At 35.8% G+C, this 127,406-nt stretch overlaps 3 protein-coding genes across 11 annotated transcripts; 2 read left to right on the top strand and 1 right to left on the bottom strand.

The window, feature by feature from the left end:
- Positions 1–493: 493 nt before the first annotated feature.
- LOC121426613 lies at positions 494–6,286 on the top strand (the record flags this gene model as incomplete). Its single annotated transcript, XM_041622974.1, has 3 exons — positions 494–582; positions 2,891–3,075; positions 5,789–6,286. Coding segments are annotated over exons 2-3 (600 nt in total), but the record flags the coding sequence as incomplete, so codon positions are not given.
- A 2,508-nt stretch (positions 6,287–8,794) lies between these two features.
- LOC121426593 (obg-like ATPase 1) lies at positions 8,795–31,248 on the bottom strand. 3 transcript variants are annotated; one of them, XM_041622952.1, is made up of 13 exons: positions 31,154–31,248; positions 28,529–28,635; positions 27,656–27,726; positions 27,121–27,132; positions 25,446–25,506; positions 24,152–24,279; positions 20,462–20,637; positions 18,856–18,933; positions 18,301–18,398; positions 16,915–17,055; positions 16,471–16,567; positions 13,898–14,020; positions 8,795–12,844 (listed from the first exon to the last, which is right to left on the bottom strand). In XM_041622952.1, exons 2-13 carry the CDS (start codon positions 28,624–28,626, stop codon positions 12,737–12,739), a joined length of 1,191 nt encoding a protein of 396 aa, XP_041478886.1. In that variant the 5' UTR covers positions 28,627–28,635; positions 31,154–31,248; the 3' UTR covers positions 8,795–12,736. The 3 variants fall into 3 exon arrangements, with proteins under 3 accessions (XP_041478886.1, XP_041478890.1, XP_041478897.1); XM_041622956.1 differs by having other exon boundaries at positions 31,132–31,179; XM_041622963.1 differs by lacking the exon at positions 31,154–31,248 and adding an exon at positions 31,051–31,120.
- Positions 31,249–48,368: 17,120 nt separating this feature from the next.
- LOC121426551 (advillin-like) lies at positions 48,369–107,125 on the top strand. 7 transcript variants are annotated; one of them, XM_041622899.1, is made up of 26 exons: positions 48,369–48,454; positions 75,224–75,452; positions 77,369–77,434; positions 78,801–78,931; positions 80,755–80,860; positions 81,155–81,265; positions 81,648–81,859; positions 82,125–82,203; positions 82,590–82,688; positions 83,333–83,486; positions 83,945–84,069; positions 85,157–85,294; positions 86,169–86,255; positions 87,796–87,867; positions 89,712–89,753; positions 93,687–93,797; positions 94,371–94,454; positions 94,744–94,805; positions 95,150–95,243; positions 95,782–95,919; positions 96,599–96,664; positions 97,240–97,365; positions 98,049–98,117; positions 98,985–98,996; positions 103,763–103,870; positions 104,469–107,125. In XM_041622899.1, the coding sequence occupies exons 2-26, from the start codon at positions 75,309–75,311 to the stop codon at positions 104,580–104,582; spliced, it is 2,550 nt and encodes an 849-aa protein (XP_041478833.1). In that variant the 5' UTR covers positions 48,369–48,454; positions 75,224–75,308; the 3' UTR covers positions 104,583–107,125. The 7 variants fall into 7 exon arrangements, with proteins under 7 accessions (XP_041478833.1, XP_041478868.1, XP_041478861.1 ...); XM_041622921.1 differs by lacking the exon at positions 48,369–48,454 and adding an exon at positions 67,780–67,847; XM_041622905.1 differs by lacking the exon at positions 48,369–48,454 and adding an exon at positions 67,824–67,905.
- Positions 107,126–127,406: the final 20,281 nt, after the last annotated feature.

Below are 127,406 nucleotides of genomic sequence, written 5' to 3'. Positions count from 1 at the left end.
TTTTGTTTATGCTTTTTGCATGTATCATGATCAATGTGACACTATATTCTATCAATTTATTTTTGTTATGCATGGTGAATAATGAAGCAAACAGTAAGAGTCAATACAGAAAATTTATGTGATTAACATATTTTAAATCACATCTAAACTTGTATAAACAAGAAATGATGGAGGCACAGGTAGTATAACATACATCAAGTAACGTGAAACAAGATCATCATTCAGACCATTCCGCCCATTGAGCTAGAGATTGCATTATTGAACTCAATTTGATAAAATGAAGTAGGCTTACAATGCAAGATAGTCATAGAAGTACAAATTAATGACATAATACAGTAAGTCAATACAGTAAAAAATATGCGGTTGAACATATACTTTAAATCAAAACTAAATTTGTAGTATGAAATGGAAAACACAATGGGGAAACCCAAGGAGTCACTACTTATGATATTGATTGTGAAAATAAGCAGAACAACGGTTTTTTGTTACGTTTGAGTTTCATTCTCTTAGTGGGCGTCACACAAAGAGGGTGGTATGATGAGCGCTTGTGAGACATCTTATTCTCAGTGATCCGATGTCAACGTGAGTATTCTTTTCATAAGAATATAATTAGAATAGCCTTCCTTCTTTAGTTATCTTATGATAATAATGATGATAATAATATAATGTTTAGCGCTTAATACATGGTATTTCTAAGCGCTTTACAAAAATGGTTAAGTAACATGCATTAATATAATTGAACATTTAACAAACAAGAAAGGAAATGTACTGTGTTAAGTATTACCATATTACAAATTACAAATTAGGTTATCATGTATTTCATTTTTATTATCAGTTTTATTATTCTCCCTCCCCATCATATTAATGGGGCGATATATTAAATAAGAATCTCAGTTTACATTGGCATTCATTATTGTACAAATAATAGTTGGGTATATAACAATACAATTATTGATTTCATACAGCCTTTGTACATGTAATGGAAAACACAAATTTTCATAGAAGTGTAGTAGTAATAATAATGATTGCAATTTAAGTAGAGAATAGGAGGTAAATATATTCAATTAACATTATGGTATATTTTTACAATATTCGAAAAATTTAACAAAACTTGACTATTACCTCTCAGAAGAATTTTGTTTCCAGTTTTCAAAGGAAATATAGCCTTCTCATACAATTTATATAATATAATTTTTTTCATATCGTTGAAGATTTTCTGTATATAGCATGAAGCAAAATCTAACCAATTTAGCTTAATCTGTTATTTACCAAAATCATCAGTTTATTCAGCGTTCTATTTAATTTATGGTTGTAATTCCAACAAGAATACTTTTTTAACGTTAATTCTAATACAATATTACTTCTTTAAAAAAATCTCTTTTCAAAGCATTTTAATACTTTCCTTACTAATGTGACATAAAAATAGAATGCTCCATGGTTTCATTGTGGGATGGACAGAATGTGTGACTAATTAATGATTTAACCTAACTTAGCACAAACACAAATTCGTCGGAATTATATAAATAATTAAGCAATATTGGAAAACGCGGTATAGAATTAAAACGCCACAATTTCTTTACAATGAAACTTGTTTTAATTCTCTTCTTATCTATCTTTTCTGTGAACACTATTTAACATAATTTTTCTTAACAACTGGGCAATGAATATTTGTATTTTAGGCTCTGGATATTGGGGGGTGTTTTGCAAAATATTTTGTATAATTCATTGAATCCTATAGATTTATTTCAAGTCTAAAGGATCCGAGTGCATATCCTTTGCGATTTAAAATTATATTCTTTCTAAGATTTATGCTTGAATATCACATTTGAATTCCAATTCTTTGAGATTTACAAAATAAATCTTTAAAATGTTTTAATTAATATCATGAGTTGGATTGGTCCCCAGCTGCAGTCGATCTCGATTTGCAAGCTGCTATGAGAATACAAACCGTTTATCGGTTTAAAATTAACTCAAGTTTTGACAGGGAGATTGTCCCATCGTCATCAATAATCGGTGAGCGATTTTCTTTTTCAGATTCACGAGGGGGGGGGGGGGGGCGGTGAGGGAAGATCGCTCCCCATGATTGTTTTTTTTTTGTAGTGAAACAATAGTAAGGGAAAAGAGAAAGAAAAAAAAGAAGAAAGATAGGATAGTATAAACAAAAAGAAGGGTGCGAGTCGTATAACTCTATAATGCCCTTATACAATGACATAATTATCCTAAAATTAACATGTCAAGCGAAGAAATTATTCAAGAATGTTTGAAACTGCAATAGATTGATAAAAAAAAACCATTTGAAATGGAGTCTCCGATCAAATTTACAATGGGTGTCGATATTGATTCACTCGCATAAACATGATAAATGGCATATAATTTTAGATCACGAAAATTTCCCCAGCAACTCTTGATTCATACCTCTTTTCCTTATCAGCTTATAGTGCACCCCTGGGATTTACTCCCATGAAATACATGATATATCATGTATTTCATGGGAGTAAATCCCAGGGGTGCATGGGGTGAATATTTTCCCCACACAATTCTGGGAGAGGGAGATGGCATGTACCATCATCCCCCTCCTGCTTTTCAAGAGAGAAACGATTTTGGGACACCACTCTGACATAAGTTTACATTACAACAAAACCATTATCTACAATGGTCATTTAAAAACGAAATAGCGACAGATCTTTAATTGTTATCATGAAAAGCGGTAGATTGTAGTAATATGTACACGGTTATAATTATACTCCCGTACATAAATCCTTGATGTGTCTCCCAAATTTATAATTTTCAGCTCAATATGTTGCTATTACCTCCCCTCCCCTCCCCTCCCCACTTCTCGGACCGGATTTAAGCATCTGATGTAAGCCTATTTCTTTTCTTCATTTTATAGTTCAAACTACAACGAATCCCTCTTTGGTCCTTAATGAAAGTATTGATATATCTACCAACGATAAGAAAAGCTGCCCCTTGAAAATGACTGACAACACGGCGGGAGATGACGTCACAACTGATGAAAATGAAATTGTTCAGGAACCTTCAACCGAAGAAGCCAAGGATACTTCTGAAGATATACAGGTATCCAGATACCGTGCTGATGCCACAGTTCCACCGGTGAAATCGACTCCAGGCCGATCACAGTTATTACGTTATTTCCAATGACATGCAATCGGTCGGTTTGGATTCGGTTTCGTTGGTGTGACTGTAACACAAGTATTAGAGGTGGGGGGGGTATGTATTCTAGGGCATGTTAATTCAAGGAGAAAAGGCAGGAAAGGGTGGAAAATGACAGAGAGGTGACAGCATTTTCCATTGGGGGGGGGCACTTCCATTCGTGAGTGGATACCAGGCGCGCCCCATGGGGTTTCAAAAAGCAGCTAGCTACCCTTAACAAGTATTGGAGACGAAACGGTACCTTTGACCCCCTAAACAAGTACGGCGATAATTTAATTGTTATGTCGCAGATGTGATCACGGACGTAACGTTTAGCTTTATTTACATTGGGTTTACCATCGCCCCACCTTCCACACCTCACTAAAATCATGAAAATCGGACTCTATACAGGCGCGTATCCAGGATTTTGCACCCAGGGGGACCCGACCTAAGTTTGGCGCCCTTGTGAACTTTTCGGAAAATAGCACCCCCCGCCAGGTAATCATAAGTTCCTGAAATGCGTGTTGAATTATCTTATTTCATAATTACGTGAAAAAGGCGATCGAACCCCCCCCCCCTTTTTTTTAATGCGTTCAAGAAAAATTATCCTTGAATATGTTATAATACCTCTTACTGAAAAGAATAAATGTGACCAGAATGCAAAGAGTTTTAAGCACTTTAATTGTTTTTGGTAATCAAGAATAGGATGGGTATCTATCTCAAAATTTTATACGAGCGCGAAGCGCGAGCTGACAGTTTTTTTAATTTCCAACCCAAAACTGGACATTTTAACCCTAGGTTATCTATCTAAATGATTGATGCGCGCGCGAAGCGCTAGCTGAAAATATAGATATTCTGACCCCAAATTTGGACATTCTATTAAAGCAATATCGGCAATCATGAACAGGATGGGTATCTAACAAATCGTTTTATGCGAGCGCGAAGCGAGCTTAAAAGTTTTTATATTCGGACCTAAAGTTAGACATCCTAAGCACTTTATCTAACCATGAACAGGATCGTAACCTTATCTATCTCAACATTTTTTTTGCGAGCGCAAAGTGCGCGCTTAATTTTTTTGAATTTCCGACCCTAAACTGGACTTTCTAAGCATTTTATGTAACCATGATTAGGATGGGTATCTATTAATAAATCGTGCGCGCCTGAGCTGAACAATTATATTCTGATCTAAAATTTGGACATTCTAAGCACTTTTGGTAATCATAAACAAAATGGTCATCTAATCAATCGATGTTAGCATGAAGCACGAACTGAAAATTTTTGATATTCCGACCAAAAACTGTCATTCTAAGCACATTTTGTGACCATGAACCGGATGAGTATCTATCGAAACAACTGATGCGAACGCAATTTGCGAGCTGTAATGTTTTAATCTTTCGACCCAAAGTTGGACATTCTGAGCATTTTATCTAACCAGAACAGGATCGTCACCTTACTAACTTGAGAATTTTTGTATATTCTGACCTAAAATTTTGACTTTCTAAGCACTTTTGGTAATCATGAACAGGGTTGGCATCTAACTTTTAAGTATTTGATGCGAGCAACCATGAGCACTCCCCCATATGAAACATGAATTTGGCGGCCCCGGTCAAAAATCGAAATTTGTCGCCACCTCGATTCCTAGGTTGAACATGAATTTGGCCCCCGCAAGGACAAACATCAAATTGGTGCCCCTATGTCGAACATAAATTCGGCGCCCCATAGGTCGAACATCAATTCGGCGCCCCATAGGTCGAACATCAATTCGGCACCCCACTAGGTCGGACCTCAATTCGGCGCCCCTGTCAAACTTCAATTCGGCGCCCCTAGGTCGGACATCGATTCGGCACCCCTAAGTAAAACATCATTTTGGCGCCCCCTTCCCTCTTCTTTGTTTTCCTTCCTTCTTTCTTTCACTTTTTTTCTTGTTATTCTTCTTTCCCTCCTTTTTTTCTCCCACTTTTCTTTCCCTCTCTTTTCTTCGTCGTTTTGGCGCCCCCTTCTCGCCTATCCGAATACGCGCGTACTAAACACGTACATCCTTTATAAAGCATTTTAGTAGTTTTTTACCCTCGCAAATTTGACCGTATAGACTTAGCTTTCCTCGCGAAATAAATATTTGTCAGTATTTTAGTGTTTTTAAATCCTTATTACGTAACGTACACAATCTTGAAAAAGAGATCCTTTTACGCGTTTCTTTGGTCGCGCCTGGTATCCACACGTCAATGGAAGTGCCCCCCCCCCCTTCCTCGGTCCTTTTAAAGGGTGATTGACACCTTTCCATCCTTCAATTTTTAGAGTGTAATTGTAATTTTTTTTACCAACTGTAGTCGAGACTGGGGTATAATTGATATCCCTTTAAATACTTAATATATCGATCAGTTTCATTGAATGTATATCTCGCCAGTACATGAGCAGAAACCACTTACGAAACACTACGCCAAAATTATTTTGAAAGTGATTCTGTACACCATTAGTGTGTCATAAGTCATGAAGATGACGAGTTGATAACCAATAAAACAATATTTGAAATCAAGACAGACGATACGAAATCTTGGTTGCTATCTCATTCACAATTTTCTGATATTCTGTAATACCATTATCCTTAACTTTTACCCAATCCAATTTTCCCCCCTCACAGGAAGATGGTGATAAGGAGGTGGTGACGGAACAACCGAAAAAGAACAAGGGCGACGGCAAGAAATCGTCTCGTAAAAAGAAACGTTCGAGCAAAGATGGCTGCATATCTGCAGCGGCGGGGGTAGGTTCAATATCCAGGGACTACCTGGACGGAGCAATCAACGCCGAGTACGTCGGCCCCAACGCCGACTGTATGATGTCCTGCGCCAAATTCCCGGACGTCGTCACCAAATGCACGTTAGAGCTATGCAGCGCCAACTTCGTACTCGGGCTAATCCTCTGCAAGTGCGGTCTCGCTTTGGACACGAAGATCGTTTGTACCGACGACGGCATGGAAGCCGAGGCCTTCGGGACTGGCGTGGATTTCTCGGAAGGGATTGCCGTTGGCGCCTTGGGCACGAAGATCGGGATTATCGATAAGAAGAAGAGGGATAAGAAGTGGAAGAAGAAGAGGCAGAGATGGCAGAAGAAAAAGAAGAAGGGGAAAAAGTCCAAAGATGAAGAGAATGAAGAGGAGGATGACGGAGAAGAAGATGAAGAGGAGGAGGAGGATGAAGAAGAGAGTGAAGAGGAGGAGAGTGAGAGTGATGGGTCGGATGAGTAATCTGCACAAGATTACCTTTGTTAGTTTCATGTCAAAACAAGACTTATTGGTCTTCAGTTCATGCAGTGAGTGTATGTGATTAAAGGGGAATCCAGCCTTGCCCTGATGATGTTGTGTTGGGAAGAAGAAAAATAACTAAAACAGAATGGTGAAAGTTTGAAAGAAATCGGACAAGCAATAAGAAAGCTATAGCTGCTTTAAAATTGAGATCACTTATAGTATGTAGATTTCAAATTGGCAACTGGGTAAGTAAATTATGACAAGGGGCAAGGACAACTTTCCCTTAGGCCATGTACTTTATTATCAAGGATTTGTGGTTTTCTCTTAAGTATATGTTCCCCTGGGGCAGTAATCTAAATATAATCCAGGTAGTATATTGTTTAATGTCCTCATGAAAGAAAATACAATTTGAAATAAAACTTTTGGGGAAAATGACATTTTAGCCATAATATGTATTGGAGTACATGGAAGAGCAGTCCTTGCCTTACATCACTATGACATCCCATATGCAGCCAATTTGAAGTCTCCATGAGTATAGTGATTACCAATATTTACAACTTTTAAAAATTCACAACTTTCTTGTTGTTTGTCCAATACTGTTCAAACTTTCACCTATCAACTTGTCTGATTTTTCTTTTTCTCATAAAAACAAGTTTTTATTTGGGTTGGATTCCCCTTTAAAGGGGGCACTTTTGATACAATTTTAAACATAGCCCAAAAGAAAATCGAACTTGTTTTGTTACCTGAACATTTTGTCTGATTCAAACAAATATTGAAAAGAACCCTCGATAGTAAGTATTGCTGATATGCATGCCAGACAAGTAAATTACTTTTTTATGATCTTGGATTGGCAAGGGGTGACAATCACCTATCCACCGATTGGTAGGCTCGTCAGTCCACCCGTCAGCACTTCAACTTTTCTATTTAAACTAAATTTGTGATTGTTCATAAATAACTACTGCAAATTAACTACAAATGTGAATTATATCCCAAACCAAGGTGAATATAGAAACTTCTTTTTGGGTGGCAAAAAAATTAAAAAACAAAACAAAAATAGACAAACTGCTTCAAACAAAATTCCTGATGCATTCATTTTTTTTTTCAAATTGTCGATCATCATGTTCCTCATTTCATGAGAATATATTTGAAAATCCCGGTGAGGAATGACGTGGTAGGTTCATGATTGAATTAAGCTATACTGATGTAAATTCAAGAAAAAATACTATATTCCTGTGGATAATGATAACTCAAATACAGCATGCCTTTTGAAATGTAAGAAATCATTTTTCCTGAAAACTTTTTAAAATATAAGTATTTTGTCTCATTCTACTTTAGTTTAAAAAAAAAGTGAATTTCAGCACAGCATACTTAAGTCCAATTAACATGCCATTCAGAAATTGATTTTTTATTATGATCATGGCATTAATATTTCTAGTTTCAATGCAGTAACTTCATCATGATTACCAAAGGAATATTCTTATTGTCCTGTATCTTTTTGGTAAATTTGGATGCAGGTGTGGATCATTATGATGTACATGTAAACTGTAAATATTGTGACTTTTTTTGTTGTCGAATTACTTGAAGTATTAAGGAGGGGGCTGTCCTCAAGATGGTCAATTCCATGGAGTCCCAGATTACACTCCTGTGCTAAGCTAGTTCTGATAAATAATTATTTTGTATATTCCAATCAAGCAGCGACAGCACCAAGATATTTTGATTGGGAGGGGGAGCAGCCTAAATTTTTTTTTTCTGGAATAAATATCAGGGAATTACAAGTACTAGACTGTTTTATTGTTCTTTTTATCTTCTTCATTTTTTTTACTCCCCCTTTTTGTATATCTTTTAGGCACTATTTGAAAAATCCTGAAATTGAGGGGGGGGGGTAGAGGGGAGGGAATTGCCCGTCTCACTGTCTCTCAGTGAGACTTAACCCTGCAACAATCTGTATTTATACTTTCCATCTACAATTTATACTCATTTGTTAATTTATTCATCTCTGTAATATTTTTAAATATATATTTCAAGAAGATCATTGTAATATTCTAATTGTATACAGGGACCCTAGAAATGATCGTTTTAATGGGGCTACCATGTTTAAATAAAACAAATTAAATAAATAAATGAAGTCAATTTTGATTCAACAAATCCTTTCTATTTCATTTTGTTCTGTTCTGTCCTCATGCCAAAATAATAGGACAGAAACAAAACATTCTACTTCATAAAATTTGCTCACTCAAATAAAAATATGCTATTGTTACTATCCCTTCTCTTTGTAAAACGTGAACAATCTGTTTCATTATCTTTTTCTTGAAAAAGTATTAAATTGTCACATGATGTTCATGTGGGACATGGATTTCCACATGAAGTCACACCTAGAGAATAATGACATCATTACACTTGGTCTAGGTTTTTACTATTTTAATACAGATTCAATGCAAAGAAAAGTAGTTTCATATTGTACATGTATACATTAAAGTAAAAGTCCCACCTTTCCTCACTTTGGCTTTAATAAAAGGGGACAAATAGAGACAAATAACAGAATCAAGATATTCAAATTTGTAATTATGTGATGTCACATACCAGCAGCTCCCATGCATGTCACATCATATATTTTACATGAACTCCCTTTTTTAGCAGCTTGTGATGACTTAATAGATATATTTTTCAATTAAAACATGAATTACATAATGTATCTGATCATGTAATGGATGCACAAGTCAAATCAGTTGATTCTTTCTGAGAAAATGGTACTTAATGGAATTTATAACACAAGAAATATCTGGGAGCTGCTTGTATGTGAAATCACAATGATAAAACTTTGACTCCTCATAACTTTGCTATTCTTTGATGGATTTTCACTATCTCAACTTTCATTAAAATGTAATTTCCTCTTCTTTTTTTTCTTACTTTTTTAACATCAAACCAATACAAAAGTTGACATCCTTTAACATGACTTTATTCAATAATTTGAATAAGTACAATAGACCAGAAATAAATGTTGAAACGTGAGCAAGTACCAAGATTCAAAAGAAATTGACAAAAGTGTAAGACAATTGTATTCATTATAGGTAAATTTTCATAAAATCTTCTTTCAACTGTTAATTCCCCATGGAAAAACAGTCTTTACGAAGAATTGTAAATGCTGACTAAAATGTCAATTATAATTATTTTCACTTCTTAAACATATGATAATAATAACATTATTAATCTTAACCTAATCAAGTTCAGCATCTTTCATTTTCATAAATCAGAAGGATTCAAAATATAGTTTACTGTAAAACTGTGGAATTTACATGTAACATGGTCAAATTATTATTTATAAAATTCAAAACCTGAAATGATTTAAGACAAATAAGGCAAAATTTCCAGACAAAGGAAGCTTTATTTATCAGATTTCATTGATTTGATAATGTTTAGCCGACTGATTATCTAAATATATCGTATGTTATATTCATGACGAAAATTCTCAGTTTTTCCCATGATTAAAGTTGGCAGGATCAAACATTGATATCATATGCATCAAATGAGAGAATATGACAATATTTTATGTCAAATTATTTCACTTATACCATATTTGACTGAAAGGAACACTTCTTTCACGATTGCAATAATCATGTCAATTTGGTCATTTCATACTGTAAACTGAAAATGAGAAAAATTATTTCAAATACCAAAGTCAGAAACAGTAAATGACTGAGTTCAAATACATATTTCAATGCATTTTTACAATAGATGCTTAAGTACATATACATGTAATAAGATATGCCAACTGTATTATCCTTCATCAATTATAGAAATTACCAGGGTATAACACTATAATCATTCCTAAATACTATATTAATTGTTAATGCACAAATACATTGTATATTATTTCCTGTATGCAAGTACCCGGAGCTAAGCAATGCATGGTTTCACTTCTATTCATACAAATCAAATAAAAAAAATGAGTAACTTTTGAATTGTAGTTTTGAAACCTCACAGTTTGAAGGAAGTCATAAAAATCAGGTTTCACATGCCTCTTTCCAGACTTTGTAAAGTCCTTGAAAATTTTTCTTTAAAAATTATGATTTTTTAAAAAATTTCTTATACAACCATAGTTGAGTGAATTAAACAGGATGGCAAACTTGGCATCTGAAGCAGCGTCTTTGAATTGATTCAGTAAGCAATGCTTTTAATCCAGAAAGAATAGGGAGTATACTTTCATATCCACCAAATTTAACATACATGTTCTTGTCGGGAGTTAAAACCTTACATCTCAAACTTTAAAAATAAAAAAAAGTGAGCTTCCCTGAAAATTTGTAAATTTTTATGTTTGAGATGTAGACTCTATTCACCTTGGACTATAACTAACAGCTGTATTTAGAAATATGACAATGATGGCTACCTCATATTTTCTGAAAACAGTCTCGTAATTCTTATAGCAAACACTTCTCAGGCAAAAGAAGGTTGTGTATGTCATAACTCTAAAAATCAAGCTTTTTTCCAAAGCTGTCCTCAAATTTGTTTCAATTTGAAACGAAAGATGACAATGTATTCTTCATCAAATTTCTTGATTGCTCTACTAAACCATGCTCACAAGCTTGCATGGTTTATTTGGAAGAAGATTACCATTTTTTGTTTAATAAACTTGATATAAAAATTATGATACATAGTTGTAATTTATATTTGTTATATGATATGAAAAGTAATGTAATTAGAGAACAAGGAATTAATTGGAACATTTTCATTATTGTCTAATTAAATTATACAGTAATACATGTAGAGTAAGACTTTTGCTTTCCCTTCTTCAAATAACTGATGTCTTGAAATATCAGCTTTCCTTGCCCAACCAAAAGACTTGGGATGATTGAATTTTAAAATGAATTAATGAACAGGCATAATATGTGCGAGTCGTAAATTTATCACTACAGACTTGAGACAAAATAAGGTTCAATAAGAGATAACTGTGCTTTATACAGAATTAATACCTTGGGATGACATCTCTGAATGTTTTACAGAAGTGCAGGGCCCTATTTCACAGAACTCAGAATACAAGCTCTTGAAACCAACACTTTGATTGGCTGAGAACATATTTGTGACTGATAACTTAAATGAAACAGGTTAAAAAAATCTGGTGAAACCAAATGCATGCCTTCAAAATTAGAATTAAAAGATTTTCACAAAATTGGAATAATCAAACATTTCAAAAATTTTCACCTGACAGTTACATTATTAAATATTTGATATAGATATAATTATACAGATATATTTGCAACTTTAAGGGTTGAATTTTCCAAATGTTTAAACATTTCAAATTAGCATTGATCTTCATAAGAAAAATGCCAGACATATTGCTGTTAGTCTTACTAACATTCAAACAACACATATTCATGAAGAGCCCTATGCACTTCATACAGAAATGAATGTATAGGACAACAATGTACAAATTTGCCAGCCGAACCCTTTTAGCCACTCCCCCATAATTTAAATATAAGGGGAATTGAAGAACAAGAGTTTTGAGTATACTACCTTTACATCATATAATACCTCATCCTAATACATTGGAAAAGGTTCCAATTACCTTTTTTAATCTCTCCCACAACTGGAATAGCACTTTCAACATAAAAAATAAGTAATCATTAGATTTATCAAAGTGCGATACAGGCTTGAAAGTTTTGAAACCTGATGAAGTTATGAGAGTACAAACCCAGAGTTTTAATTACATTCACATTTGCCACATTCAACTTTCATAATGATTTGTTGACAGAAATAAATCAAAAGATAGACAGAGAGCCAGAACTGTGAAGTCAGAAGCACAGATACAAGGCAAAAGGAGAGAAAGACATAAATGAAAAGATGCCAATCAAAACTAAGAGACAAGAGAAGAGGAAGAGAGAGGGGGGGGGGTGGGAACAGGAAATAAGAAATAAATGGGAAGGCATTGATGAACAACAGAAAAGGAGAGAAAAAGAAAGAATGAGTGTGTGGGAGAGAGAGCGAGTGAGAGCATCTGTGTGTATGTTTGTGTGTGAGAAAGAGCAAGTCGGAGAGAAAGAGGGAGATGATAAAAAAAAATATTTATACTACTGCAGGGCTCCATAACACAAAGCTTAACGATTGATCATATGCTCGATTTTTACAATTGATTGTACGTTGTAGTCAATGCAATCAATTGTAGAAAAATGTTCTACGATTGATTGCTAAGCTTTGAGTTACTGGCTGCTGGAGTACAGGTTGGATGTATACAATGTACATTATTCCTATCTACAACTTCAAACCATGCCACAGTCTACTAATTGCAGAAGTAAAATAGCATTGAGAAAATTGGCATTGACATAATATCTAGTTATATTAATTCTACAAGTACTACTTCTTTTTAGTTGTTAATCCTGCACCTGCGTTGAATTTGAAGAATATGATATCACCATCCTCTACTACGTAGGTTTTTCCCTGTTGCCTGTACTTCCCTGCAGCCTGTTAGTTGACAGAGGTTGGTTTAAAGAAAAGAGGATGGTTGGATATCAAAATGAATAGAATCATTTGTCTGTTCTTCAGTCCTTTCATTCATCTATCATTTCTTTCAACTGACCTATTTATACTGGGTTTCTCCTGTTATCTATTCATCATACTATCCTCCACTCAATATTGTACAGAAATCTGACCATCTGTCTATCTAGATCCTCCATTTACTTTCTTATCCATCCTCCAACTTTGCTTCCAAGCTTCAGAGTACCTACCTATCTATCTATCTTTCCGTCTACCCATCCACATGTAAACAACAATTTGCTCTTTATCTAACCTTACATGACCATCACCTAATCATTTTCTAATTCCTCCATCCACCAACTATCTATAACAATGATAAACATCAATTTGCCCTTCTATCTATTCATGTGAACCCTTCGTTATCCTCATCACATTTTTTTCTCCATGTTTTCGTTCTTTCATCCATCATTTTTCACAATGACAAGCATTAATTTGCCCTTCTATCTATGCATGTTCATCCTTCATTATTCTTCTCATTAACCTTTCTTTGCATCCATCCATCCATCCATGGTCATCCATCCATCCTCCATTCCTTCATCCATCAATCATATAATATAATGACAAACATCAATTTGCCCTTCTATTGATCTATCATGGATGCTCATCCTTCATGATCCTTCTCATCCAACTATTTAACAATTATTCCAAATCTATCAAGTGTAAGGAATTACATTAAATCAATCTATAGATTAATTATCAATCCATCAGTCAGAAATCATTCCCTTGTATGTATCCATCCATCCATGTCCTTTATCTAATTACCTTTTCATTCCTCAATCATCCACTTATTTTTTCATCCTTGCATCTATCCATTAGAAAATTAAAACAATTTGGCCTTCTAGTTCTATCATTGCTCATCCTTTCATGATCCCTCTCATCCACCTATCCAATCACCAATTTCTAATCTGCAACATTTATGAAGAACTGAATTCATCCTTCCATTAAATTCACCATTACAAACTCATCTGTCTGAACTCTTACCTTGACATTAGTTTCGTTTCCTAGTTCCTTGAAGTCTTCAAACTTCATCACCTCTGCCATGATGAAACCTTTCTCAAAGTCTGTATGGATCTTCCCAGCTGCCTGCGGTGCCTTTGTTCCTTTCTGTCATCAAAGATAAATCCAAGATCAAATTAAACATTACCAGAAGATAGTCAAACTATGATATTATTTCCTATAAAGGGTCTTTTAGGGGAGTATTAAAAAATGCACATTTTGGTCTGGACGATTTGTCTGTGAAATCAGAGCACATTGCTCAATGTGCTTACAACTGCCCAATGCAGGGACGGATCCAGGATTTTCCAAAGGGGGGGGGGGGCACATTTTCCAGAGGAAGATTTGACAAGCCCCCAAAAAGAAAAGGTTTTTAACCCCAAATTAAGGAAATTTTGTACATGAAAATGTTTGACAAGCTCCCCCCCCCAAAAAAGTCTTCACTTTCAAAGGGGGAGGGGGGGGGGGGTCGGGTAGCACAATTCTATTTTAATGGCATTTTTACATTACAAATTTTAATTGTGCCAGTAAAAGGGTGGGGGGGGCACGGGCTGGCTTGCCCCCCCCCACCCGGATCTGCCAGTGGCCCCATGTGCTTACTGTGTGTACAAAACTTAACTGTGCAATATCAAGACTTTGTATGATCTACTAATAATTATCATGAAAGATGATGATAACGAAATTGGATACTTATACAAAAAACATTCAGTACGAGTCACAGAATAGCAGACTTTATGAGTGAAATATTTCTGGGGGGTGTTTCACAAAGATTTAAGTATGACTTAGGTCGCACTTAAATGTCGATGCGTACATGACATGCAACGCGCAATCTTATTGATCAATACGCAGTAGTGCGCGTCCTCTTGGCACGATCTGACCAATGCTGTCATGCCTTTTATACTGCGCGCAACTAGGCATTTAAGTGCGACTCTAAGTCATACTTAAATCTTTGTGAAACACGCCCCTGGTATCCCATTCTGAGCCAGCCGATCATACATAAACGTTTACATACATGCTACATCACATATTTTACCCAATAGAACACATCACTGTTTGATATTCTTCAATTGTTTTTTGGGGCACACAAACATTGATATAATAGAGTAATGACTTGGCATTGTGACATGTGGGGCCCTCACTATGGAATTCTCTCTCACAAGAGATCCAGGATAGCAAGTGTGTTGAAACATTTAAGATTAACCTAAAAAGTACCACTTTAACTCATTTTATCAACGATATTCTGTCACTTGTAATTTTGTTTACCACCCTTCACTTGTGCGCATTGAGCATCTGTTACGAGATGGATATGGCGCGTTACAAATTGCATATATTATCATTAAATCATGTTGTTCCTTAAATTGGCAATAGCATTGAATATAATCCCCGTGTCAATAACATATCAATCATCATTGACTTCTGCATTTATATTTCTTGCTAATCACAAAGTTTCATACATCAAACAACATTTAATATTCTGCAAGTGAAAAACAAAACGCTTCAGGTCACATTAGCTTAGGATTATTGTTTTCTTGTAAGATTCAAGTTTTCAACCTCATGAAAGCAAACAAAGAATTTCAACAAAAGAAAGTAATGGATAAAAAAAGTATTTGATTGTTTCAATAGTGAAACTGTTCAAGGCTTACATGGTAGCAATTCTATGGCCAGGAAATCCTAATAAACAAAATGTGCACTTTCACTTCCAATTTGAGATAAGGCTAAAAACGCAATCACAGTCATTTCAAGTGGGGAATGGCTTCTTCATCTAATCCCACTTTGACAAGTCACAAGTCTCACAGTATCTCATTTGCAAGATTCTTTATTTTTCATTCAGGCTGTTGGTGTAGCCAAAGAGTTGCAATTTAACAAAACTTGATTTTCTGATAATCAGGGCACTGTTGCATTTGTTAGCACTGACAAGTTGTCATCGTCTCACAGTTGCCATAGTAACAGTAAGAGACTAGTGCTGCTCATTCAGCAAAAAATTGTCAGCTGATCATGTCAGGTCTAATAGCTTGTCAAACCAAAGACGTTGATGCTTGGAACTAAACAAGAGGGAGCCCCGTAAATCTTCTTTCATCACAATGTTAAAAAGCTCATCCAATGTCCCAGATTTAGGCAGTTATTTGTTAAAAACAGCCCCGAAAATAAATGAATAATTTTGCGCCTGGTTTAGCCACTTATAAAAATTATTTCTGAGTAAGGAAAACTGGGAATAGATACAACTACCTCTCTCAATAGGCCATGAAGGTATACGATCAAATGACGATTTGATCAAATAGCAATTAGACCAATACAAAAGTGACTAGACAGGTTAGCAATTGTGGTAGTGCATGTAAAAAATCTTAGAACTCTGGACCAACTGGTATTTATCCATGTGGTTATATTACCCTTTGACAGCTGAAGTTTGTCATCCTAGGCTCTTTTCAGGGGTTACCCAACTTCAGCAGGCAACAGCTTAACCCACAGCCAACTGGAACTGGGTATATGGAAAATACAGAATTCAGTACTCAATGGGTTAAGTGATTTAACTATCAATGCCAACAAGCTTTCTGTAAACTAACCTGTATGGTCCATGCCTTGACCTCGTCTTTGCCTGCTGTGAAGAAGTATTCCAGCTGGAGGCCATGGAATCCAGCCTTGATTACTTTCTCCAGTACACTATTTAAAAAAAAATTGATCAAAATGATAAAGTAACCTGCAAATGTTTAAGAAATTCTATGTTCTATGTAAAAAAAAATATTCAGGGAATAAATTTACTTCTCAAAGTTGATTAGAATTTCTGGATGTAAGAGAAAAGCTTTCAACTGTTTTACATACAGCCATATGTTTGATACCACAGATACACTTAAGTACACAAAATTAAACTCAATACATGGTAGTCATCTATGGTGTGGTTTTTACCTCCTCTACATACTTCTCTTTCTTTATCTCCCATATCAAAGAGCTTTGATTCCAAGGATACACTAACAACTCAAAATTGTACTCAATACATGGTAGTCATTTACCTCGTGGTCTTGACATCCTGGAGATACTTCTCTTTGTCTTCATCTCCCATATCAAAGACCTTTGATTCCAGGGATGCACTGATTGGTATTATGGTGGCACCAGGATCGTTCGCATCTATCCACTCCTTGATCTTCACAAGCCTGTAAAGAAAAAAAATTCATTTGTACCATGTTGAGAAAATTGGAAAGCTTTTTATAAGAGTTCCACACAACTTCATATATGACAGTTAATAATAATAGCCAATTTTTTATAGCGCTTTTCCCAAAATGGCTCAAAGCATGTTACGCATATTATTACCCCGGTCGTTGGATTAATTTCAATCCTGCACGAAAAGTGCACAATTTCCACTCCCTGGGGAGCATTCCTTGCATTTATCGCAGCCTTATTATGGCGCTGGCAAATTTACACATACAATATCCTTCGCATCCTACCAGGTACCCATTTAGCACCTGGGTGGAGAGTGGCAAAGTGTGGATTAACGCCTTGTCAATGGACGCTAGACTGCGGTGGGATTCGAACACATAACCCTCTGTTTACAAGCTGAGAGTCAGAACCACTACACCATGGCTCTTCCACATCAGTTGACAGTTGAGGGAGAAATCAGATCTGGTTGATTCAAATTCTCATCTGAAAGGAAACTTTTTTTTTATTATGGCCAGAGGAACAAGGAAAATTTGGCACCAAAAAAGGTAACAAGTAGGTTATGCTTAACTTACAAATAGCTTCAAACGCCCCTAAGATTAATCTCATACCCAGAGTCAATTTTCGGGAGCGATAGCAAATTCCCAATCTCAGCTTCGAGTCAATGCTACCTTCCATTCATAGAATTACTTTTAGGCTTTAATATACAAATAACGCACGTAAGCGCGTGCATGCAGGGCCAAATAATGAATGATGTGCGAGAAGAGCCAATGGATTTACCGCATCGAGGTCCGCAGGACTGAGTGCGGTATATCCATTAGGCAAATCGAGCACAGAGTTCATTATTTAGGTCCTCTATGCACAAGAATGCGTTTACTGTTTGTTTTATACAACACCTACTCATGTTACTGAGTTGTCCGAATGCTATATTTGATCTAAATTCTAAATATTTCTAGATAGTTCCAGAACTCATACTTTCCTGCACTCTGACGTCAGATGCTTTTCCAACAGGGCACTATAAACTTAATCTTCTAAGTTATGATCTGAGCCCAATCTTTATGATTATAAATTCTAATAAACATGGGCTACGATGTTCAATAATGACAATGTTCATACTAAAGAAACTGGGATGAATTTAGCACACAGTGACAAAGAGAATACTAATGAAATTAAGAAATATCTTTGGTATCTGCAATTTTGTAATGAAAAGCAAAATTATGTATTATGAAAAGTTCGTAACTTACCATTTGTTCTTTTTTCTAATGTAGTCCCTCTCTGATAGATTGACAAGATAAATGATTGGTTTGGAGGTGATGAGTAGATGCTTATTTAACACTTCAACCTAGAGACAAAATATACAAACAGATGTATTGCAAGAAATCCGTCAATATCACATGAAAAATTAAAAAGTTATAATATCACAATTGTTTCTCCTCCATTCAATACTTTACCTCATTTCCTCCATATTTTTATCTTCGTATTTCCTTTATTCACCTCTCCAACAATATCTTCTTTGAATGCTTCATTCTCTCTTGTCTCTCCCTTCTTGTTGTTCTACTCCTCTTTCTCTTCTCTTCCTCTTCTTCTCTTTCTCTCCTTCTTATCCACCTTCTCTTTACCTCCTCATTGTTCTCCTTCTATTTCCTCGTCTTTCCCCTTTCCCTTTCCTTCTCCTCTTTCCCTCTCCTCATCTGATGTTTCTTCTTCTCATCTCCCATTTCCATTCATCCGTCTCATATTCTCAAACACATGTAGATGAGGATCAATTAACATGGTGAAATTCACATGGAATCACTTACATCATTCACACCCCACTCTGCATGTCTTATTGGCTTCATCTCCTCCTCAAGGTATTTCAGCACTCTACCAACACATTCCTGTGACAAAGGCAAAAAGAAAATATACAATTCTGATATAAGTTACAATAAAAATGACAATAATTGAATATCTGTGGTACTTTCCTCATACGATACAGTGTAGTTGCTATCAGCAGACCTCTACATACACAAAGCTTCAAAATGAGAAAATAAACAAGTGTAAAGATATGAATTGAAAACATAACTTTCTTGTTCAACATAGGGTCCAAATGAATGATTTTTTTTAAAGTATTACAGGTATTTTCTATATCAAATTGAGATGGTCAGAAGTAATGCAATAACTTAGGTGGAAAAGTTTGAAGTTTAAAGGACAAGTCCACCCCAACAAAAACTTGATTAGAATAAAAAGTGAAAAATCAAACAAGCATAACACTGACAATTTCATCAAAATCGGATGTAAAATAAGTTACAAGTTATGACATTTTAAAGTTTCGCTTCATTTCACACAACAGCTATATGCACATCCTGGTCGGTATGCAAATGAGGGAACTGATGACATCACTCACTCACTATATCTTTTGTATTTTATTATATGAAATATTTTGATTTTCTCGTCATTGTCATGTGAAATGAAGTATCATTCCTCCCTGAACACGTGGAATTCCATTATTTTAACATTTTTTGCTTCAGGCAAGGAGGTCCTAATCATCTTATTCATAAAAATTGAAATATAGTATAATTCAAACAATAAAAACCAAAAGAAATAGTGACAACATCGACTCTCTCATTTGGATGTAACTGGCTCGTTCACATAACTATTTTGTTAAAAATAAGCGAAACTTTGAAATGTCATAACTTTATTTTTACATCTGATTTTGATGAAATATTCAGCATTGTGCTTGTCTGATTTTTCTCTATTGATTCAAATTAACATTTTTCTGAGGTGGACTTGACCTTTAAAAGTAAAACCACTGAAACCTGTCGACTACCCTATCTACATTGATTTTGTAGAGGGACCAAGTGGTCACAAAATGGACTTATGGAAGTAACTATGGATCTAACAGTGCTGAGAGATCATAATGCATTGATGTATGTTGGAAACATTGGATATCACCAGAATGGTAAGAAACACAGGCACTGCACACAGAAATGCATAAATTGGAACACACACACATTTATGGTCTAAACCTTTCATCTTTTTGGGGTAAGAGCTTGAATGTGCAAACATCTGATAATCAATCTATTACAGTGGACGCTCCCCAATATTTTTTATTCAATATCAAAAGCACTTGTAAGCTCACCATAACAGGAGTGCCAGCCTTGTGAAAAAGAATTGCAGTATTTTGAGGGATGAAAACTATAAAAATTACCAAGGACTTCTCTGAGATAAACATGTGTGGAATACAATTTTGGGGTAACTGTATTTTTTATGAAGAAATCTGCAGTACATTGTATATTCACATAAAATTGTGTTGAAGTATAAAATATTGCCAAAAAGGAACAGTTAGTAACCGTCATCTTCCTCACAACAGGAATTTCTCTTTGGGAATACTGTTTGCAGAGTTGGTACATTCTAATTCAGACTTACCATTTCTGCCGCTGCTTTCTTGTCGCCACCTCGTACGGTTTTCTTTTCCATGTCATTATACTGCGTCCTAAGGTATTGAATGTCCTTTAATCTAAGCTCGTTGAAGATGGTATCTAGATCTCTCACAGGGTTGATATCACCGTCTACATGCGTTACGTCCTCATCCTCAAAGGCTCCTAAGAAATACACCAAGATAATTCAATCAAAAATACTATTAGTAAATACAAAAAGTACATTTTGCTGAATGCTAGGGTGTCAAATAATGAATGCACAATACCAAAGATGAATGTTGAATACCGACAGCAGAATAATGAATGCTAAAGGCTAGAGATGAAAATTGAGTGTCCCGTACCAAATAAGGAATGCTGAATGTGAGAGATGAATGCTGAATGTTAAGTGCTGAAAAATGAATTTTGTCTGTTAAAGAGGAATGTTCAATGTCAAGTGTTGAATAATAAACACACAATATTAATTATCACCATTGAATGTCAAGTGTTGAATAGTAAATACTGAATGCTTCATAGTGAATCCTGAATAGTAAAAGGCAAAATGAAATCTCTGATTGAGTTGATATCAACGAATATTTATCAGGTTATTGTTAAATACAAACTATGAGGTATACTTAAAGTACACTAAATCATTAAAATGATACAGTTTGACTAATGAATTTTGCATAGTAAATATGATATGTACAATATAGGCAAAAAGTTTACATACACCAATGGAATTCAGTGAAATTTGTTCAATTGCCATACATCAGGGTTGTAATAAAAAACGTTTTTTTATTAAAAAAAACCAAATAATACGTTTTTTCTTGTTTTAAAACGTTTTTAATCGTTTTAAAACGTTTTTTTTCCAATGAATGATGCAATTTTCTGTAAATCGATTAAATTATCCACTAAATACAGTATGATTTAGGCTCTTGATGTTTTAAATAAGAAATGACCACAATTTCGTTAATGAATTTCCAACAGAAAAGTTCATATTTCCCCAAAAATTACTAAATCATGGAAATTGGATGCCTACAAAAAAACAAACACTTCATAAGTAATTTGACATTTTATTCCTATTACATGAACATATACATGTAGTCTTGTCAATTGAGGGGGGGGGTGAGGAGAATTTGCACAGAGGAATAAATTGCCGTACATGGGGTTTCAAAGCTTAATTTCATTACCAGTAATCAATATGCTTTATTTCATTTGAATTAATTATACCAATTTTAGTGCATGAAATACAAATCGATAAATAAAGCCCTTGAACTATTTATTTTTTAAGTCAGGAATTCTGATCAAATGTATATTAAAAAAAAATCAGTGTAGAATGTTTTTTAACCCTAATAAGACTGGATGGGCTGATTCAGCCCCCCTTGTCATTTTTCACGATAAATCCGATGTGAAATTTTTTTTTACCACATCACTCACAGAATTTCCTTTTTTGAGTCCTTCGCAACTTTTGAGACCATAATTGCGACCACCTGGTATTGGCACTGGTATTTGGTTCCAAAATTATGCAAATTTTTTAAGTGCATGCAGACCCAAAATTGCTCAAAAACATTAATTTGTGTACAAATCTAATGCAGATAGTTTTTTTAGCCATAATTCATAAATGTGCCATTACTTTTCCTTTTACTGATTAAAATCAATTAATTTCACCTTATTTATGGTCAAAATAGAGTCCCTGACTATTTCCATTGAAAAAACAATAAAATACATAAGAAAATAAATGTGATGTTGAATTTTTTAAAGAACATTTGATCAGATTCTTATCAAATAAAGAGTCTGTGAACCAAAAATGAGCATTTCAGGGGCATTATAATAATTAGAGCAAACTTTTGATTTTTATGCATAAATTATGCAATGGGTAATTATACATGTGCCCAAGATCAGAAGGGGGGGGGGGGGCCTCAGTCTTATTAGGACACGAAATAGCCCAGTCTATTTTGGTTACCAGTAATGTTTTTTTTTATTATTTTACATTTCTTATGTACAGACTTTTTAAACTTTTGTTCATTACTAATAGAAATTGTTGGCAATAATTTTCCAATCATCAACAATAAGTAAAAAATAATGATACAGATACAAATTTTGGCGAGAACTCACATTAGGTTTATACAAAATTTGATATCTGATAATATGCACTTGTGGAGTATATCATAACTGCATACCCATGCATGCATCCCCAAAATAGTCTTGAACGACATGGCATGGCCCTGTCATGTTTATGGATTTATCAAAGAAATATGCACATTCGTAATTCCGAAGCTTAGTTATTCCGAAGGTTCTGATATTCCAAAGGTTCGTTATTCCGAAGGTTTGTATTTCCGAAGGTTCGTTAGTCCGAAAACAAAGTGAGGTTCGTAATTCCGAAGGTTCGTTAATCCGAAAAAGAAATGAGGTTCGTAAATCTGAAGGTTCGTTAGTCCAAAATCTAAATGATTAACTAACCTTATTTCGTTTTCGGACTAATAAGCCTTCGGAAAAACAAACCTTATTTCGTTTTCGGATTATTGAACCTTCGGAATAACACCACAAATGTTCAGATTAACGAACCCTTTTACGTTTTCGGATTACAAACATCGAGGTATAGGCAATTTACGTATTTCGGAATTATGAACCTTTGGAATAAAGAACCTTCGGAATTACGAAGTGTAACCGTAGGGGGCCATTAAGGTCCCCTGGAATTGTTAGGGGTAAGGTTTGCTAGCTGTCATATTATACTGTTTAAAGTACTTTTCTTCATCTTTACGAAGCACAAAGTTTTACCTGCTTTCGTGTGTACCTCAAGAGTATGATGTCAGGTTTACAGTCTATTTGTATAATATCATTGTGCTTGTGCAACACTTTCATTTCATTCAAGTACTTCTATTACATGTACATATATTTGTTAAAATGAGATGGATTGATGTGCACAATTGAACAGGGAGAAGAGGAACATGACAAAGCAATGGAGAAAGAAAGAATACAGGGAGGAAGAGAAAGAGAAAAGGAAAGGTGTTGAAAAAGAGATTTAGTTAGTTAGAAGAAAATATACACCACTTCAGAAATAACGGTATAAAAAAACAACATTCATCTAAAAGCACATCCATGCAAATTTATAACACAAAAATCTATGTGGTGTTTTAAAACATGTTTTTTTTGTAAAAAAAACGGGTGTTTTAAAACGCGTTTTAAAAAAGGTTTTAAAACACACCGTTTTAAACGCGCCAACCCTGCCATACATCGTAAACAATTTACTATATCTTCAGAAATAATGCTCTTTCACATAATTGGGATGCTGTTGGGATTAAAGTATATATCAGGTGGAATTTTCTGTGAAGAAAAAAAAGTAATATTGTTGTAAAATGTATACTATTTTTGTTCTTATATTTTCAAAGATTGTTTCGTAGTATATAAATGTCAAATCTATGATTTTATATTAAATTTTCTATCATGATATGCCACCACTAAACAAAAAAGTTTAATATGAAATGTTTTTGTCAAGTTTTTATTTTTCATTTTGTCTAAAATATGAAGAATTTGGGGAAATGACATACTCATTTGTTTGAAATCTAATTTGCCATGATAGCACAATATTTTATAAGATATATTAATTTTATGATGTTTGGCAAGTGTCAACTTTTCTTTGAATTTCCTGAGTGTATGTGAACTTCTGGCCTTAACTGAATATACTTGATCTTAGCAAACTCACTACAAAGATGGAAAATGGCATCACAGGCCTTGATGTGTGAGAGAAATGCATTGCCAAGACCTTGACCATCGTGAGCCCCAGCTACCAAACCAGCAATGTCAACCACATGCAAGAAAGCAGGAACTTTGCTAAATAAAAAAAGGACAGGAAATCAAATGTTAGTAACAATCATTATACAGGTACAGCTACAAAATGCAGCCACAAAATATAATAAAATACTCCTGTACTTCTCAACGATAAAGACGCATAAATTCCAATTCTTAGCAGAGACTTGAAACCAATGTGAATTTGAATAAAGGATGTTTATAATAGTCAAAACACCAGCGTTTGCTGAAAAGCGATGGAATTGCCAAAATGATTTTTTTAAATGATTCAATACTTCCTGACCATAATCACAGATGAGAATGCATGGGAATACACACAAATTGTTGGCACAACAGTTTCAGCCTCTATTTGTTACATTTGCATTGTGAGGCAATGGAACAGCTATCCTTGGCAGTAGATGATTCCTGTTCTAGTTTATTCTTTCTAAATATCCTAAAAAGAATTTAATAACACTGATTATTTCCATCTATTTGTCTATCACTTACAGCAAATCTTAAAGAGACTAAGACTATCAATTCCAGACCAGTCCCAATACATCAGTCAAGTACTTTGATTTAGTTTCTGCTGAACTTCATTCACAGCTGGTTGTTTATTTTTAAGAAACATAGGGAGTGTTTCATGTAAAGTTTGGTAAGTAAATTTCCAAAAGTACTCTGCTCTCAGCCAATCAGATAAAATGATTTGCAGTAGCTTTTAACAATAGTCTGTTAAAACCAGCGACTATTCATTTTATGAAATGCTCCTCTGGACAGTGAGTGAATATGAATAGCACTTGGACACTTAGCGCATGGAATGCCTTGACCCAACTATCACAAGCGAATGCATCAAAATGGATTCTAAGCCTTTGGTCCTGCAAATACACTCCCATAGAAAAGCTAAGCAATAAGTCAAACAGAAAAAAAACATACCTTCAAAACCAAATACTAACACAAAAAAGCTCACAACCATAACTAAATATATGCTACATTATGAATCTATGCTATAGCGATGTAGCAATATGCGCCCTCTTGAGCTGGAATTGATATGCCTGAAAACATGGGCTAGTTGGATTAAATGGTTGACTAAACTTACATCCTAGACTTAGACTGTTTCTTTAGTCGTCGAGTTGGATAACTCTACAAAGGCAAACACAACATTAGACAGTTAAGCAATCATGGCAGGAAAGATGATATATTATTTGTCATCTCACCTTGCAGGTTTGTGGAACTCGCAGAGGAAGTCGTATCGATCATCTGGGACAGGTACCCTACGTATCTAAGAGCAAAGAACAAAGATATCGGTCCATTAAAACCAGAATCTACAAAGCAAGTTATAACCCTATCTAGGCCGGGGTATTTTGGGAGTTCCTATGGCCGGGGGGGGGGGCCTCCCAGGCTCCCCCCAAGATCTCGGCCGTCGACCGCGTGATCGCGCCGAAAATTGGCACACGGGTTGCCTGGGACATGATCTACAAGATTGTATAGTAATTTATTTCATGCGAATCGCTATTAAGTGATTATGCTAATTTATGCGTAATTAGTATGCGAAATCATACTTTTTCCTCTAACTCCCTAAATAAAGCTCCAAATGTACTAATTTTTGGTATAGAAACTCTTTTTGGTGTCCTAAGCAAGAGTACATGAAAAAATTGTGATATCAAATCATTTTCTTATGTATTATATTGTTTTTTGCAATTTCTTATGTATTTCTTTGTTTTTTTACCTTTTGTTTTTCATTGTTTTTTCAATGAAATTTGTTGGGGACTCTTCTGTGATCATAAAAAGCATAAAATGAATACATTTAGACTAGCAAAACTAAAAATAATCATACATTTATGAAATTTGGTTGAAAACACAATTTGCATTGACTTTGTACACGAAATCACGTTTTTGAGCAATTTTCGGTCTGACATGCACTTACATAATGTTGCGTAATTTCGGAACCGCATACCTGGGTGACGCAAAATTGGCCTCAAAAGTTGCGCAAGACTTGAAAGTAAAAACTCAGCGAGCGGCGCGGTCAAAAAATTTCGCACGGCGAAAATATCGAGCAATACGTTGAGGGGGGGCCTCCGAGGCCCCCCCCCCCGCCTAGATAGGGTTAAACAAGACCTATAGTTTGAACATCTTTTTGTATACTAAACTAACCTTTCAAAGGAATAAACACACACCTTTTCTACCGTAGCCCCTAAAACATGGAACTCCTCGCCGCCTTCTTTATTTTTTTTACTTTCCCAACACTTGCCTAATTTTAAGTGTCACAAAACTAACCTTATCGGATTTCTGTACATATTCCATATAAAGTTTAAAATTTCATATTTTTTTAATTTTCAATTTTATATCCCCTATATATGATTCTGTTTTCCTTGTCCAGTTTCTGTGTAACTTTGGCTTGATCTTCCATATCTAAAATACATGTATACTGAGCATGAATAATTGCATAGTGCTAATGTATTTGCCAAAAGAAATAGATAAGTGCATCTCATTCTTTGGTAAAAATGGTATGATTATTTCCAGGTAGAAAACATTTGAAAGTTATAAAAAAATTTCCATCAAGGCTATACTTTTCCATGAATTCCCAAATGAAATATACTTTGAACTAAGAGACAAATATACATTATCTACAGTTAACTGTATTATTTTCCATGAGTTTTTGTTAACTCTTTCTGCTAAGCTGGCTCTTAGCTAATCATGATTTTACACTTTGCAATGTTTGCAAAAAGTTTTCTTGTTAGAACAGTACAGCAGTATGTTTATACTAATGAAAAAACTCTGGGGCTCTATTTCTGCTGGTAACCAAAAAAGCATCGTGTTCAATTTTTGTTACATCACAAATAACTCGCCAATGTGCATTATATCACAAATATATAAGAAAAGTATACTTATTTTCATTAGGTTCTGTTGATGATAAACAGCAGGCAATATAGCATGGCAAGAAAAAAAGGGAAAAAAAGAGTTAGGAACGTATGGAAATATCACACAAAAACAGTGGTTTGCTGGTATGAGGTAGTGTCATTGTAATTAATGAATAATTATTAAACAATATTTTGTATCAACTATCATCAAAGATTTGCAATACTGTAACTTCATATGATTTATAATCAATGAAACATTGTCAATAAATATAATCATATTGTGAGTTTCCGAATTGATGTAACACTAAAGTTAGAGCACGGTCTTTCTCTTCTCTTTAGATGATACAAAATGGAACATAATATCTCTACATGGATTATTTACATTTACTTATGATTTATGATGGAATAGAAACATTCTAATATGTCTTAAAAATTCATTTCACCTGAACAGTACATAATCATATTTCATTATCAATTGCTTGAATAATTAGATATTCTATATAAACATTTCATTTAGCAAACAATCAAAATTATAAGTTCCTCCAGTTATTATTTACAACACTTACCAATTGTACAGAAAGGGAAATTCTCAGCTGCAGCTTGGCTCTTAGTCAATACATTGAAGAAAGTTGATTTTCTGTAAGAGGTTATAAATGAAGGGGGGAAAATTGAAGGCAAACAAACATACATTCAACAGTGAAATGGTTCAATTTTATTATACATTGGTTTACTTAAAGCTTGTGTATAGTTTTGGTAAATCCACCAAAATGCACCTATCACTATTCCAATTCATTGCTAGCTAATATGAATGGATATGCCCTATAACAGTTATGATGTGGAGGATATGAAATGAAAATGTGTTTTACAGGATAAATTTTGCGATTTTACATGGAAATTTAACTTGATCGGGTCACCCGATCAAATTAAAATATCTGTGTGTTTTTGTCTTCCAATTAAATCCTATTCCAAATCATGGAATGGGCTGAAACTTTCAAGATATGTTCTTTGTCTGTAACTTTTGGATATCTAATCACTAAATTTATAAGATAAGTGCTTGAATGCCCATTTTTTTAATTTAAAACAAGCATCACCGAGAGAGGGCGCTATATATCCAAGATTTGAATATTTGAAATTTTCTCAAAGAAGTGTAGTTGGAAAAATATCTAACGGTCTCTACGCTTCAGTAAGACTGTCATATTAGATGATATTCGATTATCAATCACATTATTGACCCTTTACCAAAGCTATACACAGGCTTTAAGGGGTACTTCAGATTGAAAATAATATTTTTGACAGATAAAGTAAAATCGTACAAACATAACACTGAAAATTTTTCAAAAATGAAATTTCATCTATCAAAATTTTGTCCTCCAAGAATGAAAAAAAAAAAGGACTGACAACTGGTGTGAGATAATCATTGCTGCAACTTATAGACTCACCCAACATTTGGCAATCCGACAATACCAATCTTCAAAGATGTTCCAAAACGGCCTAACAAAACCTTCTTAGGAGGCGCTTCTTTCTTTTTGGGAGGCATGGTTCACATCTGCAGGGTAACAAATCATTTACACAATTACAAATGTAATGAAAACATACATTCTAAGAATACAATTCCAAACTTCAATTACTTCTAGTTTTTCCAGAGACATTACATATATTTTTTTTTTGCTTGTCAGATAGTTTTTGAAAAAAAAATGGGCCACTTGACTTCCCCAAAGAAATCCAGGTTCCGCCAATGTTGGTCATAAATAATCAACATTATATTGGCAATAGCAATATATGGCCAATACTGGAGAAAATTAAGGAGTTAATGCCCCATATTGGAGACAATTGCACAATCATTGGGCAAATTGAAACTGTGCTGTGTTTTGATTGTCCCGGCTACTAGCCAAGAAATCAGTGGCGGATCATCAGCCTATACATGTAGCTCTATTGATATTACACAAGAGCTACGATTGCATGTGTAACCATCGGCAGATTTTTTACTAAAACATGTGGAATGATTTATACTTATTACCGTTACCATATTAACAAGTTTACCTTTAGGGCCTACTATTAAATGCAGTGTTTACATTTCAAATTTAGAGTTTGGTTTTCTCCTACAGTGTAGCTCCTCATCAGATAAATTATTTTAATTACATAAAACAGACAATGAATAACAATGTATAAAATAACAATGTAAGTTACATCAAATAAGAGAAATTTCCAAAAAACAAAAAAAAGAAGATACATGTACCTTGTGATAAGCCACAAAAAAGGAACTTAAAAAAGTTAAAGGAGAATGAAACCTTTGGAACAAGATAGCTTGTGTGAAAACAGAAAAATCAAAGAAACAGATCAACAAAAGTTTGAGAAAAATTGGACAAATGATGAGAAAGTTATGAGCATTTGAATATTGCGATCACTAATGCTATGGAGATCCTCATATTGGCAATGTGACAAAGATGTGTGATGTCACTTGTGAACAACTCGTCACATTACTTTAGTATATATTTCACTTAAATTGCCTCTTTTATCACATCTATCAGTAGATCATGTGATCTTTCAATAGGAGGGCATGTAATACAGATTTTCAAATAACACATCATGGATAGAGTTTGTATCACCATAAGAAAAAGCAAAGAGACATTTTGGGGGTATTTTATAGTCCATCAAAGGGAAAATTGTTCACATGTGACATCACACATCCTTGTCGCATTGCCAGTGGGATGACCTCCATGGCATTAGTGATTGCAACATTCAACTGCTCATAACTTTCTCATTTGATTTTTCTGTATCGACACAAGCTTACTTATTCTAAAGATTTCATTCCCCTTTAAACATAAAATAAAAACTTACAGTTTATCATGCCAGCAAAGCGGTAAAAGTTTTCAAGACTTATCGTCGACCATGCACTGCAGTTTTCTTGTCCGATAAAAAAAGGTCACGGTGTTAACTTAAAAGTTTGCTAATTAAAAAATACAGTGCACCCTTTGGCTGGCTTTGCTGTTTTACGTTAAACCGGGATGGGCATGATTAGTGAATGATGCAGATGGTGAATCGTGAGACAGATGAATGCATCGTTCTGTACTGCCACCATGGCCACCAAGTCTGAGCTGTGCATGTGACCGGTGGCTGTTTGAGTGACGTGACTCTGAACAGACTAACATTTCAGACTCAGTCAGTGATTCAGAGCTCAGCTCAGCTTAGACAGCTGGCAGCCGTCTGTTTCGCGGAGTTTTTTAACGTTTTTTTTTTTTTTAATTCTCCTCATACACAGACGGCTCGCTATCGTGCAGCCACCATGAGGGGACTTGCAATGCAAAATCCCCCCGTCGGGGCTCTTCAATTTTTGTCTTTAATGAATAAAAATTTTGAAAATTAATGCGACCAAAATGCAAATTAATATTCCCTCTTGGCATTAATTGCCAAAAAACAGAGAAAAATCAAGGTAAAAGGAACAAAAACAGTGACTTACCTCGGGTGTCGCCCAAATTCACTTCCCCGTTTTATCCGATCTTAAGTACATAAACATATGGCCATTGAGTCCCCTGTACAGATCGCGCTAGAACTTTGGTCTCTGTATTTGGTGAGTGAAGCCAACGGAGTTCAGCTGAACAACCAACATAACAGAGACCGAAGCTTTTGGTCTAAGCTCAGCTCAGCATGCTCCTCACTCAGACTCACTCACTCAGTCAGTGATTCATAAATGATAATAATGTAATTATAAAATAGATAGGCCTAGGCCTAGGGGTATCTAGGGAATAGGATGAAAATGTTAGAAATTTATAAATGTATCTCTAGAACTGCAGCTGAACTTCTTGGATTGTTGAAAGTAATATGGAACCCTTTTTTGCCAAACGTCAGAGACTGGCTTTAATTTCAGTCCCACACATTCACTTTTGAGTAGGGTCTGGTCTACGCAGATGCGTGACTGAACAACTGGCTGAGTTTACTTACGCCAAACAAAAAGCTTGCTCACCTTTTTCCAGCTTTTCATGTACCTCAGGTCTATAGTGAAATAATAAAATTACTCTAAACTATCAATGGTGACATATTATACCTGTAATTCACTGATATCTTACCAGTTTTGTTGCATCAGTTTTCAGATTTCAACACGCGTGGCAATGGCATAAAATAATAGTCTTGTTTACCAGGAGTTCATAGGAGAGTTATTAGTCTAGACTAGTTTTTACCATTTTAGGGAATGGGCGTGGCAGTCCCTCTGATCAGCTCCCCGGCATCAGACAGGGGCCGCGGAACGGTTTTCAAAGTGGGGGGGGGGGGGGGATGACCATGCAAAAAATCACAATCCAATGGTCATTTTTACTTTTTTTGTACACGGTTTTGGAAAAAAGTGGGGGGGGGGCGATGAAGCCCCCCAGCCACCCCGCTTCCGCGGCCTCTGTCAGACTCCATTAAGACAATCTGCAAATAAAAAAATAGTAGTTCGATTAAAGATGAGGGGGAAAAAGGGAACAAAAAAAGCAAAAGAAAATGAATGAACAGACTCAATATTAAAGAGAATTCTCCTTTTTTTTACTAGAAAGTAGAAACCATCAAGTGACAAACTGCTTTTTTTTAAATGAGCGAATAGCTCCGAATACGAAATCCATTATCATAGACCCTCTGTCAGAGACGTTCCAATGCCTTTTCTATTCATCTCTTTAATTCAATACATGACACATACTGGAGCCCATTTTCACTCTTTGGCAAAATTGTTATTGTGCGATAACTCCTTCAATTTCACTATCATAAATAAAAATTGCCCCCGTGAGAACCCCTGCCATCACCCCCATCACGCACTTTCTTTGTGCGTGTATTTTTTTGGGGTGTTTTGTTCGGGTTTATTTAGTTTTGGAGGTCACTCCATGAAATGATTGAAATCCCATAGCAAACTGGATGTGGGAAATAAGTCTTTTAGTAGAAGAGTAATCAATGACTGGAATAGTCTTCCTGAAAACCTAGTACAAATGCCATCAACAGACAAATTTAAAAGAAATATTGATATATTTTGGCGAAATAAGCACTTTGAGCTTCCATGACTCCTCACGCAAGCTCATGAAGTAGTAGTTTTCAGTGACCAATCCTACTAGAAGCGACCGGGAGTTACAGGCTTGCGCCTTCATCCTGTACAAGATGAAGATGATGATGTTAGATTTTATGTTTGGCAGGTTTTTCAAAATTGTTAACGGAGCAAAATGTCATGCATGGAACACATCGTTCAAACAGTTGCTCCGTTTCATAGCGCCATCTCAAAAATATGTTTTTTGACGCGTTGGCGATCCAGGGTATTCGTTTAAGGCCTGGTAACACCGCCCGAGCGTTGTTGGAGCGGTCGTGGAGCGGAAGGGAAAGAGGGTCGAATTTCGCTCACAAAATTGGGGGAAAAATCGAAAAAAAACCCGATCGAAATAAAAAATGGTGAACGTTAACGAGCGGTGATGATTTTTTTCTCTCCGCTCCACGACCGCTCCAACAAGGCTTGGGCGGTGTTACCAGGCCTTTAAAGCCGATGGAAATTACACAATTCAAGCAGTGGCGAAACAGGCGCCGGATTTCAACGGAGAAAAATAAAAGGGAGGGAGAAAGAAAGGGGAAGGAAAGGGGGAATGAAAGGAGGAAAAGGAAAGGGAAAAGTGAAAAGAAAACGATGAAGAAAATATTTGTAATGAAAAGGGAAGGAAAACCCAAACGGGAAAAGGAACGAAAGAACAAATCATTCCGAAATAGGCCTACGTAATGCAATAGCATGATGGGAAATAATTTAAAAGATGACAAAGTGGCAAACAATAGCGGGAAATGAAGCCGTAGAAGGAATTAGTCAAAAGCTAAATTGGAAAACAAAAAAAAGGGACAAGAAAAAAAAACTTAATAACATGACCGGGCTGCCGAGGGTAGAAAATAAAGAGCAGTAAGAAAATAGACTGCACACAACATTGTGCCATAAGCTTGCTAAATATTATGCAAATAAGCTGCCGGGACTTTGCCCCAGACCCCACGCAGTATAGGGCTCTTCATGGCGTACAGGCGCGGGGGGGGTCTTGGTTCCACATCCAAGAGGAAATAAAAGAAATTATAGGAGACAACGTATAATGAAATGAATGGAAACAACGAAATGTGTTGTTTGCTGAATATAATGGATATATCACATGATTAAAATAGGCATTTTTCCAGCTCGCTTTGCTCGCTGGCGACTTTTTACAAATTTTCCCACTTTGCTATGTTTTACCCCTTGAAAATATTTGGTTCAACTGGGTTGAATAAATGTGTTGGGTAAAAGCTATATTCTGTACATACCCGCGATTTGATTAAAAATAGCGGCAATCTGGGACTTTTAAATGACTTTGATATCAAGAAGTTTTTGGCTGGTGCCCCAGACGGGCCCCACCATAGCACTGCCGTATGAGTACGGAAGGTTGGGCCATGGTCCCAAAAAGCTCTACAACCAAGAAAAAAAGGAGGACAGAAAAGCAAAGGAAAGTGTAGGACATGATATTATTTACTGAATATAATTTCAAAAAAGGTAAATTGTCATGAAAATATGATTTTTATTCTCGCTCGCTTCGCTCGCTCGGGACTAATAATAGCAGCGTTTTAGCACTTACGCCAAACTGCTTCTCTCGGTTTTTTTTACTCTTCACGCTCGTGCCGCAAAGAATCATGTTCACAGTGGCATGTAGACCACAAAAAAGGAATGGGAGGAGAGAAGATTGAAATATATATTCTCTGGATATCGTGTCAAAGTCTATCACAAAATTTGATTTTTGTATAAAAAATGTCAAAATTCTTGCTCGCTCGCAATTTTTTTTATAGATAAATTTTGCCTGATACGCAATGTCTGGCCCTCTCAAAAATCGTCACCTCATCACACCATTATGCCTGTTCATACCATGATATGATCGGGAAATTTTTTGCTCTGCCCCCCCCCCCCTGGCCACCGACCCCTTAATTCAAGACTCAATATTTAGAAAACAATGATAAACAAACCAACACAACAAAAAATAAAACCTCCAGAAGAAACATTTAATGATGTCAGTACTAAGTAGACATGCCGATGATATGTATACAATCTTTGAAATCAATAATCGTTACATGTAGATCATATTGGAAGTCCTTTAAAGACCCACCCCGGGACCCAGGCGCGGATCCATGGGGGGGGGCCGAGGGGGCCTCGGCCCCCCCCCCCTTCGGCTAAAAAAAAGAGAGAAGGAAAGAAAGAGAAAAAGAGGGGAAGAGGGGAAAGAAAAGAAGAAAGGAAGAAGGGAAGAAAAAAAAGAGAGGAAAAGGGGGGAAGAAAAGAGGAAAGGAGAGAGAGGAGAGGGGAAAAGAAGAGGGGAAAAGAGAGAGGAAGAGGAGAAGGAGGAAGAGGGGAAAAAAAGAGAGGAAAGGGGGAAGAAAAGAAGAAAAAGGAAAGAGGGGGAAGGAAGGGAAGGAGAGAAAAAGGGGAAAGAAAGAGAAGGAAAAAGAGAGGGAAAGGAAAAGGAGAAAAAAAAGAGAGAGGAAAAAGAGGAAAGAAAAGGAGGAAGAGAAGAAAAGAAAGGGAGAGGGAGGAAAGAAGAGAAGAAAAAAGAGAGGGAAAAGAAGAAGGGAAAGAAAAAAGGAGAAGAAGAGGGGAAAGAAAGAGAAAAAAGAGGAAGAGGGGGAAGGAAGAGAAGAAAAAGGGAGGGGAGGGAGAAGAAAAAAGAGGAAGAGGGGAAAGGAAAAGGAGAAAAAAGGAAAGAGAGGAAGAGGGAAGAAAAAAGAGGAAAAAAGAGAGAGAAGGGGAAAAAAGGGGGAAAGGAAGAGAAGAAAAGGGGAAAGGAAAAGAAGAAAAGGGGAAAGAAAGAGAAGAAAAGGGAGGGGGAGAGGGGGAAGAAAAAAGAGGAAGAGGGGAAAGAAAAGGAGAAAGGGGAAGAGGGAGGAAAGAAAAAAAAGAGAGGGGAAAGAAAAGAAGAAAAAAGGGAAAAAGAAGAGGGGAAAGAAAGAGGAAGAGGGGAAGGAAGAGAAGAAAAGGGAGGGGAGGGGGAGAAAAAAAGAGGAAGAGGGGGGGGGGGGGAAGAGAGAGGAAGAGGGGAAAAGGAGAAAAATGAAGAAAGAGGAAGAGGGAAGAAAAGAGGGATGAAAAAAGAAAGAGAGAAAGGGGAAAGAAGAGAAGAAAAGGGGAGAGGAAGACGGGGAAAGAAAATGATGTTCGAACCAAAAGGGTGCTGAAATAATGTTCGAAGAAATGTCAAAATGCTGTTCGAACTGGGGGCAGAATTGATGTTTGAACGGGGGGGGGGGCGAATTGATGTTCGACGTAGGGGCGCCAAATTGATGTTGGAACTAGGGGCGCCAGATTGATACTCGAGCTAGGGGGGGGGGGTGGCGAAATGGTATTCGAACTAGGGGCGCCAAATTGATGTTGGACCTACATGTAGGGGCGCCGAATCGATATTCGAACTAGAAGGGCGTCAAAATGATGTTCGAATGGATGCCAAAATGATGTTCGAACTGGGGGCCAAATTGATGTTCGAACGGGGGGGGGGCCGAAGTGATGATCGACCTATATTTAGGTGCGCCGAATTGATATTCGAACTAGGAGGGCGCCGAAATGATGTTCGAAGTGGGGACGCCAAATTGATACTCGAACTAGGGAGGGGGCCGAATTGATGTTCGACGTAGGGGCGCCAAGTTGATGTAGGGGGCGCCAAATTGATACTCGAGCTAGGGGGGGGGGTGGCGAAATGGTATTCGAACTAAGGGCGCCAAATTGATGTTGGACCTACATGTAGGGGCGCCGACTTGATATTCGAACTAGGATGGCGCCGAAATAAAGTTCGAAGGGATGTTAAAATAATGTTCGAACTGGGGGCGCAAAATTAATACTCGAACTGGGGAGGGGGGCCGAATCGATGTTCGAGCTAGGGGAGCGCCAATTGATACTCAAACTAGGGGGTCGCCGAATTGATGTTCGAACTAGGGGGGCGCAAAATTGATACTCGAGCTAGGGGGGTATGATATTCGAACTAGGGAAGGCAAATTGAGTTCGAAGGGATGCCAAAATGATGTTCGAACTGGGGGCCTAATTTATGTTCGAACGGGGGGGGGGGGCCGAATTGATGATCGACCTATATTTAGGGGCGCCGAATTGATATTCGAACTAGGAGGGCGCCGAAATGATGTTCGAAGTGGGGACGCCAAATTGATACTCGAACTAGGGAGGGGGCCGAATTGATGTTCGACGTAGGGGCGCCAAGTTGATGTAGGGGGCGCCAAATTGATACTCGAGCTAGGGGGGGGGGGTGGCGAAATGGTATTCGAACTAAGGGCGCCAAATTGATGTTGGACCTACATGTAGGGGCGCCGAATCGATATTCGAACTAGGAGGGCGCCGAAATGATGTTCGAAGGGATGCGGCCAAAATGATGTTCGAACTGGGGGCCAAATTGATGTTCGAACGGGGGGGGGCGAAGTGATGATCGACCTACATGTAGGGGCGCCGAATTGATATTCGAACTAGGAGGGCGCCGAAATAAAGTTCGAAGGGATGTTAAAATAATGTTCGAACTGGGGGCGCAAAAATAATACTCGAACTGGGGAGGGGGGCCGAATCGATGTTCGAGCTAGGGGAGCGCCAATTGATACTCAAACTAGGGGGTCGCCGAATTGATGTTCGAACTAGGGGGGCGCATAATTGATACTCGAGCTAGGGGGGGTATGATATTCGAACTAGGGAAGGCAAATTGAGTTCGAAGGGATGCCAAAATGATGTTCGAACTGGGGGCCTAATTTATGTTCGAACGGGGGGGGGCCGAATTGATGATCGACCTATATTTAGGGGCGCCGAATTGATATTCGAACTAGGAGGGCGCCGAAATGATGTTCGAAGTGGGGACGCCAAATTGATACTCGAACTAGGGAGGGGGCCGAATTGATGTTCGACGTAGGGGCGCCAAGTTGATGTAGGGGGCGCCAAATTGATACTCGAGCTAGGGGGGGGGGGTGGCGAAATGGTATTCGAACTAAGGGCGCCAAATTGATGTTGGACCTACATGTAGGGGCGCCGAATCGATATTCGAACTAGGAGGGCGCCGAAATGATGTTCGAAGGGATGCGGCCAAAATGATGTTCGAACTGGGGGCCAAATTGATGTTCGAACGGGGGGGGGGGGGCGAAGTGATGATCGACCTACATGTAGGGGCGCCGAATTGATATTCGAACTAGGAGGGCGCCGAAATAAAGTTCGAAGGGATGTTAAAATAATGTTCGAACTGGGGGCGCAAAAATAATACTCGAACTGGGGAGGGGGGCGAATCGATGTTCGAGCTAGGGGGGCGCCAATTGATACTCAAACTAGGCATGCTAGGGGAGCACCGAATTGATGTTCGAACTAGGGGGACGCCGAAATGATGTTCGAAGTGGGGGCGCCAAATTGATACTCAAACTAGGGGACGCCGAATTGATGTTCAAACTAGGGGGGGGGGCGCAAAATTGATACTCGAGCTAGGGGGCGAAATGATATTCGAACTAGGGAAGGTAAATTGAGTTCGAAGGGATGTCAAAATGATGTTCGAACTGGGCGCCGAATTAATGTTCGAACGGGGGGGGGGGGGGCACATTGATGATCGACCTACATGTAGGGGCGCCGAACTGATATTCGAACTAGGAGGGCGCCGAAATGATGTTCGAAGTGGGGGCGCCAAATTGATACTCAAACTAGGGGGCGCCGAATCGATGTTCAAACTAGGGGGGCGCAAAATTGATACTCGAGCTAGGGGGGGGGGGCGAAATGATATTCGAACTAGGGAAGGTAAATTGAGTTCGAAGGGATGCCAAAATGATGTTCGAACTGGGGGCCGAATTGATGTTCGAACGGGGGGGGGGGGCAAATTGATGATCGACTTACATGTAGGGGCGCCGCGCCGTACTGATATTTGAACTGCCGCCTTGTTGTTGGCTCATTGTTCCATATATTGAAAGTTTTTAAATGCCTTGGCCTTGAGGTTTTTAGGCCTTGGGGTTCCATGCCTTGGCCTTGGCCTTGGGGATTGAAGCCTTGGTCTTGGGTATTAAAGCCTTGGCCTTGGAGGTTTGAGCCTTGTCTACAACACTGATGGATATATTGATAGATATTTACAGAAATTTTGAAGTTTATTTGCACACACTAAGAAATAAAGGTTTAGAATTGAACCCCGAAAGGCTGATGCAAAATCAGCACCCTATGGGTTCAAAAATTGAACCCCTGATTTGGGGTTCAAAAATTGAACCCTGCGGTTGGGGTTCATTTTTGCACCCTGCGGGTTCAAAACTGCACCCCTAGGGTTTCAATTTGAAATTTAGGGGTGCAGTTTTGAACCCGCAGGGTGCAAAAATGAACCCCAACCGCAGGGTTCAATTTTTTAACCCCAAATCAGGGGTTCAAATTTTTAACCCATAGGGTGCTGATTTTGCATCAACCTTTCGGGGTTCAATTTTGAACCTTTATTTCTTGGTGTGCAATATGTAAAAGAATAAATGAAACATTCATTGTAAAGGTGAAAGTTTCGGATGCGTGTTTTATTTTTTGACGAATCGTCAAATACTCAAATAACTGAAATAACTGTATGGTTTTTATCGTTCCTATATTGTTGTTTCATGTAGTAATGCGTAAAAGACAGCTACATACAGTTCATGATACGACACCTTTTCGTTTCCAACCTACAGTGGGAAATCACGTTTTATTATTTTTTAACGAATTCCACTGAAACTATACACAACAAAAAAGTAAGTCCCCCCTTAAACAAACATCAATAATTTCCGAACCAATGCGAGTTTGTAATATATTTTTACATAAGCGTATAAGTAATTTTATAAGCTTTCCTCTGAGTAAATGTTATGGACGTATTTTACGTCATGCTTTAGTGAGCACCGTCAGAAGGCAAAAATGTCACTTTTCAAAAGTCACAAGCCAAATATCATTACTTTGATTCCATTTTATTGGAGCTAATTCCACATTCTCATCATGAAAAATGGTCAGAAGGCTTGTAAAAGGTACTTTCTAAAAGATGATACAACTTTTTGACTAAATTTTACGGTTGAATAAACACAAGTCCAAAATTACTATAATTGAATTTTGTACACATTTCTATCAATAAAAATGATAGAATATGATGACAGTTATTTTGGGGAGAGCATCTTCAACAATAACCATCGTTTCACGGTTCAATGAATATTAATTGAAAACAAAAATACGATTTTATAAATATCATAGGCATGTATTTTTTCATTTTGGTAACTGAAAATTATCTATTCTCAACTTTTTCGTTATGTTCATGACCAATTAACATGCTTCAACGATTCAAAGGCGTTTAATTACACATTCACGCTTGAATGAACATGTGGAATGTGATCAGCTCGTTTTTACGTTATTAGAAAAATGCAATTTGTAACTCTGTATATCTTTCACAAACCTCCTTGCATAGTTCATTTGATTTGATTCTTATGAAAATCCCGATGTTTAATGCATCAGTGAGCACACAATATTCGAAAATTATGCAAATGAGAAGAAAGTTCTAGGCCTTAGCCCCACTCTGTGCCGTATCGAATGATTCTTTTGGTGTGCGCGGCTTTTAGATAGTGTTACCTTGAAGCCATGTGCGAAGTTTCATGAAATATTTGTTGGCAGAAGTAACAAAAACCGTCCATGACACAAACCCTCATTTCATATTTGTTAAAATTTTGACTTCCTCTCTCATAGACTTGTGTACATTAAAGGTACATATATTTAATAATAAGTAAGCCCTTATTCAATATGGTGGAACTTTTTTCACGGCTGTCTTTAGCAATGTCACTTGGCAGTAATGTTTATCAACCTATGGGCAGTCTTTCTGTGCAAAAATGAAATCGATTTGTATATTCATGGATGAGCGAGCACGCATCAAAGTGGGAAAATTTGTATTTTCAATGTCAAAGACTCATTTTAAAGGGTAATAAAGTGAATATTGGGGGCAAATTCGGTTTCAAATGTGACTTTAATTGCTGTTGTCTTATCATCCATCATTTCTATCACTACACACGTTCCGAACTTTAAATATTTTCATGGTTGAGCGAGCACATTCGAAAACTTAGGTATGAATACTCTTTATACTGCATAAATGCATACTTCCCTAACAATTTCTCATGATCAGTTTAATTTATGGACAAATCAGTCTGTCAGTGGTGGATCCAGAATTTCGAAATGGGGGAGGGGCCTATAATCGGGGAAGACATCAACATTTCCAAATTTTAACATGATCTAACAAGTTTTAGAGGATACTACCATAAACCCCTATGATGATACGTCACAATACAGGGGCCGCGGAACGGTTTTGAAAGTGGGAAGGGGGCTGACCATCCAGAAAATCACAATCGTATGATCATTTTTACATTTGTGTACATGCTTTTGGAAAAAAGTGAGGGGCTGAAGCCCCCAGCAACCCCCCCCCGCGGCCCCTGCAATACACTGTGCTCACTCAACCATGAACATACAATATCAAAATTGTGTGTGGAGTGGCTAAATGGATAGTAAAACAGCATAACACCATGAAATTCACCTAAAAACAATTTTTGCCCAACTTTGCATATGCACAATCTGAAAATCGATTCTTGTGACTTTCAAAAATAGTCATTTTCAATTCAATCTTTAATCACTCATGCATGACACAACCGATCAATCTCATTTTTCACCAGGAGTTGCTTAATGAGTGTAGAAAACCACCTACGAAATATCATATCTCAAAATAATTCTGTTCAAAAGTTACAGCAATTTGATTTAGGGGGACTTACTTTTTTTGGTGTGTATTTACTCAGGCCTTAACTGCATTGCTATCATTTACATTTATTGTTACATCTTGAACTAGTTGATGTATACAAGATACATGGGACCTTGGAATTCATGTTTCGCTAGTATCGTATGAAAGAGAGAGATTAGAACTTATCGTCCAAAATGATGCGAACTTAAGAGCATTGTTTTCATATTTATAAAGACACTGATAATAAAGAATATTTTTACAGTATATTTATCTTTAGTATCTTATTTTCTATTTATATACACCGTTTACACGCATTCTGTTTCTTTTGAAAATCTATTTGGAGTATATAAAATTTGAGCAAGATTATAAGATACATAACCTTTTGATACTTTATACGATTTTTGCAAGAGCGGAAGAGCCAATGTTTGTTGATTAGGATTGACAAGACAACTCACTGTTTTGAATGGATTTCAAGCGAATAACAAACGATTATATAATAAATCCAAACACAGATCTAAGTAGGCAGTGCACTCCCAATTAGTAAATGCTGAGTGCTGACTACGGAGTCTACCTCAACTATATAATAAAAAGCATGTTAATTTATATCTTTTGAAGAATATCTTGCCCAAAATAAAATATTAATTTTCTTTCATGCAGAATATGCAATTTAGTTATTGCACAACCAGTTTTCATACGTGGCGATACAGGGGTGTCATCCCCCTAAGATTTTTCAACCCTGAAACAAAAAGTAGAAAAAAAATGGGAGTACCCACAGGAACGAAGAATGCCTACAATGCAAGAGAGGTTTCTGTTAGAATTAACTGAACTAGACATTACCCATTCGGCAATGGGAGTCAATATTTCGGCACGATTATTACTTGACTTGAAATTAGGGCCCCCTAAGAAATCCTGGATCCGCGCCTGGCTCCCGCTCACATAATTCTAGCAGGGCCTACTCTGATGAGAAATTAAACGAAATTGAAAGCATCAAATGATTAAAATACAAATCGCTCGAGTTTCCCGCTCGCATTGATTATTTTTATAAGTGATATTACATTTATTCATGAACACATCATTATAAATCCATTATTCATTTGCCTCTTCTTCATGCATAGGCGGATCCATTAACATTTTCCAATTGCGCTGTGCGTTCGCGAATTTGATTTATCAGGTACCTATTATTTTCATGTATTCCATAAAGTTTTCTAAATATCCCTTTTCAGGTCTGATTATCAAAACGCATCAGCTAGCGCCGCTATGCTTGCATTTTTGATTGGCGGGTTATGTATGTCTCAATATTGATTGTATAACAAACTACCTAAAATCCCCTTTTCATGACAGTTTATCAAAAATTTCGGCTCGCGATTTGCGCTCGCATTTATGGTTAAAAATATATCAACTAATTAATGATGCATCCTATTCATAATAAAAAGGTGCTTGAATGTACAGTGTTCAGGCCATAATATCATCAGATTCCGCGCCCTCATTATGCATGTATACTAAGATATCAATTTAATAATTAAATTGTCCCTTTTTTTTAATCTCGCGCTTAGCAAGATGAATAGGAAGATATATAGTCATCATATTCATATGATAACATGTCCTAAGGATGTCAAGGTCCTATGTCTCAAAATTAAAGTAATAATGAAACATATCCGCTCTTTATCAAGTGCGATTTATATCCACCTTACAAGTTTCCTATAAAGTGTTTGAAATATCAGATCGGAATATCAAATATTTTAAGCTCGCTTTTATATTCATGATAAAAGATTATGTAGAATGCCTAGATTATAGGTCTAAATCTGAAACACGCGCGCGCATTTTCATTCACTTATCCAGTTTTAGATCACAATATAAAAAAATTCCGCTCGCCCTTTGTGCTCGAATTATTAATGTAGGAAGATCCCCTTTCTCATCCCTTTCATGATTTAAACATGAATAGAGTATCCCGTTCAAGGTCGAAATCACGATTTTTTTTTTACGCTCGCACTTTGCGCTCGCATTATTAATATAGGAAGATTCCATTTTATTCATCTTTTTCATGATTTAGGAAACAAATCTAGAATTTTTCCGCTCGCACTTCGCGCTCGCATCAATTGATTTGATTTGATTTATTGTTTTCTTCTGCATCCATAACATTCGTATAATACATTTTTCATAACATAATAAACATAATATTAGCATTTTTGGCATGAATCATAAATAAAGAGTACTAAAAAAATAATTCCAGACAAAATTATTAACTATATGATATTCACAATTTGCAGGAGAAGGATTGTCATCATAAGCAGATTGCTTGAAAAAATGACAATCCCAAACTTATACTAATTGAATTAATACATTTATAAAGCAGAATGGGCATATATTTTCAAATACGAAACATGAATTCATGCAATATCATAGTGTGAAGATGAAGATGATAAAGCTGAGGGTGACGGTGATATGATGATGTTGTTGTTGTTGATGATGATGATGATTATGATGATGATGATGATGATAATGAAGGCCATGGAGATGATGGTGGTCATGATGAAGATATTGGTGATGACTAAATCGAAGGAGGAATAAATTCACGATAAAAAGGATACGACACAGAAATTTTACTTCAAATATTCTGATAATAACATAGATTTAACGTTAGCCTTAAATGAGTGAAGAGACGAAGATTGTTTTACAGACTCTGCTGGTAGAGAGTTCCACATATCTGGACCATGGTGTCTGGATCTCTGCGCAATAAGCAGTTTGGGGTTGATTAAATGGAAATTTGAAGTGTAACGGGTAGGGTATGAATGAATAGATGTATTAAGAGTATAAAAATTGTGAAATGAAGGTGGGAGCATGTTATTTACGTACTTAAACATAAGTAGTAAACTTTGAAGTGTATTATGTCAAATACTGTTAGAGTCTTTAGTTTATGGGATAATGGATTTGTGTGTGATAAATATTGGGAATCAGTACAGATTCGAATTGCTTTTTTCTGTAATAAGTATATTGTATTAAAGTTTTCCATTCTTTATGTAGAAATGTCAAAAATTTTCAGCTCGCGCTTCGCGCTCGCATTATTTGATTGTTGAAATATGTAATGTCTTCAGGGCTAAATGCAAGCAGTCCTTAAAAGGCACCTTTCGATCAGTTCAAAACGTATACAAACATTTTCTGCTCGCGCTTTGCGCTCGCATTCTAGAATTCGAGATCGCAAATCTAGAATTTTTCCGCCCGGACTTCGCTCTCGCATCAATTGTTAAGTAATACTGTATAGCTATCCTGTTCATGATTACAAAAAAATAATTAAAATTTTTTATGTAGAAATGTCAAAAATTTTCAGCTCGCGTTTCGCGCTCGCATTATTTGATTGTTGAAATATATCACGTTTTCGTGGCTAACTGTATGCAGTCTTTAACAGGACTGGTAGGCCTACCTTTCCGATCAGTTCAAAACGTTTATCACAAATTTCTACTCGCGCTTCGCGTTCGCAGTAATTATTGCAGGCACATCTTTTTTTCAAAAAGTTCAAATTTTAGGAAAAATTCATGCAATTAAAAAAAAAATTGCACGCGCTTCGCACAGGCATTATAAAATAAGGATTATGATATTATACATTTATGTTGATTTAAAGAATAAAGCTAAGATGTGACTTGTAAGACTACCCCTTCAAAGAAACAAACCAAAAAAAAATCTTCGAGCGGCCGATCGGGGAAAATATGGCTGAAAAAAAAATTGGGCCCCTTTATTGGCGAAAGCTGGATCCGCCCCTGATTCATGTGCCTATGAAATAAGATAATTTAACATGCATTTAAGGCACTTATGATTGCCTGGGGAGGGAGGGGCCGCCATTTTTCCGAAAAGTACACAGGGGCGCCAAAATCAGGTCGAATTTGGGCCCCCCTCCCTACGAAATCCTGGATCCGCGCCTGCCGGGACCCACCCTAAACTTTCAAACGAGAGACGTGCACATATGCTTACAACATATTCAAATAGCAGGAACAGATTCTTCATAAATTATTTTGCATGAATGAGGATTAACAAACGAATTACATATCAACCCTTACCTCAAAAACTTCTGTACAATCATAAAAGAATGTCTACATTTTACAGAATATGTTATCACGGCCAGTTAAAAAAAAAGAAAATTATTTAAATAGTTTTACGAGTCATGGACTAATCTTCATGGCTAAAACAAAACTGAGATTCAATCAGGAGTATACATGTCCCGGGGGGCACTTACATTGACGAGTGGATACCATGCGCGACCCCCCCCCCCAAAAAAAAAAAGATGAAAAGAATGTCTTTTTCAAGATAGGGCACGTTACGTACGTAAAGTGATAAGGGTGTCAAAAACACAAAAATAATGAAAAAAAGGGTATCTATTTCGCAAGGAAAGTTACCTGCTTAGGGTTAGATTTGTGGGGATGATAAAACAAAATTAAAATGTTTTATAAGGGATGTCCTTTTTTCCCAAACACTACGTGTTTAGAGTCCGATTTGAGCGAGGTGTGGAAGGTAGATCGTACTAAACCAAATGATGTGTAAAGGTAAACCGACGACCGGAGGACCCGTGGCATAACAATAAAATATGACTATACTTAATGTTTAGGGGTTCATTTCAGGGAATACTTGCCAAGAGTATCGTTTTGTTTCCAATACTTGTTAAGGGTAGGGATTTACGGTAACACTTCGTTATTCTGAAGGTTCGTAATTCCGAAACACGTAAATTGCCTATACCTCAATGTTCGTTAATCCGAAAACGGAAAAGGGTTCGTTAATCCGAACATTATTTGTGGCGTTATTCCGAAGGTTAAATAATCCGAAAACGAAATAAGGTTCAATGTTCCGAAGGTTCGTTAATCCGAAAACGTAATAAGGTTCGTTGTTCCGAAGGTTCGTTAATTCGAAAACGAAATAAGGTTCGTTGTTCCGAAGGTTCGTTAATTCGAAAACGAAATTGTTCCGAAGGTTCGTTAGTGCGAAAACGAAATAAGCGCGTTCATCATTTCGTTTTCGGCCTAACGAACCTTCAGAATTATGAACCTCATTTCGTTTTCGGACTAACGAACCTTCAGAATTACAAACATCACTTCATTTTCGGACTAACGAACCTTTGGAATTACGAACCTCATTTCGTTTTCGGACTAACGAATCTTCGGAATTATGAACCTTCGGAAATACGAACCTTCGGAATAACGAACCTTCGGAATTACGAATGTATGTGGGGTTTTACACGCCAATACTTGTTTTAAGGGGTGCATATGGAAAATACGTGTTTAGGGTGCTTTTCGAGATCCCATGATCGCGCATGTACATATCCACTCGTGAATGGAAGTGCCCCCCCCCCGGATGTGTGTGTATTTGAGTTTTGTCAGACGTGTCAATCAGATATGATTATTTACGTCTGGGACCGACCTTTAACGTCACCATCCGAAAGACGTGACCAGGGCTCGAACCTCAGCATCAATTTGTACACTCTAAATTACAGGGATTTAAAATAAGTCCAGATGGACTGTAGGTAGGGACCAATTGAATTCTGGATTTAGTTTTAATCATAAAGACTTAAATTTAAATCTCAAATGATTTAAATTTAAATCTTTCGAGATTTATAAATTAATCTGAAGGATTAAAACTAAATCCGGAATTCGATTGGTCCCTAACTACAGTCCATGTGGACTTATTTTAAATCCCTGTAATTTAGAGTGTAACTTCCACACAGCTTGGATTACAGGCGCACGCCACAACGCCCAGTTGACTTGATCTTTAAAGCTTGTGTATAGATTTGTAAATCCACCAAAATGCACCTATCACTATTCCAATTCATTGCTAGCTAAATATGAATGGATATGCCCTATAACAGTTATGATGTGGAGGATATGAAATGAAAATGTGTTTTACAGGATAAATTTTGCGATTTTACATGGAAATTTAACTTGATCGGGTCACCCGATCAAATTAAAATATCTGTGTGTTTTTGTCTTTCAATTAAATCCTATTCCAAATCATGGAATGGGCTGAAACTTTCAAGATATGTTCTTTGTCTGTAACTTTTGGATATCTAATCACTTAATTTATAAGATAAGTGCTTGAATGCCCATTTTTAAATTTAAAATTTATTTAAAGAGAGGGCGCTATATATCCAAGAATTGAATATTTGAAATTTTCTCAGAGAAGTGCAGTTGGAAAAATATCTAACGGTCTCTACGCTTCAGTAAGACTGTCATATTAGATTATATTCGATTATCAATCACATTATTGACCCTTTACCAAAGCTATACACAGGCTTTAATATGAATCTTGCGCCTCAAAGCATTTTGCACTGAACATGTGCAGGATCTTTATATAGAAATGTTCAGTGCAAAATGCTTTGAGGCGCAAGATTCATATTAAAGGTCAAGTCCACCTCAGAAAAATGTTGATTTGAATCAATAGTGAAAAATTAGACAAGCATAATGCTGAAAATTTCATCAAAATCGGATGTAAAATAAGAAAGTTATGACATTTCAAAGTTTCGCTTATTTTTATTTCTAACAAAATAGTTACATCCAGTTACGAGCCAGTTACATCCAAATGAGAGAGTCGATGATGTCACTCAATCACTATTTCTTTTATTGTTTGAATTATATTATACAATATTTCAATTTTTACGAATTTGATGATTAGAACCGCCTTGCCTGAAGCACAAAATATTAATATAATGGAATTCCACCTGTTCAGGGAGGAATGCAACTTCATTTCACATGATGACAATGGCGAGAAAATCAAAATATTTCATATGATATACAAAAGAAATAGTGAGTGAGTGATGTCATCAGTTCCCTCATTTGCATACCGACCGAGATGTGCATATAACTGATTTGTGAGATGAAGCGAAACTTTAAAATGTCATAACTTTCTTATTTTACATCCGATTTTGATGAAATTTTCAGTGTTATGCTTGTTGAATTTTTCTCTTTTTATTCAAATCAAGTTTTTGTTGGGCTGGACTTGTCCTTTAATTACAAATGTAGTGTGTGAAATTTCAGTACCACATCAGGGGAGTGGTGTGAAGCGTGGAACTATCAAATTACCATGCAAATAATAACAAAATTCCTAAATATCATTATGCATATTCCGGGGCATTTAAACTTGACATAAATGAATATTGCAATTTAATGATATTATGACGAGCATTAATTTGCTATTAGTGTATATGCAATCATTAATGTGATGCATATCGTGTCTTAACATGAGACTGATGAAAATGATACATATCTCCTCTTTCCTAAGTACTTACATATATATATATTTAGCACAAAGATGACCTCAAACTCTCGCCTAACCTGTATTATGTTCACTTGTTTACAAAGAAAATAAAAATCACAATTGAACGTAACGTTAGAGTCTTCTATTCATCTGTTTATTTTTCAAAATGGTTGGTACATTTGAGAAAGCATTTCATCCAGATGACCCAATGGTTTCTTTAAACTTGTTCTCTTTTTATATATACTTCTTCATTTTGTCGAAAGTGTTCCTTCCCAGATTGTGAATGAGGCGCCAGGGAATTCCCCCGATAGAGAAATAGAAAGTAAAGAATTTGTGACGTAAGCGGCGCGCGATCACCGCAGTCGGGCCTGGATGTTGGAAGGAGCGACTCGGACTAACAAAATTTCATCAAAATTTTCACCGGTAAGCCTTCTATTTGTTGAAGAATATCCATTATCCGTTCATTTTGGTAATAGGATAATTATATAGAATTTGTTTGTTATACTTTCTTGGATATGTGCTGTTGGTTTCGTGTCTGAAATAATATGGAATTCAAACGTGGTGATGAGCGAGTGAGGGGCGCTGGGCGTGTGGGGGTACGGTGCGGTATGTCTTCGGAGCTGAGGCGAGCAGTCAGTGGGAGTGTGATGAATGCATGGACCTTGGCTTGCCTTGGCCGTACGAGTCTCTCCCCGTGGGTCGTGGCAGTGCGAAGTATGGCACAGATGCTAGTCGAAAGTGGCGTGTCACCTCTCCAACTCCCCAGCAATTTAACATACTTTGCGGTGTTTTCCCCAAAGTTAAAACTCAGGATTACCTACCTTTTTGTGAAATAGGAAACCACCATTCACTTTGTTACTTTGTATTTGATGAGTGGTGCTGCTACATGTACACGTATATGTTGCTTGATTTTAAAACGTCACAGAGACCAGAGTCAGGGCTAGCCCACTCATTCAGTGAACAAGGTTATGATATAACCTTGTTCTCAGTTATATCTCCATGCGTGGCAAAATAAGGGTGGCAACGTTCGGCTTATTTTCTCTTTTTATTTGGGGCAAATACTTGATTTTTTACACTGACAGTTTCCATTACAACTATTCATACAACTTGGCTCTTATTTAAATTTGATTCTTTAAATCATATTTTTCTTAATTAAAAATAGAGATAAAAAATGAAGATTTTCTTGCCATATTACTTTCTACCCAATAGAGGGCATACACAAAAATATGCCCAAAATTGAAGTTTTTGAGCGCTCTGGTGAATACAAAAATTATTCCCAAGTTACTAATGAAAAATAAATTGCAACTGTATGGAAATTAGTAATTTTGGTCACAAAAGTCATATTTTAATGATTTTTTAAAGTGTGTGCTCTGTACAACATTGGCATACCATAGTCCTACCTGTAGATTCCCCACAGGCAGGGTGGTAGCAGTGAACAAGTGGGCTAGCCTGGAGGCATGTGGGGAGTAAAAGTCATCTACTCTACGTAGGCTTACTCCCCACTGACGCCTGGGATCCCAAGCTACACATGTATATTCACCCACGTACGGGTACAAAACCTGAAACTTTCGCCCCCGAGATTTCTACTTTCCCTCTAAAAAGATCTAGCCCTAAAACATGTACATGGGGTTCAACTTCATTTCTGCGATATTGATTTCATTTTTAAAGAAGAATTAATTAAAAAACGAGAAAAATGTTATGAAAAGATGGGAAGAGCTTACGGCAGTGTTTACGTTGCCATCTTGATTTCTTTGTCTTCCGCTTGGCGACAGCATGTAAATTGTGCAATTTGCGTGCTGTCACCCCAAATCACCCCCAGTTCACCCCAAATCAACTAAAATCCTGAATACCAAATGAGATCAGGATTATCAAGTGAAAAATTGTTTGACACAATTAAATGTAGGTCAAATAGTTTTGCTGGTAATATGGTATAGCGGTCTACAATGTAAAAAAGTCCTTGCCAAAAGACAAGTGCATGCTAGGCTAAAAAAGTCACCAAAAAGTGAAGCCTTATTTCATATATACGATAGTTTGTGAAGTTTTAGAAAAGAAGACAAGCAATTAGTAGCAAGATGATTATATCAGATGTAGATCTAGATTAGCATGATATAAAATCGGTTGGGATCAAATTTTGCTCATTCGGAAACATCTGCTTGCAAAATTGTGAATTCTTGATGCCTTCAGAGAAGTTTGGATTTTCTCTGAACGGACACAAAAGGTGAAAAAAATTGCTGACATTTTGTCAATATTTCACAAACAAAACAATGATTTGTCCATGTTATATGGCCATCGCAATCTGTGTCTTATCCTTTTTTATTGCCTGCATTTTAGTTTTGATATAGAACTTTTTTTTACCTTTGAGAAATTTAAACTTTTAATTTTCTATACTGTACATGTAAGGTAGATCAACAAGTAGGCAATGCATTTGGTGTAAAATATCTTTGGTGGTTATAAATGATAAAAAATGTATTTTTAATCATATTGTGAGTTGAATTATAATTGGACAGTAATGGAGGCCAGTTTGAGCAAAATGAGCAACAGACGTGCTACATTGTATCTGATACTCATTAATGTAGAATCTCATTAAACATTCCAGAATTAAATGAACTTTAGTCACTCTATTGATGTACTTTTATCCCATTTATTTGTCGTTGCATGTGTGAATTAAATCATATGGCAGTGTGTCCTGTTTCATTGAATAGTTTTCATGCTTCACCGATGAACTTGCTTTTTGAGGACAATGTTGATTATTTTTGTTTGTTTCACTTTGTTGTTGCCAATTAAACTACATGTACATGCACTCTTGGTTAAAATTCCTGGATTTTCTACCATTGTGGTTGACACCATCACATTGATGCCCATTGCCGACTACATGTTGTAGCAAAGTGCAGGGAAAAGAACTTGTCCATGGTAGGCATAAATGTGGTAATGCCCTAAATTTGCCCAAATTAGACCTGTAAGTGGTGTTTACAGAGGTGTTGTCGGGTAACCTTGCTTCATACTGTCAAACAGGAAATTCAGTTTAGATTGTGGGACAGTCATGTCCTTCCCTGCCTACGTTTTATTCAATGATCCAAAAACATCAGTCAACAAATTCAATTTAATAGAGGAATCAGGGATTTGCACCCCAGTGAACGGTCTTCATCTTCCTGTTGATCGTGAATTGGACTTTATAGTGTACCTCCAGAATTTCAGGCAGTGTGCCTCTTTTGAGACTACAGACAACAATATTGCTTATAATAGTGAAAAGTTGATGGAAGCTTTACTAAGCATTTACAACTCAGACTTTAAGGCCCGAATTCACAAAAGTGGTTTTGAAAGTTCAAAACCTACGGTGGAGTCTATGTTTTATGCAGATTTCCTGTATAAATTACGCTTATTTTACCGGGTATAGGGCGTGTGTATAAAAAATGTCCAATGCTGATGCGGGTTTACATTGTATGTCACATTGCGCCAAATTTACGCCTGTTACCATGGTTAGATACGCTATTTTTTTTCATGAGTCCACTGTTTGAAGAGTGGACTCATTATAAAATAGCGTGGATAACAAAGGCAACAGGCATCAATTTGGCGTACTGTTGCGACATTTTCTATCATACGCGGTAAAATAAGCGTAATTTATACAGGAAATCTGCGTAAACCATGGACTCACCGTGAGTTTTCGAAACCACCTTTGTGAATTCGGGCCTAAGGGTTTATGAAACTTCAAAGTTTTATCTTGAATTTCAGTTGCTTTGATTGAAATCACAGTATGTTGCTTTCATTTCATGAAGTTATTATTCAGGTTTCTGTTTTCTGCATTCAAATAACTTTAATTCTGGACAGCCTTAATGTATATAATGCAGAAGGTTTGTGGTCTTAAAAGTTATATATGCACAATTCCCCCACACTATTATTGAAAACCTTGACTTTTATTTCCGTTTGAATTTTTTTTCCACAACTGATAATTTGTTCTGATTTGTAGAGCTTACCACACTAAAGTTCTTCCCTCCTTTGTTAAATTATTATTGTTGTTGCTCATGCATCCATTTCACTTGAGAATATGTGCCGTCATGCAAGCACTCAAATGTGTTTGCTCAGAATGTGGAATATCTGTTGCAATATTTTAATAACCTTGAAATTCAAGAATGGACCAGGTATCAAACAAGTCTGAATTGTAAAAAGTGAGAAATCTTGTACCTGTATATATTTTGGCACTGGCAGATTTTAAAGTGTGTGCAGAAATGACTTCAAACATATGATCATCATCCTGATATTGCTGCATAGTGCTCCCATGATGGGGAGGGTTGTACATGTACATGTATGTACATGTACGTATAACTGCAGGTTGTAGAAAACCACATCTAAATGCATATATTTATTTTGTTAAACTACATGTACACCTGTAGGCAGAACACCATGAGATTTTATTTGTAATTTGTGATATTCCATTTTATCTCACTCTTAAAAAATTGCTTAGAACTTTGTGATGCAAATATTTGTAAATGTGTGAGTTTGAACACAATGTATCTTAGTGAGAGCCCTTGAATATTATGCTTTTGAGACCGTTCATATACTGTAGATACATATAGGCCTACATTTCTTCGCACTGTACTCCTTAAGTCCTAATAGTACAAGAGCTTTCCGAATTCTCATCATGAAGCTGTCACACATAATTATGTCATACAACACATACCCTGCATGCGCTTTAACATGTGCATGGAATGGCAATACGGCCTAGACAGATTCCGTGTCTATGCATCCCTACTCCCCCCCTGTACCCAATGGAATGTGAACCCTTTGCCAACCCCGAGGTCATCATCCAGTGACTAGATTGAGCTCTATGGGACGGCAATCGTTGGCAAGGGGCGACCCTTCAGTCATGGGCCGCCAGAGAATGATTACTGCACGAGATCCCGGTCTTCCCCACAGAGTCCAGTGAGATGATGTCCTTACCTACTCCAAAGTCCTCATTTGTGTAGAATGGAGTGGATAGGCCCAGCTAATGGGCAATTTGATTAGAACACTTAAAATACTTAAGTACAGAAAAAATAGGCCCTAGATACATTTCACTGTTTTTGGTTTGATAAAATACCACATAAAAGTGTAAGTTTGATATACATGTACAAATTATTGTGTGAAGTATACTTTTTTTAAATACCTCTTGAAGGGAGTTTTACAAGGTAGCTCATACCAAACTACAGTGTAGTTCAAATCAGGTTTAGTCTTCTAAAAACTTAAAAGCAGTTGAAAATATTATATAATTTGTTAATTGTTTGATTTTTTAAAACTAAAGCTTCCTGTCCTTTTTGAAGTGATGATTGGCCTCCCTAATATGTACATTGTAGGTCTAATTTGAAGATTTGAATGAAGAGCTCACTTTTTTTTTCTGTGTGAATGGGGCTCCTAAAAATGTATCTCGCATTTTGGTTCTTCTTTCCTGCTGTGATTAGTGCTTGAGATATAACATATTTTATCATGAAAGTCACGAGGGAGTTTTCACTACAAGTTGCATGGTGGACTCAAGAACAAAGAAAATGTATTGTCAAATACCCTTCATGACAATGAACAACCAAGAAGTCTTTGTGGAAACTTGGTGAATCAAAACTGTAGCTTCATCCTCGACTCTGGACAAATGACATACATGTATTTGCAGTTTTTCGTCAGCTGTGAATCCTGGAATGAACTGCTGTTCCGGTTAACTGATTTTGCCAAAGACCTCATTGCTGTTCATTGTCATTTGATGGGCATTTTCAATTTGTTTACTCTGTTCTTGAGTCTGTTGTGCATCCTAGAGCAAAAACTCCCAATTGTCAAGCCCTGTAAACCTGTCACTATCTTTCACCATCTGGCTGTAGACTGGTTGTTACAGAAGAGGAACTAGACTTCAAGTATATATTACCATACAGTGTCAGCGGGGTGTTATACATGTACATGTAGGATCATATTGATAAATTCTTTGTGATTTTTCCCTTTTATGGAAAAGTTACTGTAAGTGTACACAACTGTACTTGCAGAGACCTGGACCTTGTTCTGTCAACCTCTCCAGGAAATGCAAAGATTAAAGTCCTATTCCTGTTTCTATACAAAACAGTTTGTCAGTTCGGTTTAGCTGGTCTTTAGCATATGTGGCAAAACATGAAAAGCAACACGATGATACCTTTTTATTTCTTCCTCCTCAGAAACTGAAAGTGTATTATACTTTCTTATTGGTTACCAAGTATTACATAAATACATAATTCTCTAAAAACTTTAAAAACCAAAGCACATACAAATGTACATGTAGATGATCAGGAGATGTACATGTATGTATGTTTATTTTCAAAACGGGCAAATGGAGAATATAAATCAGACTGTCCTATGACTCCTATGAATTTTCTTTTACAGCCAAAACTACATACACTGTATGAGCTACATGTACATGTATCAATCTGACACTGAATGGTTTGTGATCAAATGATAATACATGTAGGAAATTCAAGTGCTTTTAAAAAGCTTTGTTTTGTTGCACCACAAAACAAAGCTTTTTAAAAGCACTTTTCTGTGGTACATGTAGTATTTGCTTTGATTAGGGAAATCTGAGTGTGAAATTTTATTTGGCTGAGGAGACACAGTTCTTTAATACATGTAGCAACAGTTGGATCAGGGAAGTGTTATAACACTTCCCTGGTTGGATAAAATATCCAACAAGTCCTTTCATGAAACTCCCCATTACATTAAATGGTCAGTACATGTCCTGTATTTGTAGGACAAGTTATCACATGGTGAGTCCAATTATTTGTCCGACAGAAGGGAAGGGGAGAATGTCCTTTAAGAGATGATGAGACACTCGGAAGACAGCCAGATATCTATTATCTCTCTGTAACCTTCAGCTTGAGTAAAACATCTCTCATCTTAAAGTGGTAGATCAAACTGACACCAAGCCTTTATCTTCAGTGAACTTTCATTGTACTTGACTACAGAAATCAATAGTTCTTGCACTTTTCATGTGTTTAGTTCAAAATGTAATTTCGAATGAAAAGAAATATATAAGTTACCCCACCCCCACCGGCAGAAAAAAAAATTCCCTGACTTTAGGATGCTTTTGTATTGTAAAAGTAATACGTTCATTACAATTTCTGGGCCTACATGTACATCTAGGCCTGATTCTTAGATTTTAATAAATAGTGAAAAATCAAAGTACATGTACCATAACGCTGAAAATTTCATCAAAATCGGATGAAAAATAAGAAAGTTATTTTTTTCACAAAACAGTGATAAGCACAACTCAGTGATATGCAAATGTGAGAATCAATGATGTCCCTCACTATTTCTTTTATTTTTCATTGTTTGAATTATACTATATTTTATTTTTACAGATTTGACACTAGGACCAACTTGACTGAACCATATGAAACAATGCTTATTCCACATACATGTATTCAGGGAGGATTTTATAATCTTTGTTTCTTTGGAGAAAAGTAGAATATTTGATAAAATAAAATACAAAAGAAATAGTGAGTGGATGGCGTCATCAGTCTCCTCCTTCGCATACTGACCAGGATAAAATGTCATCATAACTTTCTTAATTGACATCCGATTTTGATGAAATTTTCAGCATTCGCTTGTTGGATATTTCTCTTTTCATTCAAATAAACATTTTGTTGGGGGGGGGACTTTTCTTTTAAGAAAATTTATGATATTGATCTTCTATGTCGTCCCAAGATTCAAGGCTTTCAAGCACTGCACTCAATAACAGCGTTTAAATTGTGTAGCTCCATATCCATAGGTCATCGAGAATTAGAGCTCGCCCCCAGCCGAGCCCCTCTCCCAAGGAAATTGATGATGTCATCAAAGAGGAAAAAAGCTTCTTCTGTAGTATCCTGTTGATGCTTCCTTCTCTGTCACAGTGGAAAGGAACATTAAACTTAATGAATATGCCACACCCCCTTGCTACTCTTACAGAAGAGAAGTACCTGTGTGCTTTGGAGATCATAGATGTTGGTTTGTTTCTTTTTCAGTCGAGGTCAAAGACCATACCTGTGCATTATTGACAAGCTATAAAGCTATCGTCAAATTATTTGTCCTTTTTCACCCATGATTCCAGGTGAATTTCAGTCTATTTTATTAGAGCAACTGTTTACAATATTGACAACAATTGATCTAAAATTGACGATACAATGGAGTATTTTTTCACTTGTGATTCCAGGTGAATTTCAGTCAATGAAATTGGCTAAATGCTGCTTTGGCCTCACTTGGGATATTGACACCTGGCTGGGCAACATTGGAAAGGCTATATAAAATTATTTTTTAAAGAGCACAACCAGAATTACTGATACGTGTCCATGTTACAATTGGACTTGAAGTAACATTAGTTTGTATTTTATTTATCATAGGATTGTTATATTTTTCATGGTTTGTTATTTATTCATTTTGATATTGAAAAATATGTCACAGTAAACTTGAGTTAAGTTCTGCTGCTACTTTTCTTGTTCTTCACTTGCACTGTTTTATTGTCTCACCTGCATAGAAGAGTGAGACTACGGTATAGGCGCCGCTTTTCCGGCGGTGACGGCGGCGGCGTCAACACCAAACCTTAACCAAAGGTTAAGTTTTTGAAATGACAGCATAACTTATAAAGTATATGGACCTAGTTCGTGAAACTAGGACATAAGGTTAATTAAGTATTACTGAACATCCTGCATGAGTTTCACATCACATGACCAAGGTCAAAGGTCATTTAGGGTCAATGAACTTTGGCCATATTGGGGGTATCTGTTGAATTACCATCATAACTTTGTAAGTATATTGGTATAGTTCATAAAACTTGGACATAAGAGTCGTCAAGTATGACTGAATATGTTATGTGAGTTTCAAGTCACATGACCAAAGTCAAAGGTCATTGAACTTTGGCCATTATCAGAGGTAATTATTAGATTGCTGTCATAACTCATAACTTTCAAAGTTTATAGATAAAGTGTATAAAATGTGGATATACATGTAGGGGTAATCAAGTATCACTGACAGGTTTTAGGTGACATGATCAAAGTCAAATGTCAATGAACGTAGTATTGTATCATTATATGAATGGTGTTTTTTGTGAATAATTGTTTTAGTTTTCAAAGTCAGCACTGCTGCTACATGTATATTGAATTGCGTGATGCAGATGAGACCACCAGAGGCATTTCACTTGTTTCCCAATGGCGTCTATGGGGACGTCATTGGTATTTTAAAAATATGGTGTTTTTTATGAATAATTATTAATCTTTATAGTTGTTTACAAAGTCAGCACTGCACATGATGCAGGTAAGTCTGCCAGAGGCATTCCACTTGTTATTATTCTCGTCTGTTATAGGAAATTATATTCTGTCAAAAAGTGATAAATCACTGTTGATCAACAATATATAGTATTATTTTCATGAAGTACATGTAGGGAATTTTGGAATCATTATCAAAATCAATCATCCTGCCTGATCTATGTTTCACCAGTATCCATGGCAACTAACCATATCAATGTCATAATAATGAGTTTCACCTGTCTCACTTTACTTCCTCCGATCCCTTTAAAAATTGAAATGAAAGCTGTTGCTGCTAATGACCTAGCTCCAGATGTTTCTCGTATTTCATTCTTGATGATGATTGGCCATATGATCAATGGCTCCTCTCATTTTGAGTCTCAAACTCTTGTCAATATGTGCTATCATGTTTTCCATCAAAATCATTGCACAATTTACACCTGATAACAATGCATATACCAGACTTTACGTACAGTATTATAAAATCTGCAAAGAGAGTATGCACCTCAACACTAAAGAGATTTTTTGAATTGTTGTTTTAATATTAGATTCAAGTTTGCAACATTTTTGTTCTATTGTTATATTTTGGTGAAAATTTATGTCATTTGTTGTGACTAGCATAGGGTTTGTTTATGCTTCCATTGCGAGGACAGAATCAGCGATTTCAAACGTCGATTCAAAACGCTGATTGTAAACGTGGTTCTGGGAGTGCTGTTTATGCTTAACTTTTCAGAGCAAATCATGATCTCCAGCTGGCTTCGCATCGCAAAGCGAGGTCAAATTGGGCGTGCCTTTTTTCGAAAGTTTTTTTTTTCCGATTGTTGTTATTACGTAGAGATAACATGGAGCAATACGACTGCCCGCGGATTTTCATCTCACCGGAAGCATGTAAGAATGTCAGATTCAGTGTAAGGAAAACGTACCCTCGCAACAGGTTTTGCATGCAAGTGGAGCTTCACGTGGGAGAGCCAATCATGCCTCTCGTACAGACAGTGACGTCATAAAAAATCCCCAATTTCGCGGACATAATTCTGCGTGTTTGAAGCATTCAGAGAGAGCACTTTAAACTATTAATTAACTGAGTTTCCTTGGTCTCAATGATAAAATGATGTACGACATTGTTCTCCTTACTTTCTCCTTTAATTTGATATACATGTATGATTCTCCATTTTTACGATTTTCAATATATTTCTACTTAAAAAAAATTGTTTGCATTTCAATGAATCCACGTCAAGACTGCTGCTACCCGTATAAAAAGCCTATAAGCCTACTGAATCAAAGTAAATAGTTTAATCTCACAAGGGTCATCTGCCATGTTAAAAATATGTTAACATGTCTGCTGTACTTCAATTATTACATCTTTCAAAGATGGCACCTTTGAAGAGATATATTTATAGCTGAAACCTTGATGTACTGTCACTACATGTCCATATCAAGTTTCCATTGGGATGCTCCAAATGCCAAACCCGGTATTTGACCTTTGACCTCTTGTCTGAGTGCATGATGAGAGCCCTGGTGAGAAGAGTTATCTTCTTTTCGTCTTGTCCATGCAGTTTAATGTAATAAGTAAGAACATTCAGACCAAAGTTAAGCCTAGAATATAAGCGGAGGCTGCAGCTTTTGTCTTTACGAGTGATCCTGTCATGTTGAACGTCAGCAATACACTGTATATCTAATGCGGAAGGCTATTCGCAGTCACTGCCTATACAGCACCCCCCCTGCTCTTGCATAGGTTTTTTCTTTTTATAGGGACAGTGATTTTCCGTTTCAAAAAATTGCCTTTTCATTTCAGAAAATCTCAAATTTCGTTCCAGCATGTCAGAAAAGGGAAATTCTGTTTCCCCATAGACTTTGTACACACAGAAAAGTGACAATTCCGTTTACCCATTAAATAGCAATATAACACTCGCGCTGGTCAAATTTGTATCTGCCACTGTACCAACAACGCAATGGAATCCGTTCTAACCAGATCTATGCGGGTGCACAAAATATTTTGACAAACACATTTAACATGAACACATCCTCACTTTTCACATTATTAGCATTATTTTTCGGTTAAGTGAAATTTCATCAATAATTTTAGGGTTTTTGGGACATCGTTATGTGCAGTCAATGACTTTCGCCAATCCCCCATTTTGGATTTTAAGACCTCGATATCGTGCTGTTACATCTTCGAACGTAGAGGGCAGCAACACACGACCATGTTTTTCGAAGGATGTGTGCATGTGAAGCCCGACCCGGTGCCCGCCCGGCGAAGTACTGGCGCGGGGTACGATCGAGTCCGATGATATCGAGTGCAGTCACGATGTGTGAATTGTCATGATTGTAGTGAAGTGAGATCGTGTTTTCTGGGGTTTTGTGGCCATTTAATATTCATATTTTGTTGATATTTTGGAGTAATTTCTGTTCCTGTTGAGTCTATTTTGAAGAAATAAATGTTTTCTGTGATTTTCCGTTTGAAATGCCACTTTCCGTCTCAAAAGGCCCTTTCCGTGAATTCTGTCCGTTTTCTGCGATCGCGGAAAATCACTGTCCCTATTTTTATCGCTGTACATGTATATCCACTGGCAGTTTTTCATAACGAAAAACCGTCAGCAATATGTCTAATGCAGAAGACTACATGTACGAAGCATGGCTGCTGAAGCAACAACTACTTTACACTCCAATCTTGAGTTAGTTAATGTTTTTTTCTTATCAGCCAGGATTCGGTGCTGCAGGTTTGTCATGGGAGACAAAAACATTTTGCGAAGGATGCAAATTGTCAAGTCGAAATACAGAGAAGTTTTTCTCTGTAGTTCTGACAAAAGTCAAGTCCGATCTTGTGCAACTTGTGCAAAGTTCTCAAGAAGTTTGTGTTACAATGTAATATCATGTACATACCATTTAAAGATGACAGCCAACATACACAAAGAACACACAAAGAAATGCTATTGACATGAATATTCCAAGAATCATTAAGGCTAAAAATATACAAACTTTGTGGTCTTGCTCTAGCCAGCCATTCACAAAACTTTCATATTCATTATCTGACTGGGAAATTTATGCGTGCACTTTGTGCCATCTGTTTTGCATAAAAATGAATTCCCAGGGCCCAGTGCAGGACTTGCAATTTATATAATTTGGTTTTTGTTTGGCAGGGCAGTGGGAAAGGGAAATTAATTTTGAAATGTATGTGTCAGTCCTTCAGGATGTTTTCAAGATTTCAGAATGTTACTTTTGTGCAGGAAAAGGAATTTCCTCGTTTTCATGAAGTATACTGTATGCATTACTTCCTCACAGGATACTTCATGAGAATATAAGAAGTTTGTGTAACAGGTTGACAGCTGACATGAACAGTACAGGCCTATTATTTTAAATGACTTGCTCCCCCCAGATAGACATGAGATGCTGCACACGGTACAAGTATGTTAATAATGAAATGGATAAATGAAAGAATAAAAATGATAATAAAATGAACGCAAAATATAGATAGGAAATAAATGAATTAGAAATCAATGTGTACTGTTCATGTACCAAGTAGATAAAAGTAACAATAAAAAGAAAATGTGAATAATGATGTTTGTAAAACTGAAATACATACATGTACATATAAAGGTAGACTATCATCCAATGGAAAGGGATTTAATGAGGGAATTCGATAAGCATAATTAGAATTTATATAAACATGTGTTCCTGCATCTGCTCAACTATTAAAGATCAAGGCCTTTCCTGTAGAAATCTTCCAATCAATAATTCTTATTTTTTGGTCCATGCTATTAAAAGTCAGAAATATTCTGCATCAAGCAGCAAGATTTTTGTTCACCGTGGACCATGCCTTTCATGTTATTTGACTGGTGGACTTCGAGACTCTAGTTTTCTTGAATATTTACTGAAAGCTATTGGATGTCGAGAAAAGGCACTCTATACTAAAGTGTATCCTGCTAGTATTTTAATGCTATTTAGGACAGATAGCTCTTTTTGAAAAAATCAGAAAAGCTTCAAATCAACATGCCCCCCCACAAGCATGAGGTGTTGAAATTATAAATTTTCTGTGATGCCCACCAAACTTTTCAGAGGCTAATTTACCCCTTGACTTGTTTTTTGCTTGTTTGGCAAAAAGTTCACCCATTTGTGAATAGGATGAGTAATGATTGTACAGTGACCTTTTAATGTAATTTCCTTCTTCGCCTGAAAAGGTCCCTTGTGACTGTGAATTCAGAGATGACAATGGTGGGATTAGAAGGTTGCTTGATAAACCACAATGAGACTGAAACACCTTGATGCATTCCTGAACATCAAACCAATCAGATGTGAGAATGATAGAGAAATATGGGGGTATCGTGGTCTGTGGAGATGTCGTGGTCTAGCGGTTATGACTCTCATCTTTCAATCTGAGGGACATGGGATGCATTTATTCGACACTTTTTTACCCTAGAATCATCATTAGAATCATGATTCAAATCACGATTCTGCAGAATCATGATTGCATTTAGTCGAAAGTGGAAATAAACGTCTTTCAAATCACAAACATGAAACACGGAAAAAGGAGCGTTTTGAAAGACGTTTCTGTAGAATCATGAACGAAAAAGGTCGTATAAACGATATCGTGATTTGAATCATGATTCTATGACGTCATTTTGTCGTGCTTATTCCGGGTTCGACTCAAAGGCGTGCTGTGTTTCGTGCAGGTTAATTTTCGTGTACATGTAGCAGTACTGCTACTAGTACCGGTATATGCCAATTGTCACGTGCATTTAATAGGAATTATCATTCTGTGTATTGTACCCCCGGGGTTGTACTGTAGCGTCATTTGTATAGTTCATTGTTTTCATCATTCATGTCTTCAAGTTCCATTTGGACTAACGACGAACTCAGGGCTCTGCTTGTGCTTTGGGCTCAGCCTGATAGCACAAGCATCCCTTACCGGGATTCACAGAAATTGAATACATGTAAACAAAAACTATACAAGGTACAATACACGGAATTCTGGAAGTAAAAGATTTATATTTCGGAAGCCGAGTAAACGTTGCACTTGCACAAACGATCGCGCGTTAGCTCCGGCGGCAGCAAAAATCTAGCAGCCGACGTGAATTTAGAAACATGCACGAAAATGTTGACCTATGCTTCCTGGGTCAAACTGCCTACTGTAATGTGCACTGGATCGGCCCGAATTCAGGGAGAAACAGCATTAGAAAGATGGTCGTATAAACGCTGATTCTGTCGGATCGTGATTCATGTTGCTGTTTTGAATCATGATTCAAATCGTGATTCTGGGTTTAGGTCGCATGAACGCAGCCATGGATTCATTTCCCAGCCATGGCGTATTCAGCAAGAAATTTACCCACATTGTGCTGCACTCAACCCAGGTGGGTGTTTCATAAAGCTGTTCGTAAGATACGAATGACTTTACTCACAACTGGTAACCCTTTCTCATGCCAAGTGATATCCCTATGTAATTGACTTTAATACTGTAGGACCTAAGATCATGTTCCAGTTGTGCATAACTTTACGAACAGCTTTATGAAACACCCACCAGGTAAGGGTGAATGGGTACCCGGGAGGAAGAAATTCCTTGCAATGCTTGAGCAGCACAGCTAAAGCTGGGTTAATGATAGCAGTACTTTGTATCCTCAGACAAATCGCAAGTAATAAATAAATAATGATTATTTATTAGAAACACGGGACCTTGCAGCAAAAAAAAAATGAAACAAATTTTCCAGATTTAATGAAAGCAGTTCATTTGTTAAAAATTTGCTGCATTTGATAGTTTTATTTGGATGGAAGTTACAAATATAATGCATACACAGTAGCAAATTGCGATGTGAAACGAGAAATACTTCTTGAAATACATGTATGAATTCTCATATTGAGCTCATAATAAAACAAGATAAGAACATTACAGAAAAGGGGTGTGGGATTCATATTTTCACAAAAAATTACATGTAACTTAAGAACTAATATTCAACTTTCACTACAATTGTGTAATTTAAAGATTGGAATTTTAGATGATCTTCCAGTGTAATTGAACTGAAATGTTTAAAGCTTTAGATGGGCGTTAACAAGTGTGTATATTTTCATGATTGATGGGAAGTGAAAATTATTGAAAGGCTAACAAATTTATACTGTAAAACACAGTGTTACACCCCTAGTAGTACAAAGGCACACATCAAAAGAGAGCTATAATTTTTACGGTATGTCTTCATGCATGTAGAGATTATGGGTGTGGTGGATTGTAGGTATATTCATAGCATTAAAATCGCATCACACATTTTGATAGTGAATGTAGATTTTATCACAATCCTGTCAAGGGATTTGATTGATAAGGAATCTTGGTAGGATTTGCATTGCAAATGCCAACCAAAGCTGATAGTAAATAGGCAACTCAGAGTGGACAAAGTCATTCATCAAATAATTCTTGTTTATTTGAACACTTCACAATAGTAGGCCTATAGAAATGAAATTTTGGTATGGGAATTACTGTGGCCTATTGAGCATAATATTTATATGACGTGTCAATGTATAGTGATCCAAAAGGATTATAATTATTAATGATTTTTGTCTCACCTGTGAAGCAGAGAGAGACTATAGGCGCCGCTTTTCCGACGGCGGCGGCGTCAACATCAAATCTTAACCTGAGGTTAAGTTTTTGAAATGACGTCATAATTTAGAAAGTATAAGGACCTAGTTAATAAAACTTGGACATAAGGTTAATCAAGTATCACTGAACATCCTGCACGAGTTTCACGTCACATGACCAAGGTCAAAGGTCATTTAATTAATTAGGGTCAATGAACTTTTGCCGAATTGGGAATATCTGTTGAATTCCCATCATAACTTTGAAAGTTTATGGATCTGATTCATGAAACTTGGACATAATAGTAATCAAGCATCACTGAACATTTTGTGCAAGTTTCAGGTCTCATGATTAAGGTCAAAGGTCATTTAGGGTCAATCAATTTTGGCCGAATCGGGGGTATCTGTTGAATTACCATCATAACTTTGAAAGTTCATTGGTCTAGTTCATTAAACTTGGACATTAGAGTAATCAAGTATCTCTGAACATCCTGTGCGCGTTTCAGGTCACATGACCAAGGTCAAAGGTCAATGAACTTTGGCCGAATTGGGTGTATCTGTTGAATTACCATCATAACTTTGAAAGTTTATGGATCTGATTCATGAAACTTGTACATAAGAGTAATCAAGTATCACTGAACATCCTATGCGAGTTTCAGGTCACATGATCAAGGTCAAAGGTCATGTAAGGTCAATGAACTTTGTCCATGTTTTTTTTTTTTGTTGAATAACCGTCATATCTCTGTAAGTTTATTGGTCTAGTTCATAAAAAGTGGACATAAGAGTAACCATGTATCACTGAACATCTCGTGCGAGTTAGAGTAGTATTCAAAGTCAGCACTGCTGCTATATTGAACCGTGTGATGCAGGTGAGACAGCCAGAGGCATTCCACTTGTTTAATATAATAGTCAAAGAAAGGGAATTAATAAAGATAGAGGGCAATATATTGGTGAAAATGTGTCATTATACGTGTATACTGTATGCAGAAAAATCCCAGATTTGCATTATAAAGGATGGACAAGAATGAGTGATAGAGGAGAATGGGGAAAGAAGATTATAAGACTTTTCAAAGATAATTTAAAGGGATGAAATAAGAAATGTGTACCTTATATACATGTAGATAAAGAAGAGAGAAGAGAAGAGAAGAGAAAGAGAGAGAGATAATGATTTGTATGTATGTATGTAATTGTACTTTTCTACTGAGTTTGTCGTAATGATTTGACTAAATTTAGCACTAACTTTCATCTGCCTTCAAATGTTCACAGACTGCATAATGTTCAAAATGAGCAGAAAGAGAGAAAACCATGCCATGTGTGATAACCCCCCCCCCAAAAAAAAAATCAATATTAAAAATTATGCAGTATTCCCATCATAACACTAACAATTACAATTATTCCATGATCTACAGTACATAAAATGTTGATGCAAGATGTGCATATTTCTTCCATTTGTTCAGTTCTACTACACATCTCAAATTCTCAAGTCTCAACATTGCAGAAATTTGTTTATCTTGTGTTGCTCTAATTATACAAACTACATACCTAATTAAACTGTGGACAAGACAAGATTAAAGACTTAAGTTACACCCAATATTTATCTTTGGTCTTCTAACAGCTCATTGGCAATGGGCACTGAGTGATTTAATGGACCAATTATCGTCCATTTGCTCAGTGATGACAGAGCCGTTTGGTATCTCATTATTGCTTGACAAATTGGGTTGGAGCGTGCCAGTATTTACTCCATCAAACAACAGTTCATTGCATGCATATGAGAATGAGATAAAGCATTTGATTGTTCATGTTTGTGTGTTGAGAATTGTCAGCTGTGGAAACATTCATGTTAAAGAAGATACAGTCTTGGGTATGTTATTACACAATAAAAGAAAAACAATCTACCTGTACCTAAATTTGAAGAATTTGCCTTGACTGAAGGGTAATTTCTATAGGAAAGATGACAGGATTCTTGATTTTTTTCTAATAGATTTTTTTATTAATTTAAAAACTTAATTTACATGTACATGTACACATGTATGTGCCCCTCTGAAAAGGGTTAATAAGAAGAGTATGTACTGCATCTGCAGTGCACAAATCATATTGGTGATATAAATCTGACATTTATTGTGTGTCTTGGTAATCAATTATTTTTTATGACTTTTCTGCTTTCATGACAATATCTGAAGGTAATTGTACCAATCAATCAGTTAATCAGTCAATGTAGGGTGTTGTGGCTTAGTGGATAAGTCTCCTGACTTTGAAGGTCTAGAGTTCGAATCCCACTGCAGCACTTGTATCCTTTGGCAAGGCGTTTATCTACATTTGCCACTCTCCACCCAGAGTCATCTTTTTTATCAGCAGCTCTGTTGTGCGCTCCCTTGCACATGAAGTTGAAATGTGCATACCTATACATATAATTATGACCATTTGATCATTTCACCTGCAAATAGCAGAGCAAAAATGCACACCTAGAGGCCGTTCTCATTACACTTTCTAAAAGACTGGAAACCGATTCAGGAAACCAGTTGGAAGATCGGTTTGCAAGCGTTCACACTTGATCACATGAAAGTGGTTTTCAATATCACTTCACGTAAAGCGATTTTGTTGCTATGGAAACGCTCTCAGTGGGGTGACACATTTCGCGCGAAATTCGAAACCGCAGTGTAGGCATTCTACACCTGTCGTGTGGAGTAGCGCGCTCAAAATGTGTGAAGATCACTTCCCGAAGAACGGTTGTGTCCTCATGCTAAAACCAGTTTAACGGGCAAAGCGATCTTGAAACTACATCGCGAGATGGTTTTCTGAACCGGTTTGGAACATTGCTTCCAAGATCGCATTGACCGTTCTTACTACAAACTAGTTTCAAGTAAAGTAGTTTAGGAAGGTAGTGAGAACAGTGTCCTATTTTCACTATCATCCCTTACTTCCTTGTTGATAATCCGATTGGTCAAGGCATGGAAACACTTCCTTTAAGTTTATACTTTGCAAGCTCCTTTTCCTTATGGAAATGATTTTACAGTCATTATGTAGCTCTGCATTTTTCCATAATATTCTAAAATTCAACCAGATTTTTTTCGGTGTCTATGAGAGCAGTCTGTGTAAGTCTCAAAAATATATATCTGTTCAGACCATGAAATGTACCTTCTCAAGCCTATTATAAGTTTTGGTATTAATCCCTCCAAAGTTGATAGCCAGTCACGTATTTACTTGAGTTTAAAGAAAAAATTAAAGACATTACAACGAGAGGGTATTACATACGCAATACATATTCAAGCAATCAAATTTTCACAAAGAATCAATGTCTAAAAAGAAAGATGTGATGACTGCTAGCCACTACACATTTGTATGGTTGAAAGTAAGATGATACTAGAGTAAATTTCACTTTATTCATTGACCCCCCCCCCCACCCAAAGTTTCACATGGACTTTGATGTTAAACCAAATCTTTGGCAACATTTTTTTAGAGCGTTACTTTGAGAAAATTTCTTTGTGGTACTTTGTATTATCGGTAAATGCAGTAATTTGGAAGTAACAAAAATATCTGGTAGGTTTTCAAGGTACATCTACATGTATACGGCCTGTCTATACCCCCTCCCAACTGATTGTATGAAAGTCCCTGTTCTGTTCTAAAAGTAAGGCTGGTCAATTTAATACTCACTGGACTCTGTTGCTGATTATTGATTTTTTATAAATCTTTTGAATTCAAATTTTTATAGATTTACATAAATTTTCTATTCTGTAACAATATGTTTCTCAGATTTTCTCAGCCCTGGTTATCTTTTTTACATGTACATGTTGGCTTTACTGTAGAGAGATTTTGCCTCACACCTCCTTATTAAAATGTTGTCAAACTCTGAGTCAGCAATGACTATGGTAGGAAGTGTGCAATAGCCTTCATAGCCCTATTTTGTAACCAGTTTTGTTTCAAGGAAGAACGCCACTTTCCTGTACCAAGAAGAGTATGTAAACCTCCCATTCAACCACCAGTCCTGAGTTGATGCCGATGCACTTTATCAGGTTATAAAACATTTTGATTCAGACAGTACCAACAGTCTACCTGCAAGATTTTCAAGTGGTATAATATTTGTCATATGATATTTGCGGTATGTTATTTGTGGTATTGTATTTGTCATATGATATTTGCGGTATGTTATTTGTGGTATTGTATTTGTCAGATGATATTTGTGGCATGATATTTTGGAATATGGAATAGTCAGTGAACTCTTGAAACAATTTTCTAAATTTTTCTGAAATCTTGACAATGTATATGGGGGAAGTATTCAAAGTACATAATTTAAAGTATGATGATGATGTTGGTGATGATGATGAATTCTGACAGCTACTATTGCAGCTCGGAATCTGCAGCTTTATCTTTGCTGTTATGCAAAATGGAAATATGTTTGAAGCGGAAGAACATAAACTGTTGCTGTGAAGTACCCACTGCCTATGCGCTCCCATTTTGCTTTTGTTCTTGTTTCCTTTTAATATATCAACCAGAATTAGGTGCAAGATTTTTGTTACGAAAATTGCCACTGGACATCTGTTGATATAAAAGAAAACAGCAAGTAATGAAAAACCAGAGTGTATTGGTAGTGGGTACTTCACAGTCATGGTTCGTAGTCTTACGCATCAGACATACATGTACGTTTATTGCTGATGTTTGTGCAACAGCATTTGACTCTTATGCGTGTGCATGTACATTTTAGCTGCAGACCACGTGACTCTTTGACTATTCATACTCTTTCAGTGCACAATACAGTGTATGTCTTTTGTCATCTCATTTAAAAAATTACTTTCTGTTCTGCTTTCATATCTAAACATAACTTTATATTATGAGAATGTAAACATTTACAAGATGTACTGTTTAGTTTATTTTACTCTTAGTGGACGTTTCTCTTGGATGGTGATAAAATGAAAGAAAATGCAATTGAGTACATGTATTCCTCTATAAGGGGAAGTTCACTCATTTGTTCATATGGAAATGTACCAAATTAGGAAGCAGTGAAATGAAATTGAACAAATTGAAACTGAAATTCATTAACTAAGGCCGTGTTTATGCTTCCACTTTTCAGGCCAGAATCAGCGTTTCCAAACGTGATTAGTCCAAAATACGGTTGCGTCCATGCTTACTTTCATTTAAACGCTCTTTCAAAACACCGATCGTAAACTCACAAAAGGTGCGTTTGTAAACGTCGTTTGACCAGAATCAGGCTTTCTGGGGAAGTATAAACAGAACCATGATTGTAAACGTGTTTAAATGACGTCATTTGGTATATGCTTCCGGTGAGATGAAAATCCGCGGACAAATACAGTCGTATTGTTCCATGTTATCTCCACGTATTAACAACAATCGGAAAAAAAACTTTCGAAAAAAGGCGCGCCCAATTTGACCTCGCTTTACGATGCTAAGCCAGCTGGAGATCATGATTTGCTCTGAAAAGTTAAGCATAAACAGCACTCCCAGAACCACGTTTATGATCAGCGTTTTGAATCGACGTTTGAAATCGCTGATTCTGTCCTCGCAATGGAAGCATAAACACACCCTTAGAAGGGGAGATGTGGATCACATACAATAAACTAGCTAAACTATGTGATGCATCTCAAACCTTCCCGTCAATTTGCTTGATAATATTGTAGATTGTAGGCATACTGTGTTTTTGGTATAATGACTGGCCAAGATTGAAAGAAAATGATGAACTAATTTTTTATATATTTAATTATTTGAAAATATGATTCATGAAAGAACACAGTATGAACACATATATATTTACATGTACACCAAAAACAATAGTGAATTTTCAACCTACATGGCCTACATCTCCATGTGTTGTTTCTTTCCTAATTTACAAATGAATTAATTTGATCGATTGAATACATAATACTCATGCCTTACATGTACAGGTACATGCCTATTTTCTCATGCCCTGTTAAAAGACTTCATGACTTTGAATGATGACTTTTGGCCTTCGCTCATTGAAATTAGTTAAGGTGAATGTTACTGTACAAAGATAGTGCGTTGAGGTAGATTATATATTATAACAAAATATAGCATACATGAACATAAGTTTCGCCGCAGCAGTTGCATACACTTATTACATGACATCATCCAGCCACTATCGCAAGCCAATTTATGAATGAAAATATAGTAGCATATATGTACATGTACATTGCAAGCCTACCAGTGCCCAGCACAACATGGCATCAAAAAAAGTGTGCAATTCTCTATGTCACCTCATACCAAAATCCACTATAGAATTTCACTTTAGCATATTTTATTTGAAATAGAAAGCATTTTCCGACAATCTCCTTACCGATATCGCACAGTATAAAGCGTATTTTGATTACTACTCGCTTTTCCGCCAAAGTCATGCAGACTAACGCCATAGTGCAGGGTTTAGAGCACCGAATGAATATGCACGAAATTGCAGAATCTAGATAAGTTTTGATCGATACTAATGCGATCCAATCACGAGCCAAGACCATTTCAAGTGTAGAAAATGTGGCTGGATATAATCGATACTTTCACGTACTCTTCAGCCAAATTATATTTGTCATTACGTCATGATAATGACGTGATCTGCGCGCTCTGAACCAATCAGCAGTCTCTGAAATACTGCCATGAGCTGTCCGGAGCTCAGCTGTCTGTGTCACCATTTGCCCTCATGATGATGTTATAAAAAAAGGTAAAATCAGTGGTACTAACAATTTATGTACTAGGCCCACACAACCTTCATATTTGTTTGCTGGTCATGTGACCTGACACAATTCACAACAGGTTTAACATGTGGTCATCAATTTCAAAAGTTATCTGTTAGGCCTATGGCTAATAAAGCTTTCTCATATGCAAAAGCATATTATTGAACAACCTTTTCCAATCATCTGTAGGACATTTTTTACAATTCAATATCTTTCTTAACATATTTTATAGTTTTCCTGTTATTTTTGTTGCTGATATTTTTACATTACTGCTGGTATTATCTAGACTAGTATTATCATGCTGCTGTCATAAAAAATGCTATGCTGAAAAACTGCAATCAGATCTTTTGCATAGAATGCATTGATATGTGATGGTACCGGCAGACCTACATGTAAAAGATTGAAATAGAAATCAGTTGTTTCCTACCTGTAGTTCAAAAAATAAAGAATTTTTGGGATACGCTTTAATTTTTAAGGTAAAATACAACACTCCAATCAATACACATGTGATTGTCAATTGCATTTGAATTGATACATGTCATTTTCTTTTTATCCTTATGGAGACCTGATATTACTTCTCATTTTCTCAATACATTTCAATTCTTATATAAGAGTGTGAGCATAGTTTTTAACTTTGTTTATACAACATACATCCATACTTTACTTATTTTGGTCTCTGAATGAATGAATTCACAAAATAACACATTTGAATGAGAAGAGTAAAGCACACAGTGTACATACAATTGGGTTTGCCTGAAGGGGAGTGTGAAAAGTGTTTAGAATTACATGTGCATGAATGATATCATGCTATTCTCTAATATTCTGTCTATATGATCAAATCAAAAAATTACACTGTACACTTTTATCACTGAAAAAAAAATTGTCACTGGAATAGGATGTGACCTCTGACTTGGATCCTTTCATAGACGTCAGACAATATAACAGAACTATTGAACTTTATCTTTAAATTGTATGATGCCTGTGTGATGCAAATTTTTAAATTGATGGGCTTTTAAAGCCTTTAAGGAGAATATGCATTACCATGATCAACAAAAGCATTCTACAATTTATGTATGTTTATTCAAGTTTACACATTTTATAGCTCTCATTTGGAAACATTAATTTATTAGTTACGTTCAACTTACATTTTTGTACCAAACTAGTGCTGTACATCTGACATGTTTTCTTTTATAAATGTTCATGCATTTCATTTCCCAACTTTTCATACATGTAAAGTATGGTATTATTATTCAGTCAGGGTTTTTGTCTCACCTGCGAAGCAAAGTGAGACTATAGGCGCCGCTTTTCCGACGGCGGCGGCGACGGCGGCGGCGGCGGCGTCAACATCAAATCTTAACCTGAGGTTAAGTTTTTGAAATGACATCATAACTTAAAAAGTATATGGACCTAGTTCATGAAACTTGGCCATAAGGTTAATCAAGTATTACTGAACATCCTATTAGAGTTTCATGTCACATGACCAAGGTCAAAGGTCATTTAGGGTCAATGAACTTAGACCATGTTGGAGGAATCAACATCGAAATCTTAACCTGTGGTTGAGTTTTTGAAATGTCATCATAACTTAGAAAATATATGGACCTAGTTCATGAAACTTGGACATAAGGTTAATCAAGTATCACTGAACATCCTGCATGAGTTTCACGTCACATGACCAAGGTCAAAGGTCATTTAGGGTCAATGAACTTTGGCCGAATTGGGGATATCTGTTGAATTCCCATCATAACTTTGAAAGTTTATGGATCTGATTCATGAAACTTGGACATAATAATAATCAAGCATCACTGAAAATTTTGTGCAAGTTTCAGGTCTCATGATTAAGGTCAAAGGTCATTAGGGTCAATGAACTTTGGCCGAATCGGGGGTATCTGTTGAATTACCATCATAACTTTGGAAGTTTATTGGGCTAGTTCATTAAACTTGGACATTAGAGTAATCAAGTATCACTGAACATCCTGTGCACGTTTCAGGTCACATGACCAAGGTCAAAGGTCAATGAACTTTGGCCGAATTGGGTGTATCTGTTGAATTACCATCATAACTTTGAAAGTTTATGGATCTGATTCATGAAACTTGTACATAAGAGTAATCAAGTATCACTGAATATCCTGTTTGAGTTTCAGGTCACATGATCATGGTCAAAGGTCATGTAAGGTCAATGAACTTTGGCCTTGTTGGGGTTTTTTGGTGAATAACCATCACATCTCTGTAAGTTTATTGGTCTAGTTCATAAAAAGTGGACATAAGAGTAACCATGTATCACTGAACATCTTGTGCGAGTTAGAGTAGTATTCAAAGTCAGCACTGCTGCTATATTGAACCGCGTGATGCAGGTGAGACGGCCAGAGGCATTCCACTTGTTATAGATTGAATTCATTCAGAGCAGTAATTACACATGTAGTCTATCTTTGATTGTCGTAGAGTCATGGACTAACCTTGGATCCTGTGAATAGGTGGAGTGTGATGTTGAATTTTAATCACCCAGATAGATGTAGATTAATTGGACAAATTTAATCAATGAAAACTTCTCGTGCATTTAACCGCTTCATAGGAAGAGTTAATTTAGAAATAGTGAACGGTATATTGTGTTCAAAATTACTGTTATAAACAGGAATCTTCAGCAGAAACTTGGCCCCACGTCTTGTTGTTTTTGTCTTTGAATTTTTGAGATTTTTATTTGATTATTGTTGCTTTTTTGGTAATGACCTATTAAATGTGTTTGCTAAAAACTGTTTTTGTTGTTTATGGATGCTGTACATGATCACTCTTTTTTAGCCTAATTAAAGTTTTAAGGTATTATACTGTCAATGGCTTAGAAATTGAACCAGAAAGTTCTTACATTATGTCTGAATGATCATAGGCCTATATATTCACATGATACATGTATATGACGTCTTGATACCTCCTTGGTATTACTATAAATAACACCCTAAAACAGGATTATTATGCTTGTGTGAAAACTGATCACATAGGTCTGTCTACATTATAATAGTCATTCATGAGTGTTCAGTCTGGAATGCAGCAAGAATTCTGCCTCCTCTGCAGCAAACTCTGCAGCCAACTATGCTGCAACCGCTTCATGAAGTTCATGTCTCTTCTCAAAAACACATTCTTGAAGGTTGTAGACACGCGTGGGTCTTGGGGCATTCGTCGCCAGCATTCCCAAAACACTTTCTAACAACATAGTAAACGCTCAATAATGTGAATCTTGTTAAACTGTGATTCTAACATTTGCAACTCACAAAGGTGTAGTGGCTATAGCATCACATTTCATTTGATGAGTCCATACATGTATGAAACTTGATTTCTTCTTGTTATCAGATTATTCTACAAACTCTCTTTAAATGTTATTTGTGAAGGGCCCTTCACACATTAACTTTCAAATGTTATGAATGCATGTATTCAGAAAGCTATGTTTTATTAAGATCATATCTCAAAATTTCCTCATGTATGAAAGTTTTTTGGCTTGTAAAAGTACATGTAGAGTACATGTGAATGTATTTTTCCAATGATCTTGACTGAACCCATGGGAAGGCCTAGGGTCCTGTAACACATAGCAATCGATGATACGCTTGATTTTTACGATAGATTGTACATTGACATCAATTAATCATAAAGGTACATGTATTTGTGTCATGTGGGCCCCTGGATATTGTCTACATGTTTGTCCCTTAATACATTGTCATATTTGAGTTGTGCTGTTCATGTACAAACCAGTTTTGTAGAATGCTGCACTTCACCTCAAAGAGTTCAGTGACTCAGATGGCACATGTTTCCCCCACAAATTCCTTGCCAGCTTAGTAGGATTTTCAGTAGATCAAGGTTGGATTTGTGGGTTACTCCTACTCATCTTCACCACTGTTCTACCTCAATAGTTGAAGGAGTGAACACTCTCCCCATCCCAGTCCTGATCATTAAGGTCAAAGGTCATCCAGGGGCATGTTTGGTTCCAGGTGTGTTGAGAATAGGATAATGCTATTAGTATTAAAAGACACTTTGTGACTTAATTTATGATTAAACATTACTGTTTCAGCTACTCTTGTAATCAGAATTGTAAATTGCTAGGTCAGGTATGCAGGCATTGCCCAACCTTTTAGACTAGGCAGCTGTCTCTTGCATGTGTTCAATTTGAAATAGGTTACTATCATACTATAAGCGAATCTTCCGATAGGCATGGTCTAGAGTTTTTTGTGATGCAGGCCGATTCCACGCACCTGCCCTGCCTAGTCAGGCATAGTACATGAGAACCTTGACTATCTGTTACGTTTTCAGATAGTAGGCTTACATGTATGTTAATGTACTTTCATTTTGTCTGAAAATTTTCTGGTCTTGTTGATTATACAATAGCTTACGAAAACCTTGTTCTTTAAAAGGCATTTTTTTAAACTTTCAACATAGTCCATCCTTCCTATATATGCTTATTTTGTTGTATACGGCTGAACATAATTATGGCAAGGTCTACATAATTGTATGTATAGGCAGGCTTGTAATCCAAAGTGATGTTATTTCTTTCTAAAATACTGTACATGTATGTGCAGGGCCTAACTTGTTTTACTTGAAATACATGTACATTGTGTAATATTTTGTATAACATTGTTTCCCTCTGAATAGTATCAATTCAATTCATGTTGGGATCATAGCTTTTAATCGTAACCTTTGTTTATTTCAATTTTTTCTAGGACACCACAGTGCCTTCAACCACAATCATATTCATCACCTTGACATTTGACCTTTGACCTCACACTCTCACAACCAACTTCCACCATGCCCAACGTTGATGCAGCTTTCTCTGGGGTGGGCAAGAAGGAAGGGCTCAAGATCTGGCGGATCGAGCAGCTCAAGGTCGTTGCCATTCCGCCTGAAACTTATGGGCAATTCCACAAGGGCGACTCTTACATCTGTCTCAAGGTTTGTCCGAATTCCTTTTTCATTGATTAGATGCAGCTCACATTACAATCAATTTCAATTGTAAGGCAAAGGCAAGCCATTTATTACAGAATTTGGTGCTGAAAACAATTTTAGAACATTCTTTATGATTTGATTGCATTGAATTCACTTTACAATTAATTGTGAAAATCAAGCATATGATTAATTTGCTAATCTTTGTTTTCAGGACCTTGATAATAGTTTCATGTTTATTACAGGACGTGGATCAGGCTTTACCATTAGAAGTTTAATATACATGTATGAATGGAAAGGAAAAAATGAAAGCTAAAGCATACATCTAAAATGTTTGATGATAATTCATAAATCAGTTATCAAACTTCTAACTTCTGTGAGGGTTCTGGTTAATTTGGTACCCAGTGACGACCATGTTCATTATGACTATGAAATGAAATGCACTACTGCCCCGTTAAGTTTGTAAACAAACCTTGTATGAAAATTCCAGGATGTAGATTACAATGCTTAACACACCCCCTCAGTTTCCTCTGGGAAATATGCAGTCAGATTTAGGTCAAAGTTAGACAATTTGTATTTGTGGGCTTGTGGCAATCCCTCTTTAGTTTTTTTGCTGTGCTATTATTAAGCCATATTTAGAGCTTTGTATACCTGTGCTTTCATACCTGTCCAACCATGTAAAATACCTGATATTCTATCAAGGATTCTACCCTGGTCAGAAAAAAAACAGGCAGTTTGCCAGTGTGAAAACAAAACAGATATTCTTGAAAGGAGTTACCTGCAAGTTATTGAAGGGTACTAAAAAACTACCAGAACTTTAACATGTTTGCCTCCAATGTCATAGGAATTTTTTGCGGTGTGAAGGAAGTTTACTCAAATTATTATGTATCTAGAACACGTTCTTGTAGTTTACAGGTGGTTTAGTGACTTGATGGGTATGAAAGTACCTTTTGAAAGAGATGCTATGGAGCATGATAATTAAACATACATGTACCTGAGTTTCATGGTTGCATTAGAACCAAATATTTCCACGTCTTACATTATTAATTAAAATTGTCCTGAATCATCGCTCATACATGTAGGAGATATCTCTTTTACACAACACCCCTGGAACTACATGAGGTGGGCGATGTAGATGTCATAACAGCCCAAATTACTTGTAAAAATCCTGCCGAAAAGACTTACCCCAAGATCTGCCACAAAGAGTACTGAAGAATGTTTATGAAAATAAATTTTTGTAATAGTAACGCAAAAAGTAGCCAGTGACATAAAAGATATTGCCCCCTAAACTCTGCAATCACTCCAATATGAAATTAAAGGAATACGAGTAGCCTGTGAAAATAAAATTTGCAATGTACTTATTACCCTCTTTATGGAGAAATATTCTGTGATACATGTATGTCTTAATTGTTACTTATACACATATTAGAGAATGGAATGAAGTTTAAGCAGGTGTTTTCAAGATTTTTCCACCCTTCCAGCTGAGCATCTATCTTTATTGTATTAATGTACCCCTTGAACCTTGGTCTAGTAAACTGCATGTTAATAAAGCAATTGGCCTAGTTGTATGTTTAAAGATAGGAATAGACTTTTGAAATCTTGAAATTACACTGTATGACGACGTATAATGTTTGGTTGAAAATTGAAATTGATCAAATTACAGTAAACTTTTAAATTGGTAAAAGAGCAAAAGCCAGAGGGTAGAGAATGTCTATACAGAATTTACCTTGTCATTCATTTTAAAGTATTTCAAAATGTATTGTAATATGAAGCCATTTGATAGGAAAAAAAATCATCCATTCACAGATCTCCACATATCCAGTTCATTAGATTTTTAGTTCCTTGAAAATGATTGAAGATTTGGGAGTATTTCAAACTATGCCCATTTCTAATGCCTCTCTTCTTCTTTCTTATATACTGATTAGACTACCAAGAAAGGAAATGGCTTCAGTTGGAACATTCATTTCTGGCTGGGATCTGAAACATCACAGGTAATATCTAAAACCTTTCCAAGTTCTTGAGAAAATATGTATGTAGAGAGAACCAATGTATAACAAATGCACACATTTTTAACAGTTGTATGCCATGAATGACATTTTTTCATTGTTGATTTGATTCTGTCTGTCTGGCTGTCTGTCTATATTTTATAGCAATCACCTATGAAAGGTTTGTTTGTAGTTTTTCATCAGTTAATCATTTTGTCTTATTTATTTTTATATACATATATGTTATTGCCAAGTTTTTAAATTATTTCTTCAATATTATAGATTTTTCATGATTTTATCCATTTATTCTAGAATTTGTATTCATTCAGTACATAAAATAACATAAACGAAATGGGATATTTTTGAATCTCTATTGTCAACATGAATCCAGAGAATTTTACGTAATGTCCTTGCAGTGCATTGATAGTATAATGTCTTTAGATAATAAGATAGGCAGATTTGTACGTATTCATAAAATAACATTGTGTAAAATGAAAGAAATGGGATATATTCTAATCTCTATTGTGTTGACCTGAATATGTACAATTTGATATGATGTCCTTGTAGTGAAATGACAGTAAAATGTCTGCAGATAACTGATAGGCGAATTTGTACATACTTCCAATCATTCTCTGAAACCAATTTGGCAGTTCTTATCTTTATTGAAAACATAAATAATTGAATTTTGCTGAAGTGGATTTGGAGTCCTTGTCAATAATTGCTACTGAGTTTTATCAGAGTTTAATTGTACTTGGAAGTCAACGTGATTAGATTTTAAGGTACAGCAGTGTACACTCTATGTAAATATCACACTAATTGATCAAAGGTCATGTTATAGTGAGTATAGAACATGAATATCAATGTCATTATATTGTTGAATTAAAGGGGAAAATCCACCTTGATCTCGATTTGCTTTTATTTGAGACAAACATGTATTGATAGTTTGCCGTAAGCACATAATGTTTGTCTCGCCATTAATCATTTGCGAGCTGCTCTCACATATTTTGTGTTTTATATAATGCACAGAACAGGTGGTACAAGTGTATGTAAATGACGGAACCATTGACATGCACTGTACTCTCACTCTCTTCTTTTGTATTTTTGAGATATTCCAATAATTTTCTCCCTATTGTGCTGTTCTTTATTACACAGTATTAAACTGTTTCGTGAAATTGAATAAAACTTTGAAATCCAATAACCCTTCATTTCACATGCCAGATTTTAATCAATTGTTCAACATTACACTTGTTTGATTTTCCTTTATTTTTTTTTAAATCAACCTGTTTGGGTGAACTTGACCATTGTGTAGTAATACTCAATTCTTGTAGCGATTCTAATCCTAAGCATGTTTTGAACTTGTTCTCCTTACTAGGATGAGGCAGGAGTTGCAGCCTACAAGACGGTGGAGTTAGACGACTATTTGGGCGGTGGCCCTGTACAGCACAGAGAAGTAGAACAAACGGAATCATCAGAATTCATGTCATATTTTCCCAAGGGAATCAAGTAAATGAACCACATTTAACGATAAATGAAATATTGACCACTTGGTCCAATAGCTATCATGGCTATAGTGTCTCAGAGTGTATGATATAATTAAAGGGGGTGTTCACCTTGTTGGTTTAATAAATGCAGAAAAATTAGAGAAAGAAACATTAGTAATATTGTATTGTGTGATATATATTCCAAGTTCTATTTTGTTTATAGAACATGACACTTTCATTTTTTTTAATGAAATGACTTTTTTAATTTATATCACACTATGGATGAGCTGCTCGTCTGTGACGTCACAAAATGATGATTTTGAGCATTCATTCTTGGACAGATACTCATCAAACATATCAGGATGAAGTTCTCCTTTAAAAAGTTTTTTGGATCTGAATAAGCAATGTTTTTTCAGCAATTTGTACACCATTTTTACCAAAAAAAAAGAGATGTTTTTTAGCTTAAAGGGGAATCCAACCCAAATAAAAACTTGTTTTTATAAGAAAAAGAAAAATCAGACAAGTTGATAGGTGAAGGTTTGAACAATATTGGACAAACAACAAGAAAGTTATGAATTTTTAAAAGTTGTAAATATTGGTGATCACTTTACCCATGGAGACTTCAAATTGGCCGCATATGTGATGTCATAGTGATGTAAGGCAAGGACTACTCTTCCATGGACTCCAATACATATTATGGCTAAAATGTCATTTTTCACAAAAGTTTTATTTCAAATTATATTTTTCTTTCATGAGGACATAAAACAATATACTACCTGGGTTATATTTAGATTACTGCCCCGGGGGAATGGGTACTTAGGAGAAAACCACAAATCCCTGATAATAAAGTACATGGCCTATGGGAAAGTTGTCCTTGCCCCTTGTCATAATTTGATTACCCAGTTGCCAATTTGGAATCTACATATTATTAGTGATTTCAATTTTAAAGTAGCTATAACTTTCTTACTACTTGGCCGATTTCTTTCAAACTTTCACCATTCTGTTTAATTTATTTTTCTCCTTCCCAACACAACTGTTTAAGGCCAAGGCTGGATTCCCCTTTAAGTGTGATTATGATATACATGTATGATGTAACTCATGAACACCATGTCAAATTTTCATGAACTTGGAGTAAGAGTGACCAGGAAGAACTTGTTTGCCATTTACGCTGCAATTATGAATTTCATGCAGGGAAGGGACGAAGTCAAATTTGGATCCCCAGTAGGTGTTTGGTTATAGGGACTCCAAATAACACATTTGGGTGAAGACCCCATAAATTTTGTCAAATTTCTGTACAATTTCCAAAGGATGTTTCAAAAGTTATTCAAAGAAACAGTATGATACTATTTCGAAGTTCCAAGTTCAAGTTTGTCTTTATCCATATTGGAAATTTGTTTTGTTTACAACTTCAAGTCAATAAACATAAAAAATACCATATTAAACATATAAAACCTTTAATAGTAATACATTTATAAGAATTATATAGAGTGAAAGTAAATACCCGTTAATACATAAAGAATAAAGCCATAAAGTCAGAAGTGTAACATTAATTCCAAAAAGTTACTGTACTGCCTCCAAAGAGGTTTAAAATACATGTATGTTATCAGCATTTCATTACAGTTTAAAAATTCCCTTCCAATAACAATGGCATGAAGTATTAGCATGTTAAATCCTAAAAGCTATACTGTTTTGCTGTCAAAAAGTATTAAATTAGATGTGTGTAATCAATATTTCATTATAAGCAGTTTAGCATTTCAAAAATTTATTGTAGATTCCAGCATGAAGTATTAACAATTTCCTGAAAATTACCTAAATATAGAAATATTCTGATCTGTTTGTTGTCAGGTATCTGGAGGGTGGAGTTAAGTCGGGCTTCAAGAAAGTGGACAAGGACAAGTTCACCAAGAAGATGTACATCGTCAAAGGAAAACGTAACATCAGGGTCAATCAGGTAGGTATTCTCTTCCTTCATCCCCTGTTTATCGGTATTTTCCCTTTCATTTTAAATGGAGATTGATAACTGAAGTCTTACTAACCCTGGGTAGCAACTTACAGGGTTACTCTGGGCTGAAATTCCCTTAGCAACTTGCTGAAACCAAAATCTGGTGACGTTTGCATTTGTTTTGTTTTGTGTACTATAGTTTCCAACCATACCCTCTCTCAGCTGTCCATGATTTCATTACCGTTCATGGGTTATGTGGAGGTTGAATAATCACGGACTTTGAATATTGTTTGCTTCTTGTAGGTGCCTTGTACGTGGGAGAGTCTTAACAATGGAGATGTTTTCATCTTTGACCTTGGAAATCATATCATCGTTTGGAATGGTCCGCAGTCCAGCAGAACAGAACGCATGACGGTCAGTATTGTCCCCCATGATAATAAAGTCATATTTACCCTGGGTATTCACTTCAGTTCCGAAAACTGTTCTCCCAGTGGGCCAAATAGCATGATGTGTTATTACTACCTCGGCTTTAGCTTAGCTACCTAGGTGTTCCCTCTGGCAACCCATTTTACTACACCTGGGTGGAAAGTGGCAAATGTAGATGAACGCCATGCCAAAGGTAACTTGCATGAAATCCTTGATTCTGATTGGCTGTTGATCATCGTCACCATGGTAGTTACCATTGGATGGCAAAGTTACCATAATAGTAACTTATGCTTTGGGGCCCAAGCCTCTTTTTACATGTATGTAATACATCTGTTATTGTTTATATTTCCAATTTGCTTACACATATTAGGGAACGCAAACTGCCAAAGGTATACGAGATGATGAGAAGGGGGGCAAGGCCAAGGTTCTCTTTGTGGACAATGATAAATTTGATCCCGAGACGCTGAAGGTCTGTGAAGCAAAGAACGCCCTCGGTCCCCGTGGTGGAGTGAAGCCTCAGGCCGCCAAGGACGATGACGAGAGATTCTCTCGGAAGCAAGCTTCGCAGACCAGGCTCTACAAGTGAGTAGCTTTGATAGTCATCCTTGAAGTTACCACCATAGAAACAATATTATTTGAAAATTCATTCTGAAAGGGAAGATATTTTCAGCCTTAAAATGATGTATTACTCTTCATCATTATATAAAAAAAAACATGTCTTTAGGAGACAAATTGAAGGTTTTTTAGAACCCATACATGTTTGCTGTATCATATTATGTTTGATATAATGTGCATGTCCAGGATTGCCATTTTGATACGATGTGACATCTTTTTTTTTTACTGCTAGGGTTTCTGATGAGAGCGGTTCTCTGGTTGTGACTGAAATCTGCAGTGCTCCACTTGAACAGAACATGCTCAATAGCAAGGTTAGTCAATCATCTGTTTTAATGATTACAGTCATCATCTCAAAATCTTTTTCTTGTCCATAGATGAATTTGCATTAATTATTTTTGCTTCGTAATTGTTACTGGCATCTGTCTGTTCACAGAGATTGCTTGTCTTCACTGAGTATAATTTGTGAGTTACGATGTAAAGAGGTTAAAACTGAAAAATAATGATGATCACAAAGTTTATTTTTTACTTTTTTGCATATTTTTTTCACATTTGCTTATACATATTTTTGTGTTTTGCAAACACCTCTAAAGTCATTTAAATTTTTTGAAAATCATATTTCATGCAAATGAGAGTATTTTCAGAACCTACAAACAAACTTTCCTGTCATCTATTATCATTGTGTCTTTACTTTGATCAGGACTGCTTCATCGTTGACCAGGGGCATTGTGGAATATTTGTATGGAAAGGGAAGGGCTCCACCAAACAAGAAAGAAAGAGTGCCTTCAGCAATGCTCAGGTAATCGATGATGTCAACTTAATATTGAGTGCTATTTAATCAGTTTCATTTTCTTTATTAGGAGCTTATCAGATGTTTCATACTTTTACTTAATGGGGAAGCTCTACATATGTGGAATTTTCATAACTTTGTATGTTTCTTACATTTTATCATTTTGTGTGAATAGGGCCTCTCTGGAAAACATTATTGGTATTTAGAGAAATATGAATATAATAAACAAAATGAATAGATGAATAAATAGATAGTACTATTATGTTTGGACATTATCCTTGCGGTATCAAGGTTAACTTAGATTATCTGTACTGAAACCAACAGTCTAAAGTTAAGACTTGGTTTTCAGTGGGAAAAAAATAGGGTTCAATATATTGCTAGGGCAAACATATTGTTGAAAAAAATTAAGACGCATGTGAAAGTGATCATGAGTTACATCAAATTGATCAGATCAATATGTAATAAAATATTTTCAATCAGAACATTTTTGAAAATAGTGAAAAAATAGGCTTTTACCACTAAAAAGTTATGACTGAATGGTATTAGTTTGTAGGTGTTACAGGCTACGTTCAAAGAATTAAAAAACTCAAAATTAACCAAGAGCGTAGCAACTTTGCTGATATTTGAAAGTACTTGTTACTCTTGATATTCAGGGTTTCATCAAGGCCAAGCAGTACCCAGAGAAGACACCTGTTACAGTCATCAATGAAAACAGTGAGACCACAGCATTCAAGGCCATCTTCAAAGGATGGAAGGATCCTGGAGACACAAAGGGTCTAGGAAAGACTCACACCACTGGTAACATAGGTAAGACACATGATTATAAAGAATAGTAGCCCAAAGAAGATTTGATTGCAGAGCTTATATAGGATAGGGGCAATCTGCAACCACATCCTTTTAACAGTTACTTGTACCTGTCACCAGTGTCAAGGATATCTTCAAAAGATGGATCCTGGAGATACAAAGGGTCTAGGAAAGACTCACACCATCGGTAACATAGGTACGATACCTGTATAGGAAAGATTAAAGATGTAGAAGAAACTGTGACTTAAAGAAGATTTGATTGGATAACTTGTCCAGGTTTAAAAAGGGTAACAGCAAGCATGAATCACTCAACATAATAGATGTATAAAGCAGGCATTTAGAGTTAAGAGTGCAATTCTTGTAGATAAAATAAAATGATAAATAAAGGCACATTAAAAAAATAGATTAAGTACTTATCAGTCTGGTTCTTTCTATCATTTGTCACTGACCATTTTATTTAGCTCATGTAAAGAAGGAAAAGTTTGATGCCAGCTCTCTCCATAAGATCAAGACCTCTGACATCGACTCCAACCCCAATATGGCTTCCAGAACTGGCATGTATGATGATGGATCTGGTAAAATTGAGGTAAGAACATCATATACAATTATATGCTGGGAACAGAGAGCTGCCAACAATTGTTCTCAATTTCAGACCAATTTGTGATATTAAAATTATGTCTTCAAATATTGCAAATTGTGCTTGAATAATGAATACATTGAATAATAGAACACATAATCCATGTATGTACTTGATCTTTTAGCAGTCATTCGCTGTCATTGATGGTCTTTATTCATGAAGAAAGGGACACCTTTGAACATGCCCATATTGACCCTTAAACATCTCAAGTAAAGCAAGATTTTCTTCATTTGTCGACTTGCATCTTGTGTGTATCATTTACATAATTTTTTTGCAAATAAGCTTCGCATTTGGATGTTCTGTGCAATAGGGTCCATTTGTAAGTTTTTCCTCTATGCGGGAGAGGTGCGTTAACTGCAAAATATTATTTCGTAGCATGTGTTGCTTTTATCAGATTAATATGTGGCAGTGTACTTGTACATATTATTGAGGTCCCATAAAAAAATACTGTTTTGAATGTGTACTATGAACCTTGTCAAGAGTCTGTTTTACATTCTTCAGGGCTTTTTCTCTGTGTGTTCTTTTTACTCCGAAGTTCATGCTTAACATCCTTTTGTTTACAAAGGCATGTTGGCATCAAAGGCATATTCATGCCCATTAAAGTAAACACTTAACTTAGGAATGAATTGGCCTTATTTCCCACCGTGCCTGCCATTGAAAAAAAACCCCAAAACATTAAGCGTGAACTTTGGAGGGAAAGAATGCGGCACAGACTACTGACAAGGTCCCTTACCAATGGCATTGAGTAGTTAGAAACAAGCATACTTGAGTCCTTTACTCAGTAAAGTGATCTTACTGTGTCTTTTTGATGTTTCACAAAGATATGAGTCACACTTAGAGTCACCCTTAAATTCCAAGTTTCATGGGATAAATCCACGCATTGGTCAGATCAGGCAAATTGGTCACATTCTAAATTAATCATTGAGGTTTATGCATTGAATATCATCTGTTCGTGTGATGATTCAGCATGAATTTTTGTCACACTTCAATCTTTGTGATACACTCCCTGTACTTTTTATGTTGTTTGTTACTAAAGGTTTATAGGATAGAGAACTTTGAGCCTAAGGTTCAAGACAAAGAACTACATGGCCAATTCTTCGGAGGAGACTCGTACATAGTCAAGTATACTTACAAGCAGGGCGGTAGGGAGAGATACCTCCTTTACTACTGGCTGGTAAGATTTCATTTCAATTTTCATGGCTATTTTTTTTTCATATTCGTATTCTAAAGATGAAAGCAATCGTTGAAATCACAAACAAGCACCTATTTCTCATTAATGTAAACATGATTGTGCTAAATACAAATTACTTTGTGAAAGTAATATGCATTTCGCTCACTTGACAGGGAGGGGGAGGTAGAGGCGCTCCTCGCTGTAATTTGTTGAATCAAGGGCTTTAATGGTTGCCTGGGTAACAATTATGGAGCACAAAAAGTGTTGTATCCGACAGACGAGAATGCTATACATCACACACTACTGCTATGATTAGTACTATATATATCATTATTATCATAAGATTCAGATTCTTCCTTCTATCCTGTGAAGAACTTCTTATTGAGAACCATTACCAGGGGCCTGTAACACAAAACCTAGCAGTGATTGTACATTTTTCTTTGATTGATTACATTGACTACAACGTACAATCGTGAATATTAATTATTTGTGTTACGGGACCCAAGTTAAAGATGCAACATAAAGCTAGAAAGGCTTCAAAAATATGAGAGCTTGTCCTTTTGCCTCTGAATGTTTCAGAATTAAGCTTGGTAGAAATACTGTGATGTATCATCTTCGTTGTGGTCATCATCACCATAATAATCATTATCGTGATCATTATGTTTAGCATTATCACCATCAATCATCACCATCATTATCATCATCACCATTATCATCATCCTCATCATCCTCATCATCATCATCATCATCAGCAGCAGCATCATCATCACCATCATCATCAATCATCATCAATCATCACCATCAACATCATCTTCATCACCATCATCATCATCATCATTATTGATAATAGTTTTTCATATATTAATGTGTATTACAGGGTCTGACTTCATCCCAGGATGAGCAAGGAGCAGCAGCCCTTCACACTACTCAAATGGATGATAAACTCAATGGAGCTGCTGTACAAGTACGTACAAATCTTGTCAGAAATTGAATGTTTCATCAACTTTGTTGTATTTTATTATGAACAGTCTCCATTGCAAGTAATTCTTCCATTTCAATGTGGTTGATAAGGACTATATACGAGCTATATAATGGCCTGGTCCCACTGGCTAATGGACACAAAACGTATTCATAATGGATACAGCAGACAAGCAAAATTTCCATCCGTTTTCATTTGCTCCAGACAATGGACAAAATGGGCGAACAATGAAATCACAGTGGACAGATGCTCGATGGATATAGAGCTTATGAAACACGTCTGCAAAGAGTTCACAACAGATACACACATAACGTTTTCCAACGGATGTAAGATTCTTTTTCTGTTTTACATCCTTTCTGCATCCATAAGTGCAGTGGGACTGAGCCTGAAGGGAACCCAACCTTACTGATTCAATTATTTGATACAGCTGAAAGACAAGAAATGTCATGCTTTTTTTCTATGTTAAACCATCTATTTTAATTTCTTTAGATGTTTTTTTTTCTCGCCTGCGTAGCGGAGTGAGACATAGGTATCACTATTTTTGTCTCGCCTGCGTAGCGGAGCGAGACATAGGTATCACGATTTCCGGCGGCGTCGGCGTCGTCAACAGTTGTGCTGTACACCCAATAACATTCTATATCCTCGAGGTAGGATTGCCAAATTCATACAAAAGGTCCATCTTTTGAAGGTGCAGGTCAAGTTCGAATGTGAGTTGAATTTGATTAAGGTCAAAGGTCAATGAACTTTCCATGACTGGCACTGTGCTGTGTTGTACACCCAATAACTTTCTATAGCTTCGAGGTGGGATCACCAAATTCATACCAGAGGTCCATCTCCTAAAGGCACAGGTCAAGTTCGAATATGAGTCGAATTTGAATAAGGTCAAAGGTCAATGAACTTTCCATGACTGGCACTTTGCTATGTTGTACACATAATAACTTTCTATATCTTTGAGGTGGGATCACCAAATTCATACCAGAGGTCAATGAACTCTCCATGACTGGCACTGTGGTGTGTTGTACACACATTAACTTTCTATAACTTGTACTTCACTCTTGCATCATTTACTTATCATATGCACACAGATCAATTTAGAAAACCCTACTGCTAAAATGAAGGCAAGATGGCGAAAAATCACACACAATAAGTTTTTATATTTATCTTTCACACACAACCTTTCCTCCCTTTTTTCAAACAATAAATTTGCCATAACAGCTTAATAATTAATTTAATTTTACAATTTTACTCACATTATTATCTGGCGAGACAACGCTTGGCGTTTGCCTTGTTTGTTTGTTACTGTAATACAGTTTACTTCGTTCTAGTCTATTTCATTTGATCATGTGTACATTGTGCTATGTGCTTCCATGAAGTGCCATGAGCCAAGAAATGTGGACCTGTACACTGTGTAAATGTATTTTTATTTTTACAATTTATGAATTAAGAATTTAACTATAGATTTTCATATTTTTTTAAAAGGAATTACGTTTTCTAAGCTTTCTGATAAATATCCTCTCTTCTATAGATCCGAGTCGTTCAGGGCAAAGAACCCCAACACTTCCTCCAACTTTTCAAAGGCAAGATGATCATCCATCTGGTGAGTTCTATCAGAATAACTGCACAATGTGCATTAGGGGCCCATATCACAAAGCTTGGTGATCGATCAAGAAGTAGATTTATATGATTGATTGTACATAATGATCAATGTGACAATCGTAAAATTTGATCCTACGATCAAGCGCTACACTTTGTGTTACAGGGCCTAGAAATTATGGTGGCTTGGTATAGTAATGGTAACAGGAGAACTTCTTTGGGCTGACAGCTCCCCGTGGATACTATCCATTACCACATGATTCTTCAAAAGAGCATCTCTTCCCGGAGGAGAGGTCCTCTTAGAGCTGTTCTTTCTGGAGAACACCCAAGACCTTAATGACAACTCATTTGATGTCATCTTGTCATTCATTTTGGGAGCCCTTTTCGGGGGAGGGTATTATTCTATATGTAATTTGGGGAATCCAAATAAAAAAGTTCAGAGTTCATAAACTAACTTATTCTCAAGTTGGTTTTTAGAGCCAATAAACTCAACAAATTAAGACTCATAAATATATATAGATATTGGAATGATGATAAATTTGATAAAAATCTGAATGTTTTTCAAAATAAATCTTAGAATGAGGTATCTTCCAAAGTTCCAAATGTTATAAGAATTGGAATAAAAGTCTTATGATGAATTGAATATTGTTATAATGCAGTAAAAAAATGGTTATCCCTATTTAGAAATTTAAATTACATTAAAGATCAATGATTACTTGAGCTTGATTGTACATGCAGATCAGTATGTAGGTTATGCAATGATTAGTGGAATGAAAAGAAATAAAAGGAATATGAATGCATTGACATGGAAGTAGACAAAGTAGTAGATAAGAAGTAGAATATGTAGAGCAGAATTGGGTGTTTGAAATAGAGGAATGACTTTCATGATTTCCAAGAATACCTTCCTAGAGAAATGTATGATATATATAGTTTTTTTTATTTTATTTTAAAGATAGAATACTTGTAAGCACTGCTTTTGCTTCAATATATTGTGACATTGTTATTGTGTGTTATGTGTTCCCTTTGTGATGAAATTTTATGTCCTATTTGCTTTTGCATACATAGAGAAATAGGGGGAAAGATGTTTTGCCTTTAATAGCATTAAATCCTTTCGATGTTTTGTGATTTTGTGCAGTTGATGTTTAATGTGATGGTGCCATGTAATGTGTCTAAACTATTTTGCATGATTTTTGTGTACTTCTTACCCTTAATTTAGTGTGCGTTTGCTTCTAATATTTCCATGAATTTTAGTTTTCCTGCAAATACAGATACACACCTGGGCCCCGTCTTGCAAAGAGTTACGATTGAACCAATTAATTGTAACTCTATGAAAATCCATCAGCGTCATAATTTTTACATAGGAAATTTGCACAATGTCCTTTGTAAACAAAGAGAAGCACCGTGAATTTTCAAGAAAACAATGAATGCATGAATATACATCATAGTTAGAAAATATTTTGAAAAAGCATGAATAGTATGTGTTGATGTTGCTGGCCATCCATAGTTGCGATAGATCGGATCAATTGTAACTCTTCGTAAGATTGGGCCCTGTAACATAAAGCTTAGCAATTGATCATAGGGCTGGTTTCTGTGATTAATCATATGTAATAATCAATGCAATCAATTGTAAAATATCAGCACAAAGATCAATTGTTCAGCTTTGTGTTACTGGCCCCATCAAACAATACAGTCAACGCATCACCCCATTAAAATTTTGCTCTCTTACCTTTTATCCAAACATTGAACTTTTAAACTCATATTCCTTAATCACATTTTGTACGTATAAGGTTGATGCTTTCCCTTTTGTATTCACTATCACTGTATTGAAATCTACCTTTTGCTTCACAGGGCGGTTGCGAGAGTGGATTTAAGCACGTCGACGAGGAGGAAGTACTGAAAAATAACTAAACTCAAAGCATTTCAATTACACTAAACAAGGCTTTAACTATTACAAGTCATGATATTATTTTTGCACCCCAGACCATGAGATAATTTCACTACATCTTTCCTCATTTCTAATATGCAATTTATTTTGTCTTGAAGGGGATTTGACCTTAAATGATCTTGTAAGGTTCGCACGTTGTCAATTCTGCCTTTCTTTGATAAAAGGAAGCAAGTGACATGCTATCAGAAAATGAGGTTTTCATGCCTTTATATATGTTACATACTGGTAACATTTCCCAAAAAGCTGATCGTGCGAGGAAATACTTTATGTCGAATTAACCAGCATGCTACATGTAATACATCAGTATCTGTGGAAATGACAGACACATTTTGGGCTTTTACTGGAAATGACGTCTTTTTACTTGCTTCCTTTTGTCAAAGTGGGGGAGTATTGCTCTCTTGCACTCTCTTTCATACTGTATGTTGCAGATATTTGATGTTCTATTGCAAAAGGCAGAAACTATCTTCTTTGCAATTATTCAGAAAATATAGACACATTCGAAGTCACAATGTACTTTTCATTTTCCCCCAACATTATTTGTCATTTCACAATACAACAAGAAATGAGAATGAACAAATATGAAAGGATTGACAGGAATGTGTATGATAGATAGAAAGTATCTGGCTTTTAGTTAATTGGGCTTTCTTGATGTGAGAAAAGCTAACATAAATTTATTACCTGCATTTGGGCAACAATAAAAAACAGCGATGACAATAATAGACAAAACAAAAATTAATATTTTTAATTGATTGTGTACATTGCAGACTGGTTATGATCTAAGAGACGATTATTCTCCTAAGTACCACATCATGATTTTTATTTCATTTGGTTAATATTCTGGTACAATATGTGCATTTTCATTGATAAGAATTCAAGATTTTAATCTCAGAATGGTAATATGCCTACTTCATAACATTAATTACCAAGGAAAAAAAAGATGCAAAACATATCTTAAAAATGAGAAATATTAAGTTCCAAAATGGATGGAGAAAATTTTTGTTTATCCAGTTCCTTTGGGTAAAACAGCATCATTTGATATAAAGGTATATATACATGTAATACAGATAAAAGTGCAAATTATTTTTTTTCTCCCATTTTATTTTGGTCTATCCTGGTATTCTCTAGCATGTGGCTAATCTGATTTTAATGACTTATTCTGCTACTCATCCCTTAATCTTTCAGTTGGAATGGGTCTGTAATTGATTGATATTCTGCATTATATTCTTCAGTATTTGTTCGATATAAGCCTAAATGGTTCATGCAGCATACTGGAACATCAAAATATGTTCAATGCTTAGGGATTCCAGTAACATTTCAGTGAAACAAGTAGCAGAAATCATGATAATGAAAACTATTTGAGAGTAAAGCGTTCAGTATTCTCTTTGTTTAACCATTTTGCAATATTAATATTCTAATTGAAAATTTTTATATGGAAGTGTGATTAGCATGTTGCATTTCTTAATTTTGAGAGATGCATCGTGTGGGATATACCAGAAAGTATCCTGGCATCCATGTAAATGCCTTTGCTCCTCAATTATTTCAGGACAGAGGATACATGGAGTTTTCCCTGTTGCAAGTTTTGAATGATGATACATCATCTTTGTCTGTTCATATCCCCCTCTCTCTCTCTCCCCCTCTCTCTCTGTATCTGTTTTTTTTTATTTCCCAAGAAATGTTTTTTCTGTTCTTTTCCCTTCATTACATGTAGTATGTTTATATGGAGCTGCAGAATAGTAGATGTTTATAACCCAACAAAAAAGTAGAACCATCCCCATCATTCCTTTCACTATAAGATGCATTCTAAAGATCAATTTTATTAATTTAATAAATCATTCATAGTTTGCTTTGTAGTAGAGACTACATTGTCCGATGTGGTTTCAAAATGATAGTAATCACCAGTAATTGCACTTTGTATCCACTGGCAAAAAGCTCTTTTAAATTCAGCTGTCATTATTATTATTATTATCATTATTAATTCTGCTTTAACAAAATTAAAAATGATTAGTTATGAGGATGAATAACCATTTTCCTCTCAAAATAAGGTTACCAGACATTATGATGATGAAATTCAGCATTAAAATCTCAACATTTGATTCACTTTTACATTCTCTGAAATCATCATGTGAACCCAACAAGTTCAAATTTTAAAGATCCAAATTATTGCATGTTTACATGTTCAGGTTCTCATGATATTGACAGTTGAAATCATGGCAGATATTTTTTGCGAGAAAGCGAGGGAGTGAAGTCATTGAGCTTGTCATTTGGGTGCTTTTGAACTTGTAAAGTGCAATTGAAGCATTTTTTGCAAACTTTTGGTGAATTTTGTGAACATTTTCAGTAAAAAATCAAAGTTTTTTAAATCTCTTGAGGGGGGGGGGGCACTGCCCCCTCCCCCTGCTATGTATGCCCATGGATGAAATGATTAAGAATCAAGCCTATTTTTTCTGAGTGAGATGCAAATGAATTTAAAAAAATCATTAAGCTTGTATTGCCAGCTTAAATCTAAAATTGCAAGACTATCAGGAATGGTATAATGACATCAACAAGATGACCTCACACTGGGATATGAAGGTGCCTTTGTATTGCCTGCAATAAGCTTCAAAAGCCTTTTCTTAAGGCATGGTCAATTGGTCACACCGCCCGAGCGTTGTTGGAGCGTTAGGGAAGGAGGGCCGAATTTTGCTCACAAAATTGGGGAAAAAATCGAAAACACAAAAATCAAAAACAAAAAGAACAATCGAAATCGAAAATGGTGAACGGTAGCGAGCGGTGATGATTTTTTTCTCTCCGCTCCAACAACGCTCGGGCGGTGTGACCATGCCTTTACCAGTTGTATTGAAGCCATTTGTACACTGGCAATCATCTTTTCTTCACTCTTTTCATTCAAGTTGCAAACGTTTCTCTATATTTCTACAGCATAATACTATGGATCTTTGTAATTTCAAGAAGAGGGTTGATTCTTTGAAAAAAAAGTTACATGTATTAGTATCACCCGAGTCAAAGCAATTGTTCACGCCAATATATTCACCGTCATTATTCACATTATTGTAATTCCCATTATTATTAGTCTAGACCTCTGCCAACACGATTGTCATATTTCAGAAGAATACATTCCTATTTGTAATTAGCAGATGCTCATTCAATAGATATATGATTCATTATCAGACACTACTTAGAACTCTTATTATAAATCTACATGAGAATATTTCTTTACGACATGATATTTACCTGGGTCTTTGGGTACCATATGTTTTGTCGTGTATGATTTTCCCATATTTTTCTTTAATTGCATTTGCATGCATGCGTGTCTGCTTTCCTGCATGTGCATTTTTGAAAATAACCAGTAGCTAATACAAGTAGTTAATACTTATATGTTTTTATTTGGCCTGTTTAATTTTATACAGGACGTTGGGCATTAGGGAGGAAGTGCATGTGAAAAGTCTCATTGCTAAGTTTGTGTAATTTGTATATTACATGAAAAATGTTTGAATAATTGCATGTAAATAAATGTAGAAGGAACATACAGTAGGTATATATATATTATGGAGCAAAAATAGCAGCAATTTTTGACATGTACTGTAGGATAGATGCTTGATAAAAAAAAAGCATTAATGGGTTGGATTTTAATAATTAATATTCTTACTTTGATGTGTTTTCCTTGCTTCCTTTAAATTACCAAATTATATGGCTTGATCGAACCCCCAGCAAGATGTATGAATTTTTGTACATGTATTATGTAGTGTTTTGTCTTGTCTTACCTGTACCTCTCTTCGACTATTTTTCCCCCCAGAGTAAGATTCCACCCCTCTTTTTAACATGGAATGTCTGCTGTAGTGTGTGTGTTAATGCATTTTTTGGATTATTCCACTTTGTCATAGGCGGGGAAATCCAGTGGGTTCAAGAACCAGCAGGGGGAGGATAAGAAGGCCAACAAAGTGAGAATGTACCAAGTGAAAGGAACAAATGAATACAATACAAGGGCTGTAGAGGTAAGATAACCAATTTAAGAGGGAGAGAAAGGGAAGGGAGAGGAGAAAGACAGAAATACAAAGAGACAACAATATTGATAGTTCAAGAGAAAGAGTTAGACAGACAGAGAGAGAGAGAGAGAGATGCTTACACACATTCTACGGGCAAAGAAAACTAAAGGTTGAAGGTCACAAAACTTGAAGCTTTTCCAGATCTGTTGCCATAGAGAAGGGCTCGACACTAGCTGTGGCCCAGGGCAACCAAAAATGAGAGTCGGGCCAGCAAATTTCTGTAAAAGCCCACATTTGGTGGCCCAGTCAGGCTACCAAAGGTTTGATAAATTGTAATGTTTTCTTATGTTTTAGGGCCACCAAGAATATGAAATTGATGATTTGGTGAACCTATTGGGCCACTCAGAAGAAAAAGTTAGTGTGGAGCCTTGCATAGAGAATTGCGGTACGAAAGAAAGTATTTGAGGAACAGACAGATTCAGGAAACAAAATGAAATGGAAATTGAAATAATGTGGACATAGGATGAGAATGATGTATTATATTCATTATTAATAATTTTTTGTATTCAATATTTCTACTAGGTTGAATCCTCGGCCAAGTCACTCAACTCTAACGATATCTTTGTTGTCAAAGGACCCAAAACGCTCTACATCTGGGCAGGCAAGGCAAGTACAACTAATACACTCTTACTAGGAGGAATTTTTGAAACAGGTGTAAAGAATTGATCATACAATATCCTTAGATTATGTCTTTTAACTTGCTCATTTGCGAGTCAATTTTAAGTTCCAAAATCAATGATAACTCTAGCAATGAACTATGAATTTGTAGTCGATGTCGGTGATTGATTAACTGTAGTAATGAACTGAATTGATAGTTTAAATTTGCAATTGACTGCAAATAGATGTTTTTTAAATACCTCCTTATGCTATTTTTTTCTCCATTCATATTCTGCAGGGTGGCAGTGGAGATGAAAGAGAACTAGGTAAAAAGGTGGCCAGCACTCTGCAACCAAAGTGGTAAGAACAATATAAAAAACCATCTATCCCAATCAGACACATTTTAAACCTAGTGATTGCATGATTTAGTTGCACATCATTGTTGATGTAAATCAGAGGGCATTTTGTGAGAGGTCTTCTCAGATGTTTTATCCGATGAAACATGAAGATTGCCAACACAAATAAGCTCATGTGGGACTGTGTATTCATATTATTGCTTGGAAAAAATGTCTGACACCTGGGTAGATTGCCATACTTACTTTGCTCATAAAAAAAGGAGACACAATGGCTATAAAACAGCTAGAAAACAACAAGTAGCTCATTAAAATTGAATGATTTTTCTTCTTCCTTTTATGTTTTCCTAGTCCATACTCCCTTATAGCTGAAGGAAAGGAGACGGCAGAATTCTGGGAGGCCATTGGAGGAAAGCAGGAATATGCATCAAGTCCACGTCTCCAGGTAAGAGATCTACTCTCGATTCCCTCCTGGTCTTCACCCACTTGATCTTCTGCCTGTTTCATTGAGTCCAAGTATTGAAACTTTTCCATTCATTAGGAATTGATTGATTCCCCCCCCTCCCTCCATAGGAAAAAAATCACCCTGAAAAAATATAACTTGTTGAAAACTTTAGCTATCTCCTTTGATCGAACATGTATGTATACCTGTGGACTTTCTTTTGAATGGCAGACATTTATGAACCGGAATGTAGTGAAGTTTGTAATAATCTAATATTTTAATTCTTTGCTAAGCTGTGTTTTTTTGGAGGGGTTTTGAGTAGATTTGAAATATTACTGTTTACTCATTATAATGGGTGAAAACAAGGGACCTACATGTATGCACAGCTCCCTCCAACCACCCCTACATTCCCATGAAACAAAAGAATCTGACTGCACAACTTAATATGTTTTGATCTAGGATTGGTTGGCTACATTGGCTAATCCAAAAGCTCATTCTTTTTCCTGCTGATGTATAATCAATTTCTTTCCATCTCTTGTAGGAGGAAGCACCATCTCAACCTCCTAGGCTGTTCCAATGTTCCAATGCAACAGGTAACTTCAGGGTGGAGGAGATTAGCAATTTCACACAGCAAGATCTAATAGTGGATGATGTCATGCTCTTAGACGCTTACAATGAAGTAAGTCCTTTTATCCTATACCATTTTAAAGATGGTTTGGTGTTACCTTCGTAGGGGAGTTTGTACCTATAGCATCAAGTGTAGTAGTAGTAGTAGTAGAAGTAGAAGTAGTAGTAGTAGTAGTAGTAGTAGTAGTAGTAGTAGTAGTAGTAGTAGTAGCAGTAGTAGCAGTATTCGCAGTAGTAGTAGTAGTAGTAGTAGTAGTAGTAGTAGTTTAGTAGTAGTAGTAGTAGTAGTAGTAGTAGTAGTAGTAGTAGTAGTAGTAGTAGTAGTAGTAGTAGTAGTAGTAGTAGTAGTTTAGTAGTAGTAGTAGTAGTAGTAGTAGTAGTAGTAGCAGTAGTAGTAGCAGTATTTGCAGTATTCGCAGCAGTAGTAGTAGTAGTAGTAGTAGTAGTAGTAGTAGTAGTAGTAGTAGTTTAGTAGTAGTAGTAGTAGTAGTAGTAGTAGTAGTAGTAGTAGTAGTAGTAGTAGTAGTAGTAGTAGTCGCAGCAGCAGCAGCAGCAGCAGCAGCAGCAGCAGCAGCAGCAGCAGCAGCAGCAGCAGCAGCAGCAGCAGTAGTAGTTTAGTAGTAGTAGTAGTAGTAGTAGTTTAGTAGTAGTAGCAGTAGCAGTGGCAGCAGTAGTAGTAGTCGTGTATTACGTCATTGTAATTATTATCATTGTTATTTTGATTCTTATAGATATATGTCTGGGTTGGTGCTGGTGCAAATGCAGAAGAAAAGAAACAAGTCCTGGTAACAGCAAAGGTAAGAGGAATAAAAAAAAAAGCAAGGAACAATGTCTGTCATCAGTATTGATTTGTGATTGCTATATTATACGTCATGAATTAAAAAAAATAGAATCAAAGAGAAATATAAAAGAGTAATTTTGAAATAAGGGGTTTGTATACCATGAAAATCACGACTTCAAATTAGCATTTGATGGTCTATTTTGTTAGATAATTTTTGGTCAAAATATTTAAAACCTTCAATCATGATTCTTTTGTACACTTTGTTTCCAGCCTCAAAGCTGCCCCATTATCCATATCAGACAAGCAACTTGATTTGGGTATATAGAGTACATATCTGAGTATCTTACTTCAATGCAGTGTGTACTTTGTTACTGTTTACAGTTCAAATCAGGCAGTCATATCCTTGTGTTAAAGAAAAACTCAAGTAAATCATTAATAACAAATTTGTATTCCTTTGTTTAATGAATCTATGGTTTACCACTCCAAGAACATTATATTAGTACTGAAGAAAAAACAGAAAATCAAAACTTGATTGTTGAAATCTTGAATCATGATCATAAATTGTTCATATTATCATTGCCATGGAAACAGGAATACCTTGCGACGGATCCTAGTGGTCGTGACTTTGATAACACACAACTCATCCAGGTCAAGCAGGGCTTTGAACCAGTGACCTTCACTGGTTGGTTCATGGCATGGGATAACAAATACTTCCAGGTCAGTATGTGTATCCCGGCTCCCATCCCCTTTCTCGGCAATATTCTGTTACAGAGCTGCTAACTGGTTCTGATTTTCAGTATTTACTTGTAATACTGAAATGTTAAAATAATACAGGTGGTTTCATCCAAAATACTGAATTCTATTTTCAGTTTAATCTGTTGTGCTCAGGTATTTCTTTTAAAATAATTATTTTCTCACTAAAATACTGATATTCAGGTTTTAAAATATTACACTGCTCTTGTTCAGGTTGGCAGCTTTGTGAGAACCATTCATGTTCATTGAGTTAACATTATCATCATTAATATATTGTTTGGGGTCTTACAACCGTAACGCTAGCTTTTATGTCCTTTGATTATAGCCTCAAATCAGGAATTCCTTAGCAGAAATACAACAAGATATTTGATTATGCTTTTATTATAAGGGTTTCATTCAAACATGGCTCATGTACTTATTTTGGAAGTGACATTGATCCAATGTCAGTTTAAAGGTCTTGAGTTGATGTCCAAATAACAGTGACAATGTGATGAGCTGATTATATTTTTTTGTTGAAAATCTGAGAAGTTAATTGCATATTTTTTTTTCAGATCGGGCAATGACTGCAACATGAATTGTGACTTTGTGCAATCAAGAATTAATCTAGTCACTCATGCTTTCCTCATAATTATTCTTTCTCTGAACAGAGTATGCAAACGGAAGATCAGATGAGACAAGAGCTTGCCAAACAGAACGCTGCTGTCGTTATTGACTTGGTAAGAGTCATTTTAAACATATCTTTATATAAAAATAGATTGATAAAAAGTCAGATGAAAGATATGATTATGAAAAAAAATGAAATCTAACAAAATGAAAAAAATGCAAATGAATGCATTAAAAAATAAATTGAATTGAAAAAAAAAGAGAAATTCAATAATAATGATAACAAAGTTACCTTAATTACAGTGTGTATTTCTTATGTTTACTGATTATGAAAGAGAGTATTATAAAGTGAATTGCACGTATTATCTGATATAATTACATATGAGTAATGACTATTCATGGAGCAGAAAACTAATGTGTCATATCTGTCAAAAACAATTTTATGTCCATTTGCATTCTCTTTTAATTTTCAAAATGTATAGCTTATACTTAGATCAATCATTAACCACCTCTGAATTCATGCTTTAATAGGCAATAACATTAACATGAACTCTTCTTGTTGCAATTTCTTGTGTGTGAAGATTGTACAATATATTGTTATGGTTGCTATTACCAAAGCTAAATTATAATCATTATAATGCTTTTAATCTTTTAATATTAGCTCTTTTTCTATAAAGCCTAACACATTCTGGTGGTTTTGATAACATTATTTTGTTCCAAGAAGTTTTAGTACGTAGAAGTAGGGTAGTTCACATTAAACCTATTTTACTTACTATTGATGCTTGATCCTTCATATCACTTTTCATATTTACTTGATAAAAGTATTTCCAAATCTATTGCTCTTTCCCTCATTTTACCCAAGTTTATGACTTACAAGAGATATCATAGTAAAGCATAGGTCAGATGATGCCCTTTTTAGCTCTCTTGTCATACATCTTGAATTATTTCTGTTTTGTTGTGATTACTTGTTCGTCTGACAGAAAAAAGTCAAGGTGAGGTTGAATTTTTCCTAACCAAATATGGCATGAATGGTTCACCTCGAATTATGGAGCATGTTTGATATGAATGAGATCCAGGGTCTTAATAAACTTATGTATTGTTGGTATTTTCATCGCATTGATAATGTTAACCCAAGGTTTAGTTGGACCACACTTTTACAGGGTGCTTGCTGCCTTCTCATGCACTTAGATAATTTTACTCCTGTAGTGTCCAAAATATCAATTTTGTAATGAAATAAGAAAAAAAAATGATACTGTATGAAGGTCATTCGATAAAATGATAAATCTTTTCAAACATTCTGACTACCTTTGTTTAAATTTTTTTTTACTTCACCATATAAACTACTTGAGCCATGATAATTGAGAGAGCACTACAATTTTTTTATGTGAAGCAAACAGCGCAAAATCTATTCAAGATGATTTGCATATTGGGGATCAGATGTACTGACATCATGAAGTTTCCCTGAATATCATAAAAGAATTTTAATCAATTTTTTTGTACATTTATCTTTGTAATGAATATTTAAATGAGGAAGAGAGAAGCTACCATTCTGTAAAAGTGTGGACTAAAATATTTAGAAGATCAGCAGTCACACCTGGGTTAATTTATAAGAATACCACCAGCAAGTGATGTAACAGCATGGGGAGAGAAGTGGATGTTACAGAGGGTTGTTTGTTTCATCGAGTTGTTGGTAAAGTTAGCATGACTTTTCAAAGCACCGGAAAATATTCTTGTCCTATAAATAGATAGAGATACCCAAATTTTTCTCAGGTGTTACAATGTGGGACTGATTTTCCCATAACTCTAATCAAGGAATCCTTTCTCTTATCAAAATTGATATTAAGCATTTACGGCCATAAGAAATAAGCTCTCAACTACTTTCTATACAATCCTATTTAAAAAAATCTGTTACACAAAAGACTTTTTGTGTAGAAGTCTGAAAATTTTGGAGCAAAGTGCAATACAATCACAATGCTTGGAAAATTATTGACTGCTAATCATTGTTTCTTTACAAATACTTGGCATTGAAATTCTTGTTAGCAAGAAATATTTTAATCTACGAAAATCATATTTCAACTTTGGCTGATGGAATTAAAATCATTGAAAATTTGAATTATCACCTAAGAACACATTCTAGTGATAGGTATGCATAACTTTACAAAACAGCCTGATGAAACAGGGGTTGGCATGGGTGTATACTATAATGTAGATCCATTTGGACCTGAAAATACACAGTGAGAACAACATTTTCCTGACATAATCACATTTGTATCCTCCATTAGTCACACATACTGGCTGGGTGTGGAGAATGATCATAGATTGTGTGCAGGCAAGACTGATTGAATTCATTGACTAGGGTAATAATAATCTGTATAGACCTTTGATATGTCGTTGTAAGCACTTCTCATGGTAACTGGCTGTGGCTGTAATACTCCCCAGGGTGTGGAGAATGAGCATACATTGTGTGCAGGCAAGACTGATTGAATTCATTGACTAGGGTAATAATAATCTGTATAGACCTTTGATATGTCATTGTAAGCATTTCTCATGGTAACTGGCTGTGGCTGTAATACTCCCAAGGGTGTGGAGAATGGGCATGCAATGTGTGCTAGCAAGGCCCATTGAATCTAGTGACTGGGGTCTACAATAACCGGGACAGAGATTTTACATGTCATTTTTGGCACCTCATTGGGTGGTAAGCTGGAATACTCCTCAGGGTGTGGAGAATGAGCATTCATTGTGTGTTTGCAAAGACCAATTGAATCCAATAACCAGGTTATAATCTCTTAGCGCTTAGATACTGGGTCTAAGTCCCTTGTGAAGAGTCCAAGTACGCTTACCATTATGCTGAGAATTCGAAAATAGGATAACTAGCTTTGATAATTTGTAATGGGAAAATCATAATATTTTAACCTAGATACGGTGTTCAGGAACATGCATACATGTGCATGTAATTTAAATGTCAGTCAGGTATTAAGTTTTATTGTGTGTTTGTGTGTGTTCTTGCATCATAATTTTGATGATCATTGTGTGTATGGATACATACATGTATGTATGTGTAGCATGAAGTGAACCACCTCAAATTTTACCTCTTTTTGAAATGATGTGCAGTGATGTATGATTGAATGGATATCATGGTATCTTTGAAACGTTCAAAATTTGCATTTCAGTTGAAGTTATTGCTATGGTTTTTTACTTAGTTGTTTTTAAAGTTGAGAGGGGGGGGGTCTTTTCGTTGGATACCAAGGTAATTGTGTTTCAGTGTTATATTTGCTGTCCAACTTATAAACATAAATACATGAATATTTTAGATATTTTTATTTTTCCTATTACCTTTCCTATGTGCCATGTCATTATCAAACATGGATATTTTATTTTTATTTTCTATAATGTAACATGTGTCTAAAATGTTCATGCCTTTATATACATGTATGTGCCCATTTTCATGTGCCATCCTTTGTTCTCATTTTCTGTTGTCTATTGATGTGAAACATTATTTAGTCCTCTATTATTTATCATTTATTCATTCATTGCTATGGCAATATACTACTTAAACCATGCACTGACATATTCTTTTGTATTTCAATTTACAATTTATTCCTCTATTTCTTATTTATCATTTATCATTGATTGCTGTGACAAGTTTATACAACTTCCTCCACATACTGGCCTTGTTTTAAAAAATACTATTTATAATTCATCCCTCTATAATTTATCATTTCTACTCTTGTTCTCATTTTCTGTTGTCTTTATATGTGAAACATTATTTAGTCCTCTATTATTTATCATTTATTCATTCATTGCTATGGCAAATATACTACTTTAACCATGCACAGACATTCTTTTATCTTTCATTTATAATTTATCATCCCTCTATGTATTATTCATCATTTTCCTTATTCATTGCTGTGACAAGTTTATACTCCTTCATCCATGCACTGACCTTCAATACCACTGCTTGCCGGTCACTCATCCTTCACCTCTAACCTATCGTCATCACACCATGTGACCTTTACCCTTTGACCTGCGACCATAGGAAGATGGCAGGGTCGATAATATCCGGTGATGCTGAGTTACAGAATGCATTATTGTACCTGGGTAAATGTAGCCAATCAGGTATGAGACACACACCTTTCCAATAATTTGTTGTAACATTAAAGGGGACTGTCCTCCCAGATGCATATAGGCTCATGTACTGAAGCATTAGTCTTGATACACAGACCCTTTTATGATGTAATTAATCATTTGGTTTTGATTTGGGTTTAGATTATCCTAGCCATTTCATCTTTATTGGAAAACATAAATGTTTGGTAGCATACTTTAATTGTTAGTTCTATGGCAAGGTATTTGCAGTACAAATGGTGTAAAAAGAAGGGAATAAATAGTTATTTGTTTAGTTAGGATATGGTTATAAGACTACACAATCAAAATGTTGCATTCTGTGCTAGAAAGCAAGGAAAATTTTTTAGTAGTTTAGGACTGGAGATGATAATATTCAAAATGGGAGGTGGGAAAGTGCACACAAACGTCTATCAGAAGTAGGAAGTCAAGAATCTGATACTTGGGGTAACAATATGTCTATAAAACACTGGCCTTTGTCCATTTTTCATTAAAGTGGAAAATTAATTTTTCTTATTTATTATTGTTGTAGCAATAATCATTGTGTTGAGAGAATAGAAATATCTTACAAACTTTAAAATGACATATAAATACCCTCTCCCTTCCTCATACTGTTGTTAATCATCTTTCATTTATACCAGTTGTGTATCTATACGAAACCATATTTTTATGCATTTCCTCATTACTAACCATGTACTATCCGCTGAGTCCACCCTTTGTCTTTTGTTATGTTATATAGCACTCTTTTGGTTCCTGTTTCATATGATGTTTCATATCTTTACTAACACTTCATTATCAGTGTGAACTTAATGACATTTTTGTGTTAATCATGTTGTGACTTGCATTAGCATATATCCTGTGACTTGTGTGCAGATGTGTGTATTTTAATAAATGCCATAAACAATGATAATATATCCAACAATTTCACAATGCTGTCAAATTGTATACAATTTTTTTTTTCACTTTGCTTCATTATCTTTATTGTTCATCAAGGTATTTAAAGTTTCCAAGTGTGAGAATGTTGAGAAGTAGAAGAACTACATGTTGTTTAATTTTTAGCTTATTCTCATTTTTTGTTTGTGTTAAGCTTTTCTTATTTTGATACTGTACAATACAGGTACATCTCAAACCATATATTCCTGAAACGCAAAGATGATGTTGGATGTGATGGTCAATTATATACCAGGGGCCAGTTGCATAAAACTTTTACCATAACAAAAAAAAATATCCACTATGACATACAAAATTATGCCATTGACAATAACATAATAGTAGTGAAAAGCTCTGGCAGAAATAATTGCCAGAGTTTTTCTTAATGCAACAGGCCCCAGTTGTATTGTATAATATATTACTTTAACTTCATCTGATACATATTTCCACCTCCCTTTCTTTCTCTCTCCATCTCTCACATCCTCTCTCCCTCTCTTTGTTTTTCTCTATCCCATTCTCTATACCTGTCACTCTTATTCTTTTTTTTCTTTTTATCCCTGTCTTCCTTGCCCTTCTCTCTTCATCTTTCTCTGTATCTATTTATCTTGCTTATTTGCACCTTTTCTCACACACTCTTACACCCCACCTCTCTCACTCTCTCTCCCCCTCCTCCCTCTCGCTCACGCTCTTTTGTCTGAAATGGATACAGAAAGCGGCTGAAGAACAAGAAGACAGTTTTGAGAACTGTCCCAAGTACTCCCTCGATCAACTAAAGGCCAAGGAACTTCCAGAAGGAGTCAATGCCAGCAAGAAAGAAGTAAGAGAGTCACAAGTTCTTCACATTTGCAATTTTTTTGCATTTCTTCTACTTTTTATTGATTTTGTATTAAGACTAGTACTTAGGGTATCAAAAACTACTACATATATATTGCACAGTCAAACGATGAGAGATGCGATTGATATTCACATCAGTTATAAGCATTTTTCAAATGTTTATTAAAAACGATCTTAACTTCTGATCATTGAAATCATACACATTGAGGTTCTTCATTGTTTAATGACTTGTAAATTTTTCAATAGTGACTTTTTTTTCTTTGGAAATTTGGCTATTGAGCACCCCCCTCCTACCCTTAGCTGTAAAATATGAGAAGTAATTCTTGATCATAGTGACGATGTAGCTACCATTTAATCAATAAGGAGCCGATCCAACCTTTTCAAGGTTTTCAGTGAAACCAAAATTAAGCTTAAGTAAAATGTACTTCATGAAATGGCTTTAATGGAACTTAACCAATTAATCCCTGTTTTGTTTTCATCCTTGTATCTCATTCCCCCTTGTCTTTCTTTCTCTCTCTCTCTCATCTATTCTTGTGTCTATTTGCATCCTTCTCTCATCATTTCTATATCTGTTTGTACAGAAATACTTGTCAAAGGAAGATTTTGAGAAGCTCTTTGGTATGCCTTATGAGAAATACGCCACGATTCCAAAGTGGAAACAGGACAATCTGAAAAAGAAAGCCGGCGTGTATTAATCAACAGTGTCCTAGCAACATTCAGTGTATATTTAGATTACATGTATGTTTTTTTTTCTTACACTGTATCTATAGGCAAGATGAAATCTTATAATATATATGAAGTGTGAGTTGAATCCTCAATCCCACCTTCCAGTCGAGGTGTGCCTGGACAAGATGCAATGAGGTTTTTTGAGGGTTAGGGGGTTTGTGTAACTCCATCGCATGGGTATATAGAGATGTTTGAGGCTCTTGTAAAAATGTTTTTTTGTTGTATCCTTACGCCCACCTTTTTGTTGTGCTTTCGCTGTTCAGTGTAGAAGGTAGCGATCTAGCTTAGCTGATGCTCTTCACACCTTTAGAGTTATGTTTCAGTAAGATAATTAATGGTACCAATGTGGGGTACTAAATCATTAATGGACCAGACTTTAAAAAATGTATTTAGTGTAAATCGTGGATATGTTTAGAATTTACACAGAAACAGAACCTCAAAATATCAAATGTGAATTTCACATGAGCGATATGAGAGTTAATATAAGAGTGATACTTCCCTTTTACAGAAAAAAATAAATTACTCGGATATTCAAGGAAAACAATTCTACTTAATACTCTTGTCCAGTCTTTCATATCAGTCCTTCCGTATGAAACCACCTAAAAACCTGATAGTAATGCATAGTTAGTTTTGCATTATGTTATGAAATATAATTTATTTGCTGCAACAATTGTGTGGTCCTAACGAGGCATATATATAGTTTGCTCTGAGTATAAAATACTGCTAAGGTTGCTGTTAGATAATTACAATATTTCATTTCAGTTTCCTACCTTATTGTGTGACTGTGCTGTGTATATTTCAGTTTCGTATTTTTCATATATTTTTCTGTCTTTATTTGTCTTGTCATTCATCATACTAAATGTATTGCCATGGCAACCAAGTTATCAAATAGTAAACAGTAAATGAACAGATTTCATGGAGTAAAATTTTTAACTACACATGCATGTTATTTCACATGGGTTCTGTGATCATAAATATGTATAAGTGCATGTTTTGATGTCAACAGGTGATGTAATTGGAAACAGAAATCACCTGTTCACAACTTAATAAGTGGATCAACTTTTGATAAAAGATATTCAATATGAGATGTTATATTGGGTCTTTCATGTGATAATTCAACCCAAAGTGCTTTATCAATTTTATATTTATATTAATGCCATTTATAAACGAAAATAAAATTATTCAATAATGTCACAGACTTATAACAAAGTATACAAATGAATTTTAAAAGAGAGAAGTTTATATTTATATATTTTCACTTCATACCTTGGCAAACAGTGGCTATCAAAGTTATTTACAAATCATGTTTATAATACAATCAAACTTTTTTTAAACAATCATTTATATCATGTATAACAATCATCTATAAAATTTTAATCTTTTTATGATATTTGTAATCTATCTGTCGACTGAAATTTCCATTTCTGTTCCCATTGGTGTATTAAACTGGCTTCTGTGGAGAGCAAGCCACTTGGTTTTTTTTTATAGAATAGCAGTAGTACCTTTTACTGGCACTCACATTGTTCACATTGTAATAGTCAATGAATACCATCTGAAGAACTACTACTGCTATCTCTCTTTAATGTAAGAGGAAGGAGGGGATGTAGGGATGTGCACCACATGTTTGACAATATTTGCACCAGTGAGAACAGACTCTGTCTACTTCTTCAAATCTCTGACATCTTTCATATTTTTACTTCCTGAATGTGTTTTTTAAATCAAATGTAAACTATTTTCAGGATTTTTTTAATGTGATGTTATTATTATTACTTGAAATTGTCTTTATATTCTATATTCTGAAAATAGCTGTTTTCAGCATTATGAAAGATTGAAAACAAAACCACATTTATTAAATCAATGATCTGTTTGAAAGAAAAGGTGAATTTATTATTTGGACTTTTGCAATTATCTGAATCAAAGCTGTGCTATTTTTTCGGTTTTGTGTATGAGAGGATTTCACCATGTTATATTGGTGATGAGAGATAAAACACATTTACCTCTGTGCTATATCATTGTATATGGAAAGGGGCAATAACAAAAAAAAAACTAATTGCATTGTATACTAGTAGAATAATGTGTGCATAGTGATTGATAGGCTGTAATTAATATGTGACTAATGAATCATGTTATTGTAAAATTGAACTGTGGCAAGATATTGAAGTTAACTTGCACAGATGCAGTGTAATGTGAAAAGTCAGAAACGGAGTAGATTAATGTTATGACATTTTGTAAGGGTATTGTTTTCCCCCTCTGTCTTTTTGTCTCCTGTGCAAACTTGTGACTTGGGCGTCTGTCCTTCATTGTAAATGAATTTGATTTGGGCTAGCTTCGTGGAAGTTGCTATTATGATTGAATATCATCCAGTTAGTAATGGTCACATGTATGATTTGTAAACGTTAAACTTATGATAATGGTATCCTAGGACTGTGAATAACACGCAGGGACAATCGATGGTTGCACTCTACCATGTTTTTTGGGGGTAAGTGGTGAATAAACCAATGATAATCCATCATGATATTTATGAATAATCTCATTGTTTTTCTCGAGTTTAATTGTTTATTGAGAGATTGGAGAATTTGGGTTACAGAGTATAAAACACTGTATGTATTCATAGGCGGCGGAAGTGGGGGGACGTGAGGTGGGGGTTCCCCCTAAATTTGTTGTTGATAACCTTGGTGCTAAACACTCCTAAACTTAGGTTGATAATTTTTTTTTTTTTGGGGGGGGGGTTGTAAAATTTTTACCTGCGTCCATCCCAAAATTTCAGGTGGACCTCCCCTAAATTTGTTTGCTTCCGCCGCCAATGTATGTATTACACTAACAAGAATGTTAAAAAATGATAATGTGCAACAACAATCTAGTCACTTGTGTGTATGAGAGGAATGAGGGAGAAAAGGGGAAGGAGAGTGAGAGAGAGAGAGTTAGAAATATAGAAGAATGACCGAAAAGGAGAGATCTTAAATATGATGGGCAACATACTGTCCACACAACATTTGTTTAAAACTCTATCCAATTCTGGGTCGTTTTTAACCAGTAACGTTGAATGCTTTGGATGAAAACTACACAGTATTGGTTGAAAACTACCCAGAGTTGGATCAATTGTTGTGTGGATAGTATGTTGAAAAACATTTTGATGGACGTGCAGAAAACAGATAATGGGGGATAGTGGGAGAATGAGAGACATGAGTAAGTAAGAGAATAGGTACGAGGGAGAAATAGGAAGAGAGGGATAGATGAAGAAGGGAGGGGGGGAGAATAAGAACAAGAGAGGGGCAGTGATAGAGCGGTGCATGGTATTATTAGTGGAAAGGGGGCTGATGATCTAGTTCATGTACCAAAAAACGGCCACCAAATGCATGTATTTTGAGTTCTTGACAGAGGCATGGGTTGATATGGGAGAAACCTGATAAATGGTCTCGAATGCTAAAAATGTAAAATTGACTCAACATAACTGGGCTGGGCTATTTTATCAAACGAAACTACCCAACATGCGTGGGGGTTGATAGGCCAAACGATATGAACCCTGAAATCCTCGAGTTTATCAGGTCACGGACTTGACGAGAAAAACACGGTTCACCCATTTTCTCCACCTTTTCCTCGCTCCATTCACAAAAACACATTCTTTGCCATATAGAATATGCTGTATTGACCTGGGGCAAAAAGTATAATATTCCTCCTTTTCTGTCAGATTGATGTTCAGGTTCGCCAATGGCACAGTCAGCACTGCTTGGGCGGGAGACTGGCGAGCATCCTGTAATGGGAGGAGTTGAATATAAAGTAGGCGGTTATCTCTGTTACAAATCAAGTCCATTCAAAATATCAATAAAATTGATTTTATTCATTTGTTGAGGGAACAGGTTGACGAACAAGTGAAGCCTTGTCGAACGATGTGAATTACAAATATATAACAATATACATGTCGAGTTATATTAGCATAAAGAGTATTATGAATAACGTAGACTTGGGCAAATGAAATTAGCTAATAACGACCAAACTTTCACTTTTCCTTATGATGTATTTCATCTCATGAAATTCGAGATATATTACCTTTTGCCCAACTATGTGAAATTTACTAGGCCTCTTGTCATTGTTTTGACGAAGATATTAATTCTTGATCTTTTGTTTTCAAGTATGGTGCGCATGAAACCTTAAAGGTGTGCTTATGACCAATAAAGGACCAAGATACTTCGAAAACTGAGAGTGGTCTTTCAAATTCTTTTCAATGAGATATCCAAATCGTGGTATATAATTCTAATAAGTATTTAGTGAAATTCGTATCCTGCAATCAGTCCTTAAAGTGACCCCTTTTCTGGACAGTATGCAGGGAAATTTCAGCTCGCGCTAAGCGCAAAAGTTTATTATATAGATTTAAAAAAAAGGCCTTAGCACCATATTGATGATTACTTAAAGTGTTTATAAATGTCCCGTTTCTGAGTCAGGTTCATGTATGAAGAAAAAAAAAACAGCTTCCGTTTTCGATCTCGTATTTGCCGGAGAATTTGTTTGGCAAGATGTACAGATGCAATTTACGTTGTAAAAACTGCCGGAAAAAATTAGTTTTTATTAACATAGATAATTTTTGCTGCGTAAATATACTAGAGTGATTTCGATAAGGAAGTCTCAATTAACACAGGTGCTTTATGACCAACAATGGGCCACGATACTTCCAAAAGCTCGAGCATTCTTTTTACCTTACTTTAAAATAATGATTTAGAGATTACCGACTGCAACTCACTATAGTAGGACGTGCAACTCACTATCTCTGAAAATATCAGAAAAATTCTATAAATTACCAATATCGCGCTGTTAGACTAAATTGTGCATTTGGAACATCCTTCCTATGGTCAAGTGACAGGGTAAGCGAGCATTTGTGGGCTTTTTTTAGCACTTCACACTTATTTTATGTCGTAGGTCGCACCTATACGTACCGTACTAACATTCAAATTTCCCGCCCTTTTACCAAAGGCCAATCATGGCGACTGGGCCGGCGACATCCGAGCCGGACCATACAATAACGAGTACGGATGAAGAAATCTGGATGATACAAAGACCACGTCGAAAAAAAAGCACTTCGTACCAACCAGAAAAAAGAAAAAGAGAAAAGAGTGACGATATTACAATTGAAAATATCAATCAAAACGCATCGTCAGATTCTGACTCGAATACATCATATCGTACTCCAGGTTTTACTTCAACCAAAAGATTGTCTGATTTCAAGTTATTTATAGCACCTATAGATAGACAGAAGAAATTGAATTTAAGGAATATTGATCCCTTAAAAGTAAAAAAAGCGATCAGAGATGTGACTTCACAACCAGTAGAGTTTATTAAACCCATTAGCACTGGGTTGCTGGTAAAATGTATCAACCTAAAGCAGATGAAATCCATCTCACAGATTCAAAACATAGGCAATATACCAGTAAAGGTCACGGAAAGTAGGTCGGGAACTAAAGGAGTGATATATGGTGTCCCAACTGAAACATCAGAAGAGGATATTCTTGAAGAATTGAGAGACCAGAAAGTGACAGCAGTAAAAAGAATAGTAAAGAAAGACCAGAGAAACAAAAATGACAAAGAAAGAGAAGGTGCTGATAATAATCAGCCTATTTTTATTCCTATGAGGAGTGTGATTCTTACTTTCAGTCTGGCAGATCTCCCTCAGAATATCAATCTAGGCTACCAGATGTTTTCAGTAAAACCATATATCCCTCCTGTGTCCAGATGTTTTAAGTGTCAAAGGTATGGTCACACTGCTGACATATGCAGATCTCAGATTAGGTGTGTTAGGTGTGGAGATCATCATAATTTTGATCAATGCCAGAAGAAATTGACACCAATATGTGCCAATTGTGGAGGTGAACACTCCGCAGCATTCAAAGGATGCCAGCAGGCCAAAAAAGCAAAAGAAGTACAAGAAATAAAGATAATAAGAAAGCTAACATATGCTGAAGCATCCCAGGTCTGGAAAACACAAAGTGAACAAAAAGTCACACAGACAGTCACTGATGATGCTAAGGGATTTTCCCAATCAGTACCTAAGGTAAGAGTAAAAACATATGTAACAGATAACCAGAGTAAAGTTACAAATCCACAGGTAGCAACGGTTCCAAGCGAACTACCTATGGAGACTAACTTTCCTGTCAACACCCAACAAAGGGATACACCACTGTCTGAAGTTAAAGATCAGGCTAACAGGTCAGCTGGTACATCGACAAAGAATACCACACCTAATTTCATAAGTTTAGCCAGTGATGAACAAATTGTTGTTTTTATATGTCAATTAATTATGTCATTAACTGAAGGTAGAGAAGAAGAAGAAATAAATGCTTTAATTTTAACTGCTGCAAGAAGATTGCGGCAACAAAAAAAGGAAATCATAACTCAACAACGCAGGAACTAACGCTTTCTTTGCCCTACTTTCCATCCTTCAATGGAATTCTCAGGGCTTATTAGGGCACGGACAAGAGCTACTTAATCATTTAAAAACAAATAAAGAATATGATTTAATTTGTGTTCAAGAAACGTGGTTTTATGATAATAGTTCACTTTGTATTCCAAATTATACATGCCTTCCAAGAAATAGGGAAGGTCAGCGAAGAGGGGGTTGTGCAATATATATCCACGATAGGATTAAGTACGAAGATCCAATCAATGATCCAAGTCTAGAATTACAACAAGTTAACATATATGTCACCAATAAAATAATATCTATTATCAACTTTTATAATCCATGCAAAAAATTAAACGAATCAATTCTTAACACATTGTTGAAAAATGTTAATGAAACAGATAACCTAATAATCTTAGGTGATTTCAACGCCCATAGTACCCTCTGGGGCAGTGACAAAACCGACAGAAATGGAGAAGCCATTGAGCAATTTATATATGAGAATAACTTCATAGTATTGAATGATAAAACAGGAACTAGACTTGATCCTTGTACTGGAAAGCTTTCGTGCTTAGATCTGAGTATTTCCTCCCCATTACTGGCCGGTAAGGCGATATGGAAGGTTATGGAAGATTCTTTTGGGAGTGATCATTTTCCAATTATTATTCAAATAACACTTGGAAAGAAAGAAAAAAATCATGAAAATCCAAGTAATCAGGCCAAAGATAACATGTCTCATGAACATATCTCTTTTAAGAATGTTAACTGGCCCATATTTGCATACAAATGTGAAAATATTATAAAAAATGAAATAATTAATTCTGAAGATGATATTCAGAACATTTTTCATACATTTATGGAACGCTTGAAAGAATGTATTCATGAAGCAATTCCAAAAAAAAGAAAGACAGGAAAAAATCCTGTCCCATGGTGGAACAAGGAATGTACTGAAAAAATTAAAGAAAGAAATAGAATAAGAAACCATCTATCAAGAAAAATTACACTTGATAGAATTAACGAATACAAAAAAAAGAAGGCAGAAGCCCAACGAGTTCTCCGGAAAGCGGAAAGAGAATATTGGCAAGCTTTTTGCAGAAGACTAGACAGATTCATGCCAGAGACAAAGATATGGTCATGTATAAAACGTTTGAATGGCGTACCTGTCAAAAAATCACAAAATATGCCTATTTTGATTGAGAAAGGTAAAGCCATTACGTCCTTACCAGAGAGGGTAGATATTTTTTGAAGTTTTTTCCAATCCTTAGGACACAAAAAACAAGATATCAATAAAACATTAACCAAGGAAGTACAAAATTCTTTCTACCAAAATGAACATGTCATTAATGAACCGTTCTCGATGAATGAATTTGAGAAAGCAGTTAAATCTACTAAATTTGCTGCTCCAGGAAAAGATAATATTCCATACATTGTCTACGAAAATATGCCAAAAAACACAAAAGAAATTATGTTGAACATTATTAATAGAATATGGGAATCCGGGGATATCCCGAGTTCTCTAAAACACTCAATTTTAGTGCCAATCTTGAAATCTGGTAAGGACTCAAAAAACGTTATCTCTTACAGACCAATATCACTTACATCTTGTTTTGCCAAAGTTATAGAGCGTATGATAAAAAATAGATTGCAGTGGTACATAGATAAAAATAACTTATTGCCTAATTTCATCAGCGGTTTTAGAAAAGGTCGTAGTACAACTGACAATATTGTTTTATTAGAAAATGACATTCAAAAATCTATCAATTGCAGTGAGCACACTCTTGCAGTATTTTTGGATGTCGAAAAGGCTTATGACAGTCTTTGGATTGATGGATTACTGTACAAACTAGCTCAATGTGGTATAGGAGGAAATATGTTACAATTTTTAGAAAATTATCTAACAGAACGTACCTTTCAGGTAAGAGTTACAAATACTGAATCCAGAACATTCCAAATCCATAACGGACTCCCCCAGGGGAGTGTTCTGAGCCCCCTTTTATATAATGTCATGATGAGAGATATTCCAATTGATCCTGAAGTGACAATATCCATATATGCTGATGATTGTGCAATATGGTTTTCTGGAAAAAATGTAAAGAATATTAGATTAAGGATACAAACTTATCTAGATATATTATGTACCTGGTTTAAAGACTGGGGATTCAATTTTTCTATTGAGAAGACTGTTCCGGTATTTTTCACTAAGCTTACAAACGTTACACCTCCAACAGTCAAGTTTGAAGGGAGTATACTCACTTATAAAAATAATCACCGTTTCCTAGGAATGATATTTGATAGTAAATTGTCTTGGCTTCCCCATATAGAGAACGTAGTTTCAAGAAGTAAAAGGAAACTAAATATATTGCGAAGTTTAACAGGAACTAAATGGGGAAGTTCATCTAAGTCCTTACTCATGGTTTACAGGGCAATTATTAGATCAATTTTTGATTATGGTTGTCAAGCTTATGATAGTGCTCCAGTAACTACAAAAAAGTTGTTAGACTCGGTGCAATATCAAGCACTCAGAATATGTGCTGGCGGGCTGCCGTTGACATCGCTAGTTTCTCTGCAGGTGGAAATGGGAGAACCTCCTTTAGATTTAAGAAGGCAAATGTTATCAAGCAAGTACAGACAAAATATAGAAAGACATAGTAATCACCCATTAATAACACGTATCAAACCATGTTGGCAGTTCGATTATCTTAAAGGTAAGAACGTTAGTAAACCGTTTGGTTATAGGCTTCAATCCAAGATAGGAAAAGAAATTAGTATTGAAAATATTATTTCTCCAGCCTTTCCCCCTTGGTTATTTTGTCCACCAGTTATATCTACTGAATTAAGTTCACAAATTAAGAAATCGGACCATCCAATACAATTGCAACAACTGAGTTTGGAATTGATACATACAAAATGGTCACACCAACTCCATATATACACTGATGGATCCAAAGCTCCTGAAAAGGGAATTAGTTCAGCCGCTTTCTACGTACCTTATTTTTCTTTTTACCAAGGCAAAAGGTTATCTAATTTCACCTCCTCCTACAGGGCGGAATTGATTGCGATTATTCTTGCACTGGAATGGATAGAACATTTAGATATATATACAGGTGTTGTTATTTTCAGTGATTCATTAAGTGCACTTTTATCTTTACAGAATCGGAAAGACGATCCTATTATCACAGAAATTCTGACTATTACTACAAGACTCAAATATAAAGGTTTAGATATATACCTAGAGTGGATCCCTGGTCACTGTGGAATAAAAGGAAATGAAATAGCAGACTCCTGCGCAAAAAAAGCTTTATCAAACAAAATAGAAATTCATAATCAAATAACATTATCAGAGATTATGCAACTTATTTCAAAAAGTTGTAAGATAGTTTGGCAAGAAAGATGGAATAAAACTAACTCAGCACTGAAAGAGTTGCAACCATCAGTGTTACCCTCATATAAATGCAATCTAGGGAGACAGGAAACTGTACTCCATCGTCTCCGTTTTGGAGTCGCTGGTCTTAACCAAGATCTACATAGATTAGGGATCCATCAAACAGGGTTTTGTGATACATGTCGTGAGGTAGAAACTGTCAGACATTATCTTTTACATTGTCCAAAATATATAATTGAAAGATCAATGCTCCTTGTAGATTTGAATGAATCACAGCCTGGACAAATAATGGAGTATTTAAAAAAAGATGATCCAGGGATACAGAAAGCACTTTTACGTTTCGTTCTTGAAACGAAACGTTTTAGTAAGGAGTGATGTACTATTTTTTATATTGTATTGTTTATTAAGAAATATGAAAGGATATGATTGTACAAGTCTAATGTGAAAAGAAAAAAATATATATATATATAATAATGTATGATATAATATATACAATATGTTCTGCACATATAACTAACAAAGCCCACAAGTGTTTTCGCCTTGTTGTTGTTGTTTAAAAAAGAAGAAATAAATTATTTTAATGTTTAACCCATCTGTAAGCACAGGTACACTAGCGCCCCCTCGTCTATGCATGGGTGACCTAGGCATTTACGTCCGAAAAATCGGCACAATGTACCGTGCTGACCGGTATGATTGCATCTTGAAAGGACAGGGCAAGCGCAACTAGTTGGAACTGAGCTGAAGCTAGCGGTTTGTTTTTGGCGAAGATTTGTTTATATGCCATTTTGATTAGAGTTATGGCAAACTGTACCATAATCATCCCTTTTTCATATTAGAAGGATGCACATGAAAAATATTTCACATATGTATAAATTATTATTGGTAATAATTTTATTATGTGAGAAGTGAGATTTTTATTAATAGAGTAAATGGCGACAATAGTCAAATATGACTAATCGCCACTCAAACCAATATAAGAAGAAGAAGAAGATTACTTTGTTATATGGGTATATGTCATAAAATGTGGATATTTGCTCAATGACAATTCTTTTTAAGGAATTTATGTTCAGTAATTTCTCTATGATATTGAGAATGTCTCTCCCCCCAAAATTTGAGATAATGCAATCAAAACAAATAGTCTGGTCTGTTAGCGTCAAAAATGCCCTACTTGTGGACACGGTGGACAAAAGCATGATTTTTTCTCCAGACCTTTGTTTATGTATAAGAATTAAGAATGGGGTATGCTCCAAAAAATCTGGCTGCAGGAACAGTGAAAAAATGGGTGAAAATGTCAGAATTTAGGAGTTCAGATTTGTCTGGTATATAGACTAGCGCTTGTGCAAAACTCAATAGCAGTGCATTATTTTGCATTGGATTAGTTCTTGAATTCAGACCCTTTTTGAACAGATCTTCTGTTTGTCCTCGCATCTCAATCTGAATGAAGATGCTACCAAGCCGAAGGGTGACGGTGGAGGGGGTTGAATGTTGGTGTGTGTGTGTACATATTTTGGTCTTGGGGTAAAGGTGTGCAAGACACATTTTTTGCATGTGTTGGAAATTGTGTTGCCATGGTAACAGTGTATTATTGCAAAAATAAGGTAAAAATCTTGCAGTTAGAACCACTTCCTCTGTTTTTAACCGATTCTCATGAAATTTGGCACACACATTGGTCTTGAGGTGAAGATGTCTAAGACCATAATAGGTCCATGCTAAGACATAATTTTGTGTGTCTTTCAGAAATCTTGTTGCCATGGTAACAACATATTATCTGGTGAAAATTGGGGAAAAACCTTACAATTCAAACTGTTTCATCAGTTTTCAATCAATTTTCATGAAATTTGGCACACACATTGGTATTGAAGTAAAGATGTACAAGGCACTTTTTGTGTGTGTTTCCAAAATTGTGTTGCCATGGGAACAACATATTATATGGCAAAATTTAGGTAAAAACCTTGCAATTTGAACTACTTCATCAGTTTTTTGTTGTTGTTTTGAACCAATTCTCATGAAATAATTATGACTCACACATTGGCCTTGAGGTAAAGATGTGCGAGAACCTTTTGTCAGAGAGTGCATTGCCTTGGTAACCACATTTAGCCAGAAATATGGGGAAAACTCATCAGTCTACTTCTCAGTTTTGAGCCTGTGCTCATAAAAGTTGACACAAATATTCATTTTGGGTAAAGATTCATATTCAGTATTAAAAGGGAATCAAGACTTGGTCATAATGTTTTGTGCATGGAAAAGGAGAAAAATAAGAATGGTGAAAATTTTAAAGAAATCGGACAAGCAAAATAAAGTTATGGCTGCTTTAAAATTAAGATCCCTAAGGCTACTAGTATGTAGAATTCAAATTGGCAACTGGGTAAGTAAATTATGACAAGGGGTGGGGCCGCAAGGACAACTTTCCCATAAGACTAGTAGTTATCAGGATTTTTGGTTTTCTCCTAAATCCCTATTCCATTGGGGCCGTAATATAAACCTGGTAGTATGTTTTGTGTCCTCATGGAAGAAAGATATAATTTGAAGTAAAACTTTTGAAAAAAGAAATTTTAGCTAATTAATTATTCCAGTACATGGAAGAGTGGTCCTTGCCTTCTTAAATCACTGTGACATCACATATGCGGTCAATTTGAAGTCTTCATGGGTATAGTGATTACCAATGTTTATAACTTTAATATGTTCACAACTTTGTTATGGTTTGTCCGATATTGTTCAAACTTTGACCTATAAACTTGTCTGATTTTTCATTTTCCTCTAAAAACATGTGTTTATTTGGGTTTGATTCCCCTTTATATTGCCATATAATAGCGCAGGGTATTAATCACCTTCAATAATATTTATAGGTTTTTTTTTTGGGGGGGGGGGGGCGGAGAAGGTCCTTAAAAACTGACAACATAAAAATATAGAAGGTTAAAGGCCATGACCATGAGGAACTTAAACACTCTTAAAATAACACCCCTTACATTTTTTATTTGGGGGGGGGCTTTAGAAAATTGCCACATAAAGATTAAAATGAAATTATAACGACTAGGAACTTAACCCCCCCCCCAAAAAAAAAAAAGAGAAATCCTTTACACTTCAGCATATTAATTTAAAGCCTCAAACATTCTGCTTTGAAAAAAAAAGTTTCCGGTGTCCAATTAATCAATGTTTTATTTGAAGCATGAAGCAGGGGCTGTCACAGAAATATACTGAAAAAATGAAAGAAAATATAAGGCTAAAATCTATTGTGCACATATGTATGATATGGTATGTTACTGAGTCATGGATTTGCAAGTGAATTTCTAAAACAAGTGCAGATATTTTTGTATATATTTATATTTCTATAATAATTAGTTGCATGATTAAAGGTACACTTTAAAATATGTCAGAAAAAATATACTTAGAGAGAGACAGGAAACAGAAGGAGATGGCATGGTGAAGCTCAAAATCAAGAGTGATGTGAAAGTTAAAAAGAAAGAGTAGGAACGGAATATGAATATGAATAAAAGACTGAGTAGGAGAATATAAATAAACAATGGTTAATTGGGTACTGTAAACAATTTTTTTTTATCAAATCAGAATGCATTAAGCTTCAAATGAATGGTCTGAACTGCAAAGGACTCTTCTTACCTTTGAAGGGGGGGGGGGGGATTTTCTGCTAAAAAGTATTATCAGCCCCCTATTTTTTCGGGGGGGGGAGTGTTAAGTTCCTAGTCATAATCCTTTAACTGTAATTTTAATGAGGTCATTTTCTAAAGACCCCACCCCCCAAAAAAAAAGAGTAATGTCTAGCTTTAAAAATGCATTGACCCCTGAGGGACAAAGGTGTAGACTGGTTTGAGCATGGGGAAGTAGAACTAAAAGTGGTATGGGGAGGGGTGCACATCTTGGGGAGGTGGAACTAAGGTTTGGAAAATCAGCTGTTGAAAGTAGAAGGGGTACACATTTTGTTTTGCTTGCCAGTGTTGGAACTCCTCTGCTTCAGCGGAAGGTTTCATATTCAGCCTATATGCCCTTAAGGGGATGCGTTTTTTAAGAGTGTTTATCATTTTTATGTTTCTAATGGCCACTGCCTTTAACCTTCTTTGATGTCAGATTTAAAGGACTAATCCTGCCCCTTCTCCCAAACCCAGAAATATTAATGAAGGTGATTAATACCCCCACATTTTAATGCAGAGAAGACATTTAGAATTTAATATGAATCTTTACCCTAAGATGAATATTTCTTCCAATTTTTATGAGCACTGACTAAAAACAGGGGAAGGAGTTTGATCCACAATAAGTTTTCCTACATTTCTGGCTATCATATGTGGCTACCCTGGTAATGCACTCTCTGACAAATGCAAAAAAGGTTCTTGCACATCTTTACCCCAAGGCAAATGTGTGAGCCAAATTTCACGAGAATTGGTTCAAAACTGATGAAGTAGTTCAAATTGCAAGTTTTTTACCTAAATTTTGCCATATGCTAATTTGTTACCATGACAACACAGTTTCTGAAACACACACAAAAAGTGCCTAGTACATCTTTACTTCAATACCAATGTGTGTGCCAAATTTCATGAAAATTGATTGAAAACTGATGAAACAGTTTGAATTGTAAGATTTTTTCCCAATTTTCACCATATAATATGTTGTTACCACAGCGTTCTCGCTACCACGCGTCACGGTTGTCGGGCGCCGACAACCCTGAAAATTTTCAGGGGAAATCCGACAACCGTGAACTTCCCCGACAACCGTGGCCGACAACTGTAAAACAGGCCTAGATCTACAAAAAATGAATATATTAATCTGCTTTTCAGATCCTAAAATAAACTTGACGATTATTTCGTCCAAGATTTCTTCCCGGGATTTCTTTGACTCACTACGCTTCGCTTTACGATACGACCTCGACTCGAGGCCCAATCTCTTTTGTGGGAAGCGCGAAGATGCTTACCTCGCTTGCGTATCGCATTGCTCACATTATTTACGTCTTTAAAATGGTAGTAAATACGCTAAAAAAATAAAGAGAGTTGAGAGGGGTACCGTAGGTTACTGGGTTAGGCAATGTAATTATTAGGTTATTACGAATTTCAGTTTTCAGTTGATATTATCACTTCTCTTTTTCAAAAGTAAAGTGTCAAAAATAATATCAAAATTCGATCGGATTTTAATTTTATCTCGTCCCAGCCTTTGCTACATCGGGGCTACATCGACTACTTGAATTCATTGAATGCTTTTCTGATGACACTCCCGTAGATCGAGCGAATTAAGAAAATTATTCAAAGATCACGTTGATAATGACAAAGCCAAAGGAATGGATTGACATAATGTCCAACTCATTTACTTACAGCATAATGATTTATTCACATTTATATTCCGATTTTACTCCATAATTTCCAAAGTCTTGATCTCTACATCGATCTTTTGAAAGTGTTGATTAATTTCGCGACGGTGTGTCTACCAAGTTCTGTATCACCGCACGAGCGCTCGCAACGACCACATTCAGGAAACAAATCGCACATGGCATCAAAATCCTTGATCTGGGGATCCGAGTCTTCCAGAATTAGATGGGATCCAAAACTAATTCAGTTTGAATGTTTTTTTTCAGATATTCAATGAATCTGTTACAATTTTCATAAGTAATTATCTTTATTAATATCATTCACATTTGTTATCATTACAACTCATCTTTTTAATGTGAATTATACGTATATACAGTGTATTTTCATTTGTATTGTTCTTTATTGCTAATGGCCTGCCAATTGAATAATGAGCGCACCTGTCACGGTCCTGAGAAATGTTTTTAATCATCACGGTGAATGCTTTATGAATTTGTTGCACAATTGCTTAACTACGATCTAAAATAAAATATTATTTGAAAAAATTGATTTGTTTGAAGGAGAAAGAAAGAATAAAGGGGGGAGGGGTGGTCGTGGGCAATGTAGATGAAAATTATGGGATGTTTGTGACTTTATGATGGGGGTCGGAGGGGATTGGCGAAAAGAAGTCAATGTTCGGAGCGAATGAAATTAATATTCATTTACGGATGTGTCTACTGTGATTGATCATTGTGGCTGCAAAGTCTTTATGGCGATTGAAAAATCCACCTTGGGTCGGGAGGGTTACGTGATTCAATAGATTTCGATAGAAGTACACACATTAAAAAAAAAGAGGATTGACAATTCATTCACAGATATTCATTTTAAGTACGGATTGTGTGAACGTTTTAGAGGATATGTATTTCGTTGTTTACGCCCACAATGAGTTGCTAGTATAATTTGAATATCGTTGGGTGAATTTTTCAATTTCACTGATGTTATGTTTTCTATCGGCATTGTGCTTTTATACAGTTAGCTTTACAACGTCGTTAGCCTAATTACTGCGAGTGGATGATATTCATGAAATGAGTTGGAATGTGAACGAGACGCCCCAAAACCGATGGCACGTGATCTAATTAGTATTCATTATCTTGGGCTTGAGCCAATCATTGTGCTTGAACGGGTTTCCCCGATCCCCCCCCCCTGGAATGTGTTCCACCGTGTGTGACCTTTTAACCTGTTGTTTGAGTGCGAACCAGCTGATTTCGTGACCTCAAATATTCTTCATGAATATTCCTCTACTATTTTTCTTTATTTCTCTTCAAAGAAGTTGTACTTCTTTTATTAATAGAGTTTGGAACAGTATACTATATAATTGAATAATATATTTAGCATGACATATTTTGCCACTTTTGATCTTATTTCTTTAAATCTGTTTTCACTTCACATGCTATATATTTTTTTAATTTCATATCCTTGTATACACTTTATTTCAGAGTTACCCCCCCCCCCCGAGTTGTTTATCTCTTCCATATTGAGAAAATAACGTTCATGCTTTCCTCATTCTTTTGAAAGAGTACTAATAAAGAAGAAGTTTGTTTGCTAGTCTTTAATTGGAGGCTTGCCTTATTGGCTTATTGGCAAGAAATCAATGATAGCACGATATGATTAATAAAAGTACCAGTCGTGGTTAAAATTCAGTTATGGACATTTTCCAGTCATAATTAATGCAAACGTTTTTAGTTTCATCCAACTATTCCTTATTTCAAATACATGTATAGTTTACTGAAGAATATGCATTTTGGTAGTTTGACATTTTAGAACCGACTGAAAACGTAGACTAGCCCCTTTCACGAACCCTCCTCCCATCCATTTTGTTTACGGAAAAGTACAAATTGCGCAATCTTGATCGAGAACCATGCACATGGTCATCAGAAATCTGATACTTGTGTTGTCTGGGGTTTTCATTCTAGATCTATGGGAGGTGTGTGGGGGGGGGGGGGGGAGTGGAAAATACCGTCAGATCAAATACGCAAAGGCAAGACAAAGCTTACATGTATTTGACTTTGAAGGAATATTGCTTAGATATCGAGGTTTCTTGAGCATTCATGATGATGTATTTTGGGAATTCAATGTTGGCCCGTTTTATACGCTGCTGAGTGCTATACAATTAAGAAAATCTGTTTATTTTAATACTGTTAAAACGTGAATTTCTGTAAATTTAAAACTACACCTAAAGTGATATTGTGATGCAATTTATTGAATCACGTACCTCGATCTTCCCACTCGTGATGCAAGAAAATATTTTTAGAATTTAGAATCACCAAAATATACATGTAAAGAAAGATTATTCAGCCATCATCATCAGTAGAATTCTAAAAAAAATATATTCGCTTTGAATATTGACTTCTTCACCAATCCCACACACAACACGATCTCAACATCCCCTTGTCATTGTCCAGGCCACGGCCCCTCCCCTATCGCTCTCTCCCGTCGAACATCTACAACCCCCCCCCCCTCTTCCCCTCTCTTTCACATACGCTGTATTTGTAGGCCTACATATTGTATTACCTAAAAATATTTTTCCTATCAATTAACCTATACTTTCAAAAACATAAATCGCAATTGATAACAAAATCGTAATATTAAAGTTTTATGAATGACTAAAAATATTCCTCACGCTCTTGATGAGCACATTCATTATTTTATAGGTGAGTAACGAACAAACACAGCAATAATTGACAGTGATAAAAGAATCTTGATAAAAGATTATAAGAGTAAACATCATCAACAGAAATCTTATGAGAGTTAGTTTCAGTGAGTATCTGAATAAAAAAAAAACATTCATGAAAATTATATTAGTTAATTGGGGACCCCGTCTCATGAATACCGATGTCCATTATTTGGAAGCCTCGGAAGAAATCTTCCGAGGCATCCAAATAAAGTTGGAACAATCTTTGGATTTCGTAAGGGCGTGACGCGGCGCAAGCTCAAAGGGCTACGCATGCATGCGGTCCGTAGATTTAGTCGGTCATTGACATAATAAGCAACACGCATTCACAAAATTAATCGCACTTTTACAATGATGAAGCGATCTAAACATTGAAATAATGGACTTAATTTATCGATGCCATCAATGTGAATAAATCAATTAACTGTAAGTATAAAATGAGATTGACATTTCCTTTCACCTTTTTAAGATATCAGTACCGGTAATTGCCTTTCTGCTTCAATCGCAATTCGCGCAACTGTTACGGCTGTGTGGCCGGAGAAGCATTAAACAGACATAAAATGTGGTGCATTTAGCAGCAATCTAAGCTCGTCGATATTGATATTTTCGATAGCTACCGCGCTTTCGCGCGGGAGGGGGGACACCCCCTCCCGAACCCTCCCCCGTGCGTGCTTCGCACGCACCGAGGCCGCTGCGCGGCTTTCGTCGCTTCGCGCCGACAACCGTCAGAGTGAACTTGGCGAGAACGTTGGTTACCATGGCAACAAGATTTCTGAAAGACACACAAAAGTGTGTCTTAGACATCTTCACCTCAAGACCAATGTGTGTGCCAAATTTCATGAGAATCGGTTAAAAACAGAGGAAGTGGTTCTAACTGCAAGATTTTTACCTTATTTTTGCAATAATACACTGTTACCATGGCAACACAATTTCCAACACATGTAAAAAATGTGTCTTGCACACCTTTACCCCAAGACCAAAATATGTACACACACACCAACATTCAACCCCCTCCACCGTCACCCTTCGGCTTGGTTAGCATCTTCATTCAGATTGAGATGCGAGGACAAACAGAAGATCTGTTCAAAAAGGGTCTGAATTCAAGAACTAATCCAATGCAAAATAATGCACTGCTATTGAGTTTTGCACAAGCGCTAGTCTATATACCAGACAAATCTGAACTCCTAAATTCTGACATTTTCACCCATTTTTTCACTGTTCCTGCAGCCAGATTTTTTGGAGCATACCCCATTCTTAATTCTTATACATAAACAAAGGTCTGGAGAAAAAATCACGCTTTTGTCCACCGTGTCCACATAATTCCGCTAACTGACCAGACTAAAATAAAAAAGAGGAAAATGAAAATTTTTCCTCTTGAATTAAGAAATAACATTAAGAGTATTGTTGCATGCGCTTTTCAATTTAAGAATATTATATCAAAACAAGTCTTTATATAGGATTCGACTAAAGGGCACAAGGTAAAGCTCGGTTGCTTTGCTACCTCACATGATATCTCTCAGAATCACAGAATTTTGCGCCCGTGAGAGAGTTCTGAAATTACAATTTCCACTGGCATAATCGGGATTCAAAGCTTGCAGCATTAATTTGACAAAGATTAAATATCATCTTATTTTGGCAAAATGCAACCAATGAGGAAAGCCATTTGAAGGGGGTCCAGAAACGAAAAAGAGGAAAAGAAAATGAGTGAAATTAAGCAAACTTAGAAACTTTATTATTAACACGTGCACAAGGGGTCAGTTTTAATGTTTGCCCCCGTTTGCCCCTGGCGTCACAAAGATACATTATTATAAAATGGACCCACTCAAGACTCGAATATTTTTATCATCAAATTCAGTGAGAGGAAGTCATGTGAAAGAAATGGAATCAAGTCCCAATCAAGTTCAATGGTCTCGTCTAAAGAAATATTGTTCAATAAACTAGTTACACCAAATCACACACACAAAAAACAACATTGCAAGCTGTTGGTCGTAGACTCCTCTTTAAAATTCCTAAGAAGAACAATGGTGTTATGTTTTGTAAAATACAATCTTATTACAAAATGTTTTAAAAGCATTATCTGTAACATAACTATACAGTCATGTGTGTATTCGTTCTCTTCTAGCAGAGTATTATGCTACAAGCATAGGATACATGCTTCAAGTTAGCGTGCGACCGATGTGCATTAATAGCTGTAGATTATCACAGGAGACGGTATCCCCTTATTTACTTCTTGAAAATAATGTAGGGGCGGGTGCACGCGCCCTGTCCTCTTCAATGGCGCCCTCATGCAATCACATACAGCTGGTCAAATAATTATATAGCGTGTATTATTATTTTATGTTTACTCATCGTCTGAAAAACAAGACACATCTACAACTCTAACAGGAATGACCTGACCGGGGCAGTCCCAATCGATTACTGCTTTTTTTTTTTACTGGTCTGTTACTGGGCTTTATCTCCATACCTTGTATTCATTCTACTCTAGCTCCCCTCTTTGTTCAGTGATATCATAGATTTCATTTTATCGAGACTTACTAAATTACACATGGCACAATGCACTTTCGGAAACGCCTTGATTAATCTTTATCTTAACCTGTAAATTGATACAAAATGTGTTCTTTGGACTATGCTTTCTGTAGACAATATTGGTGATTGTCTCCCAACACTGAATACACTTGCCAGTCTTACTCATAGACGGAACCCTACACTTGACCCATTATTAAAGGGTACTTAGCAGAGACAGAAAACCCCTTTGTTGGGCTAAAAGGCCATAAGATTGAACACATTTTAAAAAAGTTAATCACGTGGTTTGATCGATACTTCTAACAAACTTGATTCATTCAGATAATGGGTGATAATCATAAATTATATCATTGAGGTTGCATTCTGCCCCCCCCCCTCCTCAAAAAATGTCTAAAAACAATGGGAATACACCTTTTTATACTGTTACTAGCCCCACCCCGCATGAGGGCATATATCCTATATCTTTAACAGATGTGCTCTTGAACAGTAAATTCAGAATAGTGATTTACCTTCGTGATGAGTTAAAAATAGACTAGTCATAACTGACTCTTTCCCGTCACCGTTAAATAGCCCATACTCTTTGTTCTTTATTCCCACACCCCCATATCGTTTTTTTTTTCAGACTGTACTCAATGCAAATAAAGTGCATTTTACTTATTTAATGGAGTTGTTATAAGCAGATTAAATTTAGTGTAAATGTCATTTATAAAAGTATTTCTGTAAATACTTTTACATTACTTTGTCTGAAAGTTTCAGAAGGTGTACGTGGCAGCCGTGGGTGTTTATAAACATGATTTAAAAAATAAAAGAATAAAAATCAGTATTAGTACCGTGCAAATTAAAAAATCAGAGTCCTACATCAATAAATAAAAAAATATTTGAATATATGCACAGTTATATATACAGCGACAAAATTAAAGCAGAAAATGACAAAATTGGGGTACAACATTTCCTCTATTATACATGTATTTTCCCTTTTCATGCTGACTTTCCATCATAAAATAAATCACTCGATCTGCTTGATCTGTGATCTGGTTGTTCTGTTTCATGTGGTATGTTTTTTTGTATCATCATGATTTCGATGATATATTCTCATGCCCGTCGTTTTGATCAGTTGTTTTCGATATATTGGTTCAACCATTATAAAGGGGTGTGACCCCCTAAATCGAGAACGTGAACTTTTCTCCTAAATCTAAGTTATTTTCAAGATCCCCGAGACCTGTTCGCATGACCTCAGCACAGTATATACGTCATTATGTGCGGAATCTCATCCAAATGTACTGAACTTGATAAAATGCGGTGTTTACACGGAGTAGGGACTTATAGCCCACGGGCGTAAATCTCGGGGATGGGGATATATCCCCGCACTTTTCGGATAGAGGGGGGTGGCATATACAATCAACTACCCCCCCCTACTTTTCAAGACAGAAACGATTTTTCCCCAAATTATTATTTACATTCTAAAAACACAATATTTCTCGCTTGGTATTGAAGAGTAAAAATAAAAATAGGCGTACCCTGCATTCTTCTTTGTTTGTTTTGAACCAATTGATTGCCAAATAAAGTGATAATTTCTACGATGAGTTGTCGACATTGATCAAAATCGATGCCGCCAATGCCGTTAAAAACTTAGCGCATGTTTGCCTGATATCTTTCCCACATATCTTTACAATTTTATCCATCTTTTTTTTACAGGATGTTTTAAATTACATTAATTAACACATTAATCCAATAAAATTAATATTTCAAATATGAATTTTGCTCAAAATTTTGAATGTTACATCATTTCCAAATATAATCTTAAACATTATTCAAAATTTTTCCTTTCTGTGATCTTTTCCTTTTCATTTGCATCATTGTTCCATTCCAAGTTTTACTTTTTTTAAAAATTTATATTAAGGCCTGTGATGGCCAATAACATTTTTATGAGGCAGCCCTGTTCCCGATAGCCATGATTCATTTTTTTTCTCATTACAACCTCTCATCAGTGAGCAAATGTGTTTTCATTGAACAAATCTCGACTGTTTAATCCTTATTTTCTCTCTCTGGAATAAGAACTTTATACTCCTTCTCTTGTATAGAGTTTTCGTTACTTTGATAACTTACCCATATCGTGCTCTGTAATACACGTTGTTTTTAACGACTGAGGCAACTATTGCAAGGGTCGCTCACTATGCTCACTCGCCTCATAATCATTATGAAAGACTCATTTGGACATAATTCTTTCTTTCCTTCTTTCAAACACAGAAAAATTCATCGCTCGTTTCGCTCGCTTGCAATAGGATATCAACTGCAATTCAGTAGTTTATATCACTACAAAACCATTACAATCACTACAAAACCATTACAATAGCCATTGAAAAAAAAAAAACGTAGCAGCCTATCACTATCATCACCAAAAGTGAAAGATGGTAGTATTCTGTCTTCCAATGACTGACAAATTCCTTGCTCGCTTCGTTTTCTCGCATAGTATTAACTGGCATTAGT

The sequence above is a fragment of the Lytechinus variegatus genome, chromosome 1 (assembly GCF_018143015.1).
Source record: "Lytechinus variegatus isolate NC3 chromosome 1, Lvar_3.0, whole genome shotgun sequence".
NCBI classification, from domain to species: Eukaryota; Metazoa; Echinodermata; class Echinoidea; order Temnopleuroida; family Toxopneustidae; genus Lytechinus; species Lytechinus variegatus.
Note: the sequence above shows the minus strand (reverse complement) of the source record. Positions and strands in the feature narration are given on the sequence as shown.

Coding starts and splice junctions, on each gene's coding strand:
- LOC121426551 (XM_041622899.1), top strand. CDS start 75,309: ATGCCCAACGTTGATGCAGCTTTCTCTGGGGTGGGCAAGAAGGAAGGG. Junction 83,487..83,944: donor TCACACCACTGGTAACATAG/GTAAGACACATG, acceptor CATTTTATTTAG/CTCATGTAAAGAAGGAAAAG. Junction 97,366..98,048: donor GGGATAACAAATACTTCCAG/GTCAGTATGTGT, acceptor TTCTCTGAACAG/AGTATGCAAACGGAAGATCA.
- LOC121426593 (XM_041622952.1), bottom strand. CDS start 28,626: ATGCCTCCCAAAAAGAAAGAAGCGCCTCCTAAGAAGGTTTTGTTAGGC. Junction 24,280..25,445: donor GAGTTCCACAAACCTGCAAG/GTGAGATGACAA, acceptor TTTTTTATTTAG/CAAAGTTCCTGCTTTCTTGC. Junction 18,934..20,461: donor AGAAAGCAGCGGCAGAAATG/GTAAGTCTGAAT, acceptor CCTTTGTCACAG/GAATGTGTTGGTAGAGTGCT.